This window comes from Eumetopias jubatus, unplaced genomic scaffold, assembly GCF_037043125.1.
Source record: "Eumetopias jubatus isolate StellerSeaLion01/CBP00866 unplaced genomic scaffold, mEumJub1_p1.0 scaffold_3, whole genome shotgun sequence".
Taxonomy (NCBI): domain Eukaryota; kingdom Metazoa; phylum Chordata; class Mammalia; order Carnivora; family Otariidae; genus Eumetopias; species Eumetopias jubatus.
Genome location: NW_028274809.1, coordinates 148,801,502 through 148,945,680, shown reverse-complemented (window position 1 = coordinate 148,945,680; position 144,179 = coordinate 148,801,502). Strand labels below are relative to the sequence as shown.

Genomic DNA, 144,179 nt, shown 5'->3' with positions numbered 1-144,179 from the left:
CAGGGTCATGGGCTCGAGCCCCATGTCAGGCTCCATGCTCAGCACAGAGTCTGCTTGAGTTTCTCTCCCTCTGCCCCTCCCCCAACTCACTCTCCCTCTCTCAAATAAATCTTTAAAAAAAAAAAAATCTGTACTATACTCACCCTTCTTTTTGTGACGTGAGATGATAAAATGCCTCCGTGATGATTTGAAGTGAGGGGAATGACACAGACCTAGTGTTATGCCACTATTCACCTCTGACATTACGTCAGAAGGAGGATCATCTGCTTCCAGACTGTGGTTGAACCACAGATAACTGAAACCATGGAAAGTTAAACCAGAATGGAGGCAGAGAGGGTACTACCCTATATGCATGTATGTCCTTTAACATTTAAATATTTAAATAAAATGTATCAAAGTTTATATGAAGAAGTTGACATTTCAATAATTTATACCAAAAAATTTGAGTTTCCTAGTTAACAACTAAATCATTTAAGCTATAATTTATATCTATTCTATATTTCATCTTATTAAACTCTCCTTTATGGGTAAGCACAGGTGGGCTGGGAGCATATTTCATGGTTACTTGTGTGCCAACCTTTTGTACTATGTAACTTTTTGAAAGTAACAGGTCCTAAAAAATAAACCGCTAACTTGATTGAAACTCAAAAAGTGGCATTCAGATTATTTTACTTCATATTATTAAAATTTTTAAAATCCAGAAATTGTAAACTGGCAGTGTAACAATACTCAGTTTTGTCTAGTCACTTGTTAAAATTAGTTATGACGTGTCCTTGCCAGGCAAGAGTGTTCTTAAAATATGTCCTGGGGCCAAACTGTGAAACCATTTTACTCTAAGAGCTACGCTTTAGCAAAAACACAGGAAGTTGCCAAAGAGCCACAAGACTGGATGGCATTTCAAAACAATCCAGATCTCCCCATAAAATGAAAATAATGTGACCTAAACCATAAAAGTTCATTATTCCTAAACACACTTTTGCCTTTTACAACGGGTATAAGGAAAGTAGATCTTGGGATTTGGAAAAGACGGCAGAGTAGGAGGATCCTGAACTCACCTCCTCCCACAAATACATCAAGGCTGCGAATACATAGAGTGCAATTCACTCAGAACAACCTGAGCCTAGCAGAACAGCTATTCCACAGCTAAAGACAAAAAGCCATGTTGAGAAGGGTAGGTGAGGCAGATACACCGTTGTGAACAAAATCCCCAGCACAGAGACCCACAAACAGGGCGGGTAGCACAGGCAGGAGGTCCTCCCTGAGGAGCAGAGGGATCAAGCCCCACATCCAGACACACACACCCTACCTCCCTATGGGGATCTGCACTAGGAAGATGAGCCCTCATAATTTCTGTCTTTGAAAATCAGCAGGACTTATTTCTGGACAGCCTGAGGGCGATACAAAATGGAAAGTCTGTCCTTAAAGGCTCAGGGAACTCTAGCACTCACTCCAAAACCGAACCAGAGACAGCAATTTGAAAAACGCCTGGGTTATACCTGAAAGAAATTTGAGGTCATGTGCACCCCTCCAGAGCAGCTCCTGCCCCAGGGAAGTGGAAAGCCAGCCACACCAACCAGCATACTCAGTAGTGCATCCAGGCCTCTCAGCCAGCCACACTGAGGGCTACCCTGTCCAACAATGTGTCCACAGCAGTCACAACTGGCCATTGCCACCAGCTGGGCTGAGCGTCAGCCACACCCACCAGTGGATCTGTGGCAGTCATGGCCCAGTCATGACAGGACAGAAAATGTCTGTGAATGACACATTGGACCAGATAGACTTCACAGATATATACAGAACATTTCATTCAAAAACCACAGAATACACATTCTTTTCAGGGCAACATGAAACACTGTCCATGATAGATCACATGTTAGGCCACAAAACCAGTCTGAAAAAAATTAAGAAGATTGAAGTCATATCAAATATCTTTTCTGACCACAACATATGAAACTACAGATTCATTACAAGAAAAACGGAAAAAACAAACACGTGAAGGCTAAACAACATGCTACTAAACAACCAGTAGGTCAACCAAGAAATCAAAGAGAAAAAAAAAAAAAACACAGAGAGAGAAATGAAAATGGAAACTGTGTTCTAAAATCTTTGAGATGCAGCAAAAGCAGTCCTATGAAGGAGGTTTATAGTGAGTGATACAGACTACTTCAAGGAGCAAGAAAAATTTCAAGCACTGCAACCTTACACCTTACACCTAAAGGAACTACAAAAAGAACAAAGCCCAAATTTAGTAAAAGAAGGGCAATAATAAAGTCCAGAGTGGAAATAAATGAAATAGAAACTAAACAATAGAAAAGATCAATAAAACTAAGAGCTGGTTCTTTGAAAAATAAACAAAATTGATAAACCTTTAGCCAAATACATCAAGAAAAAAAGAGAAGTAACTCAAAGAAAATCAGAAATGAAAGAGTACTGTCAACTGAAATAAAACTGAAGGACAACCAACACCACAGAACTACTATGAAAATAGGAACAATACCAACAAATTGAACAACCTAGAAGAAATGGATAAATTCCTGAAAACAATTTCTAAGATTGAATCAAGAAGAAATAGAAAGTCTGAACAAATAATTACTAGTAATGAGATTGAATCAGTAATCACAGAACTCCCAACAAACAAAAGTCCAGGACCAGATGGCTTCACAGGTAAATGCTACCAAATGTTTAAAGATGAGTTGATGTCTATCCTTCTCAAACTAAAAGAAGAGGAAGGAGCAATTGCAAATTCTTTCTATGAGGCCAGCAGGACCCTGATACCCAAATCAGACAAAGACACTCCAAAAAAAGACAACTATAGACCAAAATCCCTGATGAACATAGATGCATAATCCTCAACAAAATTTTAGCAAACCAAATTCAACAATATATTAACATTCACCACAATCAAGTGGGATTTATTCCAGGGAGGCTGGAATGGTTCAATGTTTGCAAACCAATGTGATATATCACATTAACAAGAGGAAAAATAAAAATCAGATAATCATCTCAATAGATGCAAAAAAAAAGCAGTTAAACTATAACATCCATTCATAATAAAAACTCTCAACAAAGTGATTTTAGAATGCAATAAAGGCTATATGTGACAAACCTTAGCTAATTTCATATTCAATGGGGAATAACTGAAAATTTTTCCTCCAAGATCAGGAATAAGACAAGGAGGTCCACTCTCACGACTTTTATTCAACATAGATATTACTGGAAGTCCTAGCCACAGCAATCAGAGAAATAAAAGCATCCAAATCAGTAAGGAAGAAAAACTGTTACTTTTTGTAAAAGACAAAGAAAACCCTAAAGACTACCAAAAGAAAAAAAAAAAAACCCTATTAGAACTAATAAATGAATTCAGTAGTTGTAGAATACAAAATCAATATACAGAAATATTTTGTATTTCTATACACCAGGAACAAAGCAGAGAGAATTTTTTTTCTAAATCTCATTTACAAATGCACAAAAAAATAATAAAATACTTAGGAGTAAATTTGACCAAGGAGAAGAAAGACTTATATCCTGAAAACTATAAGATAGTGATGAAAGAAATTGAAGACAACAGAAATGGAAAGATATACCACGCTTATAAATTGGAAGAATAGTTAAAATGTCCATAGTACCCACAGCAACCTACCGATTCTCAAAATACAAAGTGTTTTTCACAGAACTAGAATAAATAATCCTAAAATTTGTATAGAACCACAAAAGACACCAAATAGCAAAGCAATCTTGAGAAAAAACAGAGCCAGAGGTATTACAATAGTAGATTTCAAAATAGACTACAAAGCTACAGTAATTAAAACAGTAAGGTACCAGTACAGAAATAGAGATCAATGGAACAGAATAAAGAACCCATAAATAAATCCACACTTACATGCCCAATTAATCTATGACAAAGAGGCAAAAATATACAATGGGGAAAGACAATCTCTTCAATAAACAGTGCTGGGAAAAACGGAACAGCTATATGCAAAAGAACAAAGCTGGGGCGCCTGGGTGGCTCAGTTGGTTAAGCGACTGCCTTCGGCTCAGGTCATGATCCCGGAGTCCCAGGATCGAGTCCCGCATCAGACTCCCTGCCCAGCAGGGAGTGTGCTTCTCCCTCTGACCTTCCCCCCTCTCATGTACTCTCTCTCATTCTCTCTCAAATAAATAAATAAAATCTTTAAAAAAAAAAAAAAAAAACTGGACCACTTTCTTACACCTTATAGAAAAATAAACTCAAAATGGATTAGAGACCTAAATGTGAGACACAAAACCATAAAACTCTTTATTTTTTCCGTAAACCCTTAAATGAAAACATAGGCACTAATCTCTTGAATATCAGCCTTAGCAACATATTTATGGATCTGTCTCCTCAGGCAAGGGAAATAAAAGCAAAAATATGCAATATGGACTACATCAAACTAAAAATCTTTTGCATGGTAAAGGAAACAAAACAAACAAACAAAAAAAACCAAAATGGTAACCTGAACAGGAGAAATGATATTTGCAAATGGTATTTCTGATAAGAAGTTAATATCCAAAATCTATAAAGAATTCATATAACTCAACACCAAAAGAACAATCCAATTTAAAAAATTGGCAGAAGATCTGAATAGATATTTTTTTAAAGACATACAGATGGCCAACAGACAGGATGAAAAGATGTTCAACATCACTGATCATCAGGGAAATGCAAATCAAACCCACAATGAGTTATCACCTCATTATGTCAGAATAGTTAATATCAAAATAACAAGTGTTGGCAAGGATGTGGAGAAAAGGGAACCCTTGTGCACTGTTGGTGGGAATGTAAATCTGGTGCAGCCACAGATTTTTCCAAATACTTGCAAAACAATATGGAGATTCCTTAAGAAATTAAAAGCATCCAAATTGGTAAGAAAAGCCACCTGAGTGGCTCAGTCGTTAGGCGTCTGCCTTCGGCTCAGGTCATGATGCCGGGGTCCTGGGATCGAGCCCCGCATCGGGCTCCCTGCTCTGCGGGAAGCCTTCTCCCTCTCCCACTCCCCCTGCTTGTGTTCCCTCTCTTGCTGTGTCTCTCTCTGTCAAATAAATAAAATCTTAAAAAAAAAAAGAAATTAAAAATAGAAATATTATACAATCCAGTAATTCCACTTCTGGGTGTTTACCTGAACAAAACAAAAACACTAATTCAAAAAGATCTATTCATCCTCACACTTACTGCAGTATTATTCACAATAGCCAAGACATGGAAGCAGCTCAAGTGTCCATCTATAGATAAATGGACAAAGATGTGGTATATATATATATATATATATATATATATATATATATATATATATGCACTGGAATATTACTCAGCAATCAAAAGGAATGAGATCTTACCAATTACGACAACTTGGATGGCCCTAGGGAGGGCATTATGCTAAGTGAAATAAGTCAGAGAAAGACCAACACCGTATGATTTCACTTATATGTGGACTCTTAAAAACAACTGAATAAACAAAATGCTGAATCGGGCCTACACATACAAAGAACAAACAGATGGTTGCCAGAGGGAAGGTGGGGGTGGGGGGATCAGGAACATGGGTGAAGGGAAGTGGGAGGTACAAACTTCCAGTTATGAAATAAAGAAGTCACAAGAATGAAAAGTACAGCATAGGGAATATAGTCAATAATATTATAATTCTGTACAGTGACGGTAACTATACTCATGATAAGCATTTCATAATTATGTAAATATGTAATCACTGTTGTCACCTGGAACTAATATAATATTGTATGCCAACTATACTTCTATTAAAAATTTAAAAATAGGACGCCTGCCTGGCTCAGTCAGTTAAGCGTCTGCCTTCAGCTCAGGTCATGATCTCAGGGTCCTGGGATCGAGCCCCGAGTCATTGGGCTCCCTGCTCAGCAGAGAGCCTGCTTTTCCCTCTCCCTCTGCCCCTTCCCCTGCTTGTGCTCCCTCTCTCGAATAAATGAATAAAATCTTTAAAATATAAAATGGGTGTAAGGTTATTACAACTAGTATGGGAGACATAGTTTGAGGTAAAAGGAAATTTAACTGTGTCCTCTAGGGTTAGCCTGTAGATGCCTCTTTGTCTTCTATTCACCTCATTAGATTTGAGTGTCATGTTTGACACTTCAACAGTACCCTCCCTTTATTTTTTTTTTCATTTCTTTAAAGGTTTTATTTTTCTAAGCAATTTTAGTTTTACAACAAAATTGAGAGGAAAGTACAGATTTCCCAAATACCTCTTGTCCCCACACAGGCATAATCTCCCCCATCACCATCACTATTCAGCAGAATGAGTACCCTCCCCATAGACATCTTCAAAAGACAAGATCTTAGAAGGAATCTTGGTTTCTTCAAGCAAATCTTAAAATAATTTTCCCCTCTACTAGCCACTTCGAAACTCCAACCATTGCACAAAAAGATGTTTTAAAAGTTCCAGGTATTTCCTCCTTACAATTAATACCACCAACATTCTCCATGTTCTGACAAATCTACATTATATATTTCATGTTTGAAATCTTAATATTTTAAAGTCAATCTGATGATAGAACTGGAAGCCAATTTTATCTCCTCAGGGCAGCTTATTCATTTTGTTTTACATCATTCTAAAGCATTTTAGTAAACTCCCTATTACATAAATTCTTTTTATTAAATTGTATCTAAAGTTTGGAGCTATCAGTTTTTCTCCTGGCATTTTTATCCCATGTTATATTTGGATTATAAACCTATTTTTAAAAAATTTCTTTTCTCCTCACTTTCTAACCATGGGTTACTAAATTTTTATTTTAATGACGTATCTCTAATTGGTGTCAGTCTAACCTTAATATTTTATGTATAATCTGACCAGATGTGATTGATGGTCAAACATGAAGCTACAATAAAATAATTAAACAGATTGAGGGCACCTGGTTGGCTCAGTCCATAGAGCATGTGACTCTTGATCTCAGGGTTGGGAGTTCAAGGTCCCATAATGGGCATAGAGCTTACTAAAAAAAATAAATAAATATAAATAAAAATAAAATACAATTGTTCTGGTGAATTATTTCTTGAGAGCAGGACCAAGTCCTCCAGTAGGTATATTCTAGCTAATCTCTCCCCACAATGTCTGTTTTCAGACATAGCTGGGTTCTGGTGGAACAGGCATATCTTTGCCTCAAAAAAAAAAAAAAAAAAGGTAGATTAAATATAAATAATAACATGTATTTTTAACTTAAAACACTTAACATGTATCAAGACAAATATAGTTATGTATGAATATATATTAATAATATGGAAATGTCTATTTATCTTTTGTAATAATTTCAAGGCTCAATATATATAAAGCATTCCTACTAAAATACATCAAAATTAGGCAACAAAAGTTTAGACTTCGTAACTACAAGTACTCAACCTCTGAGGGAAGTTTGACTTTAAAATGAGTTATTTCTTTTTTTCCCTTGTATCAACCACAGATACTTGGCCCTTATATTGCAAAACCAATTAGCCAATAAAAGCAAACAGGTGCCTTTTCATAGGGGGGCAGTTGGGGGTGGTGGGGGAGGCATTTTCTTTGGAGGGTCTCATCTTGTTTCCTTTCCTTAATGACATAACAAGAGCCATTCTGATGATAAGCCATGACTGACATCCCACACCTGTGGCCTACCCAGAGCCTAAGAGTCCAATTTGACTGGGATAATAAATAAAATCTTGTCCTACTATTATAGGATGTTTGGCAAGGACAAGAATTAAGGCACCTTTATAACTCCCGAAGGAATCTGGTGGTATTTCTAACGTATTTCACACACCATTCTGTCCCGCCTGAACTTCCTTGTATCACTCTCCTGAATTATAGCTTGCGTCCGTTACCCTCTCCTCCTTCCATAATCTCTCCCCAAAATAAAGGATTGCTGACCTGAGAAAACAAATCTGATTTTTTTTTAATCTTTATAAGAAAGTCAGTTAAAATGTCCTGCAAGTCACTCCATATGTTTTCTGCAGAACATTTACTGCATCCATTAGGTTAAATGTCTCACTTTATGAAATGAATACTGAAGGTCTCTTAGAGATTAAAAGACCTCTTTAAGAAGGGTCCAGCTTCATTCCTTAATAATTTCCGGGGTCCCGGGATGTTATAGGACACATTATGTATTCACCAAGTTCACAAATTCACCACCCTTTTTCTCGATGATTAGTTCCTTTATCCTGGCGGACACTGGGGAGAGTTGCCTCTCAGGCACTTCCTCATGAATCCACCTAGAAAGGGAGTTTGTGATATGTTGTAATAGCTTTTCTCATACTCTCCAGAGAAGCTTAACAGTTTCTGTCTGAGGAGCCAAAGGAGAGTACACCTATATAAGAACAGACACACCTCAAGGACACTGTTAAGCATGAAGACGCTAGTGTCACAGGGCCATGGCAGGCCGGCTTGTGGAGGCCAGAGGCTCTGTTCAAGTCGGATAACCTCAGTTAGGACGACTGTTTGTGGGTGTGTCCCCGGTACTGCATGAGGAAGGCAAAGCTCGATTTTGATCAGCCCCAAATGTTCTCAAGAAGCTAGGCTTTTGTTATCCTTAGGGCTTCTCCCTTTATATCTGAGCCTCCTTTGAGTTCTTCAGATGGATGGCAACAGCAAAGTGTTACCCTTTCATGAGAATATTTGCATTTTAACTTATATTCCATCTATAAGGATTGGAACTTTGCTAATGGAGAATTGAGAAGTCACAAACTGAGGGAATCTACATTCACTTATTAAGATGAACCCTGAGCTGAAACTTCCCCTTGTTCTTTCTGTCTGAATACGCTTGTTACGATCACCTTGACTTCAAGGGGAGCTATTTCCACTGTAATGCTGAGGTCAGAGCATGGGCAAAAATCCTTTTCTTCCATTCTCTTTTGCAGAGTTGAGACAAGATGGGACTTTTAAAAGACTTTACAAAGCTCTCAGGAGAAAAGTGAAGGGATAGATGGAAGCCACAGGAAACTTAAAGATACCATGCTAATAAGCAACACCCCTCCCATTTTGAGAAGCTGAGGAGTGCAGTCCTCCCGTAAGACAGCAATGATGAAGGAGTCTAGTGGTGCCTTCGTGAGCAACAACTCCACACTCTTACGACTTCAGGTATCCTCCAGAATGGTGACCATTGATTCAGCCTCAGAATGATATCCCACATGTCCATAAGGATCGTCCGGGCACACAAGCCTTTCCTGGACCTCAGAAAGGAGACACCAGCCTTGCCCAAATTATAGAGCATTGTCGGCCACGCTAGAGTCAGCTGAACCCTTGAGGTCTTTGTGGGATGTGGGTATGTAGTTCTCTTGCTAGAAGCTGCATGATGCTGAATAGCAACTACCTTTAGAAGCCACACTGGGCCAGCACTGCACTGACTGCAGGTGTGGGTGTGAACAGAGACCCCGCACAATATGGGGAGTTAGGAGAAGGGCAGAGTAGGGAGAATGGGATTGAAGGAAGTTTGCAGGCTGATCCTCCACGAAGGGAGTCCTCCACAGTGAGGGCTGGAAGCAATGCAGATGGAAGTGTGTCTGACCATATTCAGAGAGAGGGAGGACCAAAAGACAGGATAAGTGCCTTCAAATCCTTCAAAGATTCATATGAAAAAGATACTGAATGTATTTGTGTCTCTAGAGCCTAGAGCGGGGGTCAACAGTATGTAGGAAGCAGCGTTTTAGCTGAAAAGCTGCCCAGTGACGAGAGGCTCTGCTTCAAGATTATGAATCACTGAATCCTAGAACACAAGCAAGTCCTCAAGAGGGATGCCGGAGACCATCAAATTTGAGCTCTTAATTCTCCATCTGAAGGGTGAAGTGACCTGGGAGTCCACACTTCCTGGCTCTCTGTGCTCGCTCCCCCCTCACGTGGTCCCGTTAGTAAGTTACCCGGTACCTCGACAAGCAGAGGCCAGACTCTCCTTGATTGGGAGATAGAAAAGAATCTATTACTCAGGTACACTGTTGGCATATATGAGCCCTGAAAGACTTTATCACTCTTAGAATCTGTGTTCTGTGATTTTTATAGAATCATAAGTGGGCACCCTTGCCTTGGGGCTTATCACCTTCTACATGCCATCACATATTTCACTGGCTTATCTCTTGGAGGGACATAATAACTGTCTTCATTTATTCATGTTCCGGCGCCAGATCTTACAACTGAAATCAGCCCTACTCTAGAAAGAAGTGATCTGAAAAGGCAGAACTCCTTGTGGGAAAGAATAGCTGCTTAGGACCTGGGCTGGTGCATTGCCTCAATCCGAGTGATAAAGTGGCTCTTTTTCAGCATGTAGAAATGTAGCGAGTAATGAAAACATGAATGTGAGTTCCACACGTTTCGTGCCAAGTGCCGTTGTAGGCATGTGATGTGTCTTATCTCACTTTGTGTTTAACAACCTCGTGAAGGGGAATTGCTGTTGGAGGCCATTTTACCAGTGGAGAAACTGAGTCGGGAAGTAATTTACCCATGGCTCGAAGCTAGTGAGGAGTGAACTAGAGACTTAAAATCTACGCATCCTCAAACTCTAGACCTCATGATCTTAAGCTATCCTGTCTCCCTGCACAATTTGAAACTACCCCCTGGAAAAAACACCAGGGATAAGTTTCAAACGCCTTGTCTCCCTTGCAAAACTTGCTAGTAGTTTTATAGTTGCCCTTCACTCAGCTTCATTATTTTGGACCAAAATGCTTATGCATTCCCAGAATCTCCAAAACCTATATACCAAAGCTGAAAATGGACAAATTTTATAAAATGTTTTCTCATATACATTCCTGTCGTCACTGCTTCTCCCTGAATATATTGTCAAATAATCACTCATATAAATTTAAGGTGACTAAGCTTAAACATGAACATTTGCTGCCAAAGTTGGTTAAAATGACCAACAGTTGTCAGGGAATTACGGTCCTCTGAGATTAGCCAACTTTCCATGCATTGCTCCCACTAGGAATGCTTTTCCTACACAGATGAGCAGCTTGCCAAACCCTCTGTGTTTGGAAGACTCCTGAGATTTCTCTAAGTATGGTATGTACAAGAGATGAGTTCTTCCCCAACCATTAGCCTCACTGCAAAATAACAATGTTGATCATTTTTGTTTCTCCCTTGGTTTCCTTCTTTCTTTCCCTCCTTTCTTTCTGAATTTAGTGGGAAACAGAAGCATGATATGTTATGTAAGCAGTAACTTTGACAAGGCTTCCTTTTTGCTAAAATAATTACTTTGTATAAAATAGGCCTTTTAATATCTAGAAATTTGAGTGCATTGGAGTTTTGTTTCTTTAAAAAACAAATTCAGAATGTATCAAGTTTTTAGATTTAGTCTACTCATCAAGGTATTTCTTTGATTAGTAGTAAGCCATGAATTTTGGAATGACATATTTTAAGAGATTTCTGAATTTCGTTTGGATAAGAGGCACTTTAAATTCCAATCCTATTGAAGTTAAGACATTTATTGTGGATGAACCAAACTTAGTATTGGCCTCCCATAGGTATGCTTTTTCCATTCCATAACCAGCAATACTGACAAATAAATAATTGAATTTTTAAGACAGCCTAAATGAAATGCAAATTTGCCTGTTATTACTAAAGCTTTGCAGGATAAGGTTTCTACTAGTCCTTCCTTTTTGTTTCCACAGTTTAATCCTTCTAAAGTTAGAATTTGCTGACACTATCTTTAGTGCACAAATCTAGCGGCATATGTATCCATTGTCTGACTTGCTTACAGGAACCAGGGACAATGTATTGCTAATCACCGTATCTTCAGTGTCCTATATGATACCTGCCATAGAGCTCAATAAAATTTACTTCAACTATGTTGAAAATAGTTCATGAACAATCTGTTTAATGAAAGAAGACCAAAGGATCCATTAGGGAAAGATCTTGGGTTATTCTCATACAACCCTTATTCTTCTGCTGAAAAGTCCATGTACAAAAGCAAAATAGCAATTACATATGAGAGTCCATCATAAACTCTTCAGATGTCAATCCTTAACATCAGTCCATTACTTCAATAATGCCAAGAGCTATGCAAAATACTGGAGATATAAAGCTTGACAAACATAGTACTTGCTCTAGAGGGGTGTATAATACACCAGGGAAGATAAACACAGAATGAGTATGCTTGGCATAGGAACTCAGGCTTTGAGAGGCGAGTATGATGGGAGGCTGCATTGATGGGGTGGGGAGGGATGGATCAGGGAAGCTCTCCTGGGTAGTGACTAAAGTCAAAACAGAGAGGATGGGCAAATTAGGCAGGCAGAGAGAGTGCCAGGTAGAGGGAATAGCACATATAGAGGCTTTAAAGAGAGAAACAGCACGAAATGTTCATTTTGGGGTACAAAACAGATCTAAGTTTGAAGGGAAGTTGATCAAGCTAGCACACTGCTTCCTCTATAACACAAAGACTCATACTATTTTTCCTAAACCATTGGGAAAAAAATTTTTTTAATAGGACAGGGTTGTATAAATTTCTCTAATGCACCTCCAAAAGGAAAATAACAAACAATTACTTGTGGTATCAAATGTCCTTAAGTTTTGTTTCATAAAAGCAAAATATAATTAGATTAGGAGGCTTCAAATTTTCATTAATTTTATATGCATCAAGATTTCTATATTTAAGGTATTCCAAGGTGAACATCTGTTATATTAATTATTGCAAAAATTATTCTGCACTAGATAACTTGATATTTAAGGTGAGCATATCACCTTCCTACTTGATACATTTTCAGTATATACTTTCATGTGTTTATTTTAGAAAATAACTATGGAGTTTGAGATTAAGTATGTCACTCTAATTTTTAACACTACTGGTACAAAATGCCATTAGATCACCCACATCACTGTGGGATGTACATTCTTTAGAAATGATTTTTCTGAGAACTCACTCTCTTTTTTTTTCTCCATAGATGCATACTTTTCTGACAAATACTAACAGTGGTGTTTTGTCTAGGATCCATGCAGGCAAGGTTGTATCCACTAGGGATTTTCCCAGAGACAGTAATTTTCAAACAATAGAGCAAAAATGCATAGATCAGCCAACTAATTTATGCTACATCAATTTTACACACCAAGAAAGCATGAAAATTTAGTATGATCCCACCAAAGTCAAATAAGCCAAACAGAAGCTACCAAAAAAGGCCTGGCCCTTTCATCTAAACAAGCTTATGTCATGCCGCCTTTGAGAACACAATGTATTCGGTGAAGGGCAGGGTGGCCATGCTTCTAATGCATGTTCTATTAGACAGCAAAGAACTACAAAAGACATGCAAAGCAAAGTGTCTGGGAACCCACGTTGATTAATGTGCAGCTTTATTTCACTTCAGGGGTAAAGGACTGGAGGGATAAAAGACCATAAGCTCACTTGACAACTGTAAAGGTTGCAAAGGAAATGATGGTGGATAACATGAAGTTGTCAGGGAGACCAGAGACCCAGTACTCAGACATGTATGGCAGAGGCTCCAGCAGTGAGGTGCCAGGTGGGCTGCCAGTCATCAGAGGGTTCAGTCCAAATGAAAAGGGCAATGGAAATACAAGCCCCCAGAGCCCCACGTTGTAGTTCAGGGCCCTCTTCCCCAGTAAGTGAAATGAAGCAGACCAGGGAGGAGAATTCTTGGTTGCTAGCTCGGAGGACTTTGGGTCTTCACTGTGGTCAGATATCTCAGATTCTGCTCTCACTGGCTTCATAGCAGTCACCCCGACACAGGCTTCCACGTCCATTGAGACATAGAAATAGCAAGGCTAGGTAATCACCAGCATTCCCTGTTGTAGAGTAAGGATGTGGACAGAAGCACGGTCATCCTAGTGCTGAGGCAGGTGCTCCCACTGGTTTGCTTTAGGGAAAGCTCTGGGCAACCAGCCTGAAGGATTGTCCATCCTCAAAGATCATATGAAGAAGGACAAGTATTCCTTACAGAACTGCTCTTTTATGAACTCCATAGAATTAGAGTCCTGCGTGATATGGACATACACTGAACAGTTCTCAACTGTTTCTATCAATGGATTGGAGCAGGTAGCCCCCTCTATTCCCCCCCAAAACCTGATAACTAAGAATTATAATAAATATTGGAAGAGATCAAAGCCTCACCCTTCCCTAAAACCTTCCCAATTCACTTAGTTAAAGGCTATGGGGCTGTTGAAGAAATAAGAGCTTCTTTTTAAAAAGTTGAAAAAGCATTAAAAAAAATCATATGATCAAAAAAATCTCATAAAGTGTATATATCATTATGATAGGGACAAAGAAAAATTATGTAAGAATTCACATCTTCTTTCCAGGCCTGCATGCATCCCTTTCCTTGCATCTGCCCATGGAGGTGAGGACCCTGAGTGAGGAGTGGGAAATATGGGGGCACTGTAGAATAGAGTAGCAGGGTTTACACTGAAAAGAACAGAGAGGGACTAGCAAAAGGAGGGGAGGGAGAGAGAGAAAAGCATAAAGTGATTACCAGGGGGAGAACTGTTTTTGCAGCCGCTGTAGGGATTTGGTGGAGCCGGTTGAGTGAAGAGGAATCTGAAGACATTTTTCTGTGTGGACCATGTGTGAAGCCCTGCAGGACTCCTTCCTCAAAATCCTTAAAAATTATCTCTATTAGTTCTCAAGGCTTTTGGAGTCAGATTTATGGGCTCTGTATAAACGGCTCTACTATACTTGGATAACATCTGAGACAGGCTCAAGAAAAGTCATCAAAACAGCAGGCTTATTCTAGAAGGAGAATCTCTTCTGAAATTTCTGCAGACTATCCCGGAACAGCACATGTTAGTTTTGTTATAACTGTCGTTTTAAACCTTTTGTTTCCTCTAAATAGAAGACTTGTTGCTATTTTTGCACTTTGAAAACTGCAGTTTCAGCTTCCAGATCACATTCTCCATCCATAATTGCAACAAGCGAAATGGCTCTAGTGGAAAATGCTGCTCTGCTTAACTTTTGGCATCTGAGATGTACCCCACAGAGTGTGCCTCTGTATCACACTGAGCGAAAAGACGAACAGTTTCACACCCAGGAGATCAAATTAACTAATGAGGTAAATCCGACATTCATGGGTGAAACAACACACAGTGTTTAAGGATTCATCTGAAAAGAACTTTACAAAAAGTCATTAAAGAAAGTTCATTCTCAGGCCATTACGAGCAGCTCTTGAGAATTTGTCACTTTTCAGTTAAGGGGTAGACAAGACAGTGGAAACAAATACACTCAAAGACTCGTGACTCAACATGATAGCGGTTAACTTCCCACTCACCCAACCATCTAGAGAGGTTTGAGGTTGGTGTGAGGGTAGAATGATCCACATAGCCATGCAGAGCCCAGGTCAATGGTAGCTTTGTCATTTCAGCCTTTGCAGTTACTCAGGGTGGGGAGAGGGGGAGAGACAGAGGACCTGAAGGAAATAAAGGAATGAGGGGACATGGGAGATTTTCCTGGCCATGCTTGGAAGTAGCAGACACCACTGTGCTCATGTTCTGTTGATGAGAACTTCGCCCCCTTGCTATAAGAAAAGCCAAGAACTGTACTCCAGCTATGTGCCTGAGGAGGAGAGAACAACAGAAACGCTGATAATCTCTAGCACAGCCATTTCTCTGATCCTATTTTCTGCCTTGAGAATATTATTTACATCTACTGTCTGTCTACGGCCATACCACCCTGAATGAACCTGATCTTGTCTGATCTCGGAAGCTAAGCAGGGGCAGGCCTCGTTAGTACTTGGATGGAAGAATATTTTTCACATGTACTAGTGGTTACAGAAGCCCCACAATGTATGGGTCCTTTGTCATAAGGTGACATTATATTATGTAACAACATGACTTACAGATGTGTTTTATTAAAATGATCTCTTGAGGGAAGAATGATTGCTAAATACTATCAAAACAGTATGGTACTAGCAGAAAAATAGACACATAGATCAATAGAACAGAATAGAAAGCCCAAAAAGAAACCCATACTTATGTGGTCAATTAATCTATGACAAAGCAGGAAAGAATATCCAATGGGAAAAAGAGTTTCTTCAATAAATGATGCTGGAAAAACTGGACAGCTACATGCAAAACAATGAAACTGGACCCCTTTCTTACACCATACATAAAAATAAACTGAAAATGGATTAAAGACCTAAATGTGAGACCTGAAACCATAAAAATCCTAAAAGAAAACATAGGCAGTAATCTCTTGGATATCAGCCTTAGCAACATTTATCTAAATATGTCTCCTCAGACGAGGAAAACAAAAGCAAAAGAAAACAAAAAAAACAAAACTATTGGGACTACACCAAAATAAAAAGCTTTTGCACAGCAATGAAAACCATTAAAAAATGGTAAGGCAACCTACTGAATGAGAGAAGATATTCGCAAATGATATATCCAATAAAGAGTTAATATTCAAAATATATAAAGAACTTACACAACTCAACACGAAACACATAAATAATATGATTAAAGATGGGCAGAGAACCTGAATAGATATTTTTTTCAAAAAAGACATACAGATGACTAACGGACACATGAAAAGAGGCTCAATGTCACTCATCATCAGGGAAATGCAATCAAAATCACAATGAGATATTACCTCATGGATGTCAGAATGGCTAGTATCCAAAAGACAAGAAATAACAAGTGTTGTTGAGGATGTGGAGAAAAGGGAACCTCCCTGCACTGTTTTTGGGAATGGAAACTGGTGCAACCACTCTGGAAAACAGTATGCAGATTCCTCAAAAAATTAAAAACTGCTCCTGGGTGGTGCAGTTGGTTAAGCATCAGACTCTTGGTTTCGGCTCAGGTCTGATCTCAGGGTCATCAGATTGAGCCCTGTGTCAGGCTCTGTGGGGAGTCTGCTTGAGTTTCTCTCTCCCTTTCCCTCTGCTCCCCCTGCTGCTATCTCTCTGAAATAAATAAATGAATCAAAGAAAATTAAAAATAGAAATAGCACACAACCCAGCAATACAACTGCTGGGTACTTACACAAAGAAAATAAAAACACTAATTCGAAAAGATATATGCACTCCTATATTTATTGTGGCAATATTTACAATAGCCAAGAAATGGAAGCAACCTAAGTGCCCATTGATAGATGAATGGATAAAAAACGTGATGCACACACACATACACACACGTGCATAGTGTAATATTACTCAGCCATAAAAAAGAATGAGATCTTACCATTTGCAACATCATGGATGGACCTTGAGGCTATTATGCTAATTAAATAGGTCAGGGAAAGAAAAATACCATATGATTTCACTTATATGTGGAATCTAAGAAACAAAACTACCGAACAAACAACAAAAGCAGAAATAAACCTATAAATACAGAGAAGAAACTGATGACTGCCAGAGGGGAGGGGAGCAGAGGCAGGGGCAAAATGGGTGAAGGGGTGAGAGGTACAGGCTTCCTGTTACAGAAGGGTCAAGGTGTCCTTCTCAGTCCCTCCTGCTGGGGACTCCACCAGCCTCAGACTAGCGGGGACCGTGCAGAGCAGCCACACTCTGTGTCCAGCCTCCACAGGCTTGCTGAATCTTGTGTTCATTGTCCCCTCACTTTTCTTTGTGGTTTTTCCATATATGTATACATGTGTATATGAATATATCTGCATATATGAATATATGTATCTATGAATACATATATTCCTAAACAATGCATTGTAGCTCCACTCCACCCACCCCGATTTTTTCTCACTTCATTTCTTTCCTCTTTAAATTGGGAAGTTACACTCTATTCTTTCAGTAGTCTCCTTAGCTATCTTGATAGTTAAACTTTGAAAGTCTGAAGTTAGTTAACTACCTGTATTACTCTTTGTAAGTGACAAACTCCGTTTTTTCCCTTCTGATGTAGGGAAAAACCCAATTGTGTTTTTATCCCGCATGTCTGTCTCCTTTGCTTCTCAGAGAGAGCACTTCACCTCTGACACTTCTGGTCACCAAACGTGTGGAATTTCCCCCCCACAACAACTAGCACATCTCAGACACCGGGTAGGTTTAACTCAATTCTGTCACTGTTTACCCAGAGATAGTAATCAGATCCTACAGTTTAAGAGCTCAGTCCCACAAAACTGCCCTCCTCCCCGCCCCCAAAAACACACACATTTCAGACACCAGTCATCAACCCAAGTTTGTGCTTCTGACCAACAGGCTATAGATCAGGGGTTCCAACACCCACTCCCTGCTTTGGGTTTAATTTGCGAGAGTGGCTAACACAACTCAAAGAAAAATGTTTACCAGTTTATTAAAGGATGTGATAAAGGAGACACATGAACAGCCAGATGAAGAGATACAGAGGGCAAGGTGTAGGAGTTTCTGAGCACAGGACTCTCTGCACCCCGTGGAGTTGGGCTGCATCACCCTCCTGGTGTGGATGTGTTTGCCAATCTAGAAGCTCTTCCGACCCCTTATTATTGAGATGCTATGAAGGCTTCCTCATGAGGGAATGATCAATTATTAGCTCCATTTCTAGCCCCTCTCCCATCTCTGGAGGATGGGAGGTGGGGTTAAAAATCCCCAGCTTCTAATTATGGTTTGATCTTTTGGGTGACCAGCCCCCATCCTAAAGCTGTCCAGGAGTGCCTCATTAGAACAAAATATGTTCCCAGGGCTCTTATCACTTAGGAATTTACAAGGTTTTTAGAAGCCCTGTCAGGGATGAGGTCAAAGACCAAATATTAGAACAAGAGATGTTTCTAGGGTTCTTATCACTTAGGAAATTACAAGGGTCTTAGAAGCTCTGTGCCAGGAGCTGGGAGCAGAGGTGTGTATATATATATATATATATATATATATATATATATATATATATATTTTCTATTATTTCACACTTTTTCCAAATAACGTAACTCTTTAACATCAACCCTTCAAAACTACATGTGTAAGTTCTCCAATATTTTTACTGAGATTTTCCTTTAACTCCATAAGTTAGACATTATCACTGTTTTACACATTTTTTCTTTTCATTTATCATATATTTACTAGTATCTTTACTTATTGTTTCCTTTTTATATCATATCCTTCTGGAATTATTTTGCATCTACCTTTAGAATTTCCTGTAGTAAGGGATTATGAGTGGTAAACTCTTATGATTTTTGTTTAATTAAGAAGTTCTCATTTCACTCTCATTCTTGATAGATTTTACATGTGGGTATTTTCTTTTAGCACAGTGATATTATTCCACAAGTTACATTGTTGCTTTTGAGATATCAGTTGTTGGTCTAACTGCTGATCTTTAGAGGTAATCTTGCTTTTCTCTCTGAGTGTTTTAAATTTATCTTTGGGGTTCTACAGTTTTGCTGTGACTTACCTAGGTACGGCTTTGTCTTTATTTCTTCTCCCTAAGATTCACTGAGTTTCCTGAATTTGAGCTTTGGTATCTCCACAATTCTGGAAAATTCGGGACACTGTCTCATTGAGTATTGCTTCTTTTCTGTTCCATAATCTTTTGGAACTCTTATTAGATCTGTACGAGACTTTGCCTATCTCCTAGGTCTCTTAACGGCACTTTTAAATGTCCTATTTGACACTCTATGCGGTACTCTAGATAATTTCTTCCACTCTATCTTCCGGGACACTAATTTCTCCCCAGCTGTGTCTAATCTTCCATTTAACCCACCCACTGAGTTTTTAATATTAACTATTATATGGCTCATTTTAGAAATTCGTTTGCTTCTTTTTCAAGTGTGTTTGGTTGCTTGTAATAACTTCTTCCTTTCTCTCATTTCCAAACTTCTCTGGTATTTACCTACATGTATTAAATGTGTTATTTTATAGTTTGTGTCAGATCATTTTGATACCTAAACATTTTGCCAGTGTGTACCTGCGGGGCTCTTGCTTCTAGTGCCTTATTTCCTTTATTTTTGCCTGTAAGCTCATTTTCTTTGGAACATTATCTCTGAGAATTCTTTGAGGCTTGCGTTGAATGCTCATGCCCTCAGAGAGGATCTGCACTTGCTTCTGTCACTTGCCTGGTGCCTCTGCCGGCTTGAAGTTTCTTGGACCAACTATAATGGACAAGGAGAGCTCCCCATTACAGAGCCCCAAAGGTTTGGCAAATTCCCAGGGGAAGGGTTCTACTCGGCGGCAATGGACTTCCCATCCCACACCAAGATGGTCACAGGCAACTCTCCTTTCTCTCACTTTCCATGCAACAGGACTTGGTTCTTATGCATCCTTGCAGTAAAGGTGTAGCCTTAGCTGGCCAAGTGCAGCCCTTGCTTTATCTTGTCCCCTTTTCCCTGTATGAACACCAAAAAGAGAAGATCCAGGGTATAGGGTTGGCAGACACTCCCAGAGTAAAAACTGCTCCAGTCCTTACTTAGCTCACAGGTCCTACTTGAATTTCTCTTTAACCTCCCCCAAACGCCTTATTTTTATCCCAGCTTGACAATACATTGCAAGAGCTTTAAATTTTTTTAATCCAGCATTTTCAGTTGTTTTCAATGGAAAAAAATTTCAGGCCATTCCATAATAAGTGCCGGTAACCAAAGTTTTGTCAGTAATTTTTCCTCATATATGTCCTCTTTTTAAGTATACAGAATTCTGTATTTTACTTAACAATAATGCACCTTTTATTATCCTATATTTTCTTGACATACTTAGAGACACCCATACACACTTGTTCCAAGACTATAAAAAATGTTTTAATATGTATTCTTCTAGTATTTTTATTGTCTTTTTTTCCCATTAAAATCTTTGATCCCCTTGCAATTTGTTGGGATGTCAGTATGAAGTTGCGAATCCAGTTTTTTTTTTTTTAAACAAATGGCTAGCCAGTTACCCTAACACCTTTTATTAAAAAATCATTTTCCCTAATGATTAGAAATATTACCATTTCCATAAACTATATTCCTGAGTAGTGTTGCCGTATCTTCTTGTGTGGGCTCTCTGTTCTCTTTAACTGATCTGTCTTCTTTCACAAGTGTTCATTTGTTTCAATTAGTGAAGTTTTATAACCGGTTGTAATGTCCGCTAAGTTGAGGGCTCTGTCATCACTTTTGCCTTTAAAATTCTTTTCCTTTGGAATTTTCCTGAGTATATTCTTGAGTATTTTTTCTTCCAGATGAAATTTAGAATTATTCTATCAAATTTCTCAGTGCACCTGTTAAAATTTTGGCTAGAATATGCATAAGTTACTTCCAGACTCCCCTTTACATTATTTTACAAATGATATCATTAAAACATGGCTGTTGTTTCCTTCCAGGCTCAGTCAGAAAACAGATGGCCCCCGTAAAGGGTTTCACTGAAGAGAGGTTAATGAAGGAACTGCTTCCAGAGGTATGGGCAGGTCTGAAGAAAGGAGCGGGGCCGGGGGTGGGGGGGTGGGTGGTGGGGAGCACCCTGGGGCAAGCTACGGGGCATCACTAGCAGCGGCAAAGGGAGAAAGCCTGTGACTTGGACCCCACGAGAAGGGCCAGCTAGCAGAACACAGCCAATACCCAAATGCAGGCAGGGAAAGGCGGGAGTAGAAAGGGACCAGAGGACTCGGTCCTCAGATCTGCTTTGGACAGACCCAATAGGAAGCCAGAGAACAAGGAGCTTCCGTGAAAAGGTTTGGAAAGGTCAGCCTCCTACAGCACAGACAAGGCTGGAAAATGGATCTGGAGGGGTAAGTGGCAAATGACTAGCACAGCTCAATCTATGGCCTGCTAGCTTTTACGCTTGCAACACTGCAGTATTGTTAAAATTTGAAATGTATTCACAGAGAAACTCTATTGAAAGTCATTCCAGAGAAATAAGTGACTTGTTATCCTGTAGCCAGATGACTTTGTGAAAATCAGATGCATTGTTACCTGAATTGGTAACAGTTGTTTTTCGCTTGAGGTACGCCATGTTCCAGGCTGCACACCTTCCTTGTCAGATGGCGAAGCTGAAATTTTTCTGGTGAGAGAACTGCAGCAGGCAGATTGCCTGTTTCCTCCATCCCTTCACTCTGCAGACCACAGAGCCTTACAGCCCATCTATTACCGGATGATCTCTCATTAGCTTCAACTCTGAAGCACAATTTTCTACTTCCTGACTGTAAAATCCCCAAAGAGGCCTCAGAAGTTTGTATTTTTCCTTCCAAGAAATGCAGAACGGTAAATCTTTCCACAAAGAAAATCCACAGAAACTAATAAACAGTCGTTTAAATTCAAGAGCACTTGGAAAGAGTGCAGAAATCAGCAGGTGAGAACAAATTGGGCCCTTTCCAGGAAAGGTTATTTGGGATCATCGCTCTCCTACTTCCGCTAATTTCTCTGCTGGCCTAACCACACAAATCTGTGGTCAAATGCCTTTGACTCAGAGAGTGGGAAGTAAAAAATCCAGTGAAATCAGCCTTTTCAGGGCTCTCCCAGATGGGCTTTTCCCTCCTGATTTTACCTTGGGCCAGGGAGGATTTGGAGCCTTTGTTCCAAAGAACAGACAAAGCACACTCTTCCTGAGCAAAGACAGTGTGAGAACTCGGAGCTGTTCTACTTGGGGCGTCACCGCCAATTGTCTCCCCTACTAAATGCCTTTGTTTTCCATGGAAAACAATGGCCTTCAGTCCTGACAATGTGCTTTGGCCTCAGGGCATCAAAGCCAATGCAGAGAATGCTCTCGTGCTGGCCGTAGATGCTCTGATAAGTCACCCATCAATAGTCTCAAAAAGAGATTCTAGCGAATGAACAGATTATTGAATTTTTTCAGGTCTTTTGAAGTATGGGAACCTGCCTAGGGTAAAGAAAGCAAACAGGTCTGTCTCTTTTCCCTGTCGTGTTCTTTGTGATGCAGTTTCTTAAATAGAGAAGGGCGGTGCCAACCCTAAGACTGGGCTCCCTCCAGCTAATTTTAGTACATCATTTCTAGTTAATGCACCATGTTGTGGATAGACGTTTTAATAATGCCAGAAACAGAATTGTTTCTTGTTTGCCTTCTGGAGATGGGTTTGTTTGGGTCTGATTTCACTTTTCTTTCTTGAAACTCCCCCTGTTTGCCCCCCTGTGGCCCTCTGCTATCCTGGATCACTTACTAATGCTTTCCGTCTTCCACTCAGTGTCTAAATGAAGATCATTCCAAGGCCTGCCCTCCCTCTGTCCACTGTCTCAGTCTTTCACCTAAGTCTGCGCTCACAGCAGAAATCCCTCACCTGAGCCCTAAATTTTCTCTCATCCACTGCATGTCCTCCTCACACCTTGAACTTCACACATTGGGAACTTGGTTGGCCATTTCCCCCCAACACCAGAGCTACTCCTCCTCCTCACATCCCTGTTTCTCCCCTACCAGTCCCGTGCCATTTTCTAATATCCAGGATGAAAACAGAATTAATTTGTACTCTTCCTCACCTCTTCACTTTCAGTCCCTTCAGGTGAAAAACTCTTACCGCTTACCGAGATTATTACAGTGGACTCCTAAGTGCTCCTCTCCGTGTCTCTAACCTCTTCTGATTCACTTCATCAGAAGATGCTACCAGATTAATGATATCAAAGAATCACTTAATCACACTCTGTCTTTTTCCAAAGACTTGGTATGGCTCCCTATTACCCGTCTTGGAAGTTATTAAATCCACAGTTTAGCATTAAGGTGCTGACCAGCCTTATATTAAAAACCAAACTCTGTTTTTGCCACTTTCCAAACAGTAAGCTCTGAACCTCCTGTTCATACATTCTTCACTTTCCTGGAATATTTTTTCCTGCCCTATCTCTACAGCTGCTTCAAAATTCTCCTCAAGGAGAACTCTCCAGTTACTCCCATTCATTCACCTCTGAATCACTTTGTCTTAATTGCCCATCCTTCGTCCAGGTCCCGCAGTAGCCCATGAGGACACTGGAAGAAACAGCGGCCCTAATGACGCTTGCCATCCAATGGTAAACAGATAATCACACACCGAGTCGTGTGATCGCAAACAATAGTGAATAGTATGATGAAAAGTCAAGGTGCAACGAGAGAATAGGATAGGGAATTTGATTTAAATCAAAGAATCAATAATCTTCTTTGAGGTCAAGATGGAAATAGGTGAGCAAAGAATTCGGGGTGAGAAAATTCCACACTCGTGGAGCAACTGGAGAGACAGTCGTGGCGCAGAACAGAGTTCGGCATGAATGAGGAACTGAACGTGAGCTCATGTGGCTGGTCCAGAAAGCAAGGAGGAATGGGAGGTGTGTACAGGTGTAGAAGGCTGAGAGGCACACAGGGGCCTGATCAGGAAGAGTGTGGGAGACCATACCAGGAGTTTGATTTTGTTGTTGTTGTTGTTGTTTTGAGCCTGGGATGATCTGCTCAATTTTGTTTGGTTTTAAACTCATTTTGGCTCCTGTGTAGAAAATCGATTGGAGGAGATGGCAAAGCGTGCCCTCTATCGTCTAACTCCCACTGTACTTCGTTAATGCTCTCATGAGCTCCATCACCTTCTACCCGTGTCACAGTTATTTGCCTAATGTTGTACACTGCACTCACACCTGAACGTGTCCCATTGCCCTGCTAGATGGTAACTACCTAGAGATCCTAGACTCTTATCCATTTTAGAATCTTCTATACCATCTGCCACGGCACACTGCACAAAGTAAACATAATAATTGATGAAGTAAGTTGAATTAGTTGTCCAGATTGCCCTGAATTCACCAACTTCCACATTTCTCTGACCCATAATATTTAGGCTCAGCTTTATTCACTAGTCTCATTGGAGAGGAACTGACTGTCCCTTGGGTATATTTAGAGGCAGAAGCAGGACTGATGGGGGAAAGTTACAGAGTTGATTTGGCCACAGTATTGGGTACAATATGAAGTGTATCTCTGATGAAATTAGAGTTCAGCAAAGATGGAATCACCTGGTCCTGTGAGGGAAGGTGTTGCAGATCATTACAAGTTTGAGCTGTGATGGCCAGAGATGCCATAACAGATATCATGGTTTGAAGGATGGCTCCCCAGGAGATATGCTTATGTCCTAACCCCAAAAATGTGTGAATAAGACTTAATCTGGAAAAAGGATCTCTGCAGATATAATGAACAATCTCAAGATCAGATCATTTCGGATTATTGGGGTGGACCCTAAGTCCAATGAGAAATGCTCTTATAAAGGACAAAGGCTGAAAAGACACAAACACAGTGGAAAAAGCCACATGAAGACAGAGGCAGATGTGCTGCCATGGACCAGGGAACACCCGGAGCCACCAGAAACAGGGAGAAGCAATGACAGACGTTCCTACAAACCCTTTGGAGTAAGCAGGACCCTGCTGACACCTTGATTTTGGACTTTCAACCCCCAGAATTCTGAGAGAATACCTTCCTGTTGTTTGTAAGTTTGTGGCAATTTATTGTAGCAGCAATCAGGAACTAACAGAGATGGGATTCCTGCCTGGGTAAATAAGTTGGCCTACATCCATGGTTTTCAAGCAATTCTTCTAAGGTTTAGATCCCATAGTGCAAGTGGAAGATTACTGATGAAACAGAGAAATTTCTCCTGCTCTAGTTGAAGGAAGTGGCCAAAGTCCTGCCTTCTTGCCCTGACCCCCACCCTGAGGTCTGTACAGAGCTAGATGATGTAGAAGGTCCAGTCCAAGTATGATTCAATGGGTCAGTGTTTTATATGATAAGAGAAGACTGAGTCCAGGGAACATGGGTGTGTTAGGTTGCATTTCCCCCCCACCCCAAAGCAGACCCTGCCTTTATTTGGGAGGTTATCACAGGAAGCACTGGTAGGGAGAGAGAGAACGAGACAGGGAATTGAAGGAAGCCAGTGTAGGGCACATTAGTAAGCTGGTTACTTCTGTGGGTGACAAAGTTAAATCCCATAAGGGCCAATGGGAGATGGTGTAGAAAATGCCTCAGAAGGGTTCTACCTGAGAGGCAATGAAGATGGGATACTGATCCACTCATTACAATTCATCACTGGGTAGGGCTGCTCCAAGGGTGGTAATGACCCAGTGTTTCTGACCTACCCTCGGCTCAGGCTCAGCATGCATGTGGCCAGTGGATATTCTTAGAGCCCTGGGTGCTGGCAGCATGAAGCCATTCACACATCCTGGAATGGTGTGAAGTGAGGGGACATGACTGGGGCTCTGCTGGCATGTCTGGGAAACACTCCAGTTGGCTGCAGATATCCTAAGAATCAACACTGTGTAAGACCATCTATGCTGTCCAAGAGGAAAACAGGCTGAAGAAGCCCCTTGTCTCTCACTGTTAATCTTAATCCTGGAATGGAAACTTTGCTCTAAAATGTGCTTCTGTCCATGCAGTCAATTAACTATCTGCATAAATAAATCATAGAACAACTGAGCATTTGCAGCACACTAGTGACACATACAACATATGGGTAAAGGAAGGAAAGGAATAGAAAATGTTAATTATCCAAAAAAAAGGACCATTTTTATTTTAAATAAGTTCCCAGGAAAAAGACCTAGAAACCATGGTCCTAATATTTTATGGAGGGTGTTGAGGATAAGAAGCCCTTAAATTGAAAGAGAAATGGCATGTTTATCAGGCTCAATGGTGGGGTACCAAAGACCCAAAGAGTACACAAAGCTGAGCATATCGTATGTGCCAGGAGAACAGTGTCTGGTTGGCAGAGTCCATGAGTCACAGAATACTTGGAAAACTCACAGAGCCCAGAATATCAGAGGGAACACAGGGTGGTAGTTAAAAGTAGGTAGTTAAGTCCAGTCGGACCTGGGACTGAAACCCAGCCCCACCCCTTAGTGGCCTTGAACAAATGACATTTTCTCTTGTGTAACAACGGAGGGGGGGGGGGCTAAATTCCCATGAGGCCTCAGGAGGGACACACAGAAACTAATGCTTACTCGTAGTGGGTGCTCCAAACATCATTTTATTCACCTCTGTTGCATGCAAGGTACTCAAGCCTTCGGTTTCTGGGTCACTAAGGGACACACAATCCAGAGAACAAGCAGAGAGAACAAGATTTTAAAACTCCCCCTCCTGCAAGGGCATAGGGCAGGGATAAAGACTTTAAGTTACTGTGGGTTTCTATCAAGATAGTCCAACCCAGGGTGCACCAGTTGGTCGAAAGCGTGTTAAGCAGAAGCTGAAGAGCCAGGGCAAAATCTAAGTCGGCAGAAAAGGGAAGTAACTTCTGTGCCCAGGAATGGGACTTCCCGAAAGCCCTGGAATTCCCTGGGCAGAGGGGAGTTGTGTGGTTTCTGGCGGGCAGGCTCCTATGGGGAGCCTCTGGCTTACCCGCCAGCCTTGTCCCCCCTGTCTAAACCGAGCCCCTATTGGCTTTCCCTAGAGCATCCACATTTCCTATCAACTTTGAAAAATGCCCCCACTCTGAACCCTTCTCTCCAACCCGCCAACTGTTCAGAAGTATGTTAAGCAGATGTAGTGGAATTAACCAAATCTATTTATAGGATTCTTTTTTCTTGAGGAACTTGAAGATAAAATTTGAGTGATGCAAAAGTCCTCCTGGAGCTATTGCTGTACCTGCAGAAAGGTAGATTAGAAAGAGGACTGTCATCTGATGGATGGTAGGAATCGTCCTCGGGCTAAGAGCCTGGCGTTTCTGTGGAGGCTGCACTGCCAAGCCACTGGCAGCCAAGGCAAACTGCTGACACTCGCTGTGCCTCAGTTTTCCCAGATGCAAAGTGGAGATACAAATATACCTCCCCACCGGGGATGCTCTGAGGATTAATGCAACAATATCAGTGAAGCACTTTGTGGTGTTACATACCCCAAAAGGTATTACCCATTATAAAAATGCACAATGCAAACCTCTATTTTTTACTTTGTGACTTTGATGGTATGAACAAACTTTACCCTCCAGCTTTTTAATATGATTATAAGCCCTTTACAAGAATACAGCTTTCACTCTGCACAGCAGGATACATAATATTTCTTATAAATTTAATTTAGAAAACGGCAGGAAAATAATGTTAAGGATTTGCCTTAAACCTACTAAAGCAAGGCAATTCCATTAATACTGCCACTCCATCTTTAACTCGACACATCGTGCTTTAGGATGACAGTCTTCTAAGATCCCTGCTTTTCTTTGGAACAATAAAAGTAAACTTGAGATACAGGACACATTTTGCCTCTGAATTTTTTTTTTCCCTAATGCTGTTGACTCAGATTCCTAACAGACCCCTTAATGTTTCTTTCTTCTTTTGAAGTGGGGGTCTGAAAAGTTCTGAGGTAAGTTTCCTGTTGACTTCCAATAAGGGATGCGCTTCCCTTAGCATTCTACTGCTCACCTAGAACTTTTGAATGCCTGCAGTCACAGGCGATGCGTATGCCCTAAGGGAACGTGGAACTGGGACGCTTTTAGCTTTTGGTTAAAGATGCAAAGGTCCTCCCTTCGAGGACTGAAACAAAGATTCACTACTTTGGACAAATTGTCCCTGGTGGGAGGGCCCCCGCATCTCCAAATGCAGGTCCCTTTTGAGGCGTGCTCTAGGAGTACTGTAATAAATTATCACAAATTCAGTGGCTTAAAACTGCACACATTTATTCTCTTACATTTCTGTAGATTACAAGTCCAAAATGGGTCTCACTGGGCTAAAATCAAGGTATTGGCAGGGCTATGCTCCTGCTGTGGGTTCGAGGGGAGAATCTGTCCTTGACTTTTCCTGCTGTCTGCATTTCCTTCCTCATAGCCCCTTTCCTCCATCCTCAACGCCAGCGGGGGTACAAGAAGGACTTGGCCTATCACTGACAGACTCTGCTTCCCTTTTCTACCTGTAAGGCTCTTTGTGAGGACATCTGGCCCACCCACATCATCGAGGAGAAACTCACCCACCTCCTGGTGATTCGATTTGTGACCTTCATTCTCCTTTACCATGTCATTGAATACACTCACAGTTTCCAGGGATTAGACACGGACATCTTTGAAGGCAGAGGTTATTCTGCCTGCCATGGGATGCACACATAGTCCCCAACTCTTCTGGGGAATAGATGGACTCATACGGACAACATGGGGCCCACCAACTCCAGGGATGGTGATGGGATGTTCTTCCTGGTGTTGGAAGGCGTGCTGGACCACTGACCTTCCCGACCCCTCAAGTTTCTCATTCCATGAGCAATTACTTTCCTTATCAGGCCTTGTATTCCCAAAATTTCAGTCTCCACTCTATTCATGGGTAAGAAACTCAGCTCATCACACCCAGGTCAGTGCCAACCTGAGCATCTGATGTAGATAACAGTTATCTTCCTACAGTGATCTGGATGCGTTTCAAACGCTCTAAATACTGAACAATGGAAGCTGAATCCTCATTCTAGACCTCCACCCTACATCTGTTGAAGTAACAGCTGATTTCAGTTTTTGTGACCTTGACTGAAGCCAAGTCTGGGCACAGTTAAATTCAACACTGAGTGGTATTTGTCTCTATTCTCACACAGCTACACAGCCCCCAGGCACTATGGGAAGCCCTTTGCTTAGGGGATATCATGTAATTTTTCAGATGTATAGACCTTCAGAGAGGTAACATCTCTCATCCAACTCACATAGTTTCATCACCTCGACCAAACCTGGATTAGTCTGACTCTAGGAACATGTTGTCCCCTCACCTGGGCACCCACTACTTACAGGTACCCCCTGCCCTCCTAGGTCTCAGGACACACCATCCCTTCTTCAGTGCATGTTCTCACCCTCTTCCCCTTTCCCCTTGCATGGGATCTGTCTTCGGGCAGCCTCTTCGGCTGGATACAATGAGTTAGTTATTCTAGGAACTCCTTGTCTTTGCACAGAAACCTCTAGGAGCAATGGAAAGGGGTAGGAGTTCCTATGCCCTGACACTCTGACGAGAAGAGACCTCTGGTCACCAGGGGTCCTTGAATCAATCCACAGGGCATCTGTCTCGGCTTCAGCCCCAGTTCAGCCCACGTGGAGGCAAATGAAGCCAAAGCATCCCCTCTGTGAGATTCGGTAGTATTCAAGGAGGGAAGTGAGTTAGATTGACTGGCAACCAAGGATTAATTGGGTCTGTGTGGGTAAGTGGTTGGTGGGACAAGGTCACCCCTGCTCTGTGTCAGCTTGAAAGAGGATGTTGGGAGTGGAGTCAGGAGGCTGTGAAGGGCAGCCTCAGGGTCAGAGTGACAGCAGCTTGGGGAAGGCTCTGGGCTGTGAAGTACAACCACCACAAGTGTAAATGACCCAGGGCTCTGATGATGTGCAGCAGAGATATTCTTGCTTTTAGACTGACATTCAGATGACTGAAATATCACCCGCCTCAGCAGCCTGATCGACACCAAGGGAAAGTGAACTCAGATCATCAACCGAGGGTTGCCGTTTCCTAAACAGAGTGTTAAAAGGTTTCTCAGTCCCTAAGGTCTCAGGCCTTTGTGATAATGTCACAGTAAGGTATAGTTAGTGCACCGCATGGGTGGCCCGTTTAAAATATTTACCTCCAAATGAGCCTATTAAATTTCTAAAAATATTAAGTCTCTAACAGATACAGCTCTTTCCCCCAAAGACAGATTAAAAGGAAAACACATCAAATGCATCGGCGGGCATCACTCCTGATGCATTTGAAGCTCACTGCTGTAAAACGGCGCCAGCCATTTCTTCTATGTGGATATTCCTCTTCAAGGGAAGACTTGGGGGAAGGAGGTAAAACAGGAAATTTTAAGTATTGGAAGCATTCTCCTGCAGAATGGTTACATTCCAAGCACACGATTCCCCATGGCACAACTGGGAACGGCTGTCCAGAATAGCCTGGTGGCCCATCTCCTGGGAGTGAGCCTCCTTGCTGGGCCCACCTTTCAGCCTTGGAGACCCTACATCTATTCCCCCCCCCCCCAGAGATCAGTAAGTTCAGGGGACTGATTCGAGTGAACCGAACTCAAAAGATACTAAATATAAACCCAGTGTTATCTTATTAATTTTCATTGGAAAATAGGCTTTTATTGGCAGCCAGGATACTGCTCTGTCAGGTATATAGGAAGTCAAGGAAATAATCCGAGTTTCCTGGTTCGCAGAGAATCACATCAAAAGAGGTGAAGGCTACTGGGGCACAGTTCATCCAGGTCATGGGGTGACTTGGTAGAATTAAGCAAGCCCATAACAAAGTACAACCAATAATATAATAGGATGAACATTTATTTAGCACCCATAACAGGCAGAGCATAGGTAGTTTACATGCTCACAATTATTCCTACTTTACAGAGAAAGTTGTGGCTTAGGATAACTGTATTGTGCTAGGTCACATAAACTACGGAGTGATAGATTTGAGGTTAAACCCAGGTCTGTCTGACTTCAAGCCCAGATGCTTAACCACCATTATATACTTCCTCTGCACTCACTGGAATGCTCTGATTCTCAGATTTACTGCCTCTTGCCTGACAGTGTTGGAAAAACACTGCCAAATCCTTGCTTTCTGACTCCTCTTTGTTTAAGCTGCCACACTGACCATTCCTTTCTGTTAACATAATGTTTCTTCTGTCTTCCCTCCTCGAATTCAGGCTTTACACCGCAGCCATAGCGATCCTTCTAAAACACAGACCTGATCCTATCCCTCTCCTGCTTAAAACTCTTAATTGGGTTCCACAGGCTAGAGCGCAAATACTTTTGCTTAGATCTCAGACTTCTTGACTCTGTGGCTCACCTCCCCATCTTTACCTTTCCACCCTCCTCCCCGCCCCACTTTATACTCCTGCCATATTTAACTTTCTGTCCTGGGAATCTCAGTCTTAAACTCAGCTCATTTCTCTCACAGTCTCTCTGGCTCTCGTACTGCTCCCTGCGTGGTCAACGCCTCTCCCTATCCAGCTCTCCTTTTTTTTCTCAACTTTTCTCCCTCCAGCTCAGTCCCCCATTCATTCCACAAATATTTGCTGAGCACCCGATACATCATCGTGTCCTGTTTTAGGCACCAGAGTTAGCCAACAGACTAGACAGACATGGAGCCTCCATTTTCGTGGTGGTAGACAAACCATCCAATAAGCAAATAAAGAGGGAAACCCCAAGGTGGTGATAAGTGGTACGTGGAGAATTAAAGTGTTGGTGATAGGATGGTGAAGGGAGAGCGCAAGAGTTTTGAGGATGTGACTCTAGGTGGTGGTCTGAGTGATGAGGGAATCAGCTACGTAAAGATCACAAGGACCAGCCTGTACAAAGGCTCAAGTTTGGGATGGAAGTTGGTGAATTTAAGGCACCAAAAGGCTAGTATGGCTTGGGGTGGGCCATATCGGTAGGAGTTGGGCTAGGAGGGAAAGTCTGAGGCTACTTCCTATGTGCCTCAATAGCCCTCAAAGGAGTTTGGACTTTATTCCGTATAGGGGGAAGCCACTTTACACTGGGAAGAGGCACAATCTAGTTTCCTTTCTTTGTTTTAATTGAGATATAATTGACATATAACTGGTTTCCATTTTTACAAGTTCACTCTGGCTGCTGAGTTGAGAATGCATGATGTGTGCATTGGGGTTGGAAGGGAGAGAAGAGGTAGGGAGTTAGTGAGGACTCCAATGTATGGGTCAGGGGAGAGATGGTGGGGCTGGACAAGGACAGAGACTATGGAGGTCAGAGGAGAGGGGAGACTCGGGGTATGTTTTGGAGTGGGCAAAGTTTGTTTCTGGACCGTGTCAGGGATGAGAAGCTGGGGAGGTTTGAGGTTGAAGAAGACTGGAGAAGGACTCCCACAATTTGGTGTCGGGAACTGAAAGATGTAGTGATATTTTTACAGCTGGGAAAAACTGAGGGAGAAACTGGCCCATAAGTGCTCTAAGTTTTGTCAGGGCAGGGAAAGGGACACAAGCAATAAATACCCGGCGTGAGTAAATTCATTCAGTTAATTATGTCAACTACTCCTGTTCACTGTATCTAGGTTAGAGAAGAGCCCCGATGTGATACCAGCATGTGTGTTTATCGGCTGTGTGTGTGTTTGAACATCTTGGCCGTGTGCAGACGGTTTTGCGAGACCAGGCATTTCTTTATTTCATCTCCTAGTCTTTGATTTTAATTTTACTTTTAGCAGCTGCTGAGGGTCCTGTGGAGGGCAGGGGCTATGCTTTGTTTTATCACCAGCACCTTGTGCAGAATCTAGCATGTGGCAGATGTTCAGTAATAATTTATTAAATGAATAAATTGACCAATATCTAAAAAAATACTTGGAGGCTGACTTCGTCTTTATCAAATATTTTATAATAATTGGGGCATTAGCGATGGCAATCTGTCATCCTCCAAATCAGAGTTTTTCCCCAATAGAGATGGCTAGGTGAAGTGACATATGTTCTGATGAGGGGATATTATGTAAAGGAATGTATTATTTACAATGAAGCAAAATGAAGTTTCAAACATTCCTAGGACTCTATTTATCATCTCTTTCCTTATGGGAAAATCACTTGGAAGCTCCTTGGGCTGAGGAGGGCCCTGGGAACAAAACGATGCTCTGAATGATCCGGGCTGAGATTTCCAAACAGATTTCAAATAGCTCAGTTCTTCTGGGGTCAAGCAAAGGATCAGACCACTTCCTACCTTCCACCTACCTATTTGACGGAAACCTCAATGTGAGGACTGAGAAATGAGTGTAAGACAAACAACTCTGCCTTAGCAAGTGCTAGTTTTTACGGGATGGCCACCAGTCGGAGCAGCATCCATATTTATCCAATGAAGTCTGCCTTCTGATAAGCACTCAGTTATCCGTAACGCCACAGCTCAAGTCGTTTCGGTTGCAAGTTCTAAGATGGAATAAATACACAAAGCAGCCGATACTGTGTGCAGGGCCTGGACTCCAGAACAACTTCTGTCTTCGTTTCAATAATCAGGCTCAAGAAAGACTTGATTATGAAACTGTCATAAGCTGAGGTTTGTCACAGTTATAAAATAAGTGACAAAACCCCATACACAATTGAGGACACAGAACACGCACTTTTCTGGGAGTGACAGAAGTTGAAGTTCCTTCCAAGACTAATTAGAGGTTTTTAACATCAAGAAAGGAGATTGTAGTCTTAACAAGATTTTCCCTGGGAGCAGTGACATTGGAATGATGAAAAGATCATATAAGTCAAGCAACCAGGATTATAACTAGTACTGGATATGTCTATCATTTCTGAAGTGGTTTTTTTTTTTTTTTTAAGATTTTATTTGAGAGAGGGAGAAAGAGCACACACAGCAAGAGTAGGAGAGGGAGAACCAGACTCCCCGCTGAGCAGGGAGCCCAACGCGGGGCTCCATCCCAGGACCCTAGGATCATGACCTGAATCGAAGGCAGACATTTAACCAACTGAGCCACCCAGACTCCCATTTCTGAAGTTTTTATTTGTTTCCTGGAAAGAAGACAAGACTCTCCTCTGAGCTTGAGAATAGATACCAAGACAGACAGACTAACTGGGTAATTGGGAATTTTTTTTTTTTTTTTTTTTTTTTGCAGCAAAGGAAAAACAGCAACAACAAAAAAGCAGGAGTTATCTTGTTTTTCCATGCAGGAAAACAAAACACACTTCAGTGTAGCTAAGTCTTGATGATTTTGTCTTCCAACAAACCCCCAAACATAGATAAAGTGCTTCAAGTGCCAATTTGAAGTTGGCAGGCAAGTTGGGCTGCAAATGATCTAATTTATCTCAATTCAAATCAGCTTAGCAAATTTGGAAGATGCTACATGAAAATAGGTAACATGGGAGTCACAAACACATGAATTTTAAGGTCTTCAAGCAAAAGTGACTTCCCAGGCCCAACTACTTCCTGTTATTCTCCCAGTAAACAGTGCACACGGAAATCAGAGAGACAGGACAGGTGACCGGGTTAAAAGCTTGCCTATTTAAATGCTTGGCTCAAAACTAAAAATTACAAACCACCTGCCTCCTTTTCAGAAGCAAAGAAACTTTCAAAAGGCAACAATCTAGCTGAAACCCTAGGAAGAAGTGGGAGTACAAAGAGAGGGCACAGTGGGAGAACGCAGTAATTATTCAATAATTATTGGCAGCGAATAAAATGCATGAAATGCAGGTGTAAATTATAATGCAAGAATGCCATCATATTCTAATGGCAGTGCTGCGTCAGTCCCGGAAAGAGCACCCCTATGGATTTCTTTTCCAAACCCTTTACTTTGTTTAGGGGTGCTTTAGAAAGGGCAGCAGACTGGGGGTTTATAAAAGTCACAGCAAATTTAGGAAGAGGGCTGGGGCTCAGGTCACCTAAGAATGTGCTCATTCCACCTTCCCTTTTCTGAGTTTGGTAATTTTCATATAAAACTTAAAAGATAATGGGCAATTTGGTTCCTTAACCCAAAAACAATAACACGAAACAGACCAAAAGAAAATTGCACCAAAAATACACGAGTCTTTCAGGTACAGGCAAACGTATTGTTATTTTTACGGCAATTAAGGTACAGCAAACAAACGATCAGTGTTCTCCAGTGCTGGTGTATTGCTTTATGGCTTACACAGTGCTTTTGGGGCTCTCACATCAATCCTATTCCAGGCAGGAATTATTAAACGATACAAGAAGAATATACGGTGTCTGGCACGGGCTTGGCACATAGTTGGCGCTTCCTAAGTAAAAACACGGGTGCAGAGAAGTGAGGAACCCAAGATCACAGGTCCTGTTTGTGCTCAAACCACCTCAAATCCAAGTCTTCAGATTCCCAGTGCAAACCACCCTTCCACTACCTCCTCCCGACCTTCTGGGTTCTCAGGGCAAAGTGACAACCTGAAAACATGCACTTAGGCGAAGGTTTCTGTTACTTCCCTCTACAGAAGCTGTTAATTGGTAGTAATGTCAAATGATTTACATATCACGTCCTTATTTCTTTGTCCTCCTTCAAGAGGTGATGATGGGCTGGAAAATGAGCCATCCAAGGGCGGGGGTGGGGGGGGTGGGGGGGTGGGGGGTGTGTGTCGGATTTCAACCTGCCCCCTCCCCCGATTCATTAAGGAGTCCTGCTCTACTCAAAAACTACAGAAAATTCAAGACTTTTTTCCACACATTCATTTCTCAGTATACAACCTCACTCACCTCACTCAAGTAGTGCACCTCTCCGATCTGTGCACGGTGGAAACTTTGTCTTCCACTCTGCAGCATCTCGGTGCCCATCTAGCATAAAATGAGGGTGGGGTTTGGAAAACCTGAGATTGATTTTATCAATATATAAAACTAGAAACCTCAGGACTCAGAGGGGATTTTTGTAACCGAGTATCTCTGCCTGCCCTTCCATGTTCCCAGGGAGATGTAGTTGGAGGCCATCTCTCCAACTAGAGCCTGGGTGAGACTTCAGTGTATACCCTCCCCAAGGATTATGCCTTCCTCCACACGTCCCAAACATCCCGACCGGACATTGCTGAACTCCAGATCCCAGGCCAACCAGCTCCTGGTCATCTGTACTTTCATGTCTCAAAGACGATTCAAACTCAGCCTCAAAAACGGTTCCCACTCATCACTTGTGTCTTGGAGGAAGACACGTCATTCTAGCTAAAACCCAGGAGGCCACAGCAGGGTCTGAGTGGACCCACAGAGATCCAAATGCCACACAGAAGACCTGGCAGGATCGAGGGCCCTAAGATCACATGAATTCCCAGTGAGAATACTATTCCTATCACCCTTCTCCTTGTACCACTTCTGCCGGCTCTATCCCTGCAACTGCCTAAATCACAGCCCCAGATTTTATCAGCAAACTCCACCTAAAGCAGGGGTCAGCTCACTATCAGTTTATCCCAGTGAAGTGTTATTGGGACTCAGCCCGCCCCCCCATTCATTTATGCATCGTCAATGGCTGCTTTTTCCCTGTGTGTAGAGAACTTATGTTCCACACAGCCTGAAGTGTTTTCTTTACAGAAAATGTTTGCTGATCCCTGCCCTAAGAGAACCTCAGATTAATCCCATGATTCCCTACATCCCTTGTGACCAGAGTCCCCACAAAAAGCCCCAGCCTTCCAGGGCATTAACCCCCTTACAGCTCTGTGTAGCTCTCCTGACTTAAGCTCCTGCTCCTCCAAGCCCCTAAATTTTGCAGCTGTATTCTCTAGAACTCACAGAGTGTCATCAGCAAAATCCCCTAAATCCTCAAATTTCCTCTAACCTTCTTACTCTTATGGAAATCTGGTTGTCCCTTGAAGCCAGGGCTTTCCCTGGAGCTCTCTTTAAATGATGGCTGTTTTCTTTCCCACCACCCCATGTAGCACCATACCTAGAGCCGTAGTGCTTTGTATGACCGTGTGTTACCATTATTCTCCCTGCTGTCCCCCAGATGGCTTTGATCATCCTATTTGATAACCCGCCTTTTCATAATCACTTACCAACCTTCCAATCTTTTGTTTTCATTTGTTGAAGAATTTTGGCCCCAGATTACTGAAAGTTTCTGCACCACTCTTCTGTTAGCATCCTTTATGTTTTTAAATATCTGTACGGATAATTCATTCAACACCTTGGCCTTACCTCCAATTTGATCTTCCATTGCACCTTAGTTATCCACACCCATGGTAGGCTTAGTTACTGGTTACATAGATCACCTCCAAAATCTCATTTTGAGGCATTCCGCTCTGATCACTAACTCCTATTTTTCCAGCTCACTTACTTTAATACCCCCATACCAATAATTTTTTTTTTTTTTTACCCCCCAGGACTTTCTATCCCTTGACCTAACTCTTTCTACTGCCCTTCACTGCCCCGTGCCCTCACTTCCCTTCTTTATCCAACTTAGACGCCACAGTCCATACTTACATGCTCCCTTGTATCACCCTCAAATCCGTTCCCTTCCCTCTCCATTGTGTTCACATCATTTGAAACCCTAACCCTGATTAAATCCAACTTACCACACATTCTCCATTACTTTTCCGAAGCAGCTGATCATGGCTGAGAAAAAACGTACACCCTGCTGGCTCTAAACAAATGACTACCATCCTCGAAGGGCTTTCTTTATTGCCCAGGACATTTTCAGAGTCAATGCATTCTCTCACTTCTTGGATAAATATTTCATCATTACTTTTCTTTCTTGTAATCACTGCCCCCCCCACACACACTCACACTTAGCAATGCCTGTGCATTTTATTCCACCAGGAAAGTAGGTACAACGTACTGGTCTCTCTGCATCTGCCCCTTCCCCCTTGTTCTTCCCTCCCCTCCTTGTTGACAAGGAAAGAAGGGTCTATGTTCCTATGAGACTAACTCCTAGACTTGTATACTGGATCCTACTGTCCTCTTGCCCAGTCAGGGACTTTGCCTCTGCTTTAACCCTTTTTCTTCCTGTATCACCCATTTCCCCTCTTTACTACACTATTCCCTTCAACACACAGACTTGCTAAAGTATCTCCAATTAAAAAAAAAAAAATCAAAACAGCAACAAAAACACCCTCCTTGACCACACATTGCCCATTAGTCCCTTTTCTCTGTTCCTCTTTGGAATAAAATTCCTTGATGGTCTCCACACAGCATCAAATGAATCTTCAAAACTCTAAGACCCATCATCCCACACCTGGCCAATCCTTCAGTTTTCCCATCACAATGGAAATAAAATTCCTAGTCTTTACATAATCAGACCCCCTATTTTACCCAATTTTTCATTCTTTTCTGCCCAGTCACACTTTCTATCTGCTTCTTGCTTTTTTTGTCTTCATAGTAATCAGTACTTGAGTGTGGTTGGCTGAATAATAGTCCCCAGATATGTCCACATCCTAATCCCCAGAACCTGTCAATAGATTTGTTACCTCACATGGTGAAAGGGACTTTGCAGATGTGATTAAGGTAAGAATATGGAGATGAAGAAATCATCTTGGATAATCTGGGTGGGATAAGAATCCGTATAAAAAGGAGGCGGGAGGATCAGGCCAGAGAAGGAGATAGGACAAGGGAAGAAGACGACAGAGTGACGACACCATGGAAAGGGTGTCGGCTGTAAGCCGAGGAATGAAGAGGATCCTGAGAAGCTGGAAAGGCAAGGAAACAGATTCTCATAAGGAATATAATCTTGCCAGCACTTTGATTTTGACCCTTGAGATCAATTTTCAGACCTCTGAACTCCAGAACTGTAATAGATGTTTTGTGTTCTAAGCCACTAAGCTTATGGTATTTTGTTATGACAGCAAAAGGAAGCTAATACACTGATACTATGTTGTTTCTTTACCAGTTTAATTATCGGTCGCCCTAAATGCAATATAAGCCCCGTGAACTAAGGGGTTCTCTCTTTTTTCCCTGCAATATGCACAGCAGATGGATATTTACTGAATTAACAAATATGTGCAAGATCGTAGAAAAATGAATGAAAATCACTTCCTTCCTGGCTAAAGTATACCCTTCATGCTCCCTTCCCTTTGCTATGTGTCACTGGTACCTGGGACCAAAGACCACAGTAAACAGCCCAGGGTACTCCTTTGACCCCCATGTGTCTGGATTTCCATGTGGAATCTAACAGTATCAAAAAATAGGTCTTGAACTGCCCCAAGCATCCTGATAATCTGCCTCATGGATCACCATTAGAATATTAAATTAAGGAGTGCATTTTACTTTCTGGAAAATTGTCCATTTCTCCTATATACATCACGATAAATGAGAACACAAATTAATAAGAAAAGCATTAACTGGAAATGAAGTTTGAAACTCACTTACACCCATTTGTTTTTCTTCCTCACTAGATAGAAGCTCATGAGGGCCCCAAATGTCTTATTCACTGCTTTATCGTCAGGGCACAGAAGCACGCGTGGTACTTAGCAGGCTCTCAATTAGAATTTAATAAATGAATGAGTTTTAATTTCTCCTCCCCTCAATCTCAAATCCAGACAATCTCCAAATCCTATAGATTATCTTTCTGAGCATGTTTAAATCTGCCCTCTCCCCTCCATCTCCTTTTGTCTCGCCTTACTTCAGGGCCACCATCTTCTCTTTCTGGGATGAATGTAGTAGTCTCTATCTTCCCAACCCTTCTGCACACTGCTGCTAGAAAGTCTTCCCCATATCTGATATTAACCTCTCGCCCCTCAACCAAGAGGTTAATGGCTTCTCCATTGCCCATATGTTAGAGTCCTTCCCGCTTGATGGGCATCAACAAGTGTCCAGATCCTGCAGCTTTATTCCATGTTCTCCTCGTTTCCTCTTTCATCAGTCTCTGTGAACCAGTGATGCTCAAAGTCAGGCTGTTGTTTAGTGTCCCCTGTGCCATTACTTAGGTTTCCTCCATTGTCTGTGTTCTAGTTTTCTATTGCTACATAGGAAACCACTGCAAAACGTTAGTGCTTAAAGCAACAACAATCATTTACTATTATTACCTTTCATGGTGGTAGAGGTTGATTGGGCTCAGCTTGGTGATTCTAATTGGTGTTCTCGCATGAGTTTGTGGTCAGATGGTGGCTGGTGCTAGAGTCATCTCAAAGGTTCCCTCCTTTATAAGTTTAGCAATTAATAATGCCTGTGGTCTGGGAACTTGGCCAGGACTGAACACTGGCCATCCTGGGCTCCTCTCCACCCAGGTCCCTCTTTGTGGTCTGGGCTTCCTCACAACATGGTGCCTAGGTTTCAAGAAGAAGCATCCCAAACAGACTAGGTCCAAGTGGTATGGTCCTTTCCTACCTTCTATAGAAGTCACACAATATTCTTCTGCCACATTTTACTGATTAGAAGGAGTCACTAATGGGGCGCCTGGGTGGCTCAGTCATTAAGCATCTGCCTTTGGCTCAGGTCATGATCCCAGGGTCCTGGGATGGAGCCCCGCATTTGGCTCCCTGCTCCACGGGAAGCCTGCTTCTCCCTCTCCCACTCCCCCTGCTTGTGTTCCCTCTCTCACTGTGTCTTTCTCTGTCAAATAAATAAAATCTTAAAAAAAAAAAAAAAAAGGAGTCACTATGGTCAGCCCATATTCAAAAGGTAGGAGAATTAGCTCTAGTTCTTGATGTGAGGAACATCGTGCATGTACATGAGGCATATACAAGGAGAGAAGGAGTTGAAGGAACTGAGTGTGACCATCTTTGGAGACTAGCTACCAGTCAGGAATGCTTTCTTTTCTTCCACTCTACAAATACATCTTTTACCTTTCAAGGTCCACTTCATCCCTGACTCCCATACCACGAGGCAGAACTATGCCCACCCTCTTTGTAGGCCTACTCTTCCCTTTTGGGGCTTCTCTCTTGGAATCTGACATAGTATTCAAGTTACCAATTTACACTTCTGCCTCTCCTGAACATTTGAGGACTTGACTCTGTTTTCTCATCTGTACCTAGGAAAGTGTCAGATAGAAGAAGGTAGGTGCTTAAAAACATTTGCTGAAGGAAAAAGAAAAAAAATCTGGGTCTGAGGCTTAAGTTAACCAGAGATAGGCTTCACATACTTGCTATCTGAGAGAAGGAATTTCAGATGGACATGCTGACAGGTGAGTCCTAGGAAGCACATACCTGAGGCACACACACCTGGATCTCCATGAATATTGGTAGGATTTCATAGGATTGTGGGCATATTCAAGACAAAAGAGAAAAAAATTACGTCTGTTGGGAGGTATTTTCAACTCATTTGAAGAGGTGGAGGGTCACAGCTCTAAACAGAACCTTCAGCTGAAGGAAAGGGGAATTGTGAATGCCGCTGAGCATTTCAAGTGTTCATGGGCTGGAAATGCCTTTGGAGGTAGAAAAAGCTTTAGTGTTTCTCCCCAACCCCAGTGGACCCCCGCTGTTTGTGGGGAGTACCCACAGGGCGCCAGGGCACCTACAGAGATAATGGGCAGGCTCTGGAGCTCCAGCTGACAACACCACTATAAACTATCCCCAAAGTTTACCGACTGATCAAGGGCATAATAAATTAAGAAAACCTTTATCCAGGAGTGATAAGAAAATCTAAAATACTGCTCTGTTCAGATTTAATTTTCTAAGCAATAAAGTTTCTAATATTAACAAAGGTTGTGGAGCTCCTAAGTTATTTTTTCAAATCTTTAAAAAATTCTTTGAATATCTCATTCCAATGACTAATCAGGAGATGACACCGAAATAACAGGTGACTTAAATTTTTCCATCAGCATTACAAAGCCAACATTTTATGGATTCAGTCCTTTTGGATTTAATTTCCTAATTAGCTTTCAAAAGAGAACTGCAAAGGTTAAAAGCTGCTGCCTTTCTAGAATTCAAGTATTTAAAATTCCACTGCCAACCTGGAAACTTAATTTCAAAATTAAAGCAATCTGTACAGAGCATCTAAATAAATATCTAATAAAATCTGTTTATAGATTAACCAGACTGAGACTTATGGCAAATCTTGCTGCGATCTGCTCCTTTTTAAATTCAATACTTTGTGGGCATAAATAGGGTCTTCATAAACCCTATACTAAAGCTTATTCTATGCTGTTGGCAAGGTGTGAAACAGCATTTTCATGCATCTGTCTGATATTCTTTCAGCTGGTGCTGTAGATCAGACTAACAAAAGGTGCTGAATTTTTCTAGCAGTTGTTAGAGGAGCAGGGAAGAGATGAATGGGGAAGGGCAGGTTTGGAGACCTAATGACTTGTATTCCTTGAGAAACCTATCTATATAGTACAATTTTATTATTAAGTTTGACTCACTAACATTTTAATTTTCATCCAAGTGTATTTATCTTTTCCTCTTGTTTGTTTCACCATTTTATATCTAGAAAACTCTTCCAAATTCAGATTTTAGAGAATGTACACCCACATTTTTTTCTGTTAATTCTACTCATTTACATTTTTATTGAGGTGAAATTCACATAATTAAATGACCAATTTTTAAGTGACATTTAGTATAGTCGCAATGTTGTATAACCATCACATCTAGTTTCAAACATTTCATCACACCCAAAGCAGACTCCAAAACCATTAAGCAATCACTCCCCACTTCCTACTCCCCCAGCCCCTGGCAACCACGGATCTGCTTTCAGTGGCTGTGGATTTACTTATTCTGGATATTTTGCATAAATGGAACCACACAATATGTGACCTTTTTTCTGGCTGGCTTCTCTGACTTAATATAATGTTTTTTGAAATTCATCCACCTTGGAGAATGTATAACCACTTCAATCCTTTATATGATTATATGATACACCAAATTTTGTTTATCCATTCATCCACTGATAAGACATTTGGGTTATTGATAAGACACTTATATGATGAGACACTTTTGGCTATTGTGAATTGCACTGTTATGAACATTCGTGTACCAGTATTTGTTTGAATATCTGTTTTTAATATTTTTGGATGTATACCTAAGAGTGTAGTTTCTGGGTCTTAGGGTAATTCTATTTCAACTTTTTGAGGAACTTATTTTTATGTTTAACTTTTAAAATTCACCTGTAGTTTCTAAATGAATTCTAAATTGTCAATTTTCCCCAAATCATTTGACTGTCTTCCTTATCCGATAAATTTGTGTTTGTATTGCTCTGCCTGAGTCTTTTTTCAGAATCAGACACTTTAAAAATTACCGCTATGGCCCTGAAGAATTTACATATCTGCTAAAGAAAGACTTCCTTTAACATTCATGTGTTTCAAGATTTTCTTGGCTAGTCTTGCCTTTTATTTTTTTCAGATTAAATTTAGAATCACTTCTGTCAAGGTAAAAAAAATTCATTGCAATTTTAATTGAAATTGTATTTAAGCTATATGTTATTTTGGAAGAAATTGAGATTGTATTCTGTTTAGTTAGTATGACTCTCCATTTATTGATATTTTCTTTGGGGTCTTTCTGTAAACTGTATTTTCCTTTTTCTTTTTTTAAAGATTTTATTTATTTATTTGAGATAGAGAAAAAGACAGAGAGAGAAAGAGAGAACGAGCAAGGGAGCAAAGGGAGAGGGAGAAGCAGGCTTCCCAAAGAGCAGGGATCCCAGTGCAGGGCTTGATCCCAGGACTCCAGGACCATGACCTGAGTGGAAGACAGACAGTGAACCCACTGAGCCGCCTGGGCACCCCTATACTTTCCTTTTAGAGGAGGTAAAAAAAAAAAAAAAAAAGAACTCTTCCTCTACCCTCCTAGGTTCAGTGGCTGGGGCCTGAGAATCACACTAATAAAGACATTAACAAGAGAAAAAACAATCTTAGTTACTTACAATAACTGATGATTGGGATTTTATGAAGAAATGAGACTCAAAGAGGTGGTCTGATGATTGGAGCTTTGGTGCCAGCCCATGCTAAACAAAGGTCAAGGAGGCAAGTTACAGGAAGGGGAAGGGAGGAAATGGGTGGTAAATAAGGCTTGTCTTACGCACACAAGAGGCTCTCTCAGGTGGTAAGAATCATCTCAGGACTAGCTGTCTTCCAGGCAGGGGTACTTCCACAAATGAAAATTTTCCTTATAAAAGGGGACCTTTATGTTCTATTTTTAGGCAGTTAGGGGAGAGGCAAATAGCTTTTCCTACCTTTGCAAGCTCTCACTGGTCTTTATCTCAAAATAATGTGTATGCCAAAGAGGCATATTTTGGGCTGGCTTATTCTGGTATCCTTCACCTTCATTCTGGTGTTGCATATTCCTTGGTAAGATGCCTAGCTATTTTATCTTTTTATTACTTTATGAATAATATTTTCTCCCAATGTTAATTTGGAGACATTTATGTTTTTTATCTCACTTATTAATTCTAGGTCATTCAGCTTATTATCTGATGTTGTTTACGTAAATTACTATTGATATTAATGTTCATGGTCTGTCAGTAATGTCAACCTGAATAAAGGGGTAAACTGAGACGAGCTTGAAATTGTCAAAAAAATGAGTTTATTCGGGAATAGCAAAGGAACTGCAATTTGGAACATGCAAAGCGCCACAAGCTACCAGCAACTGTGTGGAGGGTTTGGGGTGGGCAGTATTTAACGGTTGGGAATGTAAAGAGGAGAGAGTTGAGTTAGAGTCTGTTAAGATCAAAAACGAGTGGAGCTTTGAAAACTCCCCGAGCAGACAAAACCAATCCACTCACACAAAGCTCAGTTCGGCTTATTTGGCGAGACCAGTCAGACCTGCATTGTTTCTTGTTCATGCCTCTGGAAACCATGAGTAAACCTTCCCAAGGTTTATATAAGGCAACCCCTGACCAACTCTCTTAGTATTTTTAAGAAAATTCCAATATTATCAGTTTTCTGTAAATCAGGTATTTAAAGGAAATCTGTGTTTCAGTCCTTAAGTTTTGTTTTCCTGAGGGCAACAAGTACATGAGGTTTTTAAATTTTATAACCTCTGGTTCCATTTGAGATTGAAATTCCATCACAGAAACAATTTTCTTTCTTGTTTCCAATAGCTGTGTCTTTATATCTTTTAATTTGGTGAGAACTTTCAATACAATAGGATATTTTGTTCATCTTTATATCCCCAAGTGCCTGGAAATATGTATAGGTTTAATACATATATTTGAATGAAGTAATGCATTCTGTGTAATAATTTTGTAGTAGACATTCTTGTTTTATTCAGATTTTACTAGAAATGCTTACAGTATTTTACCATTGACTATATTACCTTTTGGTTTGCGACCAGAATTCATCATTACAGGAAGGAAAATAGTCTTCTGTTCCGAATTTTTAGAGACCTTAAAACTAAGAATGGGAGTAAATTTTTATCAAATATCTTTTCAGAATGTACTATTATCCTACAGTATTTCCTACTTATTTTGACTTTTTAAATGGTACACTAACAAATTTCCTGTAAAAATATGCTTGGGGATGGTGGATTATTATTTTAATGTACTGTTGGATTTAATACATTAGTACTTTATTTAGAATTTTCACATGGAGTTTCAAAATTCATTTGGAGGGTGGAAAGTTCAAATGCTTGCCTCTGAGCTCACTTCTTGCCTTTCTTCTCTAGGGGATGTGGTCCATGTGTTCCTGGAAAGAATGGAACTGATATCAGAAAGCATAGGATTAGCACAGCCCCTTAAGGAAATAGGGCCCTGGTCTTGCACACTGGAAATCAATCCTCATTTTCTTCAAATTCTTGGAAGCCACAGACTGGCATCAACTACAGTGAAGTCTGATATCTATTGTTAGGTCAAAGCCTTTCCACCAAGCTCCCATTGCCTACAGATTTTTCTTCCTTTTTCTATGGTCATTTCCTTGAAAGAGACTTGAGCTATCATAAAACTTGCTTTTTCCCATTTCATAGGGTAGTTTTATTGTTGCTTCTTTGAGATAGGTTCAGCACCATTATTTACATACATTTTGTTGGGCCTTAGGAATCAAAACTCATTCAGCAGAAACCAGAAAAAGGATTAGACCATTCATATGCAGAGCACAACCACACAGGGTAACCTTAGAAGAGTATTACCAGACTCACTTAATGATCTGGTGTCCTAAAACCACAAGCATGGTGCCAAGAATGCATAGCACCAAGAACACATAATGCAATTTACCCTGCAAATTTTTGCAGCCTCAGAATACGGAATAGTGCTCAGGGCATGGGGAAAATCATCTAGTAACCATAGGAAAAAAAAAATTTCTGCTATAAGCAGAACATTTTTGTCATCTGCCCCCTCTTCTTTCTCACTGCCAAATCCATATGTTGAAATTCTAATGCCCATTCCAGTGTATCGGTATTAGGATGTGGGGCCTTTCCAAGTTGCTTAAATCATGATGGTGGAGCCCTCATGAATGGAATTAATGTTCTTACAAAAGAGACCTCACAGAGCTCCCTCTCTCCTACCATTTAGGACTAAGATAGTTTCAGATTTTTTTTTTTTTTTTTTGATGAATCAGTCCTATCCATGGCAGCATTGAATGGAATATGCATGTTTCAGAACACACCCCAAAGACAAATGATTATTTTTAATAGTATACCAACTTGAATTATAGAAGATACTATTCGTTCCTTGTAGATAATGTAGACTATAATCTAGGCCCGTTTCTATATGCACAGTGGATTTGGAAGAGGCTAAACTAATTTTGGGTTGATAAACACTATCTTTCAGCCATACTGTAGGTAGGGGTTGTTGAAAACATTTCTCATATTCTCAGGCTGTTTAGGACCTGCCTAAACAAGCTGTCCTGACCCCAAGTTAATCCACTTGATGTAGTATTTGCAGTGACTGGCATGTTCTAAGTGTTCAAAAAATATTTGTGGACTAAATGAAGGGGTATTTGTTATCAAAAGATGCAGCCAAATATGTTTGAAAATATGAAGAAAGTGACCAATATTTTCTATCCATTTGTGGAATCCTATAATCTTTGAAATAAAAGACTGAAGAAAAAAAATCAATTTCTATGAAGCTTCTTAAATATCATGGCCAGAGACCGTGGTAGGAACAGCCCGAAAAGTTATGAATTCAAGGTTTATGTTAGCACATTCCCTTCCCCTCATATCTTCTTATTAACCGAGATTGGGACAGGAGTGGGTGGGGGTAGGGTGGAAATTCAAAATGGGCTTCAGGGAAGAGTAATAAAAATGATGAGCTGCTTGGATATACAATTATAAGGAAAAGCTGAGGGAATCAGGACTCAGGTGAAAGGGAGAATGAGGAAAACCTAATATTTTTCTTCAAGGATATGAAAGGTTATAATGAGGAAGGTGCTGACCAGCTGTTCTTTACTGTTGTAGAGGACAGAATAAAAAGAGGGATAGTTTATAAAGAAGTAATAGAACTGCATAGTGAGGCTCTATTACCAGAGCAGGTGGGGGAGGGTAAGGATAGAACAGCAGTTTTCAAGTGTTGCCAATGGACCAACATCATTAGCATCACCTAAAAACTTGTTAGAAATGCAAATTCTCCAATCCTGCCCCAGACACACTGAATCAGAAACTCTGGGGTTGGGGCTCAGCCAAAGGTCTTTTAACAAACCTTTCAGGTGATTCTGATGGACATTAGGTTTGAGAATCATTGATAAACAAATTTCCATGGACACTGGGTTTCCAGATATTTCTGAGAAGCAAGTGTCTTGAAGAAATGAGGACTTTAAGCCTCTTCCAGATGAATATTGTCTGTCTTTTGTCAAGAAGACAGCCCCATCCATATACTTTATATCCATTATATAAACCCCAAGGGATAAGCTCTGTCTACCTCGGAAGATAAAGTTAGTGGTTGTATTCGGGTATGTAGCTTGTAATCAGTAATAGCGAAAATTACCCCCAACATAAAAGGAAATTCCTTTTGCTCAAAAGTTATTGAAGATACTCCACAGAGTGCCACCCTAAAAAAAAAGTACACCACCAACACAATGTGAAGATTTTTAGGATCCAGCAAGAGAGATGGACACAGAGTGATGGATGTGATTAAAGGTGCTCTTATGATGTAGAGTTAATGAAGAAATAAGTATAAGAATAGTCTGTGGTAGGGAGGGTATTCTCAAAGAAAGCCTCTCACACTCTTCTAGAAAGACTGAAAAGGCTACAACCGCAATCTTTCTGGAGAAAAAGTTGGCCGTGTGCATTAAGAATCTTAAAAATGTTCTACTTCATTAATTTATCTATTTAACTTTTAGGACTTTAACCTAACAATCAAAGATATAATCTGGAATGTTTATTGCAGTCTTATTTGTACTACTGAAAAATTTTAGAACAATCCCCAATTGCCTATAGATTTTTTTCCTTCATAGTCAAAAAATAAAAGGGCCAAAAAATAAATAAAAGTGCCAGTACATAAAGGACATTCGTAAAAGGATAAGCATACATTATTTGTAGGGCCCAAAACAAAAACAAACACCATCAAGCAAACCTAGAAACAATGTAAAAATGTCCATCATTAAGGGATGGTTAAATTCTGGTGATTGATACCGTGGAATATTAGGCTACCCTTAAAGAGAATGAATTTTTTTTTAAGATTTTATTTATTTCAGAGAGTGAGAGCAAGAGAGATCACAGGGAGAGGGAGAAGCAGACTCCCCACTGACATGCCTACATGTCCAGGGCTACATCCCAGGACCCTGAGATTGTGACCTGAGTTGAAGGCAGACGCTTAACCGACTGAGCCACCCAGGCATCCCAAGAATGAAATTTAAAACCACTGGCTTGAAGGAATTTCCACAATGCATTGTTAAGTGATAAAAGATGAAGGGAAGAATTTATAGTGTTTTTATTGAGAACAATGACAACTCTTCCACATATGTGTACATTATTTATGTATGATTATATTAGAATGTGTAAGTGTGGAAGCCAAATATGTTAACAAAAAAGCAATACAGCTATGATAAAACTAACATGTTTAATAAGGTCTTGTTTATGTAAAATAAAAATTTGAGTATTTATATGTAGCAAGATAATTAAAAGTTAGTTTGCTAACAATAGTTCTCTTTGAGTTGTAGGATTTAAGGTGATTATTGCTTTATTCCTTATTCTTTTACATATTGCTTGATTTCTTCGTATAATGAACATGCAAAATATTCTTTATTGTAACAACAAAGAAAACACACCAGTAGAAATATACAAATGAACAGAATCCACTAGTTGTCCTCCTTTAGGAAGTCGGAAGTGGAGGAAATTGGTGTTGGAGGGTAGGAACAGCCAGGTATTGCTTCTCCAGAGAAGCGTTCCATCAAACTGGAGCAGGAGGGAGCGGTGAGGAGAACTGGGGGCAGAGGCAGTGACAAGGCAGGTGGGAGCTGGTTAGTGGGAGGAAGCAGGGTTCTTGGTGTGTGGAACCGCCTGCGCTCTGAGGAGTCCCTGTGTCTCAGGACCGCTGAGACTGCTCCATACGCTCTGCTGGTCTGGGGAAGGTAGGAGTCAGAGCTTCCTGATTTCCTGACGTTTTCAGGAAGCTTCCCTGCTGATCCCTGGCACCAACATTATCTGTCCCCTCTGACTTTTCATGATTCCTATTCCCCTCCCCCCCACCGAATATTCTCTGTGCTGCCCCACTACTTGTACTTCTGAACAACTGAAGCAGTAAGGCTAGGAGAAGGAAACGAGAGCTGATCCCTGACTCTCAAATCCCCCTCCCCTCATCCAGCCATGGGGCCCTGGTGAGGCGAACTGGTTTGCCTTCCAATTCTGTCAAAATACCCTGTAAGGGGCTTCTTTTATGGTATTTACCATGGTTTCTATTTTCCTATTTGTTGTTGTTATGGTGTCTGTAATTATCTTTAAAGTTCTTTAAGATTACCATATGATATGATAAAATGCAAACCTCGGGTTAAACCAGTACCCAGGGATTGAGGTAGAAAGCAAGGTCAAAAGGTGGTCAGCTAGTGTGCGAATTAGGTACTGCAGAGGGTCAGATAACATTCCATCGGAAAGGATTAGACTCCAGAGGGAGCTATCACAGGCCCTCCTGTTATCCACATCTCTAGCAACAACAGATTGTTTTAATCAGCATATTTGATGTCAGAAACAGGTTTCGATTTACGTAAAATGTAGCCTGTTCTTAATGTGGGGAATAGAAATGAGCTGTTAGTTATGAAATTAAGGCATTTAATATACATTGAATGTAAAAAGCATGAATAGGGTATAAGAATCCAGCAAGCTTTTGACTGTACCCTTAGGGTTTGCACTTAAAAAGGTCTGATTTTGTAGAATGAAATCTAGATTCCTTCAGGATGTTGGGGTGACAGTATCCTGCCTCTGGAAACCTGCCATTAAACTAGAATGAGCTTTTCATGCAAAGTTAATGGTTAAACCATCCTAAAGGAAAGAGAGTAGAGGCCTTCTCCAGTCTACAGAAGTCATATGAATTGTTTTTTGATACTTGCTTTGCTAATAAAATTTTAGTTAGTAAACATCTATTGGTGGGGCACCTGGGTGGTTAAGTCGGTTAAGCGTCTGACTCTTGGTTTCAGCTCAGGTCATGTTCTTAGGGTGGTGAGATCAAGCCCCACGTCAGGTTCTATGCTTAGCATGGAGTCTGCTTGAGATTCTCTTTCCCTCTCCCTCTGCCCCTCCCCTGCTCGTTCTGTCTCTCTCTCTCAAGAAATAAAAAAATAAAAATAAAAAGACATCTCTTGGTTTGAGACTTGCTCTTAGCATAAACTGTTGTAAGGAAATAGCCTACAGTACCCACTTCAAACTTCTTTGGTGGCTACCATAATCTATAAAAGACCCCAAGGATTCTGCATATGATCAATAGGTCAGTTTGCAATAGTTGGGTTTCTTATTTATTGTCTTCCTCCTTCCTTAGACAGTGGACTCATCTGGTTTATACGCTGGTACCTAGCACAGAGACTTCTAGAGTAAATGTGTCGAAATTGGTGCATGCTGTAGATCAATTGGCTGACCTCTCTAGTTTCTTTCCTACTCTTTTTCACCTTCCTGCTGAAAGTAATCAAACGGAACTTCCCCAAGTACAACCCAACACTTTAGTGGGTTCTGACAGGAAGAAGGACTGTTTGCAGGCTGGGAACGTTGTTTTTGGGTACTTGGGAAACATGTATTGTGCCACATATTTACCCAAACTTCTTTTCAGGAGTGATGGTGGCAGACTGGATAGACGGAACACGTGGAAATGGAATAATGCAGTGACGAAGGGTGGTTTAGAATCAAACAGCCTACTGGTCCTCCGCTCATTGGTATGACTGTGGGTAAGTGGGTGCCTCAGTTTCCTCATAAAAACCTGCAATGACTTCTAGGTCTGGTGGGAGGATTAAAGGACATACTATATGTAAACTACTTAGAAAAGAGCCTGCCAGACCTGAGGTCAGCCCTAAGGGATAATTAACATTTTTTTTTAAAAGATTTTATTTATTTATTTGACAGAGAGAGAGACACAGTGAGAGAGGGAACACAAGCAGGGGGAGAGGGAGAGGAAGAAGCAGGCTTCTGGCGGAGCAGGGAGCCTGACGCGGGGCTCGATCCCACGACCCTGGGATCATGACCCGAGCCTAAGGCAGACACCTAAGGACTGAGCCACCCAGGCGCCCTGATAATTAGCATTTCTTATGACTCTCATTATTTACACCAGGTAACACAGATTTGGGAATAAAGTGTTCAGTACCAGGTGCTCCTTTCTCTAAGTAAGTGTTTTCAGACTGGGAAGAACATTGAATTATCTGCAATGTCTGTTAAGTATTTGGATTTCAGCCCCTGCCCCTGGAAACTGATTCACAAAATCTGTGATCTGTAGCCAGAGATTCCCCTCAGGTGATCCTTCTGAGAAGCCACGATGGGGAAACACTGCTTTAAATGAGTAAAAAGATGAATTTCTAAGCACCTGCAATCATCTAGTTTATAGTTGGCTTCTGATTAAGAAATCTGCCTAAGGCAGTCTTTGGTGCCTCAGGGCACCTTTTGGTAGCAAGAGCTGATTTTCTTTCTTAAAGCAGTAAGAGTATGGACTTTGGTCTCCAAAACACTTGAGTTTGATTCTGTTACTGGAGTATGACCTCTGCCTTTCTCATCTTCCATTTCCTTATCTGTAAAATGTAAACAGTGACACTTCTTTCCCTTCTGGGATTCTTATAGGATTAAATGAGATCTATAAAGCACAGTTCCTGCACAAAGTAAAGGCTCAGTAATTATAAATCATAATTAGAATTAGTCAGGGGTGCCTGTCTGGTTCAGTCAGAAGAGCAGGTGACTCTTGATCTCAGGGTCATGAGTTTGAGCCCCACATTGGATGTGGAGATGACTAAAATAAAATAATAATAGAATTGGTCGTAATCAGACTTCTTCCAGAATGGCTGAGTAGCTCCTACTGAGCCTCACCCTCCTGCTGGTAACTAAGTTCTGGACAAAACAGAAAAACCAATAACTTAAAGGCACCAGAGAGTGAACAAAAGCAGGCAGATTCTCGAGGGGAGTTGACACTTTAAGAAAGGGCACTGCATGGATGAATTACCCATTTTTCAATAGTATTTAGTTTGTGGGCAGGCCAAAGTTGGCACCAACAATCACTAAAATTCTGAAAGAAAATTCTCAATTTTTTTGTCCTAAAGAACCAGAGGACAGTGTTGGGGACAACCAAAGTTACTGGCAAGTGAAAGGGAAATCCCAAGTTCTATTAGAAACTCTGCCTAAACCTCTGGCTGTCAAACCAGGCACGCATGGGGCAGACTCCAGCTAAGAGTTAAAGAAACTAACTAACCTATAAGGTGTTGCCCAGGAGCCCGTGTTTTTGGTTTGAGTGCAACCAAATAATTGCTTGCTTAAATAGAAAATCTACACTCTTCACAGGACTATAAAAGAATTGTGTCTAAAACAGTTCAGGATATAGTCCCAAGTAACTTGAAATTCAAAGAATCAGGAAAATATGACCCATTCTCAAGAGAAAAGACAAACTCTGAGGTGAGCAAGATGTTAGAATTAGCAAAGATTTTAAAGCAACTATTAACCATGCTTAAGAACATAAAGAATAATATGTTTGCAATGAATGAAAATACAGGAAATCTCAGCTGACATCTTGAAGAATCATTTGTGTATTCTAGAATTGAAAAATACAATATCTGAAATTTAGAAAAATACTGAATGAACTTAATAGCAGGATACAGATAATAGAGGAAACTCAGTAAGTTTGAAGGTAGATTAATAAAAATTATTCAATCAGTAATAGAAATGATGAAAAAACTGAATGGAGCCTCGGGGACATATGGAATGATACAAAAAGCTTTAACTTATATAAAATGGTAGTCTTGGAAGCAGGGGAGAGAATAGAGTAACTCTTAATTCTAATCCTCATGTGAGTGAACAGAGATGGGTAAAGATATAGGAGGAAGCATGGAGAAATTTAGCAGAACTTCTCCCTGTGGGAAGAAACTCTTCAGATATCTTACTGTATCGTCTGTTAAAACCCTTTAAATTTTCAAAGTACAAAAGCATTTCCTCTTTGAAGTGTTGATTTTTTTTTAAAGTTCTCTTTCTCTTTTCCTCCCTCCCTCCCTCCCTCCATCCCTTCTGCGCCTCTGTCCTCTCTCTCTTACTGTCGGCAAATGTTTATTGAGTCCCTACTATATTTTCTGAAGAACGAAAGCTTTATTGAGTTCCTATTGCTAGCCCTCCACTAGAGAGTACCTATAAAGCTCTTTGTTTGGTTGTAGAGGCGCAATACTGCTTGGGTTGAATTGGGGGTGTGAGCTTCAGCAGTATTTTTCTCCCAATAGATCTAGATGAGATGTGAGACGTTGAAGGCAAAGGACCACCACTGGAGATTCACTCCAGCATCAGATTCTCTCTACAACTTCCATCTATTCAGAACTGCACTGGAGCTTGGTTTTCATGGCATCATGGATGTGGATGCTGTAGACGCTTGTTTGGTTTTGTATAGGACTGCTCAGAGGCCTGCAGTTGTCTTAGCACCCATCTATCACCTTTGGTCTCTTGCTGCCAGAAGCTTTCTTTCCTGTTTTCCTTACTCTCTAGCAATATACCACTTAAACTTCTCTACTGGGCAACTGGAGTCTTTTCTTTTTTTAACCATGCAACAACATTGTCTTTTATTATGTCTGGGTTTTTAAAATTATTTCCTCAATCTCCCCACACACAGGCAATAATAAGTATACTGGTTAACATATTGGAACTTGCAAATATTGATCATTGTCTAGAGAAGGGAAAATTACCCCTAAAACATGCTTAACCAGGAAGCCAACTCACTCATCTGCTGATGGAGATGAACATGATGGACAGACAGTCCCCCATCTGAACCTTCATTCACTGCCATTCGATAACCCTTCTTCAGTCCCAATCAGCAGCGCATTTTGTGCTAACAATGATTAAATGCCACGAAGACTTTCATCATCACCTTCTGCTACAGAAATCTGGGATATATGTTCCTTGGGTATCACCAGAAAATGTGTTGGTGCTTGAGGGCAAATGTCATGGAAAGCAAGGCACTCGTTACCCTCAAAAATGATTTTGGCTGGGATTTCCTTACAAACGGTCTTCCTGAAGATTGTGTGGCTATCAGGCCGGGTGGCCTGAACCTTGATGATCTCATCTGCTACTTTGGCGTCCCTCCTGTGCAGCCGCCTAGGGACTGGAGTGTTTTGTTTTTTAAATCAGTGTAACTCTGCTTTAAAATGTTAGTTATTCATAGAGTTTGCACAACAAAGTCTAAGCTTATTTTTTTTAATTCAAATATAATTAACATAGAGTGTTCTATTAGTTTCAAGTGTACAATATAAAAATTCAACAGTTCTTTACATTTTATCAGTACTCATCAAGATAAGTGTACTTTCAGTCCCTTTTATCTAGTTCACCCACCCCCCCCCAACCCACCTTCCCTCTGGCAACCACCAGTTTGCTACTTCAGTGGTTTTTTTCTTTTTTCTTTGTTCATTTGTTTTCTTTCTTAACTTCATATATGAGTGAAATCATGGTATTTACCTTATAAATAAGTCTGACTTATTTCAGTTAGCATTATGCCTTCTAGGTCCATCCATGTTGTTGCAAATGACATGATTTCATTCTTTTTTTATGGCTGAGTTATATCTATATATCATCTATAACTATATCTCTATCTATATATTTCCACACATACCATCTCTTCTTTATCCATTCATCTATTGATGGACACTTGGAATGCTTCTATATCTTGGCTATTATAAATAATTCTGCCATAAACATATGACTACATGTATCTTTCAAGATAGTATTTTTTCTTTGGGTAAATACCCAGTAGTTGAATTACTGGATAATATGGTAATTCTGTTTTTAATTTTTTAAGGAACCTCCATACTGTTTTCCACAGTGGCTGCACCAGTTTGCATTCCCACCAACAGTGCACAAGAGTTCCCTTTTCTCCACATCTTTGCCAACATTTGTTACTTCTTGTCTTTTTTAATAGTAGTCATTCTTGTTTGAGGTGATATTTCATTGTGGTTTTGATTTGCATTTCCCCGATGATGAGTGATGTTGAACATGTTTTTTATCCATCTGTTAGCCATCATATGTATTCTTTGGAAAAATGTCTATTTAGGTCTTCTCATTTTTTAACAACACACATTTTTTTTGTGTGTTGAGTTATATAAATTCTTCATATATTTTGGATGTTAACCCCTTACTAGATATATCATTTGCAAATATCTTTTCCCATTCAGTAGGTTGCCTTTTTGTTTTGTTGATGTTTTCCTTTGCTGTGTGAAAGCTTTTGATATGGGGTGTTGTCCTAATAGTTTAATTTTGTTTTTGTTTCCCTTGCCAGAGGAGACATATCTAGAAGACTGTTTTTATGGCCCATGTCAAAGAAATTGCTGCCTGTGTCGTCTTCTAGGAATTTTATGGTTTCGGGTCTCACATTTGGGCCTTTAAATCCAGTCTGACTTTACTTTTGTGTATGGTGTGAGAAAGTGGTCCAGTTTCATTGTTCTGCATGCAGCTGTCCAGTTTCCCAACATCATTTGTTGAAGAGACTCTCTTTTCTCCATTGGGTATTCTTGCCTTCTTTGTCATAGATTAATTGAACCGAAAAGTGTGGGTTTATTTCTGCACTCTATTCAGTTCCATTGATCTATGTGTCCATTTGTGTAGCAGAACCATATTGTTTTGATTATAGTAACTTTGTAGTATATCTTGAAATCTGGGATTGTAATGCCTCCTTGCTCTGTTCTTTTTTCTCAAGATTTCTTTAGCTATTTGGGGTCTTTTGTGGTTCCATACAAATTTTAGGATTCATTTTTCTATTTCTATGAAAAATGTTGGTATTTTATTAGGGATTGTATTAAATCTGTAAATTACTTTAGGTAGTATGGACATTTTAACAATATTAGCTATTCCAATCCATGAGCATGGAATATCATTCCATTTGTATCATCTTTAATTTCTCTCATCGGTATTTTATAGTTTTCAGAGTACAGATCTTTCACACCCTTGGTTAAATTTGTCTCTAGGTATTTTATTGTTTTGCGTGCAACTGTAAATGAGATTGTTTTCTTAATTTCCCTCTTGCTACTTTGTTATTAGTATATAGAAATGCAACATATTTCTGTATATTAATTTTGTATCCTGCAACTTTACTGAATTCATTTGTCAGTTCTATTAGTTTTTTGGTGCAGTTTTAGAGTTTTCTGTATATAGCATCATGCCATATGCAAATAGTAACAATTTTACTCTTATCAGTTTGGATGACTTTTCTTTCTTTTTCTTATCTGATTGCTGTGGCTAGGACCTTCAGTACTATGTTAAATAAAAGTGGCAAGAGTGGCAAGAGTGGCAAGAGTGGGCATCCTTGTCTTGTCCTTTTTAAAAAGATTTTATTTATTTATTTATTTATTTGGTGCAAGCAGGAGGAGGAGCAGAGGGAAAGAGAGAACCTCAAGCAGACTCTGAGTGGAGTGTGGAGCCTGACCCCGGGGCTCAATCTCATGACCCTGATCTCATGACCTGAGCTGAAATAAAGAGTTATATGCCGCCACCCAGGTGCCTCTGGTACTGGACTTTTGTTTTTTAGGATTTTTTTTTTTTATGACTGAGTAGTATTGCAGTGTGTGTGCATGTGTGTGTGTGTGTATATATGTGTGTATATATATATGTGTGTGTGTATATATATATATATATTCATCTGTTGATGGACATCTGGGCTCTTTCCATAGTTTGGCTATTGTGGACATTGCTGCCATAAACATTGGGGTGTAGGTGCCCCTTTGGATCCCTACATTTGTATCTTTGGGCTAAATACCCAATAGTGCAATTGAGAAGTCATAGGGTAGCTCTATTTTCAACTTTCTGAGGAACCTCCATACTGTTTTTCAGAGAGGCTGAATCAGCTTGCATTCCTACCAACAGTGTAGGAGGGTTCCCCTTTCTCCACATCCTTGATAACATCTGTTGCTTCCTGACTTGTTAATTTTAGCCCTTTTCATTACCTTGTCTTCCAGGTCATTGATCTGTTCTTCTGCCTCCTCTAATATGCTGTTGATACCCTCTAGTATATTTTTTATTTCAGTTATTGAGTTCTTCATCTCTGAGTGGTTCTTTTTTATATTTTCAATCTCTTTGTTAAAGGTCTCACTGATGTCCTTCACTCTTTTTTCAAGTCCAGTGAGTATCTTTATGACCATTACTTTGAATTCTCTATCAAGCATATTTCTTTTTTTTTTTTAAAGATTTTATTTATTTATTTGAGAGAGAGAGGCAATGAGATATAGAAAGCACGAGAGGGAAGAGGGTCAGAGGGAGAAGCAGACTCCCCGCTGAGCAGGAAGCCCGATGTGGGACTCGATCCCGGGACTCCAGGATCATGACCTGAGCCGAAGGCAGTCGCTTAACCAACTGAGCCACCCAGGCGCCCTCAAGCATATTTCTTATCTCCATTTCATTTAGTTCTTTTGCTGTTATTTTGTCCTGTTCTTTCATTTGGGACATACTTCTCTGTCTCCTCATATTTGTCTATCTTTCTATTTTTTTTTTTTCCTTTTTATTAGGAAATTCAGCTCCACCTCCTTATCTTGAAGTAGTGGCCTTGTATAGAAGAGTCCTGTGGTGTTCTGTAGCACCAATGTTGTCCCTGTTCACCAGAACTGGGTGCTTTAGGGGTATCTCTATGTGGGTTGCATGAACCCTCCAGTTGTGCCTGAGCTATGGTTGCCTGTATTCCAGTCAGCTGCAATGGCCTACTTTTCCAGTTGTTGGCAGGGTTTGGTTCCTATGCTGTTAATGGGTCAGTCTGGAGCTGCCACGGGCTTATAGCTGGGCCATGTCAGCAGTCAGACAAATGCCTGCCCTCAGCCCATTTGCTGAGGCTGCAGTAGCACCAACCAGCAGGGTGCTCTCCCTGCCTTGTCTCCTGAGAGGATTTTGTTGGTGGGCGCGGCCAGCAGTCAGACCAGATGCCAGTCCCTAATCCATGTGTTGGGGCTTCAGTCACCCCAAACTATAGGGTTCTCTCCCTGTGCTACCCACTGAGAGGTTTTTGTTTGTGGGTGGGCCCTCAGTCAGATCCCATGTCTGTCTCATCTGTGTGCTGGGGCTACAGCCAAACTGGTGTGTGTGGTTATTTTCCCTTCTCTCCAGGGCAGGAGTCACTCCAGAGTGGCACTGGTCCCTGCTGGGGCTGATTGTGAGGTGTGTCAGGTCAGGAGCAGCTTTGGAGAGATGCCTGTTGCATGGGGTGGGTTAATGGGGCAGATCTGCAGAAGAATATGGGGACTGGGTAGGCTGTATTATCAAGATAGTTGGAAAGTGTTCTCACAAGTGTCTGCTTATCTAGGATGGTAGTGGTGGTGGGAATGTGGCACCTGCCACATTTTCTTGAAGAAATCTAAAGATCTCTGCCCCTCCAGCACATGTTCTGAAATTAGGAAATGAATCTCCATATATACCCCAGGCACTTTTTAAACTGCTGCTTCTATGCTGTATCTCAGCAGGGTTATTTCTGTGTGTGTTGTCTGTTTAAGGGCAAAGACTCAGTTTCTCATCCTTCTAGCTCTCCCAGAGCTAAGTGCACTAATTTTTAAAGTACCCAGAGTTAAGCCCTTGCTGAATGTAAAAACTTGCATAGTTAAGCCCCTCTGGTTTTCAAAGCCAAATGTTATGGGGACTCATCTTCTCAATGCAGGTCCTGTGTCTAGGGTGGCTGGCATGGAGTCTGCTCCTCTCCCTTCTCTGTGCTCGTGGTATCCCTCCCATTGTGGTTAGTCTCACCAGGGGTTTGGCTCCTATTCCTGTCTCAGCCCTTCCTACCCTTTTCAGTGTGGCTTCCTCTCTATGATTAACTGTGGAGAGTCTGTCCTGCCAGTCTTTGGGTGATTTTCTAGGTTAGTTACTCTGATGTGGCTGTTGTCTAGGTGTGTCCATGGGATGAGGTGAGTTTAGGATCCTCCTACTCTGCCATCTTTTCCAAGAACTTAAGCTTCTTCTTTTGAGATCTAGGGTCTTTGTGATTTCCAGGCTCATTTTAAGCTCATCAACTAATTTATACCCCAGTGTGCCCTGTTGCTTCATGTCTCCATGTTTTCTCCTCCCCTTCCCTTTACTTGCTTGATGGAGACCTACCTAGCAAGAAAACAAAAAACAAAAACATGTTCAGGTTATCCTAGACCATCTTAGAGAAAATTAGTCCTTCTTCATTCATACTCTCCTATTAAATCAAATCTAAAACATACTATTTGCCCCCTACGCCTTTCTCATTGCTGGTGTCTCTTGCGATCACTGGTAGTCAGGCAGCAGTCATCACATGCTTGTTGATTTGTGCACGTACTCAGAGTTAGTTATTGTTTCTGGAATCATGACCGAACAACTGCAAACCCCCGTTGTCGATGGACTATTTTAGGAAGGCTTTCAAAGAAGGATCATGAGTCTTAATTGTTTGAAATCTTTTGTTGACAACTTCTCTTTAAGGTCTAGAAAGGGTCATCATCAAAACCTGCAGATACTTGCAAAGAGAGTATCCGCAGCTTGAAAGAAAATCCAATACTGTGTTGAAGGACACAGACATTAAAAAATCTGACTCAAAAAGTGATACTAAAAGATAAACTTTGAATTGGAAGAAGATTCAGGAACGCCTTAATTTATTTCACTTATATTTTCCTTTTAATGTATATGCAATATGATAAAGCTCTACAACTAAACAAGTTTTAAAAGTTCTTTCAGTAAGTATAAAATAAAGATTCTAAGTGATAAAGCATTGTGTCACAATTTGAGTGGTAGTAGTTTTCCTTAATAGTACATAAAATAATAGTAAATTTTATAATCCATGGTATCTTAGATTTGATAAAATATAGTGTTTCTGTATATTCTATTACTGCAGCTTTCCTTCAGTATTTCATTTATTTGTTTGAAATCTATTGAAATCTATTAGTTGTAAGCTTCTTGAAAGCCAAGCAGTGTGTGTGTGTGTGTGTGTGTGAGTGTGTGTGTAAAATCTTCCTTCATGAAGTACCATGTCTGGTGTATAGAAGATTTTTTATAACTTTTTTTAAAGATTTTATTTATTTATTTGACAGAGAGAAACAGTGAGAGGGGAACACAAGCAGGGGGAGTGGGAGAGGGAGAAGCAGGCTTCCTGCTGAGCAAGGAGCCCGATGCAGGGCTCAATCCCAGGACCCTGAGACCATGACCTGAGCCAAAGGCAGACACTTAACTGACTGAGCCACCCAGGTGCCCCTTTTTATAACTATTTCTTAAAATTTGTAAAGGAGATCAAGAGCTGAAAAAAATCACCATTAAAAAGATCAAATGGGTCAGAACTAGTCCTAGGTCAAATGTGCTCCAGGCATAAGACCTCCTTGACTAACCCCTCCCATTTATTTATTCGTTTGTTTGTTTGTTTGAGAGAGCGAGCGAGCGAGCAAGAGTGCACAAGCAAGCGTGAGTGGGTAGAGGGATAGAAGGAGAGGAAAAGGGAGAGAGGCAGACTCCCAGTGAGCTGGTGCCTGGTGCTGGTGGGTTGCGGGGGCCTCCATCTCATAATCCAGAAATCACCACCTGAACTGAAATCAAGAGGTAGACACTCAACTGACTGAGCCACCCAGGCGCCCCGCATTTACTCTTTGTTTAGATGACAATGAAAGTCTTTTGTCTCCATACCGAGAACCCCTGACTCCGAGAGTGGCAATAGGAAGAGTCCAGTAGCGACTATGACAGAAGTGAAAATAGGAGAGATGTTGAATCCTAGAAGTCCAATGTGTGTGGCTACATAGTCATGTGGTGGTGATAGATGGTCAGCACCCAGAGTAGTCTGGGAAAGAAGGACGATTCTGATAGATACTAGGCTTATGTATATGGTCTTCAAGCATTTTCTTTGTTTAATTGACCTCCCACACATTTTCCCAAATTGATCTCAAAGATTTTTCATCATAAGTTTAAATAACTGCAAAGGATGTTATATCTGGTACTTTATAAATACTTAAATTTAAATATGAAACTGCTACATCACTAAACTTTAAAAAAAATTTATTTATTTTTGAGAGAGGGAGCACAAGTGGAGGGAGGGGCAGAGGGAGCAGCAGACTCCCTGCTGAGCAGGGAGACAGCTACGGGACTGGATCCCAGGACCCTGGGATCATGACCTGAGCCAAAGGCAGATGCTTAACCGACTGAGCCATTTAGGCACCCTACATCACTATTTTACTAGACAGGCACTTTAACCAGCTAAGCCATGGAGCTAGGTACTCTATTTTAAATGTATCCAATGGGATTCAAATATCATAATGATTTAATACACACTATCATCCAGTTTAAATATATAGGATTAAGCTCTTTAAATTTGGAATTTTTTACAATTTTCCCTTGTCTTCCTCACCTTGAGTTTCCAATTTCGGAAGAGCACAGTGTACCAAAAAGACTCTATCAGACTTACCAAATGGCAATTGTACTATTATTTAAAAATTTATAGGCACTCTGTTTACCCAAATCCAATACAGACTCAGAAAGGATGGGGAAAATATATTGTTAATTTTTTTTTTGGAGTCATCAGATAATTCTACCACCTGTGTTTTCTTGTTGTTGGGGTATATTGATTATTTTAACTCAGTTAAGATTTTTTTTTTTTTTTTTTGGTTCTTCGTGTGATTAGTGATTTTTTATTATATACTGAACATTTCGAGTGTTGTGTAATGAGACCCTGGATTTTATTTAAATGTTTTGTTTTAGCGGATCTCCTCTGACACCATACTGGTAGGGAAAGGTGGACATCACTCAGTTGTTCTCAGGTGGGGTAGGTGTCCAGGTTCCATTAAGATTCTGGGAAAGGGTGCCTCCCTGTTGGGCAGGAGTCAACATTTAGTCTCCCCATGTGGACTTCATTGACACCATGGAAGAGGGAGCTCTCCTTACCACTGGTGGTAGTGAAATCCTGGCTCTATACTTGGCCTTCTCTGACACCACCCTTGTCATAGGAAAGCACACCTTGTTATGGCCTGATGAGATGGAACTCTAAGCTCTCTATATGGCCTTTGCTGGTGGGAGTGAGAGCAGGAGCATGGCCTCATTTTTTTCCCATGGTAGTTGAAGTAGGGCAGTTGTTGCCTACATTTTTTCTCTCGATAGGCAGCCCTTTTTTGATCTTTGTCTAGAATGAGATTTTTTTTTTTCCTGTGCCTGTTGGTGTTTTGGCTTCTTTAGTGCCCAATCCAGAGTATTCAGGGCAAACAGAAAAACCAGGGAACTCATTGTTCCAGTGGTCCCAAGGTCCTTCACTAGAATATCATCTTCTCTCCAACTTTCAGAGTCTTCTTGTGTTTTATATGATGTCCAGAGTTTTTAGCTGTATTTAGTAGGAAGAATCTAGAGAAGTGTGCCCTACTCCATCATTTTCTAGAATTGCAAATCTCTCTGACTTCATTTTTAAACTAAATAAATGTGCCCATAAGTAGATTTTGAATTATATACTAGAAACTATGAAGAAAGAAATTATGGAATGCATAATATAAAAGTGATGAATAAAACAGTTGAATCCATATTTAAATATTGTTAATTTAATAGATATAATTTATCCTGTTTGTAATAACATATACAAACAAAATAATTCAATATATAGTTTCTCATTACTTAATTTGTAATAAAGTAGTGTAATGTATAAGTAAAATGAGTTACCAAAAGTAGAGATTATCATCAAACTCATGGCACTTCTTGAGTAAGTATGTGTGCATGTGCATATGTGGTGGATGTGTTGAATTTTGGTGTCTGGCTTTTAGGTATATTTCAATAATGTTCAGGTATAAACATAAATAACACCATAATTTTTGTTTGACCCTAAAAAAGTTTGATAAGATCAAAGTTCTTACACATGAAACAAAAGAGAAAACTATATCAACTTCTGCAAATCAATCAGTCTGGCAGCTGGCATAATTTTATATTTTATTAATGGGTGGAAATACTAAACTTTTCATAAGATAAAGATTAGAATATTTTAAGGTACGACTAAATAAAATAGATTTAACTGCCTTATTTAATACTAACACAAACCAAATCCTAAAAGAAACCATACAGAAGTTTATCTGTGGGTTTTAGCTAATGTACCTTAAAAAGGTAGAAATCACAGAAAACATCCCAGTAACATTTAAAAGATCTACAGCACTAACTCATACTATTTTGGCTGATGGAAGGTACTTTTTTTTCTTTTTTTTCTTTTTGGCTGATGGAAGTTGCTTTTTTTCCCCCAGCTAATAACATATCTTAGGGATGAGCATTGAGAATAGCTGAAAAGAAGTGCTTACATTTAAATACATAAAAAAGGGAACATTTTTGGTATATTTCCCACAGATGCTCTCTTTGCCTTGCTCTCAACAGATTCTACCTCATGAATAATGAATTCTTTGATAATAGGGGATAGACAAAGTGAAGTCATTAAATAAAAATTATCATTGCTCCCACTTTATTTCATTTTTATTTTTACTATCAGCCCTTTTATTGTATATCTGCATTTAGAACATTTAAACAGGGACTCATTTATTTTTATTTTTAATGCCCGCCTTCATTCTTAACAGAAGTACGTCAAAGAGAAGGAATGACTGGAGTCCTAACTTATAGTGTCTTGAGTAGTTATGAAAGGAGGTACTTTCACCTTTTTTTTTATACCCTGACAGTTTTGACGCTGGAGGTGGGGAATCAGGTCATGGCTCATTTTTGGTAAAGTAAGAAAGGGGCTATTGGTGAAACAGGTGCCTGATTAGGCAAATCTGTTTTAGGAAAGGGTATAAGTTGAGCTTAAGAAACTGGAAATTGATTTCTCAGAATTATAGGGGAATTCTGGTTCAAGGTGGCCAACATGAGATCCTGAACTCACCTCCTCCCACAGACACACCAAATCCACAGCTACATATGGAGTAACTTCCTCCGGGAAAAACCTAAAAACCAGCTGACTGACTCCTATACATCAGGTAAACAAGAAGGCCCACAGTGAAGCAGGTTGGACAGGCTGGAACACAATTTAGCCATAAATTTCACCACAGCATGGTGACTAAGTTAATAATACTGTATTGCATATTTGCAAGTATCTAGGAGGATGGATCCTGAAAGTTCTCAATGCAAGAAAAAGAAATTTGCAACTATATATAGTAATGGATGCAAACTGGACTTAGTATGGTCATTTTGCAATATATACAAGTATCAAAATGTTACATTGTATACCTGAACCACTATGGTATATCAATTCCACCTCAATTGAAAAAAAAAAAAAAGAATGCTTAAAAACTATAGGAATTCCTATGCCCTTTGGAAGGGCTTTGTATATTCCCAGGTCTGTGAATCCCCCAGTTTGACCATCTCTGCGCAGATCACTGCTCTGGTGTACAGGCCTTGGGATATGAGAAGGAACAAAAGAATCGAGCTGATATTAAGAACCTATGAAGAGTAACTCTTTCAATAACTATAGGCATAACTTGTTTTATTGCACTTCACTTTATCATACTTTGCAGATGCTGTCCTTTTTACAAATTGAAGGTTTGTGGCAGCCTTGCTTTGAGCATATCTATTGGCACCATTTTTCCAACGCCATTTGCTCACTTCATGTTTTCATGTCACATTTTAGTAATTATCACAGTATTTCAAACTTTTTCATTATTATATTATGGTGATCTGTGATCAGTGATTGCAAATCTCTGAAAACTCAGACAATGGTTAGCATTTTTTCACAATAAAGTAATCTTTAATTAAGGTATGTACATTTTTAAAGAGTTACTGCACACTTCATAGACTACAGTATAGTGCAAATGTAACTTTTATATGCACTGGGAAGCCAAAAAATTCATTTGACTTGCTTTGTTGTGATACTTTATTATGGCCGTCTAGAACCAAACCTGCAATAACTCCACCTTATTAGATTATCAGTGTGTTTGGTGACAACACTAACACAGAAGCTGTGGGAGATACCAGAACATCTGCTGAGTTTAAAAACTTAGAATTGGCTTTTTTCACATTGGTTAGAAAAACTACATATTCCCTTTTTGAGCACTCTTGCTTATTTCTGAAATTTTGACTCTCTTCATTCAAGTTATATGGGGTAATCACCCACTGATAGGGGTTTAAAATTAGCCGGAAAGGTACAAGGGTCACTAATTGGATTAATTAAATCACAGGATGAAGCTCTCTCAGGGCTAAAAATACTGTACTATGCTTCCTTTCTCATAAAGGTGGGGAGTTCGACCTTTATTGATAACATTGGCATTTGTGAAGAAAAAAAGACAAAAGAACTTGCTGGTTGCTTGTCCAACAGTTAGAGAAATCTTTGGAATTTTTGCAGCTGGAATTAAAATCTATTGGTTACAGATGATTAACATTGTAAAAATCAGAGCCTGGAAGCTGATGGTGCATAACATCCTTGAGTAGGAAAGAATGAATTGATGTCATCACTGTTTCTGAAAAGCCAGATTCAAAAACTTGCATGCCAAAACCCACAGGCATTTATTTGATCAGTCTTCCCATCCTCCAAACCCCCACTCATTAGCTTGGTCCAGGCCCAATGAGGTTAGTTTGCAACTTGTCGTTTCCCTTCTTTGCAAAGTCTTATGAGAAGTTTATCAAAACATTTGAAGAGAATATAAGAAGGAATTATATGGAGTAAAAACCAGGTAGCCAAGTGCTATGGTGGTCATCACTAAATATGGACACTTTTGACAGAATCAGAACTCCAGCTCTCTCAAGAGAAATAATGCACTGGGGCATAGGAACTTTGTGTCTGATGTCATTTATTCACCCACTTTTTTCTGTATCCAAAAAAGGATTAGTTTGGGGAGCAGTATTTCTACCCACCCTGGAAGAACCCTTTTTTTAACTTAAATTCAATTAGCCAACATATAGTACATCATTAGTTTCCAGTGTAGTGTTTAGTTAATCATCAGTTGCATATAACACCCAGTGCTCATCACATCAGGTGCCCTCCTTAATGTCTGTAACCCAGTTACCCCATCCCCCTCACCCACCTCCCTTCCAGCAACCCTCAGTTTTTTTACTATAATTAAGGGTCTCTCATGGTTTGTCTCCCTCTCTGATTTCTTCCCATTCAGTTTTTCCTCCCTTCCCTGATGATCTTCTCTTTTGTTTCCTAAATTCCACATGAGCGAAACCATATGATAATTGTCTTTCCCTGATTGACTTATTTTGCTTACCATAATAGCCTCCATTTCCATCCATGTCAATGTAAATGGTAAGATTTCATCCTTTCTGATGGCTGAGTAGTATTCCACTGTATATGTATACCACATCTTCTTTATCCATTCATCTGTTGATGGACATCTGTGCTCTTTCCACAATTTGGCTATTGTGGACATTGCTGCTATAAACATTGGGGTGCAAGTGTCCTTTCAGATTACTACATTTGTATCTTTGGGGTAAATACCTAATAGTGTAATTGCTGGGTCATAGGGTAGCTCTATTTTTAGCCATCTGTACTGTTTTCCAGAGTGGCTAGCTTGCACTCCCACCAACAGTGTAAAGAGGGTTCCCCTTTTTCTGCATCCTCTACCAACATTTGTTGTTTCCTGACTTGTTAATTTTAGCCATTCTGACTGGTGTGAGGTGGTATCTCATTGTGGTTTTTATTTGTATTTTCCTGATGCCGAGTGATGTGGAACAATTTTTCAGTGTCTATTGGCCATTTGTGTGTCTTCTGCCCATTTCTTGACTGGCCTATTTGTTTAAGATTTTATTTATTTATTCATTTATTCATTTATTTCTTTGAGAGAGAAAGAGAGAGAGCACACAAGCAGTTGGAGCAGTAGGCAGAGGGAGAGGCAGGCTCTCCGATGAACAGGGAGCCCGACTTGGGGCTCGATCCCAGGACCCCGGGATCATGACCTGAGCCAAAGGCAGACACCTAACCGACTGAGCCACCCAGGCACCCTGGATTATTTGTTTTTTTGGGTGTTGAGTTTGGTAAGTTCTTTATAGATCTTGGATACTAGTCTTTTATCTGATATGTCATTTGCAAACATATTCTCCCATTCTGTAGGTTGCCTTTTAGTTTTGTTGACTGTTTCCTTTGCTGTGCAGAAGCTTTTTATCTTGATGAAGTTCCAATACTTCATTTTTACTTTTGTTTCCCTTGCCTTTGGTGATGTGTCTTGAAAGAAGTTGCTGTGGCCAATGTCAAAGAGGTTACTGCCTATGTTCTCTATGATTTTGATGGATTCCTGTCACATTTAGGTCCTTCATCCGTTTGGAGTCTATTTTTGTGTATGGTGTAAGGAGATGGCCCAGTTTCATTCTTCTGCATGTGACTGTCCAATTTTACGAACACCACTTGTTGAAGAGACTGTCTTTTTTCCATTGGATATTCTTTCCTGTTTTGTCGAAGATTAGTTGACCATAGAGTTGAAGGTCTATTTCTGGGTTCTCTATTCTGTTCCATTGATCTATGTGTTTTTGTGCCAGTACCATACTGTCTTGATGATTACAGCTTTGCAATAGAGCTTGAATTCTGGAATTGTGATGCCACTAGCTTTGGTTTTCTTTTTTCAATATTCCTCTGGCTATTTGGGGTCTTTACTGGTTCCATACAAATTTTAGGATTATTTGTTCCAGCTCTGTGAAAAAATGTTGATAGTATTTTGATAGGGATTGCATTGAATGTGTAGATTGCTCTCAGTAGCAGAGACATTTTCACAATATTTGTTCTTCTAATCCATGAGCATGGAACGTTTTTCCATTTCTTTGTGTCTTCCTCAATTTCTTTCATAAGTGTTCTGTAGTGGAAGAACCCTTCTAAAGCAGGAAGTAGAATGGAGTACTTGATGCTTTTATTTAAAACATGACCAGGACTACAATTTTGTTAGGTCCCTCATTAAAAATTCCTTTGAATAAACTATAATTAATTTATGCCAGAAGAACAAGACAATAGAAATTGTGCTTCTTTTCACATGTTATGGCTGAGTGAATTGATTCTAATCAGAGAATCTGTATATTTGAATTGTACTTTTGTGCTTTTCTCAGTAAGCCTATAGTAGTGATGAGCTTGGGATGGAGGGTTTATAGAGATATCTTTTAATGGATTTGATGTAAAGCACCAAGAAAGTTTATAATAATTTAAATTGATAATAAGGAAGCAGAAGAGCAGAACAGAAGATAGTGTCTTCGTGTTTAGAGACCTTGAATTTATTGTTTCCTTTTGCAAAATCAATTAGTCACCTCTGACAAGAAGCCTGCAATTTCAGGTGCTTGCATTGGCTTGACCCTTCAAAGCTACCCTCTGTGGGCTCTTTATCTGGCCTGACTGCTGGAGGTGCTGGCTGTTTTATATCTATTATTTGATTAAAGATTTAACAACTTTATTAAGAAGATATTTTCCTCATTTTGCATCTAGGAAGTGTGAGGTTCAGAGAGGGTTTGCCGATGGGTCACAGCTATGGTCACGGTGAGAGTAAGGATTCAACCCAGGTCTGCTCAAACTCAGTTGGACATTTTTGTCCTACTGTGTTATTCTACTCACCATCCATTGAACCAAGGGGCAGAGTGAACCCAGTCAAAAGTTTTCAGGAGCTACCTGACACTTTATGTCAGACAGGGCTGAGAGCAGGCAAATCCCTTGAGAACATTCCCCACTGAGCAGCGAATCCCAACTAGTTCCCATAGTCCTGGCTTGTAGAAGAGGGTTGAACTCTAAATTAGGATTTGCTGCCCTAGCTCTATGTCTCCTGCTCATCCTTTAGAGTTCAGCCTAAACTGGATTCCTTCAAGAAAGCCTTCTCTGACACCCCTCTAACATGGGTTTCCAGATCACAATGCTTATCGTGTCATCTTTAGTCTTCTGTGCCACCCATTAGATTTGTGAGCGCTTTATTGTTATTTTCTTGGGAGCTAGCAAATTGGAGCTCAAGTGTTTTCAGGATAAATGAAGAATGTCACTAACTTCGGGCGCCTGGGTGGCTCAGTTGGTTAAGCGACTGCCTTCGGCTCAGGTCATGATCGTGGAGTCCCTGGATCAAGTCCTGCATTGGGCTCCCTGCTCAGCAGGGAGTCTGCTTTTCCCTCTGACCCTCTTCCCTCTTGTGCTCTCTGTCTCTCATTCTCTCTTTCTCAAATAAATAAAATCTTAAAAAAAAAAGAATGTCACTAGCTTCTCAAGAGACTTCAGAAAGTTATAGGTGTCTAGGTTTCAATTTCCCCAGTGAAAAATGAAGAGCTTGTCCTATGTGACCTCTAAGATCACTTCAGATGTAGAGTTTTGCAATGCTACCTGTAAGCTATGCATTCTGTTAGAAGATATTTGAACTCCTTGATCTAAATTCCTGGAGCCTTTTCTAGCTTATTCCTACACGGAGGGGGAAGGTACCCTGTCTTATTCCCATTGTTTCCCAGGACCTACGTTCTATGTGCGGTATATATCCATTGAATGGGTGGATCATTAGTCTTTAGTTTCCAGTGTCCAATGTGTAAAGACAACAAACTCTATTTTATTGGCATGACCACGACAGGCAGGATTCTACATCTGGCTCTGGCACAAAGTCAAAATGCTCCACAGCTGCCTTCATTTAAAGATATCTGGTTAGAGGCGGTGGGCAAAGGTTCAGTGCCACATTAAGCTGTAGAAACCTAGGCCTCTAGTGACTTTGAATATTGGATTAACATTCACACCTGAGGAAATCTGGATCCTTGGAACTGGAGTGATTTTTCTAGCGTCCCATAGGCAAGAGTGGCAGAGCTACAACTAAGTGCCAGGCCTGTTGACACTAAACCTAACACATTTTTAATTTTCCATGTTGCTTACAATAAGTTGATTATTTGGCTCACCGAGACTAGCATTCTGAAGATGCATGTCACTGATCGCATACAAGAATGACTTGCAGCAAGTCTGTTTCCATTCCTTGAAACAATGGCAGACGTATACCCTGACCCTTAAAAGGACATCTTCACAATGAAGACATTGAGAGGAAAACCTGTTCACTGGGACTCCCGTCCATACGACGCCTTTCTCTACTACTACTGAAATTCCCACTGAGAACCAGGAATTGCCTGCTTCTCTTTACCTCCTTCCAGAGGAACAGTAAACTAGTATGTCCTATCTCTACACCCCAAACTAATATTACACTGTATGTTAACTGGGATTTAAATAAAAACCTGAAACTCCCAAATAAAATAAACTAGTGTGTTGTATCAATCAATAATGTGTATGTTCTCTGGACTGTCAGATAACTGAAGGCAGTGACCATGAGTATTCTCCTTGAAAATCCATGTCCATCACAATAACTGTCACACCGTGAGGTGTGAGGAAATTAAATAAATATTGCATTATTGAAACAAAGCAAAAACTGAAATAATTGCTTATTTAAGAAATGCTGGTTTCCTTCAGCATTAGGGGCCCCCTCCAGGCTTGCTGATTTGACTCCTGAGACTGCCGTTTCCTCGGCTGCAATTCTGTGGATCCATCTCTCCTGCTCCATCAGTTGTCATGCTGCTTCTCTTTTAATGCGGCATAACAAACTATTTTAATAATGCATTTGTTATACAATGAGATCCTCTTAAATCTAGTTCCGATGGCCATTTGGAGACACAATATGCTTATATTCTCAAATTTTACTGTTGGAGAAAACTGAAATCTGAATATTTCCCTATCATTCTGATAAATTCTCATCATGGACCCTCATGTGAATAGTACAATTTAGCCAATGGCCTCTTATAGATAATAGACCAATATATCAGAATTAAACAGAGCGGAGTCCATGGATCTTTTACAATCATCAAATACAGAGTCCTCCTGGTCACATAAATATAAATGAAAGCTTGATTATATCATAGTCTGCAGGCGTACAGCGTGTGATGATAGCAGCCATATGCCAGCATAAGCTATTGATTATTAAAGTCAGATATGAATTTTCCCAGCAGTGTCTCCAAGCCTGGACTCTTTAGTTTCCTCTTGTTGGCCACATTTTGTAAAATCTGTATTTTTTTTTTTTTTTTTTCCCTCTGTGTGCAGGAGGGAGGATCCTTCTTAAGAGCCCAGGACAGCGTTTTGGAAGTCAGCACAAGCTCCGGTGTGAGGGAAATGCGTTCTCCCCTCCGACTGTCCACATGCTTGTCCTGTGTCCTCAGCGCACCAAGACCACTGCAGTCAGTGCAGAGCCCCTGGGAGGCTGGAGGAGGACCGCGCCCCACTGTTTTGGTTCTGACACAGGCTAGACCACACATGGCTTTCCTCTGGTCTTTTCCAAGAAAATCCCGAAGTCCTTCAGAACTCCTTTTCATTTCTCCTACAACCCAGCACAAACCTTCTAGGATCCTCAAGCGTAGCAGGAGGCTCTGGGGATTCAGAGATGAGCAACAGGTGACACCGGCAGAAAGAGTGGCTTAGAATGCCTTTCTTCCCTCTGATCTCAAGAGACACATTCTGGATGTGTGTCCAGAATTTTGACATTAACTTGAACCATGTGAAATAATTTTCATTCAACCCTTCTTGACATATAAAAAGGGTTATTTAATATGGTTCAACCTAACAGAAAGGGCTTAGGAACAGCAAGTTGGAGGTGGGGACTTGGGAGACTTCTAATTAGGTGTGCAAAAAAAAAAAAGAGCAAGGGAAGCACAGATGGAGATTATTGGGTGGGGGCCACTGAAACCCTCTCTTTAGGCACCCCCTTGACACCACCACCTGTTTTGGGCTTGATGAAGAAAAGGCAAGTGAGTGAAGGGCGGTGATATAACCATCAGTAGCTAACACTAATTCAGGGGACTTACACACATGCACATTACTGACCTTTCCTGTTCCTTTTTGGTTCTTCCTATCTTTCGTGTGCCAGTGACCCAAAGAAGAGAGAAAGGGGGGATTCACCAGGAATTAAAAAATATCCCCCAAATATATCCGCTATAAATAGAGTCAAAATTCAGTGAAGCAGAATCAGGCATCTGAGTCATAGCTGTGATTTTACTAGTGTAAGCATTTATGGGATTAATTTTCCAGTGTGGAAGAATGTATTTTGAAAATTAAAGAAAACATACTTGAGGTGCTCAGTGACAGAGTTCCATGTTGTCTTAGAATGCTGGCTGAACAGACCATGTGTGCATGACACGGATAGGGCCTTCTCTCCACTTCTGGGGCTCTGCTTGGGGATGTGTACGCACACACTGGAGTATGTATATGTTTGTGTGTACTTAGGAGACTACAAGCACAGTTGTAGTATATAAACCTCTTGGTGAGTCCGCTTTCTTTACCCCGCCTCCCAAATATTTCTGCTTCAGCCTTGGAAAGTATTTTGTGGAAAGAAAAGTCCTGATATGTCCTCAGCCCAAGACCAGCTGAAGCCCTCAGTGGGATGGTCCTGGCATGTTAAAGCTGTTCATTCCACAGTTTAAATCCTCCATAAAACATAAGCACTCGATGAGTGGCACTCATTGACATTTTCCTTTCCATCACCTCCGATCTCCACACCATTATCAAGTCCAGCTCTTTTTAGTTTCCTACATAGGTTTCCTTTTTTTTTTTTTTCTTTTTTTTTCTTGCTGGGTCCTAGTATCACTGCTTTAGTTCAGTCTTCCATCATCTTTGTTCCGGACTCCTGAAACTACCTCCCGGTTGGTGTCTCTGCCTCCCGGACTATGGTCTTATCTTCCTCAAATGCATTCTCCACACTTTGGCCAGGGTGATCTCTCTAACATTCAGAGCTGACCAGTCCCTCAACTGTTCAAAACCCTGTCTTCAGAGGGTAAAATCTAAGTGCCAGGCACTACATACAACGGCTTCCTCCCCGGCCCCTTGAAATGATCCCATCTCTTCGACTGCTCCTTCCCGCCGGTAATTTGCCATATCCAGCATGGTGCTTCCCATCTCCTCCCTTTGCCCAGGCCCAGGATGACCTTCTCCAAACCCCACAGTATCTGTACCTAGTTGCACCAGTGAGGATCTGTGTTTGTATTAATTCACTCATTTCCTCATTCTTTCGTTCTCTGCTCCATTGTAATAGATAGAAGGTTAAACCGTGGGTGGTGCTGACCTTCTATCTCTACCTCCGGATGAATACTAAATTTCAGCAAGTGGGGCTTTGGGGCAGAAGGGAAACAAGAGGGTACTTGGGCTAGGACTGTCTGATGTTACTCCTTAGACACAGGTTTTTAACTTCAAGTCCACGGCCCTCGGATGTCAATGCCTTTCTTTCTGGGGAGAAAGCCCATCACTTTATTTAGATTCTTAAAAAGATTCAATACCTAACAAGACTAAGAATCATGACCCCAGAGAAAAGCATGTGTGTGTTTTATGTGTGTGAGCATGTTCCAACCAGTCCTTTTTTTATTCTCAGAAAATTTCTTTCCATTTCACACCATTTCTACTCACATGCTATTTGCAATAAATTGCTTTTTTTTTTTTTGGTGCTTTCCCATTTATGACTCAATTGAAAAATCCTTACTGAAATTTTGAGCCATTCTTTATCTTTTCCATAAAACCATATTATTAGGGAAAACAGATGTTTGACAGTCAATAGAGAACATTTACGCCTGGGCTTCAAAGTTTGTGAAAGATGTCAGATTATAGAAATAATGATTACTTTCATCACAGGTCTATTACTAAAATCAAAGTCACAAAATAAAATTTGTCAACACAAGTTAGAAAAGGGTAAAACAACAATAAGAGCAACAACGCAGATAGAAGAAAGTGCCCAAGGTGGTTAAAAGTACTGTTCTTGAAAATCTATACTTAAAACTAACACAATAAAACCAACAAAGAACTGTGCAGATTAAAAGCCTATCAAATGCTCAGTTAAAACAATTATGGATGTGACTATGGATGTGAAAGAGGATTTTTATTTTGAAAAAAAAAATCATCTTAGAGGTTGAAACTGAGAAAATTCGTAAAGATTGTATGAAAGAATTTGTTAACACTTCCCTTGATATCTAAATGCATACATTTTACAGTGAAAGAATGAAAGTTTGGAATTTTAATGATAAATGAGAGGAATTGATGTTTTTATGCTAGGGAGAATAATTTAATAGTCTCAAAGTTATTTTGTTGCTGTTGTTTTTCTATACAGGCTGAGTTTCCTCTGACCTAGTATGCTGGTGGTGGGGTCTGGAGGGGTGTCTAGTGGGATAAAGGTTGCCCTGGGAAAATTAGGTAGGGAGTGGGCTTCTCCCAGATGGATAGGCAGCAGTTGGTTGAAACTACAAAAATGATGAAGAATGTGCAAGGTGAAGAAGGAGAAGAAAGAATTAGAAGGGGAAGGAAAAGAGAGAGAGTAAAGGAGGAAGAAAGGGTCTAGAAGTAAAGGGAAGGGGGGAGGAAGAGGTAGGGAGGTGGAGGGGGGAGAGGGGAGATTAGAAACTGCTGTGAACTTGGCCTCTCAGAGCCCAGTTGGTGAGCTGGAATGCCTTACTGTGATTGCTCTGTGATTCTGGGCAATCTTGAGAATCCTGTTCTCTGGCTTCCTGAACTGTCTGGAAAATTTAAGGAGAGAACTACGTAAAGGCAGAATCCCAAAAGGCTGCCCATTTGAGAAATGTAAGATAATTGCTCTTAGGTAAGGTCTGAGCTGGGGCCAGAATTGACAGAATAAAAAATTTATTTCAGAGCAAAAGACATGAGCCAATGTGCTTGGGCCATGGGATTACTGGTCCTACTGTATACCTAACCATCCAGAAGCTGCCAGCCTGTTAACAGAACAGTCCATTGAAAATTCAGTTACCACTCTGGTTGGGTAGCTAACAGTTCCTTGTGTAGGTTGTGTGCTATTCTACAGATGTGTTTGACCCAAACCAGGGACCAATATCCCGTGCTGCTTCCTCCATAGCTGAAACACAGGGGCCCTGAAACTGAGGAGTGGAAGTGGGCATGGCACATCGCACTATTATAACTAAATCACTCTGATGGTCTTTATTTCCGCTCCTTGTATCTTTGAAATCTGGCTTAAGGGTGTTAGTAACCCTGAGAGAAAGGTTTCCTTCCTTAAGTGATGCAACAATGTTGGAAGCTGAGATTGCCACTTGGCCATCTAGTATTCCTCTTGCTTCTGGAAAACAGGCAAAAATAAGGGTTCTGTGTTAACTGAAGTGGTTGATCCCTATTATCAGTGGAAAGTAGGGTTATGCAATGGAAACAAGGAGGATTTTACGGGAAACTCAACGGATGTGATGTCTCCTAGTTTTTCCTTATCTGGTGCTAAAGATAAGAAAACTGCAGCAACCCTTTACAAGGAAGATTACTAAGGGCTTATCTACCTTGGGAATAAAATTTGGGTTATCTACTGGGCAAAGACTCCTGACCAGCTGAGGTACTGGTTGATGACAATGGGAACATGAAACACGGAACATGAAGAGAAAGGAAATTAAAAAATAGTATTATAACTTTGTGACCTGTTTAGAAATAAGGACTGTTGTAGCTACTCATATTTTCTTCCTCACTCTTTCATGCATATACCTGTATATTTTAACTGTTCCTTTCTATATTTTATTTAGTGTGAGTGAAGTTTACAAAGTAGTACATAGCTTAAGGACTCCAGACAAAATCGTGAAAGATGTAGAAGAGGAACAGACTTGACTCAAAGAACTTGGATTTGGACCTAGAGGCAGTATCAGTCGAGACTTTGTCTCTTTTGGGATGCCTCATCCGAGGGACTTATTTGGTGGCAGTGTTTTGTGCTCCAGAGTTGCTAAATCTGGTGCTGTTTAATTTTAAATACGGAAAAAGCATGTGTATGTTAATGCTTCAGAGCCAAGTCCTTCAGTAGATGTTTGCCATGTTTTGGGGCTGCCCAGCATCTCTTGAGGGATTGTTTGGAGGTTCTAACAGGGGAGAGCAGCTATTCATACACCCTTGCCTGAAGAATGCTCCTTCTCTATTGGGGAAGGTCGTCCTCTTTGACCGAGGAGCACTCAGCTTGGGTAGGGATGCACATGGAGTGATGAGGAAGGGAATACTTCTCTCACCAGCCAGATCAGCTGCATCAAGATGTCACAGTCAGATTGCCCACATATCCTGCCCAGCATCTCTTGAAACCCTTCTCATGTCTGGAGAAATATTCAGCCTCGTAAGTCCTGCCTCCCATATGTAGAAGTCACAACACTTCTTTTCCCAGATTCCCTTGCAATTAGGACACAGGCAGGTAGCTAGGCCCTATGCATCAGACATGGAAGACGTTGATTCAGAACAGAACTGCACAAGGAAGCAGGCTATAAGTGGAATCCATTTGGTAGGAGATGACTGCCCAGGTATTAGGCTGTTGCTATAAGCAATCCTACAAGGTCATTTTGAGGCATAAAAGTTGTGAGAGTGCTAATGGCAGCCTGAGGTGCTGTCAAGTTGCATTTCTGGCTGATGTGTGAATCACAGCATCTCAAGATGGCAGGAGACTTTACTGGTGATGGGGATGATGACCATATCCATGACAGACCAGTGGTTTTTGTGTGAGGTTTGAGCATTGCTCCAGAAGCTTACTCTTGAGCTCATTTTTCTGTCCTCAACCCCACCCCCAATTTTATTGAGATATAATTAATGTATAAGTTTAAAGTGTACAACAGGGTTTGATATATGTAATATACTGTAAAATAATTACCACACTAAGTTGAATTAACCTCTTTCACCCCACATATTTACCTTTTTCATGAGCACTTTTAAGATCTATTGTCTTAGCACCTTTCAAATATAAAATACAACATTGTAAATTATAATCATCATGCGGCACATTACATCCCCAGAACTTATCTATAACTAGAAATTTTTACCTTTTGACCACCTTTACCCATTTCCCTACCCCTTGCTCCAGTTACCATCAATCTGCTCTGTTTCTATGAGTTTGACATCCTAAAATTCCATGTATAAGTATGATAATAAAATATTATTTTTCTCTGACTGATTTCACTTACCATAATGCCCTCAAGTTCTGTTCCTCCATGTTGTCACAGATGGCAGTATTTCCTTCTTTTTTATGGCTAAATAATATTCCAGTGTGTGTGTGTGTGTGTGTGTATCTCCCATATTTTCTTTATTCATCTGTTGATGGACACTTAGGTTGTTTCCATGTCTTCACTATTGTAAATAATGCTGCAGTAAACATGGTAGTGTAAGTATCTCTTTGAGAGAGTGATTTCATTTCCTTCAGATATATATCCAGAAGTGGGATTGCTGGATAATATGGTAGCTCTGTTTTTTAATTTTTTGAGGACACTTCATACTGTCCTCTGGAGTGGCTGTACCAATTTACAGTCTTACCAACACTGCACAAAGAACCCTCTTCCTTCACATTGTCACTGACACTTGTTATCTCTTGTCTTTTTGATAACAGTCATTCTAATAGGTGTGAGGTGATAGGTCACTGTGGTTTTAATTTGAACTTCTTTGATAATTAGTGATTTTGAGCACCTCTTCATGTACCTGTTAGTCACTTGAATATCTTTTTTGGAAAAATGTCTGCTTGGGTTCTTTGCCTATTTTTTAAAAGATTTTGTTTTGTTTTGTTTTGTTAGTGAGTTGTATGAGTTCCTTATATATCTTGGCTATGAACCTTTTATCAGATATGTGGTTTGCAAATATTTTCTTCCATTCTGTAGGTTGACTTTTCATTTTATTGGCCATTTTCTTTGCCATGCAGAAGCTTTTTAGTTTGATATCATACTTGTTTATTTTTCTTTTTGTTGCTTGTGATTTATGCGTTGTATCCAAAACAATCATTGCCAAGACTTACGCCAAGGAGTTTATCACCTATGTTTTCTCTAGGAGTTTTATGGTTTTAGGTCTTACATTTAAGCCTGTGATCCATTTCAAACTAATTTTTGGGAGTGGTGTAAGAGAGAAGTCTAGTTTCATTCTTTTGCATGTGAATATCCAATTTTCCCATACCATCTCTGTCTCTTTTAAATATCCTTTTAAAAAAATCCTTAACTTTTTTTTATTAAAAATAATTTTTTGTCACCGTTTGGTGATAAAATGGCTTTTGTTGCATGTGCTCAAGAACTCTGCCTGATATGCCATCCATTGCCCACCTCCTACCTTAGAAAATTAAATTATTTACAAAATTAGTAGTTTATGAAACTATTTAGGGGATTAGGGAGATTCCTTGCTCTTGGGAATTGTAGGCAAATGGTAGTTTCTAAATATTATTATGACTCCTGTTTTTATAGATGGGAAAACTGAGGCTCACAAAGGTCAGGTAACTTAATCAAGATATACACTGTGGCAGAGCTGAGGTTTGCCCACAGTGTTGGGCTGCTCTATGGTGTAATAATTGTAACTACCAAGAAGAGATGGGAGGAGAAATTGTCAGATCTCACAATACGTCCAAACTACATTGTAAGTTCACTGTTGTCGGAATGTATCAAGACCCACTTGAAAGATTTGTCTGTTCTCAGTACACCCACTGCTGTGATGAATAAGCTACTTGCCATCACAGGAAAATTAATTCTTGGCCCCAGGAATATGAGTCAGAGATCTCTTCTAAGCATTTCATATAATATATGAGCAGAGTCTAAGATTGGAGGGTGGGGTTCTGGAAATCCTGAGTCTTCTTTTCCATAATGCATTCCCTTGGCTGTGTAAGCCCGGGCACACAGCTCCTCAAGGCCTCAAGGCCCTCAGGGATTTGTTGGTTCCCCTGAGCTCCAGGTCTTTGCTTTCCCTGCTCTTTGCTCCCCGGTGGGCTAATGCTTTTCCTTAAACTACCTTGTGATCCTTTCCATTACTTCTCCTCTTCCCCACAGGATGGACTATTCTAGAAGAATGGTCTTTGTACCCATTGCTTAGATCTTATAGTTTTTTTGTAGCTGGGAAAAAAAGTTTATAGATATTTCTGAAATGTCATCCTTAACTTCATTATTTCTAGTTACAGACCCTTTCCCCAGACTAAATAATTGCTCTTCTTTGTAAAGGTGTTTGTACCTGTCAAATAATTGCAGACTTTTAGTCTTGAAATTATAAATATTTGTTCCCATTAACCTTTTAATTTGCATCACACTTGGTGATTCTCAGTTCAACTTTGTTCTCTTTCCTATGACTTTTTCAGGTTGAATAAAGGGCCCAAATTAGACCTGCTGTTCCAAGTTCAGTTCCATTGCAGTTGGGATGAAGGGACATGGAATTTCCTCTAAGACACTGTCTTCATATTTACCCTAATACAGGTCTCCTTTGTGGGGGCAGGGTAGCTTTCATATACCATCACAAAATGTGCCTATTCTGTATCTTTTCCCCTTTTTCTTCCCTGTATTTTTAACCATCACGAGTTTATTTATTACTGTGTTGTCTTTATTGGTATTAGCAACAGCTCTTAATTTAACATCATCTGCAAACTTCATTTAAGTACCATTTGCTGTCTCTGCAAGATCATTAATAAAGATGTCAACCATAGCAGCTTGGAAAGTTGCTACCACACTTCTTCATCTTCAGGAAAAAAGTGAAGATGTAGAGAAAGTTTTCCTTGACATAAAATATTGAGATCCTCCTTGTTTGCTTGACTTTCGAGGTCCTACCAAGTGTCTGCTGAGAGGCAGCCTGTGCCTTTAGCAGAGCCTTGGCTGCACGTTGCTTCTTGTCATGTTTTCACTGTGTTAAAATGCGTTTTCTTAAAAAAAAAAATCACTGGTTTGTGTTAAATCAACAGGAAAAATGTCAAATATTTCTCAAAATTTGAAATGTTGATGTTTGGGAAGTCCGATAGGCAGAGAACTGAGAAATAAGAGATTTGATTCTTGAAAAACTGATTTTGAGAGAGAGTTTTATTCTCTCAAGAGGGGGGTGTGTGTAGGGGTAGAAAGCTGCCCCAGGAACGCAAGGAGCCCGTTTACCTGCCCTGATTGTGAATTGGGTGAAACTTTTATTTTTTTCCACTCTCTTCTTATGCTCAGGTCTCCCTATACTATTCCATATCCATTTGGTGACCTACGTTTTGGTAATAAAGAAACAGCTTCCAGATTCTTTATTTCGAATCACAGGCAAACTTTAAATAAGTAACCTTTTCCTCTCTCACGTTTTCCTTTTGTTGCTCTCCCATTTTTATCCTCAAGGAACTCAGACACAGATACATCACTTAGGTACAGGTTATCTGACCTTTTCAACTCTAAAATCTGACCAATCATTAGGAACCAAGCACAATGGAAAAATCTCTGTGAATTTAAAATAGTTCATACATAGAACTACGCATACCCACAAATGAATGCATGTAAAACCTGGTGAAACTGAATAAGGTCTGTAGTGTAGTTAGCGGTTTTCTGCCATTGTCAATACGTTGGTTTTGAAGTTGTACTATAGTTTGTAAGATTTGTTTGCCACTGGTGGAAACTGGGTAAAGGGTACATGGGACTCACTGTACTATTTTTGCAACTTTCTGTATAATTATTGCAAAATAAAAAGTTAGAAGTATTAAGTAAAAAAAAAAGTTCATATACTGAAGTACTGGTGTGATTTTACATGCGATTTCAGAAGATGGTGGCAGAATCATTTTTATAGGTGATTATTTGTGGTTTGTTTGCTCTATTTTACTCTCCTTTCTCATTTTAAGCCAGTAGAAACCTTGCAGGATGGAAAGCAGTCCTGCTTAAGGGCTAAAGCATTTTCTATCCTTTGTAATGTTAGCTTGGATTTCAGGCTTGCACAATATTTCCCTGGTCATTACTGAGGGAGACAAGAAAGTTTTTACATAAAACTGAGAAGGTCCAAACAGATCCATAGGGTGGGAGGGTGGTAAGGAAGATGGTGGAGCAGAAGGACCTGAGCTCGCCTCGTGCTAGGGAAACACTGAGAAAGTGCTGCATCTTTACAACTGACTCTGAAAACGACCATCAGTTGGGAAGACCAGAGCTTCCACAGTTAATGCAGAGAGTAGGCCACCTTGAAAAGGGTAGGTTGGGCAGACATATGGTTGCGAACCAAACTGCTGGCAAGACTAACCACAAACAGGAGAGATCCCACAGGCATGGAGAAGCAAGAGGATCAGACTCCACACCAGGTACCCCAGGCACTGGGGACCCACACTGAGTCCCTACAAGATTACGTTTTGAAAACCAGCGGGCTTCATTTCACAAGCTTTACATATCAGCAGGCTTAGTTCCAGGAGAACAAGAGGGCAATGAGAAGCTGAGTCTCCACCCTTAAAGAGCCAGTATAAGAAATAAGGGGAAGGGCGGGAACCTTCAGGAGACCATAACAAAAGTCCTGGCAGGTGCCATTTCTCTTCCTCTCACCCTGGCTAGATACCAGACATTTGTGGGGACCAGTGCAAACACGCTCTGTTTATCTTGTTAGTACTGTGTGCCCCACCCTCGCATTCCCCCATGGACCTACCCCACCCAACCTGCCCGCCTCTCTCCAAAGCAGCCGCTGCCCTACCACATCGTGCAAGAAACCCCAGTATGGACAGGCGCCACTCCAAAGTGACTCCTGCCCTGGGTGCCTGCAGTTCCAGCAGCAAGTCTTTCAGCTGGCCACGCGGAGAGAAAGCCTGGCTGTGTGGTGAACCTATAGCCCTAGCTGGCAGACAAAGTACAGACATCTAGTCTGCCTGCTAGCCCTGCCCATCTACAAGCCCACGGTGGCCTCAGACAGGCCCCTCAACAGTGCAGGGACCGAACCTTGCCCAGTGCACTGACAACAGGCAAAGCAGATCATTGCAGTGAACGGGACTGAAAGCAAATGCAGCTCAGCCACAGCAGTAGGACATACACAGCCCACAGAGGAGACACCCCTGGAGTGCCTGGTTATGGTGCCCAGGAGACACTGTGCTACAGGACAACACAGGGCCTCTTTTACACAAGGCCACTATTTGCAAGACCAGGAGATGTAGCTGACCTTCCTAATACATGGAAACACACAGAGAGTTAGACAAAATGAGACTGAGGAATATGTCCCAAAGGAAGAAACAGGAAAAATAGCAAAAGAGCTAAATGAAATGAAGATAAACAATATGCCTGACAAAAAATTTAAAGTAATTGTCATAAAGATACTGGATTTGAGAAAAGAATGAGGGATCTCAGTGAGAACTTTAACAAAGAGTTAGAAAATATAAAAAAGAACCAGAGATGAAGAATTCAATAACTGAAGGAAAAAAAAAATACACTGGAGGGAATCAACAGCATATTAGAGTAAGCAGAACAGATCAGTGACCTGAAGATAGAGTAAAGGAAAGCAACCAAGATGAACAGCAAAAAGAAAAAAAGAAAACTTGTATCCTACAACTTTAATGAGTTCATTTATCATTTCTAGTAGTTTTGAAGTGGTCTCTAGGGTTTTCCATATACAGTATCATGTTATCTGCAAATAATGACAATTTTACTTCTACTTTCCAATTTGGATGCCTTTTATTTCTTTTTCTTAGCTGACTGCTACATGCAAAAGAACGAAACTGAATCACTTTCTTACACTACACACAAAAGCTAACGCAAAGTGGATTAAATACCTAAATGTGAGACATGAAGGTATAATATTCCCAGAAGAAAACATAGGCAGTAATCACTTTGATTTTGGCCATAGCAACATTTTTCTAGATATGTCTCCCAGGCAAGGGAAATAAAAGCAAAAATAAAGGGACTACACCAAAATAAAAAGGCTTTTGCACAGTAAAGGAAACCACCAACAAACCAAAAAGGCAACCTACTGAATGAGAGAAGATATTTGTAAGTGATATATCCAGTAAGGGGCTAATATCCAAAATATATAAAGAACTCCTACAACTCAACATAAAAAAAAACCCCAAATAATCAGATTTAAAAATGGGCTGAGGACCTGAACAGACAGTTTTCCAAAGAAGACATACACATGGCCAACAGATGCACGGAAAAGATACTCAACATCACTCATCATCAGGGAAATGCAAATCAAAACCACAATGAGATATCACCTTACATCTGTCAGAATGTCTAAAATCAAAAAGACAAGATGTAACAAATGTTGGCAAGGATGTGGTGAAAAAGGAAACCTTGAGCAGCCACTGTGGAAAACAGTATGGAGGCTCCTCAAAATATTAAAAACAGAAATACCATATGATCCAGTAATTCAACTACTGGATATTTACCCAAATTAAATGAAAACACTAACTGAAAAAGATATATGTACTTTTTTATGTTTATTGCAGAATTATTTATAATAGCCAATAGATGAAAGCAACCTAAGTGTCCATCAATAGATGAATGAATAAGAAAGATGTAATACACACACACACACACACACACACTTCAATATTACCCAGCCTTAAAAAGAATGCGGTCTTGCCATTTGTAACAACGTGGGTGGACCTAGAGTGTACATGCTAAATGAAATAAGTCAGACAGAGAAAGACCAATACCATTTGATTCCACTTATATGTGGAACCAAAAAACAACCAACCAACCAAAAACCAGACTCTTAAACACAGAGAGCAAACTGGTGGTTGCCAGAAGGGAGGTGGTTGGGGGGATAATAGATAAAGGGGATTACAAGGTACAAACTTCCAGTTACAAAATGAATAACTCATGGAAATGAAAAATACTGCATGGGGAATATAGTCAATAATACTGTAAAAATGTTGTTGGGTGACAGATGGTGACTACACTATGGTGGTGAGCATTGAGGAATGTATAGAATTGTTGAATCATTATGTTGTACAGCTGAAACTAATATAACACTGTATGTTAATTATCCTGCCAAAAAAAAAAAAAAAAAAAAGAAAGAAAAAGAAAAAGAAAAAAGAAAGCAGATCCAGAGGCCCTGCCTTCAGGGTTCTGGGACCTGTTTCCTGACAGTGCTAGGACTGGGGTGGGAACTGATGGCAGAAAGATCCCAGAGGTAAGACCTCTGTCATGCACCTGTGGTCTCAGAAATATTCCTGTTCCCTGTGCAGAGTCCAGCACTTGGAGGAACAACACCTAATGCTCACTGATGGCTGGTGACCACTGGGGCTTGGGGGTAGTCCTTGACACAACTCCAAGAGAAGAGTCCAGTAATACCTATGAGTGAATTTTTTGCCTGCCTGACTGCATGGGGTTGGAGCTAGATTTAAGTAGATTTAAAGAAAATAAAGGAATATGGTTACTTTTCCCACCTAAGTTTTTGATCTGAGACTTATCCTTGCTCTATTTAATTATCTAATTGCTCAATTAAAGTGGATAAACCAAAGTGGCTAATTTACTGACAATCACAGTTTCCACTATTGACATAAAGGCAAAACAATAACAACAACAACAACACCCTTAGATTTTTGAGAAACAGTTAATAAAGGTTTCTTGAATAGCCATTATATTCCAGCAGATGTGGAAGATTATTATTCTCCTTAATTACCCTCTCTCTTCTGCCTTTAAGTAACAGAGCACATTCTCTCACTGTATCTCTTAGCCTCCCTTATAGCTCCGTGTGACTATGATCAAATTTTGGCTAAGGTGATATGAACAGAAGTGAGGCAAGCAAATTTTGCTACACGTCCTTAAAAATAAAGTTGCTTGAACTTGTTCTTTTTTCCTCCTTCCTTTAGGCTGGAACAGAGACATGGCACCAATTCAGCTTTCAGGAGGAAAGAAAATAACCCAGAGGAAGGCAAAGAACAAGATAAAAGAAATCTGGTTCCCTGCAAATAGCTTGCAAAGTGGGGCTACCCAACAAGCCTACACCAGCCAGACTCTCTCTCATGAGAGAGAAATAAACCTCTTATTGAAGCCACAATTTTTGGTGTTTTTTTGTTATAGCAACTTAGCATTTACCTTAACATGTATAGCAGATACCAATGTTTGCTTGCTGTATCTTTGTCAAGAATGTAAACAATAAAAAAAGAATTAAACAATAGTGTTAATTTCCTCTGAGAAGTAGAGACTGAATTATCAAAACTTAGAAAGATTTAAGTTTTTGGCAATACCATATACATAAACATTAGCTTTGTCCTTGAATTTTGCATTTAATAGATGGCGAGTAGCCTCACCTCCCTTCCCTCCATATCATCAAATATTCTTTGAAAACATTCTTTTTAATGATAATAACATCTGGATATAATTTATTAATGAATCTCCATGTTGTTGGGTATTTAAATCATTTCCAGATTTTTGTGTTATTTGCAGCATTGCCATAAATATTTTGGTACATAAATCTTGGGCTTTATCTTTTATAATTTCCTGAGGATGGAGTCTTAGAAGTAGAATATGCTACATTACCTTCCTTCTTTTTTTGAACCCCGGACCACCCAAGACCCATTTTCAAACAGCCCCAATACCTAAACTTCTCCCCATGTACCCAAAATAGAAAGTATTTTACAACCAACTCCTATCCAAATTTGCCTCTAGAATCAAATCTATTCTCTATAATATGGACTGTAGGATCCTCCCCAATTAGCCCACAATTTATCTTTTACAACCTTACCTTTTATTACACCTGTATATGAGCATTCTATTCCAGTTTAAATACTCTACTCTTTCTACCTTAACATTTCCTACCTTTATGCCTTTTTGCCCGAATGGAATACCCTTTATCTTCTTTCCAGATAATCATACACTACCCATTCTTCAAGATATCATTTAATATCCACTTCTATTCAAGCTTCCCGGAGGGTCAGTGAACATGGATATCTGCTACCATGAATTACTGAAGCACTTCTGTTTTTATGACATATTTGGCATATACCTCACGTGACACCTCTAAAATAACCCTAAATGACTGCCCTTGTACGGTTTTTGAACGTTTATACATGTATGTGTATGTATAAAGGATATGTTTGGAGGTACTTACTTTCCTGCAGCCCTATGAAGGTCAGCTGTTGATTCCAGGTATCCATAAACCTCCAGCCAAACCGATTAACAGCAGATGAACTTCTGAGCCAACGGCAAACAATGAAGATGGACTATAATGGTAAGGAGGATGCTGCCCAACAGAAAAGAGAGACAATGCTGGTCATCACAAAGTGATGAACTCTAGAGTTAAGAGTAAGGCTGCATTGGCCCTGTTCAGATATGCAGGCAGAGAAAACCAGGCAAGGCAGAATAGAATTCAAAGCAAAGAATCCAGAAAGGTAGAGATTAGAGAACTTATCATCAGGAGAGGAAGAGATGAAGTGTCTGCCTCAGTTCCTAATGCCATTCTACTTTCCAATTCTAGTTGCCCTGAGATGCATCCATATGATCTTTTCTTCTTTGAGATAGCCTTATAATAAATTACCATTTTACTTGAGTTATCTTGAATGGGTTTTTATTTCATGTGACTTAAAGAAACTTGAATAGGACAAGTACAACTAGGGCTCCAAATTCTTTAAAAGTAGGAATGTCTTAAACTTTGTTGCCTCTCCTGCAGCACTGTCCTATAAATTAGTTTGAGCAATTTCTTAAAATGTTTGTCTCTTTATAAGCTCTTATTTCTATCACAAATGATATCCTCTCCAAGAATGTACTGTATCATCTATATATTCTTACAACTTCAACATTTATATGGGTCTGATTGGATTGGAGTCCCAGTTCTATCATTTACTAGCTGTGAAATCTCACTATAAAGTGAGAGGATTTTGCCAGAAGACTGCCAGAAAACCGTTTATACCACTGGGATTAGAAACCGTGATTAACCACCAGGGAAGAATTTGAGTTAGTGGCCTAACAATTGCATCCATAATTTTCCCATTGAGCAAGAGCCATGCATAGAATAAAAACATAGAGCATATGAAAATATTACTCTGTTTAGGGTGGGAAGATGTAGCACTCTACTCAGATACAGTGTGCATTTCTATAAAATATCATTTAAAGGAAAACAAAATAGAAGGTAATTGAGATTAATGTTACCAGATGAAATAAAATAAAATCTAAGACAGATAATGAGATCTTTAAGGTAATGCATTACCCAGATTGTTATAAATGTTCATATTTAATAGATATCTTCATTTGAGCAATATGATAACAAGAGCTCATACAGGGTTCTTCCTACATGCTCATCATTTTACTTACCTATTACATGTATTATACAAATCAACCCTCAAGCAATCCTATGATATGAATTCTGTAATATTTCCCATTTAACAGAAGAGAAAAATTGAGGTTTAGGCAACAAAATTATTTGTACACAAATAATCTCTGACTTATATAAGTCAGATATATATCTGTCAAAATATATCTCTTCATGCATAACTTCCCTTTGACAGGAAAGAATGAAGAACAACAACAAAATCTTGTATATATAATGATGTTTCTTGCTCACATCTGCTAGTGTGGGACCTCCAGAGCCTTGTAAAGTTCAGCCTAGTTATTTCTAGCCGTGTCCAGAGGGTGTTTCCTATGTGTTAATGACCAAATCTGATTGGCCACCATGGAGTGCAACAATTACTCGGGGTCAGATAATTGAAAGGACTCACAGGACTCTAACAAGGTGTACTCATGAAAGATTTATTACAAGCAAAGGATACACAGCACCAGGAGCAAGAAAGCACAAAGCAACATTACAGAGGTCTGGAACACCTGGGCACAGCCTCCAGAGTCCTCTCTGCATTGCTCAGAATATGCTCCATCTGAGAATCATGATCCACCAATATGAGAACAAGATTTTTATTTCAGGGAGAATGAGGCACAAGTTTGTGTGGGGTTTCTTATACCGCACCAATCCCACAGTCAGAATCAGGCTGAGCGACCAGGTAAACCAGGTAGGGACCATCCATCTATACATTTTCACAAACAAGACAGACTCGCTGACCCTGCGTGCCTCCAGGGGAATTTTGGGCTTTATACAGCATATTATAAATCATTAGCTAGTACATTTCATTCCCACCTTGGCCAGGGGTTTATACCATGACTCTAGGCGTCCCTAGAGATACTTGGAGATGAGCTATAATATAATCCTATTTCTACATATATGGATTTGCCATTTAAGAAGTTCTTCTCTTGCTCTAGCCCTGCACGGTCCAATAAACTTTTTGTAAAGATGGAAATGTTCTTTATCTATCATATACAATATGGTAGCAACTAGTGGGTAATGCACACTTGTAATGTAGGTGGTGTGACTGAAGAACTGAATTTTACATTTTATTTTGTTTTAAAGATCCACATGAGGATATTGGTGATCATATTAAACAATGCAGCTACAGTCTCCCTTGTGCTGGACTTGGCTGTGTCTGTTGGGCACACTGTATCCACTGGCCCCGCTGAGACTTCCATTTGGTACTGCCTTTCCTTCTGCGGAGTGCTGCTGCTGGTAGGCATTGCCACCACTTCTACTGGATATGGCCCTGGTCTGTTGGGCACTGGTATGCCCTCTGCAGGGCATGGTGGTGGATGTTCTAAGGCACCGAAGGTCAGTGGTAGGCACTGTGGATTACCTGTCCAACAGCTGTGCCCTACCCCGACTTGCTTGTTGGCAGAAACTGCCTCCCACTGTAGGGACTGAAAATCCTAGATTTTCATTTTTCCAGCCCTCTTTGCACAGGACCGAACCCTGGTGAATGCAACCTGAAAGAATGCCTGCTTTTGTTGCCAAGAAAAGTTTCCTCTGTAATGAAACGGAGAGGCAACTCTCTTCAAGTAGACTTTGGGACCGTGCCAATCCCCATCGTACTGCAAGGGGCAAATCTGGGGACTGAGTCAATGTTCTGTGGATGGCAGGGTAGGAGGAGCTTGGCTCCTGGTGACAGTGTTGCATGACGGAACCAATCCTGGTAGGAGCTACTTCCTGTTTTCTCATAATGCTTACTGATACAACTGTGTTTCAAATCTCACAGTGGTTTTAGTGAAAGCTCCTATTCTCCAAAGACATGACTGCATAGTGGGCTGGGGTAGAAAACAGTTTTAATTGGTGATACTATATTTTACTCAGAATCACTCCTACTGAGGCCTTGTTACTTAAAAACACCACCACAAGCAACGTTAAAAGCAGATGGGAGGTAGGAAAATGGAGACCCTCTCAAGCAGTGTGGCAGCACAGGACCGTCCCTGGAGGGCGACAGAGTCATTGCAAGAGCATGTTGGAATGCTGATGGAAAACCCAAACACGACACCCAAAACAACAAATGCAAAACAAAACAGAAGGAAAGAGAAGTGACAGGAAAATGGAGGGACTCTATGGGAGGCCCAAGTGTTGTCAGAAAGAGGAACCTAACTCTGATTTTAATGTTATTGTTGCTATTCATGTTTACCCTTCTCTTTCTTGCATCTTTGCTTCCTGCTTTGTCTAAAAGTATTACTTTCCCTCATTTGCTTACGAGAAATAAAATATTCTAGAGTGGAAGCACTTCCAGGACCGTTCTCTGCTCTCATTGTCCTCCTTCCAAGAGGAAACCACATTCTGAATTATTTTTCCCGTGCAAGTCATTATTCATTAGCACATATTTATGTATAAATAAAATGTAGTATTGCTTTCTATGATACTCTACATGTCTTTCTGCAATTTGCCATTTTGTTTTTTTGCTCAGCATTGCTATTAACCTTTATCTACCTTAAAACATAAAAGCTTCACCTGAGTACTTTAAGAGTTATACAAAAATCCATTGATTAAATATACCACTTGCCTATTTTCCTATTGATAAAAAACTACTTATTATTCTTAAAAATTAACTTTAAAAATCGAAGTGTTATACATATAGAGTTTAAAAGAGTTGAATTGTTCTACAAGTCTCATTCAATGACTCACCACCCCTAATCCAGAATACCCAGAGATAACCACAATCAATTTTTGTAGCTGATTTGTTTGGTATTTGTCTCCAAAACTCTGAACGTTTGTGTACTATTTATTTTTTGTAATTTAGGCTTTATGTATTATCTTTTGATTTTCCACTAATGGGAGACAAAGTTTTAACTCCCCGTTCTACAACATCTACCCCTCTACCACACGCTGCCATTCCTTCCCTCCATCTGTTCAATATAGTTCTGTCATAATTTCGATTAGATCAATATGTAATGTTTGTTAATGACTCTGAGACCTCTGAGTTGGAATTATAGTTATCAATGATTAATTTCTTTTCCTGTGAAACTTTTTGTTTCCTATGGAGTTAATATTAGTTGTTTTGTTTATTTAGTTTTCCATGTGCTTATAATTAATGCATACCCAGAACCTCTCATGTTGTATAAATACCCTCTGAATCCATATAAACACAGCTCGTATTCTCTCAATTTCATCTTAAAGCAGTTTCTATCAAAACCCTGTGATCTGCTTCAGTGGAGAGTGGTTGCCCTCTGTGCTGAATGACTTGCAGGCTTGGTATTTTATTTTATCATAATCTGAGTTCCAAGAAATGGAACCTAATTCCTGGTTTCAGGATCCCATGTCTTTTTCTTTGATTTTCAGAGGCTAGCAAATCTAGCACATAGCCTATTTTTGTTAATAAAGTTTTATTAAAACAGCCATGCTCACTCATTTACATATTATTTATATTTACTTTCACACTGTAACAGCAGGGCTGGGTAGTTTGGACACTAACTTTATGGTCCTCAAGTTCTAAAACATTTATGACCTGGCTCTTTACAGAAAAATTTGCCAATCCTGGCTCTAAGTCCTGGGTTTGTTTCCTCTTTAAAAGTTTGTAAGATTTTTGTCCCCAGTGTTTTAAATATCTTAGCTTATGTTCATTAATTGCGTTGAGCACAGTGTCCTTCATTTCTGATATATCATCTTGAATTATTCCCACTAAAATTTCTTCTCCTTTTATAATTCTTTTTTTTGTTTTGTTTTTTTAAATTTTTGGAGATTCCATCATTTGAACCATTCTCTATCCTTTCCCTCCCTTTTTGCTTATAAACTGAGGTTTTTACTCTAATTCTTTGGATACTATTTTCTAAGGTTTCTATTAAGGTTTTTAGTTCTGCTATCATGTTTTAATTAAAAAAAACCTTTCTGTTCTCACTTCAATATATTTCTCCTTATTTTCCAAAGATAGTTATTGTTAGTTTTCTTTTTGACATTTTCCTCTTTCCTTTATAGCCTCTGTCTTCCATGGCTTTTTGTTTGTTTATTTTGGACTGTGATTTCCATGTTTACTGCCTTCTTCACATGTTGATGATCCTTGGCTCATATTTAATGTAGGAAATTAAATAGTTTAAAGCTTATGCCCATGTAGGGGCTTGCCATGTGGATTCTCTATAAAGTGATCTGACAGGGACATTTCCTGGAGAAACCCTTGAGATCAGTATCTCTGAGGCCTTTTCACTTGGGTTGGTCAGGTTTTCTATGAAAGACTCATCCAGTGTCTGGCCTAGGGAGTTTAAACCCAGAGTTAAATGGGAGGAGAGGTCTAATATATTCATTTTTCTCTCATCCCCCCACCCCCGTTTGAAGAACTGTCCCCCAGCCATCAGCTATATCTGGTGTTCCAGTCTAAAGACCATCTGCTCTACACCTCATCTTCTGCCTATAGAGGGAAGTAAATTGCCCAGTTGTACAAAGGGGAATGGGATCTGGGAGGGTGGGCTCCATGCTGGACTCATGGATAGCAACTCAGTTCCAACATTCCTCCTGCTTTCCCTGACATCGTGACTCTTCTCGGTCTTGCTTATATTGCAGGTGCTAGAAGCCAAGGAACTGCACTTCCAGAATAATCTGCTGGCCAAGTTCTGTATTCAAGTCTGCCAATGAGAGCCTACAAGATTGGAAGGCATAAGAAAGGTAGAAACCATATTATTGCTTTCTGACAACTGAAGGCAATTTATGGACTTCAGCAAATATGAGATTTTTCAGCCACCGAGGAGCATTTCTTTGCAAATCATTTGCTATGATGCTTCAGATAATCGTGATATCTTTGGCAGTTTCCCGAAGTTCCTTCAATGCTTGATTCTCTGAAAACTGCCAGTAAATCTAAGAAGTAGCCATGGCTTTCTCTGACCTGTGCCTCTCTAGTTCTTCCAACTGTTTTATAAGCGATTCATTCTCTGTATTGAATCCCCTCCTGACCGGTACAGAGTCTAAGTGTTCCTTGAATGGGCTTTCAAATACTCCTTCTGTGTTTAGCCTCACCTTTACCCCAATTCTAGAGGTAACTTGGTAAATTGGGTCACTTCTCAGCTTTCCCCCACTGCAGACTTTCTCAGATTTGATAAATCAATCACCACTTGTTCACATGCTTTGCAGAAGCAAAAAATTTTGATGCCAAGGACTCCACTGCATCTCTGTTTTGGGGGGCTTATGCCTTTTATAACAATTTTCTTTTCTGTCTGTCATTCTGTAGTGAGATTTCGGGAGGAAGCAGAATTCAATCCTGCATTCAGCCCACCACTGTTCCATATCAACTCTTCCATTCCCTCTTCAATTGCTCCAAGTTGGACACTGGCTTCCTCTTCAGCCTTATTTCATACTATTTTTTTTCTTTATTCCAGCTACACTGAACTTGGTGTCCTTGAACCAACCAAGGTCTTCCCTGATTCAAGATCTTTTGCCTATATGGTTGCTTCAGCCTCATCCCCCGTCCTGTCCTCGACAAGCCTAAATATGCACCTGCTCTTTACATCTCTCAGGGAGGCCTTCCTTGACTACCTTCACATATAAATTAGGTTATCTCCCTTTTTTCTGTCATAGAACACAATTCTTTTCCTTTATTGCACTTCTATTTAAAGTCATATTTGTTTATTTATTTAATGTCTATCTCTCCAAGAGTATAATTTTTATTTATACTTTATATATATCTACTATACATAATAGGCTCTCCATCAATAACCAAATAAAGAAAAATGATTTGTAAGAAAACTTACAGAAAAAGAACATTATGTATTGCCTCATCTGGCTACTGGGATAGCAGCAATATTGTTGAAATAGAAGGGACACTACAAAAGTTCAATTTCTTAAAAGGCTCAACCCTCAAAATATAATTTTTCCTATCTGTTTTAATTCCACAAACTATCATCAAGGAAAAAAGAGAACAGGACCAATTTATAGGCTATGAAGCTTAGTATCCCCATAAGCCTTTTTCTTCTTTTTAAAAAAAAAAACAAAGAAACCCATTCATTTTCTCTTTCATCCCCTTAGGCTTAAGCCTGTAGAAAAAACTTAATAATGTTGAAATAAAAAAAAAGAAAAAGGAAAAGTGATGAGAAAATTAATATAATGAAATAATCAATGCAAATGACATTCTATTGTCCAGGAAAAACCCTCAATCAACTCTCTTAGAATTACTGAATCTGATGGGTAATTGTGGCTTAATTTCTAATTGTAAGATCAAGGCACGCTATCAGAAGCACTGCCAACATTAAGTAGACATTTTATGGTGCTCATTTTAAGGTAGAACTTTAAAGAAATCGAAAACCATTAATCAAACACATAAATGATCCACACCGAGTCTTAACTGAAAATCCCTAAATCAGGTAAAACTAAAATTTATATTCAGCATCAAAGAACATGCATCAATGCTTTATTTTTTCCCAAGTCTTCAAAAGCAGGAAAAGTTTAGGAAAAAATTTTCATAATTTCAAAGTATCCTTATAAGATGATTAGCTTGAAGGATGTCCACACAGCTAAAGAATCAGTTTTTGTAGGGAGGAGGAGGAGAAATTTATTTATAGTATTTGTTCTATGAAAATATAGAACAATGCATCCATTGTTTAAACTCCCCTATGTTGTTTGGAGAAAACAATCTAATAATATTTATGTACACACATAGTAGCTTACAATTTATAAAATGTTTTCCCATGTATCACCCATTTGACAATAAATTTTATTTTTATGATGATTTCTTAACCTCATTAGACCTTATAAAACGATATGAATGGGTTACACAATCATTAAGGTTCTTTCCAGCTTTGATTCTATTATGTTTTCACAGTGCCTCTGCCTAATGGCAAACACAGCTCAGTAAATTCCTCTCCTCTGTGTGTTTCTGTTTGTCTCCGTCACTTTGGTGTTCTCCCAGAAGACACATGGAGGGGCATGCTGATTAAATTAGTCAAATTAACTCTTTGCCTGACTCCATCCTCATTAGGCTAATGAGCAGACTCAGGAGTACATCTGTATGTCTCAGTTGTCTTAGGTCAGAAGTACTGTCACTAGGAGCACCAATGAAAAGTTGCAATTGTGACACTCTTTAGGAGTTTTTTGTTTTTTGTTTTTTGTTTTGCTGGCAGCTCATTTTCCATCTTATCTCAAGAGGGGAGCATGTGGCTCTGCTGAATAGAAACTGTAATGTGTTGGGCAATCTCATTTTCTCTGCTGGATCAGTGTAAAAGGTGTAATTTTGTTTTCTCCCCCAGGAAAGAGTTTCATGGGTAGGCAAGTGTGAGAGATGTTGAACAAGAATTAATCAAAGGGGGGAAATCCTATTATAACCATAAGGTGCTGTGAAGTGATAGATCTTAATGATGGAGTAGCCATGCGGATAGCTGCTCCACAGATTTGTTTTGATTAAGTGTGTGTGTGTGTGTGTAGGGGATGCGAGAAGGTGACTTGGAGATAGATTTGGGGGAAAGACAGATGAGGAAGGGAGAGGTAACAACCAGTTTCAAAGGTTGAGAGCCCTCTGATTCTAAAAGACATACCTCTGTCCAAATTACACAATAGAGTATGGATTTCCCCCGCTATCTGAAAACAGAGGCTTCTTTGTGAAAACCTATGAAAACCTTCGTGAGCCAGAACGGTGTAAAATGAAGAAGTGATTACCATTAATTTATACAGAAAAACATTTTGAGCATTCCCAGACCCCCAAAAATAACCTCTCTTAGCGTCTTCGGATACCTTGGGACACTTCTTGCTAACAGATGCACAGAATAAATCAAGATGAAGCAGAGACGCTCACAGAGCTCAAAGCTATGGCAGCTTGATGCTGTGTCAGCTCCCAGGGAAGGAGCGGGGCTGCGCCCCCTTGCTGCTCCGGGGGGTGCACTACCTGTGTAACTGCCGGCTGCAAAACCAATGCTAAACACTGTTTTTGCTTTTTGCCTTCTTTCATACTAGTGAAAAATCTCTTCGGATTCCTTTTGGTGAGTGAAAACAGGTACAAATGTAGGTCTTCTGTAAAAGCGAAGTGGCGTGAGGTAAACTTTTGAGAAGGGGAAACCTGTATTCGTTCGACTGACATTTCATAGATGCATTAAGCATGAATCCTACATTTTTACACTGACCAAATGCTTTTTCTTTACTTGGATACATTTATAAAACTTAAAACACTGAGGGCTGATAGCAAAGTGGCCCGCACCTGGTAGGTGCCAAGCATATGTGTTTGAATGGACAGAGGGCCACCCTGAGCAATAGTTAAGAGTGCAGCTGGCTGAGGCCCAGTGGGAGCTTGCAGTAACCTAAACAACAGCTTCCTCTGGATGAGCAAATACTGTGGCTGAAAATACAGCTGTATAACTAGGATTGTGGTCCATTTATGACAAAAGCCCTTTATTGGTTTTCTAGAAGGAAAAGTTTGTCATCTCTAACCCTGTGAATACTGGGTGAGGTAGAAGATTCTTTCCTCAGAGTTCTCAGGGTACAGTTTTATCACCACATAGGCTTGGGAGTAGAAAATGTGCATAGATACAACCAGATGTCTAATATTCCGGAAATTATGAGAAAACACTTTGAAAAATATTAGACCGTTTTTTTAAATTTTGGCTTTGTAGGGCACAACCCCCCCCCTTTTTAGTTCAAATCTTAATACTTGCTTGTTGCATGGCATTCTCCTGGACAGCTCAGAGCACCTATCAGGAGATCCCAGAGCTGTGTTTATAGCTCTGTAACAGCTGAGAAAATTGTCTGTTGGGAACTGTAACTGATCCAGGGAGGACCTGGCACTATTCCTACATCAACAGAGTCTAACTTTCTACACCTCCTGACTTTGTATTTACCCACATCTTGCCAAGATACTTAGCCATCGTGGAACACCCAGATCTATCTTTACAATAGGGATCAGGCATACTACAGGGACAACTGCCATGGGAAAAACAAATGTTTTTGGTAATGGAACACTTTTTTTGGTCATCACACAGTTTCAGATTTCACTAGATTTATGTCCTGGCTCTACTTCCTACCACTTGTCTATTCTGTCAGTCTCCCCATCTATAAACTGGGATAATTAAACCACTTACATCATAAGGTTATCATGAAGATTAAATGAAATAATCCATACAAGATGCTTTACATTCTGCCTAGCATGTAGTAAGCACGTAGTAAGCATGTAGTAAGATGTTAGCTGTAATGAAAAATGTAATCCGCAGGGACTCTTCCTTGAATCTCAAAGTATTACAGTGATTAACAACAAAACTTTTTTATTTGATGAAATAAAATCCCCTTGGCCATGAGGAGGCCCCATAGCTACTGTGGGCCTATGGAACTAGAATGGTTCCTTGACGATTGATTACTACATTTTCGCCCTTGCAAAATGAGAAGGATGCTTTTCTCTATTTTTCTCCCTTGGAGGAAGGGGGCTGTGCCAGCAAAATGACTTAAGCCCTACAGTACAATTGAGTTTCGTAATGTAGCTCTTCTAGTGAACACTAGCCCATGCCTACCCTGTGGGCACAGAGGAATGGGCTTTTAAAGTAGTACTGAAAGTTTTGTAGGAGTTTAATGGGTATGGTGAGCATTCCTGGCCAAATCATATTCAAAGGTCCAGAAGTTTAAGAGCATAGAACAAGCTAAGGGAAATGTGAGGAAGAATGGTTGGTGGTATATTACAATGAGCAACAGTGGGGTACAGCTGAGAACTTGAGAAGACTACCCTTCAAGTGTTTCTATGAAACAAACATTTAAAATGTATCAGAGCAAAGATACAGGATTACCTTAAAGAGGCAGACTACCTCCCAGGCTAAACCACAAGAGAAAATATTCATATGACAAAAGGAAAAAAATCTTAATCTGAAAGCCAATTGGCTAATAATAGGGCAGGTCAAAGGGGGCAAAGATAGACTTTCCACCTCTAGCTCTAAAACACTGGGTTTCTTGAACCGTGAGCCCAAGGACCTGGCCTGTGATGCACAGATATCCCATAGAACTCTGGTGACTTGACTACCATTCAGTTTAGGCAGTAAGCTTCTGATTCCAGTTCCATCAAGCAACCTTCTGATGAGCATTGTGCTGTCCAGATCTACCCATGAGGAGTTAAAGTTTTGATTATAAGTGCATAAATTGACATTTTGGATTTTTAATGTCAGACTTACGAGTTGAGTTGGTATGAGTCATGTGCCTGAGCCCAATCACCTCTGAATATACTGACCCTGAATTTTCAACCTCCATATCCATGACCCAGACCCTTGATAACCATACCAATGTTCTCCCTCTCCATGGGAACCTGTCTGAGGCCAGTTGGTTTTTCCCAGGAAGTATTGCTTAGTCTTTTTTGAACTGCAATAGACATAGGACATGACCATAAAGGGAAGTCAAGGCTTTTATCAATGCAGGTAGTGTAAATATTGTTACCATCACCACTGAAATACTTGTGGAGACTTAAAGCTTGCCTCTGAATTTGAACTTCTCTCCAAAGTCTTCTAAATACTAAAAATGAAAGTCTCTACAATAGAACTTTTCCACTTATAGCAACACAAGGACAAAAGACAAGTCCCCTTTGCAAAAACCATCTCATCTACTATTTTTGAAATCAGAATGTGTTAAGATGAAGTTTGAAAAACAATATAACTAATATCAATGTTGTCAACTGCTATGAAAGCAGAACTTTGTGTAGATGCAAGAACAGTCTGGCACCTGGGATCAATAAACGCTATCAATCTCTTATATTTGTAAGTGCTTTTAATCTTTTCTAAGTTTCTTTTACTTCATATCATTTGATATCCCTAACCCAGCGAGGTGGTAGATAAGGGACTATTATTATTCCTATATGAGAGTTGAGGAAACTAAAAGGGAGTTTATAGGCCTTCCATATATAGGACATCAAATGGCTGGTTAGTGGAAGAGTAGAGAAGGGGGTAAGGCCTCACCTCTATCCCCTGTTTCTCCCCAGCGCATCATACTGTTTGCTCATGTTCATTTCGGCTTTTGACAATAATCATGGCTGTGGAAATGATGGCAGAACAATCTCCGCAGATAGCAACAATGAGATTTTGCCATAATTTGTTTACTTCATGTCTGTAGAGTGTCGTATAGCCTAGGAAACCTTCAGCTCTAATAATCATTCAGATTAGTTTGTGGGAACAGTTCTCAATTAACATGATCACTATGACCCTTAATTATGCGTTGTTTTCCCACAAATTGTCATGGATCAGCTCTGTATAATCAGTTCCATATTTCCACATCTTTTCAAGATGTTTAGCCAGGGATGAGAGTCTAGTCTGTTGTCATGGAAAAGTTGGACTCTCACAGAGGCATCAAATTTGTAATTCTGGTCTTTTCATTCCAGTCTCAGATAAAAAAAATATCACCTTATCCTTTCCAACACAACTCTCAAAATGGCTATGTATTCTTTTATAAACCCTTTTTACTTTGTTGCAGTTTCCTTTGGAGACTTCTGTTTTTCACTGATTCCACTCTGGTCAGTTGAAAACGCTAAAACATTTTTCTTTTTCATCAGATCTATTCTCTTCAAATCCCTCTTCTGCCTTTCCAAACCACATTTAAACTTTGCGGGATTTTTTTTTCTTTAAGATTACTATCAAACTGAATTTTTAAACTAAAAGAAATAATGACTATAATACAACTCCTCAATTTTCAGCAATAAATAATTCTGATAAGAGAAGGAAAAGAAAATTAAACTACTGAATGCATTTCCATACTATGTTGGGAAGAATAACTACAGGAAATTATTGGATTCTCTTCTGTAAATGTCTTAGTATGGAACTTGGCATTTTGCTAAGTTTTATTTTTCCCCAAAGTGTGCGAATTATCTAGCCAAAAATTTCTATAAAGGTAAATGTGAGCTAAATGGGGAAGGGGGAGGTGGGGGGAGAAGGAGGAAGTGGTGCTCAGCACACGAAGGTGTTATGCAATCATCTGACATGATACCGCCTAGTAGAGGATCAGGCAGGAGTTTTTTACATCCACAGAAGCAGGAGGCTCAGAAACTTTCCGGTTCTTTAGAATAGCATGTGATGGATCTGGCTCCTGCAGTTTCTGCATTTGTCCCAAGGAATAGGAACTGGTATATAGGGATCAACCACAGAACAGTTCACTGGAGATTTGTAATCAAATAAAAAAAAATTGAATTTTCATTCTTCTTCCATTTTGTAAATGCATTGCTTACTGAACAAAATGATCAAGGCACTCCACACGCATTAGAAATATTTCCACAAGCAGTCATAAAGGATATTGCCTCTGGAGACAAATGCTTGTGGTACTTTCTATAAATATGCCTTAGGTCAAGACCTGTCAATCACTGGTACTTTGAGCTATGTTACTGGAAGTCTGGGGCAGGTGGGATATATTCTAGTAAACATCAGCCCATTCTGAACTAATAGCAATATGTAACCTGATATCTGAATACCCAAGAAAAATGATATTTAAATCGTATCAATCTTCCTTTAGTAGGTACTGAATGCAATAAGCTTTGAGTTTTCAGAATTACTTTATGGAAAATGACATAAATCAGAAGAAATTAAGATAAAGTACAATTTTGACCAGAGTACGCTACAATTAGCATTAACCGTATTGACTGGTCTATAACCAAGCACAATTTACCAATGCAATCCAGATGCATCTGCTTTTCTGAAACTGCTTATTTCGGTGGAAGTTTATGAGTTTTCTGTAAGTGCCTTGCCTTAAATCTTTTTCATTCATGCTAGTAAATAGAAATAAGAAGGCTTTCCCTTACAAATTCAGACCAGAAGATCAATGGAATGCCAGTAATGTTTTTCATGATTAATAGAGGTTAATGAAATGAAGGTAATAAAATTGCTAATTAAATTCAGAAGGTAGAATTGTGACAAGAAGTATTTTTCAGAGGGTTTACAAAATCACTCTTTTTGCGGCACCTGGGTGGCTCAGTCAGTTAAGTATCTGCCTTCAGCTGAGGTTATGATCCCAGGGCCCCGCCATCGCCATCGGGCTCCTTTCTCAGCAGGGAGTCTGCTTCTCCTTCTCCCTCTCTCTCTGTTAGATAAATAAATAAAATCTTTAAAAAAAATTACTTTTTATTCAAAAGAGGAAGGTTGGAGGACAGCCCTAACGTTGGGATCTAGAATGGCAGAATTTTCTTTGAAAAGTCTCCACTTGTTGGTTTATTGAACCCTCTCTTTGTAACTTCTTGGAGGAGGGTGCTCAGTTTTCTTAGATTTTCTTCTCTGCTGCAAAATGACATGGCTCAAAATGACTTGATTTCAATTGATACTGTTTTCTCTGGAAAGCTGCAGAAGGCAACAGGCAGCAATTTATTTATGCATTTACTCTTTCACTACCCGTGCCCTATACCTTCTGACTGGAACTGCAAAAAACCAACACTTCACATGTGCCAACCTTCACCATGATGGTAATCAGTAATTTTGACTACAGCCACCTTTGCAGATGTGTGCATATGCATACATGTAGGTCTCTCTCTGCATATAGTTGGAAAAAAATTTAATTAAAGAAACAGAACTTTGATTTTAAGATAGAATGCAAAGAAATATATTTTTAGCTTTAGGCCTACTGTTGAGATAATTTGAGGCCTAGGCATTACAAGTCTTTCACTAATATACTTATTTGCAGAAAAATTCTCTGAGTATTTAGTAGACTGGGAATTCGGGCACAGTGAATGAGTCCTATATCTCTTCATTTGCCACAGTATCTAGTAAGTGTTCTGACTCCCTTACCTGGTAATCTGTAGGCTTCTTGCTTCCAAAAAGTATTTAAGGTAGATTACCACTGAAGACACATATAGAGCAGAATTGCTAAAATTAAAAGCAAAAAAATTAAAATTTGATAGGCGGGAGGAGAATTATGTCCCAAATCTGGCTAATATTGAATCCTGCCATTTTAGCTCTAAGGTTCCTGAGACAATAAGTAAAACATGATGGATAAATATTTCTCATTATTGAATGCAAGTAAATCACTTTGACAAGAGCAATAAAGTTTTACTGATTAAAAAAAATCTGAACTTGATTCATCACATGGATTTGTATAGGGAGAATATGGAGCTGCATAAAGTCTATCTCGAAGAGGAATTGTTTTTTAAAGCAGAGAGGTTCTTGGTATGATTATTTCATGTATTCATACTTGAAAAAAAATACATGTGCTTGTTTATTATTAAAATGTAACTCAGCAGTCATCATGAACAAAACACGCTGCCTGGAAAGACAGTCACAACCTAGATGTGAGATGTCTGCCCAGAGAGTTACATAAACAAAGAAGAGTTGGAAAGACCTCAGCATAATAGCAACAACAGCAAAAATAAACTCGAGCAAAAGGGCACCAAACAAAAGCCTCACCTGGGCAAGCAGCCAAGGAAGTTACTCAGACCGGGCAGAGCCTTTCCTGAGAGACCTCTGCTTCCGATGGGGAAAGCTTTCCCCTCAATTTTCATGCTTTTCTGGCCATTTTATCTAAGAATTCTGTCCAGAGCAACAGTTGTTAGGCTCTACATTGCTCCCCTCACCCTATCCAGACCCCAGGTAAAACAACTCTCTTTTACCTCAATTCCTTGGCACACACAGCAGCCTCTGTTAAAAACCTCCACCTTCCTCCACCCTGCCCTCACCCCCATGCTGGGCCAAAACCTACTTACCAGTCCATGGGTAGCCTCTGCTTAAATGCCTCGTACCTCACGAAGCTTTCCCTGGCTGCCCTAATCCAAGTCAGGCGGCCCCAGCTCAGGGATTCTCATCCCTGGCTGTATATTAGAATCACCTGGTATGCATTGGGAACTCGCCAAGGCCGCATCTCCACTTTCAGAGATTAAAACTAGAAGATTCCTTTTGAATGGGCTGGGTGAGACATAGGCATGTAGTTTTTAAAGTTCCTCAGGTGGTGACAATGAGCAGGAAATGGTATGAACCTCTGTTCCTTATGATCTATTAGCTTTCTGGACGTCCCTATCATGACACTTACCAATTCAATTTACTGCAATATTAATTTATTGAGACTTTACTGTGTGTAAAGGATGATTTAGTAAATAACTAGTGTGTAAAACAGGATCTTTATTTTTTTTAAGATTTTTATTTATTTATTTGAGAGAGAGAGAGAGTGTGCACACAAGCGGGGCGGGGGTGCGGTGGGAAGGGGCAGAGGGAGAAGGAGAGAGAAAATCTCCAGCAGGCTCCATGCTGAGCAGAGCCTGAGGTGGGGCTTGATCCCATGACCCTGAGATCATGACCTGAGCCAAAATCAAGAGCCAGGAGCTCAAAGGACTGAGCTACCAGGTACCCCCAGAATCTCTACCTTTACCAAGCTTATAGAAGAGTAGGGAGACAAATATTGAACAAGTTTTTATGATGAATAATTTAAAGGGGAGCACTACAGGATAAGATGATCAGCTGTAACAAAAACAGCGATCCAGTGTAGTAGATTGAATTACATTCTGCAATTTCCTATTGGAAATATAAATCTCATCCTTTACCATGTAACTTTGCAGTGTCCTTGCACATGCAGCTCTCTCCTGCTCCATTGATGTTGAGCTTGGTCATGAGACTTGCTTTGGCCAATGGAAGTAAATGAACCTCACGGAACAGAGAGATGTTTTGTCTGCTCCATGAATTGGACATTTTGTGTTTCAGTGACCCACCATGAGGAGGGCATGCTCTGAGAAGCCTGTGCCCCAGGATAAATGCAAGTGTTTTAGACTTAAACCCAAGTCACAGTGAGGAACCAGTGCCAGCCATCCTTCGGCCTGATACAGAACCTCCCACAGGAGTCCAGCCCAGATTGCACGAACTATGGAGAACCTGCAGACTCATGGCATGAGAATGCATGCTTGTTATTGTAAGCCACTGAGTTTTGAAGTGGTTTGTTAGACACCATTACTGTGGCAATGGCTAAATAATATACCAGCCTGGGGTTCAGACCACACTGTATTTGCCTAAATAAGCCACATTTACCTTGTTCGTCATTGTATTTCCTGTGCCTATCTCACTGGGTGATATGTAGAAGGTGCTCAAAAATATGTTGAAGGAATAAAAATACTGTTCCTGACCTTGGTGATCTCATAGGCTAGCATGTAAGGCAGTTTTATGAACAAATAGTTACAGTGTGAAGTGATAAATGCAGTAATAGAAGAGCTATTATAGCATGGAGGTAGAAAGCCTTCAAGAGTGTGTTACCTACACCAAAGAAAAGTGTCAAAAACCAAGCACTCAGATTCAAACATAATAAGAACCATTTATTCTATCATCAGAAGCTTTTATTAAACTTGCTGGTGCAAGCTGGGCTAATTTCAAAGTCACATAAATAGACTTATAGCTCCTACCATAATGCAATAAGTTGTGTGGTTAAAGATTTTCAACATATGTACTGAATAAAATGAGATAATCTACATTGCGTGCAAATTAAAAGAGCAGTGGACTTGGAGGTAGGGTCTAGTGTGATGTCATTTTTTAAAGGGTAAAAAGAAAGTAATTAATCGATCAATTATTAATTAAATTGAAATATGTTTGACGTGTAACACTGTGTAAATTCAAGGTATATTGTCATTCTTGCATGGGTATTGCAGGGAGAGATGCTTAAGGAAGGGAAGAAATAGCAAGATATTTCCATGGCCAGTTACTCTCCTCTGTCGTCTTCCTTCCTCCCTCCCTCCCTCCCTCCCTCCCTCCCTCCCTCCCTTCCTTCCTTCCTTCCTTCCTTCATTCCTTCCTTTCAGATTTTATTTATTGATTTGCCAGAGAGAGAGCACAAACGGGGGAGCTGCAGGCAGAGGGGGAAGCTGAGCTTCACTGAGCAAGGAGACTGATAACAGGACTCGATCCCAGGACCCTGGGATTGTGACCTGAGCCAAAGGCAGATGCCCAACCGACTGAGTCACCCAGGCGTCCCTCCTCTGTCCTCTTTCAATCTTCCAGGGAATATATTAAGACCTCTAATTTACTGAAGACTCCTCTCACACTCTGTTTTTCCTTGTGGATTAATGCCCTTTCCTTAAATTTTAGCCTTCTGCTTCAGAAGGCTAAAGTAAGAGTAGTCAATCTGCCATTTTTTACACCAGAAATCCAAAACATTGTTCACTATGACTAACAATTGCAAACAACCTATATTTCCCGAAACCAGGAAGTTGTTGAATATATGTGTATGCTGAAATAATATACAGGTGCTAAAAATCATGACTTCAAAGATTATTTAAGGACAAGGAGAAATGCTCAGAATAGAAAGTGATTACAAAAGTCAGAATGTAGAATTATCTTTATCATCTGACTCCCATGTCAAACTGATAATAATTGTTAGTATATTTGGATGGTGGGATTGCAGTAAATTTACTTTATTTCATTCTTTTTGCAATTCAAGATTTCAGATTTTTTTCACGTGTTACTTTTATCATCAGAAAAAAAATAATTTGAAAGAAGCTTATGCCAATCTTTTCTTCATATCTACTTTTTTAGAGAGACAATCTCTCCATTCTTGACTATAGATACTTTTATCTGTTGGTGAGTAAAGTGGTCACAATTTGATTATTTTACTGTCCAATTTCCAAATGAATTGATTACATTTTTCTCAAGGCTTCAACTTCCCACAACTTATATGCTTAGGAGTCTCCAGAATACCTTTCCTCTAGGACATTTTACTGCTTCCTACCACTTTCTAGATAAATAAGAGAAGGTGGTAGGGTCATGGAAAGGTCTTCAAAACTGAGCACTGCTAACACAAATACACTTTTTTAGTCATCTGCTCTTATGCATTCAGCTTTGTGTAACTGGGTATGAAAAACATTCACATTTCATCTATATTAAATGTTGTAAATTACATTCTCAAAAGTCTCTGAGGTGTACCTAACAGTTGCACTAATACTTTAAAACAGCATGACCAAAGCAGGAAGTTGCATCCCTAAATAAGACAAGAGGTTGTGCTTAAAGCCTCACCATGGGACATTTCATTTATTTTGAAACGGTGTGCAATGATTTGTTCATTTCTAGGTTTTCAGATTTCAAGCAAATCTTCTAAATTATAGAGGTAAGAGTACTAACTTTTTTGTCTAGGTTGTTACTTTTCATAGCTCAAGTGAGAGGTATATCTATAGTCAATTACCTTAAATGTCATGATGGTTCTTCTTCTTCTTCTTTTTTTTTTCAGAGTCTATTGCCCTTGCATACAAATCTAAGCTTCCTGCCATGTTCTTCAAGGTTCTGTGTTTCAGACTGTAAAGGTAATGTTAGAGGAATGAACAGGGTGAGAAGGGTCTTGGTGGGATGGCCAGAGATGGCCTTTCCATGTGAATGATAAGAATAGTGTGGGGGGTGCCTGGCTGGTTCAGTCTGTAGAGCATGAGACTCTCAATCTCAAGAGTCATGAGTTCAAGTCCCAATTTGGGTATAGAGCCTACTGAAAAAAAAAAAAAAGAATAGTGTGGAGAAGAACTAGAGAGCCTGTGATGTGGTAGAGTTTGGATTTTTCAAGGAATGGGAGAAAAACCACTGTGGCTGAAGCATAGGGAGCAAATGAAGGAATGGAGAATCATTCAACATGTGACTAGAGAAGTTGTGGCTTTTCCACATAACCAAGAACTCTGACGTGGACATTACTGACTCCCATGTAAAGTGTTGACCCAATGCCCTGTGTTCCTAGGAGCCAATGCCATATGCCTCCTCCTGCCAGCTTTGTGCCCAACAAGTCTGCCCTACAGCAGGTGAACAGGAGACACTGAGGGGCATTCTGGTTCCAGGATGGAGTTCCATGTAAAAACATTCCCTGCTGGCTCAAGACAACTTTAGACTCAGAGCTACTTCTTAGAAGCCTGTAGGATCACCCTGCTCCAGACTCTGACAAGGAGAAATTTGGAGATAACCAGAAAAAAAACCTTAAGACTTCATTCGGTAAGCATGCAATCCAATTTGTGAGAAATTCATGTAGTCACCACACAAGGATAAGATGAATGAGTGGGAGACATGGAGAAAGAAAATTTTAGTGTCCATATCATCCACTTAACTGTAAATTCCATTAAGAAAAGGACGATGGCTAGATTTGCTTATCACCATATAGGTGAAGCCTAGAAGAGTGCCTGGTACATGGCAGGTACTAAAATAATGTTTGCAAGATGAATGAATAAATAGCTGATTGCAGGGCTGAGAAGGTGCAAGATGAGTCTGGATCATCCTGCTATGCTGGAAAGCAAGGAAGTGATCTGAAAATACATGGGCATAATAAAATCATACAGAAGCCCACTTGAAGAGGCTTTCACTAGCCAAGTCAGAGACAATTTTAAGTATCAAAATAAATAAGGACAGTAAACCAGTGAATAAAATAGAAACCTATGAATCTATATTGGTAATAATTAGGTAGTTTAAAAAAACTGGGAAAAGGGAGGGCTCTTCCTTAAAGATTAATACAGACAGATAGATGTGGGTGGGGTAGTAGAATTGGAAATTCACCATTTTTCAGTTGTCATAATAATTCGGGCAAGAATCATCAATGGATGCTAAATCTAGGGGAAGGGTGTGATGAATAGCAGTATATTTATATATTCTTAACATGACTACCTTCAGAATGCTTATTAGTTGCAATGATACGTGCCAACTAATGACATGACTTAGATTGAATGCAATTGAAATGCAATGCTTGATCTTAGACTGGATTCCGCACTGAAAGTAAAAAAAGTTTTTAAAGGATTTTATTGGCACAATTGACAAAATTGGAATATGGACGGCTTAGATAAAAAGTATAGTATCGGTGTTAAATTTCCTCAGGTTGATTACTGTACCATGGTTCTATAAAATAATAGCTTTATTCTTAGGAAATACATACTGAAATGTTAAGGGATAAATGGACACGATAGATGCAACCTGTCCTAGAGAAGTTCAGAAGGGAAATATTATACGAACACAGGCATACAGAGAAAGAAAGAGATAATAAATATGGTGAACGTTCAAATTTGTGTACCCAAGCAAGGGTGTTATATTCTGTGTTATTTTTGCAACTTTTCTGTGTGTTTGAAATTATTTCCAAATAAAAGCTTAAATAATATAGCAAATGCATAATACAAAACAAAATAAGGTCAGAAAGGGTACAAGTCAAGTATTACTGCTGCTCAAATAATGGGAGAAATTTTGACCAGAGGAAATGAGAGAACAAGGAGTCTTAAGTCAGAAAGAACAAACAGAAACCCAAAAAACTTCAGGAGCAAAGGTAAGGAGGAGGGAAAGTAAAGGCATAAGGGAGAAAGAGTCCTGTTTAGCTAAAAGGATATGAAATTATAGAGATTAATCAACAATAGTAATTTGGAGGTATTTTGTGAGAGGATATCTTGAATATCCAACTGCATATTATCAACTCAAATTCATGCAACTATATTATTAATAATGCATTCTGTCTTAATGTATGATGAATTTCAATAAGGGCCATAAAGGAATCTTTGTTAGTATGATTTCAGAGAAGAAAAGATTATTTCTAGCTCTTTCTAACTCCAAATAAAAAACAATCAAATAAAAAAGTCCAAATCTGCTGCTCATATATTTAGTTATGAAACTAAAACCCAAATATGCCACCCGGAAAATTAAAAACAACAACACAGAGGCAAATTATTACAGTGAGCTTTGGAATTCAAATTGTCTCAAAAATTTCATTTTCTACAACTATTTGTTAAATTGCTGAGAAATTATTTGAGAGAAGGTCTGCTTGTGCTGATCATCGGCAGCCCTTTTCTTTCTTCAAGTTACTTCAGCCTGCATGATCAATCCTTTATTCAGCTTTTAAATGGAAAACTAATTCTCATCTCAAGCCTCCCCTCTTTTAGCTGAGAGCTCCTTTGCAGCATGCAAAATACTCTGGGTAGCCAGCTGCATGCTGACTTCTCTACACTCAAGGCAAGGAACACATTCTGCCTGGCCCTTGTGGGAGTTATCAATTGACCCAACGACAGACTGCTTCGCAAGATCAAAGGCAGCGGTGAGGTCAAGGGGGCTGAGGCTGGCACAGAGGCCAGGAGGCTTAGCCCCTGAGGAGGGCATAATTGGTAGCTTTGTGTTTCAATGGAGTGAAGTGGGTAAAAGCCGGATTAGAGAAGGTCAAAGAGAGAATTGAAGGAAAGAAACTTGGGGGAACAGGTGTGAACTTTTGCCTAAGAAGAATGACTTAACCAAAAGAACAAGGTTAAGGGGAGAAATAATCAAAGCCCACGGAGTCGACAGGGGATATTGTACTCTCCCGGGACGTAGCTCAGGGTCTGGGCAAGATGAATGTAAGGGAAATGCGGTCCAACCAGATGAGGGGGTTGAAAATAAGGGCTACAGGAAAAGCTACCGATTACGAAACCGAGTTGGGGAAATCGGACCTGGAGAACTTGAATCCAACAGAGTGTAATAAGAAGGGCATTTAAATCCATATGTCAGAGTGGTTAATGAATTAGAAGCTGTGAAAAGTACAGTGGGACAAGGATAAAAGAGCAAAGAGTGTTACTAAAGAAAAACGAACAGAGGCTTCCAAAAGGAAATATTTTATGTTAAAACCAGGGGCTAAGGGCGCCTGGGTGGCTCAGTTGGTTAAGCGACTGCCTTCGGCTCAGGTCATGATCCTGGAGTCCCGGGATCGAGTCCCGCATCGAGTTCCCTGCTTGGCAGGGAGTCTGCCTCTCCCTCTGACCCTCCCCTCTCTCATGTGCTCTCTCTCTCTCTCATTCTCTCCCTCAAATAAATAAATAAAATCTTTAAACAAACAAACAAACAAACAAAAACAGTGGCTAAGCCAACAAAGGGAGCTCAGCACAATGTTCTTTTATATAGGTGCCTATAAGGTTTGTTATTTTAAAGTTTTAATCATAAGATATTTGCTTCATAAAAAGATGATGTTTAATATGCATATAAAAACATAAGGTATATTAATAAAATGAGTACTCATGAACCCACCAGCCTACCTAAGAGCTAGAACATTATCAACACCACATAAAAGGAAAGCCTAAGCTCCTTCCCCTGACTCCTTGCACAGAGGTAATGTGAATTCATATGTGTGGGGCCTAACCATTTCTTTTTTATTAAAGATTGTATTTATTTGAGAGAGAGAGAGCATGAGCAGGGGGAGGGGCAGAGGGAGAGGCAGACTCCCCGCTGAGCAGAATCCAGACCCCAGGATTATGACCTGAGCGAAAGGCAGACACTTAACCACCTGAGCCACCCAGGTGTCCCTAACCATTCCTTTTAAAAATATTTTTTCACACACATATCCATCTCTTAACATGATATTTAATTTTCCCTCTTTTTAAGCTTTATAGGTATGATACTGAAGTACCACTGTATGTAGTTTTATATACTTTATCACTGATGTTTATGTTTTGTGTTAGTCAAGGTTCTCCACAGAGGCAGACCCAGTAGGAGATATTATACATAGATACATAAAATTTAAGTTAAAAACATATTTAATACTTATTTATATGGTGTTATATTTATATTAATTTATATTATGAAATAGATACATTTTAAGAAATTAAGTCCTATGACTGTGGGGGTCGGCAAGTCTACAATTTGTTTTTTTTTTAACATTTTTATTTATTTATTTGAGAGAGAGAAAGCGCACAGGAGAGGGGGGAGGGTCAGAGGGAGAAGCAGACTCCCCACTGAGCAGGGAGCCCGACACGGGACTCAATCCCGGGACTCCAGGATCATGACCTGAGCCGAAGGCAGTCGCTTAACCAACTGAGCCACCCAGGTGCCCAGCAAGTCTACAATTTGTAGGCCAGGCTGGCAGGCTGGCAGTTGAAACACAGGCAGGGTTCCTATGTTGCAGTCTTGAAGCAGAATTCTTTCTTTGAGAAACCTCAATCTTTGCTTTCAAGGCCTTTTACTGATCAGATGAGGCTCACCCACATTATGGAGGATAATCTGCTTACCGTAAAGTCTACTGATGGTACATTTTTATCACATCTAAAAGGTATGTAACATCTAGATTAGTGTTTGGACCAAACAACTGGGCACCACAGCTTAGCCAAGCTGACATGGAAAATTAACCATCACACGTTTCTAAGATTCACCCTTACCGTGTGTAGCTTTAGTTCATGTGCGCTCAGTCACCATTTTATCATTTCCACATTCTCTTGTCAACTGACCCTTAGGGGTTTCCATTTCTCTGGTGTTATAAAGAAAGCTGCAATAGACATTTGTGTGCACATCCCTTTGTGTGCATATGCAAGAGTCTTCAAGACTATAGGAATGGGATTGATGAATGGTAGACATAGTATGTAAATTCAACTTTGAAAGTTTGCTACGGTGATTGTATCAACCTACATTTCTCTCAATACAACTAAGTAGGCAGAGTTGTGTTTTCAATATTCAAGTTCCTAAAACAGGTTTAGATACATGAAAGCAGTCAAATCCATTTGACAATTTGATCTGTATCCACTCTCTCTCCCCCCTTATACAACCATACTTACCCCTAGACTATTTAGAGGCTGGAATGAGAAGTGAGGCAAGCTTGATGAGAAGATTTAATAGAGACCTTGTAAGCCATTCCTTCCTGCAGTAAGTATTTAGTGAGCATATGCTATGTACCCAGCACTGTGCTGGGCACTGGGCAGGGCATATAATAGATGTCCCATCTATGGCTTCAAAACCAAGAGTCTGGAAGGTAAATAAATGTATTAATAGGCAATTATAATGGTGCTAAGATGGAGTAAGTATACATGATAATATACAGTAGGGGTACTTACTTAAAGTCTCGAGGATTGAAGGATATGTCATAGGATAATTTAACCACTTACGGTAACCTTAATGTACAGGCACGAGTAGACGTGGGTAGATAGGCATCATTATATCTAATAAATATTTTAATTGCTATATGTGTCCATTCGAGTTTGTAGTAAGCCGACTTCCCTTGGATCATACATTATAAAATTTCTCACACATACAGAGATCAGCAAAGCAGCATTTCAGTTATTCACAGCACGACAGAACAACTACCCTCAGAGTGGGAGTGGCTAGAAATAAGGACCCCAAATCCCCCAGGTCATACAAAAGCCATCTCTGAACATGCCTTTTGGATGCTTCTCCTTAACTCTTTGAGCAAAGTACCAACGAAGCTGTGGAAGTGAGTTTCACCTTGATCCTGACAGAAGCCTAACTTGAACCAAGAGTCCAGAAAGAGGGCAGAAAGAACTTCTTTTGTTTTCTCCCTGTTGTGGCACATGGTAAAGACCTCGTGGCCCAAACACCTTTCATCTGTTCCAGTTGCAGGATGTCATCCACGTGGGTTTGCCAAATGAGATAGTTTATTTCTAAATGACCCGCTTCTTAGAATAACAAGCATTGATTTCTAGGGTAGTGGTTCTCAGCCTGTTGTTTCTTTGCTGCCTATTTGTTAACAAGTATATTTATTAAGAATGCAAGATCTTTCCTTTGCATAATTCATTTTCTGCAGCTACTCTTCATAATCAGGTATTTGCAGTCTGTAATAAGCGTCTTTATAGGAATGCATGACTATAAAAATAGGCTAAAATTCAATACACAGAAACAGTGAGCTTTAGACCAGCTACCAGGAAGATTTATTTTAGCAATATAGCTCTATGCGAGGCTGCTGCCTGGTACTTTTTATCCAGCTTACAACATTTTATCTCCTTATGTTGGCCAGAGTTGGTCCTAAGAGTAGGATTCATCTTTAGAAAACCATAAGTGTCAATAAACTACACTGGTCTTACAGGAAGACTCCAGCCCCACGCATTTTGAGGAGTATGGCACACCATCCCTGGAACATAACAGCGCCTTCCGGCTCCACACTTTATTGTCAATTTGTCCTTCTCCTTCTTGTAGTAACATCAGGTGTCATAGGCCTTGCAGTGGCATCACAGAAGGTGAGGGGGTAGGGCACAGGGCTGAAAGCAGGGCCACTGAAATGCACTAATCTTTGAATCTTCGGCTGTCTTCCCCTGCCCTACTTTTCCAGAATGCCGATCGCTGGTCGTATGATGCCTTTTCACCAAATTCCCTTGCACCCACCAGGGAATTAGACAATTTTTGGAGACACATAATCCTTCCAGAGAAGATATCTCATACAGCTGATATTTATTTCTCACCAAATTCTTGTTTACTTCACAGCTAAAAATCTTCCAGGTTAGCTCATAAGTGGACAAGTCATGCCCATGTACTTTACACTTCCAATGGTGGGCAAGTCACACTCACCAATGCTGAGCTTCTAATCAGCAACTTTGGAATTGCCAGTCTTAAATGTGAATGTTCAGCTAAAGATCACTATATATTTGAGGAACTCATCCAACATTAAAGAGAAAAACAAACAAACAAATAAAAAAAGGACCCATAAAAAACAGAGACAACGTAGAAGAAAACAAACAAAAATCTATATTTAATATCTTCAGAGCAATAAAAGATACTACCTCTATAAAACAAACACAAGAGGCTATAAAAAAAAAACCAAGGGATTAGAAAGAGCCCTTAAAATTAGAAATATGGTAGTAGAATAAACAATTCAATAAAAGGATTGGAGAATGAAATTGAGGAATGCTCAGAAAACAGAACAAAAAGAGACAGAAAATGGAGGAGACTGGAGGAAATTAGAAAATCAATGCAGAACATCTAACATCAAACTAATAAGAGAAAAATAAAAAAGGTGGGGGAGATTACCTTATTATTATTATAAGAAGTAATAAAGATATTTCAGATATAAATTCTTTAAAAAAAAAAAAAGATCTTCCTTTTTTCCCTTCTTGGGAGGCTGCTGGGAGATACACTCAAGCAAAGTAAAGAGTAAACAAAGAAAGAGGAAGATCAAGAAAAATGAGTTTGTATCGAACATGAGAGAAGCAGGAAAGGGAAGCCCTAGGAAGTTCTGTGAGGAGGAGTTGACTGAGGAGGAGTTCAACATCTGGAAACACAAGAGTCATAGAAAAAAGAAGAAGCAATGATTAACTTTTTAGGAAAAGTACTCTACATGAAAGGAAATGTCATAAAAGCTCTTTTTGACTCAATCCAATACTTGCATAGTTATAATAATAGAGAATAAAGATTGTGATATAACAGGACTGGAGGAAGAGGGGACAGGAAGTAAGGATGAGTGGGGATGATGATGCAGGAGAGTTGAAGTCTTAGCCACTATAGTAAGATCAACATACGTCTAAAACTGATGAACTAAGATGTAGCAGGATAAGCATAGTATGGAAAAATATGGGGACGCCTGGGTGGCTCCGTTGGTTAAGTGTCTGCCTTCAGCTCAGGTCATGATCCCGGGGTCCTGGGATAAAGCTCCGTATGGGGCTCTTCTCTCCGCCCCTCTCCCTCCCCCTACTCATTCTCTCTCTCTCTCTCTCTGTGTCACTTTCAAGTAAATAAATAAATAAGATCTTTTAAAAAGAAGGAAAAAAAAGAAAAACATGGAGTGACACATCAGAATAAACCTATCAAAGAGCAGAGAGAGGTGGAATCTGAGGAATGGTCTTAGGGAGATGGGAAATGTTGGAGCAGGGACTGCTGTGTTCACCATAAGCCTTATAAACTTCAGGTTTAAACTATGTGCATGTATTCCATTGGTAGAAATAAAAATTAGCTTTAAAAATAATGTGATAGGAGTTCTTTTATATAAATTGCTGTACACAGCTCTAATTTTTTTTTCCTTAGAATTGATCACTAGAAATGGAATTACTGGGTCAAAGGATCTGGTAATTTTTGAGGCTTTTTATATATATATATTAATCAGTTTTCTCCACAGCTCACTGGCAATGCAGAGTGTACCCATTTCCTTACATCCCCCTCAATGTAGGGTACCCCCAGTCAAAAAGCTTTTCCCTGCCTGATAAGTAAAACCATTTTAAAATTAGTTTAAAAAATTATTTTAGGATATATATATATGTGTATATATATATGTGTGTGTGTGTGTGTGTGTGTGTGTGTGTGTGTGTGTGTGTGTGTGTATATATATATTAAGGGGGTGGATGGGCAGAAGGAGAGGGAGAGAGAGAGAATCTCAAGCAGACTCCACGCTCAGCATGGAGCCCGAAGTGGGGCTTGATCTCATGACCCTAAGATCATGACCTGAGCCGAAACAAGGGTGGTGAGCATCCCAGGTACCCTTAGACTTACTATTTTATTTTATTTTATTTTATTTTAATTGTTGGTAGTGCCTTAGACAAATAGATATATCTATGATAAATGATTCAAGCCTAACATAAGTATGCAGAGTGAAACATGATGTTGACCTTTTAATCTCCTTTTATTCTCTATTCCCTTGCCCTGGAGTGACCAGAATTAAGATTTTAGTTAATTTTCTTTAGGTTTTTTATATATGTGTGTGTGTGTGTGTATGTATATGTATATATATACACACATTATATATATATTTATATATATACATACATACAATATTACATTTACATATATAAACATATACTATATGTAATACTTATTTTTATATAAATGGAATTATACAATCCATACTGTTTTGCAAATTGCTTTCTAAGCTTGACTATATCTTGGAAATCTCCCCAAGTCAAGTTTTTTATTTTTTTTTAAGATTTTATTTATTTATTTGTCAGAGAGAGAGCACAAGCAGAGGGAACGGCATGCAGAGCAGGCAGAGGGAGAAGCAGGCTCCCCACTGAGCAGGGAGCCCCTTGTGGGACTCGATCCCAGGACCCTGGGATCATGACCTGAGCTGAAGGCAGATGCTTAACGACTGAGCCACCCAGGCACCACCACCCCCTTTTTTTTCCTAAGTCAAGTTTTTTAAAGAGTATTTGTTCTTACGCATTTTAAACACTGTGCTGTGGTCAATCCATGGAGGCAGGGTGGACCCCTACCTCACATTAGGTTGTGACAATTTCACACATGCACCAAGAGGGTGTGAAAAAGTTTACTGTACACACATTGAGGGTCTCTGGGGAGGACAAGGCAGGCTCCCAAGCCGGTCTGACGGTGGCTTGAGAAGGCAAAGAAGGGAGGTTTTATTGTGGTCATGGGGTGTGTGTGGGCTACTGTTTCCCACGCCGAGACTGTGGCTTGTTTGGTTTGAATTTGCTGCTGGTGCCAAAAGAGGGAGCACTGCGCTTTCTTATTAGCTTGCTCAGCCATGGGGCAGGGAGGAGGGGAATGGTGGGCCTTGAAAACTGTCAGCAAACATAAAAATGGAGTCAGACTCTTTATTACCCAATGTTTGCTATTCCTTGAGAGCTTAGTTACACAGATCCTCTTTACTCTTGGAAAATGATCTTTCTTATTTCAAAAAAGTAGATGGAGCTAAGTGACAGACTAAGGTAGTGAATTTGTGTTTTTTGTTGGTTTAGTGACATCCCATGCATGACGGCTGTGTTCTCCTGATGGCAAATGAATGGCAGTGACAAGCCACTGCCAGGTCGGCACGCGCAGCAGCATATAGCCCCATTGAGAGTCTCCATCTGGAGAGGCCGATGCCCTTGTGCTCCTCTGGCTCTGGTTTCATTTTATTGCTTTGTGCAAACCAACCCACCTCATTCCTGAGAGTCCATTTTACTGGCCTGGTTGTGCCCAGCTTCCCAATGTGACCAGTGTTGCTTCAAGCCTGTTTTCCATGTGCTTCTGCAGGGCTTTCTCCGTCTTTTCTATGGAAGTGAGTTAGAGTCTGCTTTGGTCCCAGGAGGGGGATGCATCTCTGGTCTTCCCCCCCTCCGAGTTCTGTAGGCACAGAGATTAAAGGTGGAAGGAGGCCTTCTATTTTTCCAATCTCAGAACCACAGGACTGACTATTGTCTACTCAGCAAATGTGAAGGGCTAAGTGAGAGTATCCAGAAGGCATGCCGACTGAGGCCTAATCACTGAATTTTGGGTAAAAGCTTGAAAATGGCCTGTTGATAGTACATAATAGCCAGAACAATTATTCTCTCCCTTGCAAAGAGTTGTAATTAACGTGGAAATGTAGAAGAAAAGGCTGAGTTGTGAACAGAGGGGCTAAGGCATCAAGAGCTTGGCTTCCCCAGCAGCACTAAGAGCACTAGGAAGTGTTTAGGCCCAATTTGACATTTCAGATCAAGCAGTTTAAAGCCCATGGTTTTTTCCACCTGGCATAATCCTAGCCCGTGGAAGCCACAGTTAATAATTATTTCCGTGAGCCTAGAGAGAGTTCCACAATAGAATCCCTTTTATCCTGGCAAACCGAGGATGTATTGTGGCCAGTGTTTTCAAAGCCGGCAGACAAAGGTTTGGCCTGCTTGGGGTGAAAATGTCTTTGGCATGACAAGTGCTTTTGTTCTCTTGTCTTCTGCCACTGCCTGACCACCTTTGCATCACTAATCTCTCAATGCCACTGTGCTCTTTGCACTTCCCGGTCACTTTGCACTTGGAGGAAATTATAGGCCTGTGGAGAAATAAGGAGAGTTTTTATGGCTGAACGTGTTGAGGACATATCAGCCAGAGGTCTACTGTGGATCTTATCTGGCCTTGTTTAGTCAAGCATCTTGGGAACTTGAAGTGCTGATAGACTGTGGTAAGGATTTGGTCACTCATCAACGACAATAATATAGGGTCACTCCCCACATAAGAAGCTATAATCCAAGGCAGACCGACAGATGAATATTGGGCACCTGCTCTGTCTAGGTTGCTGAGCCAGGTCTGAGGGGACATTAGAAGCAAAGTTGACAAGATGGCAGACAACATTCCTAGAGTAAGAAGCTTTATGACAGAGTTTCTGCCATTGACTCACTGTTATCAAACCACAGGCACTGGCTTGGTTTTGTCATCCTTTAATGATAAAACTTTGCTCAGTTACTTTTCCTAGAGGAATTCTTTGAAGACAGGAACTAATCTACTGATTATTGCAGTTTCTTTCTGGAGTTCTAAAAAAGGTCACAAATACCATCAAAGAAGATAATGTGTATAAAGCACAGCACTGTGCTCAGAACACAGTGCTTAGTTACTCGTTGTTATCATGTACTTAAAGATATCTGTCTTATCCCTTCTATTTCATGCATTTACATCTTTCTTTTCTACTCATGTCTCTCATCCATTTCCGTCCTCTCCCCTTTCCTCTCATTGACAGATCTTGATATCATTGTTGGCCATCTCTCTATGCAGATGCTCTCTCTCCTTTACTGGGTCATAAGCTCTTGAGGATAAGACCCATGTTTCTTCTCTCTACTCAAATCGCCTAGCACACTAGCCTCACTGATGATTTGATTTAGACACACCCGAAAGTGACCTTTAAATATAATATCTTATCCCAAGAAGGGGTTACCTCTCAATGTGAAATTGCCTACCCCGTTATATTTTCACTCAGTTTAAAGTGGGGCTGGATACTAAGCCCAGAGTCCCTAAGTGTCACCACCTTGCCCTGCTCAGCATGTGTAAGAAGATATGGAGAAGGGAGGAGGCAGGCTGAGGTGTCCCTAGGCAATTGATACCACTCTTCTCCCAGACTTTATGGACTTCAAACCTGACCACAGCCTGCTCGAGGAAGCGTGTAGCAAACGGATGGGAGGAGAATGGTTGGTTTGGGAGCTTTCTCTCTGCTGCCTGAACTCAGAAAAAGATTCTCTAAAATCATGGACTTTCTAACTAAAGGACTGACCACCTGCAGATAATACATGCCCAGAGAAAAATCTTGGGCAGGAGTGCTTAAGAAAGATGCAGAAGTGTTCTTCCCTTTTCTGAATAAGAAAGTGATGAAAAGGGAAAATGCTTCATGGAGATAGAATTTTCCTCTGGAGAAGAAAATACCGGTCATTGGTCATTATTTCTGGGTTCTGGAATGTGGGTATCAGTCACTCACTTGAACGCTCTTTTATCAGAGTCTCTTCCCTTCCATTTCCCAACCTATTTGAAGCATCACTGCTGCCTCTCTGGAACTTGTTTCCTATTTGGACCTTCAGATTCCAGGGACCCACTATGGTTCCCCACCGTGTCCAATGTCTCCTCCCTCAACCTACCGCATCAGTCATGTCCATTAAATATTATCTGTCTCGTGTCGTTTGTTCAGGCCCTGATTACTAACTTGAAATTCATGCAAAGAATTCCTTGGGCCATTTCAAGGGATAGCCTCTGTTGTATAATACATTATTTCAATTTTAACAAGTTTCTCCTAGGAACCCAATGGTTTGAATCCAAAAAACAATTCTCAATGGTGAAATTTCCAGGCATAAAGCCAGACTAGTGGGAATGGTCTATCTGGGTAGGGAAGGAGATGGAACTTGAGGCTTTGGTGTTCCATTTCTCAAATCGGAGCAAAGCTTTACTTTGTAACCCTCAGCTACCATTACCAAGATGTGCCCTAGTGTGCACTGAAAACGATTCCCTGGCTTGGGCATCAGGAAACCTGAGTTCTAGTTCTAGTCTGTCGCTGTACAGCTGTGATATTAGGAGAGTCTGGGTCTGAGCGTCTCATCTCCAAAATGAATGTGGGAGATTAGGTAATCTGCTAAGTTCCTTTCAGCTATGAGTCTATGACTTTCTGATATGGAGCGTCATAGGATTTGATTTAAATGTGGCAGTAGGAGCTAATCAAATGGTACTTAGAAAGGAAGGATGAGTGAATATGAAATGCCACTGTAAATCTGGTAATTTTGTCGGCTCTGTGAAAGGCAACTACGGAAGCAGTCCTTTCCTCAGCGGCTCTAGTTTGTATGGAACTTCTGTTGCTGAAGTAGAAAAACTCAGTGCGAACACTTTCGATTAAGTTAAATGATTTCATGTTCTGTTAAGTTCAGGCTGGTTAGGAATTTCATGACTTTTCCCTGACTTTATTACAATAATGCTCAGCACTAGGTTCACATGGGTGATGTCTACTCGACAGTATTTTCGTAATTGTACAGCTATCATCAAATTATGTTGATTCATGGCTGAATGAAAAATGACAGTGAATAGCATCATTGTGAAATTTCACAAGGCACTGACATTTGTGTTTAAAGCACAGAAAATTTAGCAAGTATGACTACTATAATGGAAGTGCAATTGTGAAGACTTCATGGAAAAGTTCACGGAATCAAATGTAATTAAGCATGAATTAAACATGATGAGCTACAGGGCTAATTCCTGCATGGCGAAGCTACGTTATGGAAATCTGCTTCAGAAATATGACCAGCTCTTTTTTTTTAACATATGTCAGATGCCTAACATATGGTCTCCTAAGGCCTCCAGCATACCTTGGGTGATCCAGGGCAGTCATCGTATGCTTGGCACTGTTGAAGGTCTAGCTTATTGAGCCAAGAAACTAGGGAACATAATGGGAAATCAACCCATGCTTGTCAGAATCTCTCTTCTCCTTTAGAACAAGTATTATAAATTCAAAGAGAAATTTGAGACTTTGTAGGATATAGTGCTTTCTTCTGCTTTTCATGCTGGTGCAATAAACAACAAATCATGAGTGTAGACTAATGCCTACTTGAAATTAATTATGACGATGATGACGAAGTAAAGAGGTAAATTTCATAAGCCACACCTATAAACCAAATAAACTGCTTGACAGCAATATACTTTGCATAGGCTAAGGAACTCAAATAACCTGGAAAACAACTTCCTATACTATCTCCCATTCCCCCAACTTCTCTTGCATCACTGTTCCCCAGCCTCCTTTGCACCATTCCCTCAACCTCAAAGAGAAGAGTAAGAAGGTAGGAGTCTGAAAGGTAGAATTACAGGCTCAAATCTTTCATTGATTGCTGTGATCTGCTTCTTTTGGTGTCAGTTTCCTTATATGTAACATTAGGATAATTATATTACCTTTCCTGACTGACAGGGCTCCTAAGTGAATGTGATATTGTTATAAACGCAGAAGTCTTTCATCTATATCCATATATTCTTCTATCTCTATCTCTATCCACATCTATTACCTAATGAGAAGACATACTTGTGGTTGGCTCTGTTTTCTGGTCATATCCCCAGTGGACTATGGGAGATGATGATCAGAATAATGAAAATAACAACATCAATGATGACCATTTGTTACACTTACTCTGTGACAGGCACTATATTAAACACCTTATACTTGCTTTGTATGTTTATGTAGAGAATTTAATTATATGATATGATTCTTTCTGAATCCTAGAACAGTGAAGAGTCAGAAGACTAAAAATGTCTAAAATTGAATAGCTCGTTTTTCTTTTTAAAACAATGTACTTTTCTGGCCATAATTACTAAAGTGAAATATGTTTCTCCATTATCAGCAGTAGTTTGCGGTCCACGTGTTAAAAGTTCTGGCTATATCCTGCCCCAGTGAAAGATCTGGGGGAATATTAAGTCTTTTGTTGTCAAATCTCACAGTACTACAAAGGAAGTTGCCCCATTCAGCCCTTTTTGTTTCCCCTAAACCCAAGTACACCAGAGTGACTCCTTTGAATTTGAAAGAGAGAAGTTTGGAACTTGAGAAGATCACTTCCCACAAATGGTAAAGAAGACTAATAACATAAACAGCTTGTAGGCCTAGTTTAGATAAATAACAATGACAGATCATTAATGGAAGTTCAGGCCTGTCTTGGAGGTTAATGTGAATGAGCACAGAGATGTCCTTTTGCAGCATAAATTTCAGTGCCTCTGACAGAGACAGGATCTGCCACGTGACCCTGCAAGATGGTTGTATTTTTAAGTAAAATCTCCCTTAAGGTTATGAGGGTTAGAAGCCTCTTTTGGCAGCCTTATGTGACATGGGTGCGTGGGAGAGGGGGATTCTGTTGATCAGCATCTTCACCGTCATCATTTGAGTGTGTTCTCATCATCATGTACCCGAAGAACATCAGTTAGAACTTGAGTTTCCAGGGGCGCCTGGGTGGCTCGGTTGGTTAAGCGACTTGCCTTCGGCTCAGGTCATGATCCTGGAGTCCCGGGATCGAGTCCCGCAACCGGCTCCCTGCTCAGCAGGGAGTCTGCTTCTCCTTCTGACCCTCCCCCCTCTCATGTGCTCTCTTTCCGTCTCTCATTCTCGCTCTCTCAAATAAATAAAATCTTTAAAAAAAAAAATGAACTTGAGTTTCCACTGTGTGCAGTATAGTCCTTATCATGTGTGTGTCTAGGCTCAAAGATTTCAAGTAGGTGAAAATGCAAAGAAGAAAATGGAAACGAATCATTCCCAATCGAAATAAAAATGAGAAACAAAGAAAGAGATCTTGTAATGTGCTTTTTAATCCCAAATTGCCCATCTACCCTGATGTGGGTTGCAAAAACCAGAAATATAGTTTTGAACCAGCGAGGCCCTTAACCTGGCATCATATTAGCAGTTTTTCCCTATTAGCCTGGAATTTGAAGCCGACTGTGCCCATACTTAGCTTTCTGTGTGCCTGTACAGCACTGGGATACAAATCATGAAATCGTCTGCTGATCATCTCAGTTATTATTCATTTATTGAACATTATTAAGTTCTTACTAGGATATTATCTAATTTTTCTGAGCATTCTCTTTGTATGAGACACTCTTCCAAGCATTTTATATGTATTAACTCATATATGCCTCACAAAAATCTTATGAAGTGGGTATTTTTAATATCCAAATAATATTAGAAGAAGAAAGTTCTTGAGATTGTGAATCATTTGTATGACATGCTAGGAAGTTTTGTTTTCTTTATAGTATGTCTTTTAAGGAATAAAAGCAGAGAAGAACTCTGGAGGATATATTTAAGAAGGAGAGACAATGAGATAGTTAGGAGTCCAGTGCTACATTTCAGAAAGTAATGATGAGAATCTGACCATAGCGATAAAAGTGGAGACAGGCAAGAGTAGAGTTGTTAAGTATTTAAGAGGCAGAATCAATAGTGTTTGGGGACCAACTGGGTGTGAAGGGCAAAGGATAGTCAGTTAACTAGGTGGACTCTCAGGCTCCTGCTTTGGGTGACTGGGGATGACCCAAGAGGTGATCAGGGACAGGTTTATCAAAGTAAGCATTTTTGTGAGGAGGCACATTCATTCAGTTTGGGATGGGATGAGTTAGAGATAGTTCTGGGAACTCCAAATAGAAATTTTTATGAGATTCTTGGGCAGAGTAGTCTGGAACTAAGGAGATTAGGGTTGCTATTTGAAAGTTCTATGTGTATAAATGGTCTGTGATGGCTGGTGTGGATGAGATTTTGTAAGTACTGTGATAAGAGAAAGGGGGCAGAAGGACAGACATCAGCAAAGGAGACTACAAGGGAATGGAGAGGGGAGAGAATAAAACTAGGAGAGATTAGCTTCACAGAAGCCAAGAGAAGAGAAAGTGGCCAATTTTCAAATGCAGTGAGCCAAATGAAGAGAGAAAAATGTCCATTGGGTTTGATCGCAAGCAGGTTGTTGTTGATCTGGTGAGAGCTGGTTCACTTGTGCCAAGTGAATAGGAGGTGACAAAGTAGAAAGCTTTGAATACAGGCATACCCCAATTTATTGCACTTTGCAGAAACTGCATTTTTTACAAATTGAAACAAATTTGTGGCAACTCTGTACTGAGCAAGTCTATTGGCATCATTTCTCCAACAGCATTTGCTCGCTTTGTGTCTCCGTTGTCACACTCTGGTAGTGTTCACAAAATTTCAAGGTTTTTCTTTATTATTATATTTGTTATGGTGATCTGCGATCAGTGATCTTTGATGTTACTACCGTAATTGTTTTGGGGCACCATAAACTGCACCCATATGAGACAGCAAACTGAATCGATAAATGCTGTGTGTGTTCTGGCTGCTCTACCCACCAGCCATTCTCCCATCTTTCTCCCTCTCCTCAGACTTTCCTATTCCCTGAGACACAGCAATATTGAAACCAGGCCAAATAATAACCCTACAGTGGCCTCTAAGTGTTCAAGTGAAAGGAAAATTCACATGTCTCTCACTTTAAATCAAAAGCTAGAAATTATTAAGTTTGTGAAGAAGGCATGTTAAAATCCAGGATAGGCCAAAATCTAGGCTTCTTGCACCAAATAGTTAGCCAAGTTGTGAGTGGGGAAAAAAAAAAGTTCTTGAAGGAAATTAAAAGGGCTACTCCAGTGAATACATGAATGATAAGGAAAGTGAAACAGCCTTATTGCTGATATAGAGAAAGTTTGAGTGGTCTGGTTAGAGGATCAAACCAACCACAATATCCCCTTAAGCAAAGCCTAATCCAGAGCTGCACCTCAAGTCTCTTCAATTGTAGGAAGGCTGAAAGAGGTGAGGAAGCTACAGAAGAAAAGTTTGAAGCTAGCAGATGTTGGTTCATGAGGTTTAAGGAAAGAAGCCATCTTCATAACAGAAGAGGGCAAAGTGAAGTAGCAAGTGCTGATGGAGAAGCTACAGTACGTTCTCCAGAAGATCCGGCTAAGATCCTTAATGAAGATGGCTACACTAAACAACAGATTTTCAATGGAGACAAAACATCCTTCTACTGGAAGAAGATGCCATCTAGAACTTTCATAGCTAGAGAAGAGGAGTCAATGCCTGGCTTCAAAGGTTCAAGGGACAGGTTGACTCTCTTCTTAGGGGCTAATGCAGATAGTGATTTAAGTTGAAGCCATTGTTCATTGACCATTCCAAAAATCCTAGGGCCTTTAAGAATTATGCTAAATCTACTCTGCTTGTGCTCTATAAGTGGAACAACAAAGCCTCAGTGATACCACATCTGTTTATATGTTTTACTGAACATTTTAAGCCCACTGTTGAGAACTACTTTCAGAAAAAATAAAAAGATGGCTTTCAAAATATTACTGCTTATTGACAATGCATCTGGTTACCCAAGAGCTCTGATGGAGATGTACAATGATTTTTATGTTGTTTTCATACCAGTTAATACAACATCCATTCTGCAGCCCATGGATCAAGAAGTAAGTTAGACTTTAGGGCGCCTGGGTGGCTCAGTTGGTTAAGCGACTGCCTTCAGCTCAGGTCATGATCCTGGAGTCCCGAGATCGAGTCCCACATCGGGCTCCCAGCTCAGCGGGGAGTCTGCTTCTCCCTCTGACCCTCTTCCCTCTCGTGCTCTCTATCTCTCATTCTCTCTCTCAAATAAATAAAATCTTTAAAAAAAAAAAGTAAGTTAGACTTTAGAGTCTTTATTTAAGAAATATATTACATAAGTTTATAGCTGCTGCAGATTCCTCTGATGGATCTGGGCAAAGTAAATTGAAAACCTTCTGGAAAGGACTCATCACTCTAGGTGCCATTAAGAGCATTTATGATTCATGGGAAGAGGTGAAAATATCAACATTCACAGGAGTTTGGAAGAAGTTGAATCCAACCCTCATGGATGACTGTGAGGGGGTTAAGATTTTAGTAGGGGAAATAACAGCAGATGTGGTACAAATAGCAAGAAAACTAGAATTAGAAAGAGAGCCTGAAGATGTGACTAAATTGTTATGATCTCATGATAAAACTTTGATAAGAAGTTTCTTCTTATGGAAGAGCAAAGATGGAATCTATTCCTGGTGAAGATGCTGTGAAGATTGTTGAAATGACAGCAGAGGGTTTTGAATATTACATAAAATTAGTTGATAAATCAGTGGCAGTGTTTGAGAGGATATACTCCAATTTTAAAGGGATTTCTACTGTGGGTAAAATGCTATCAAACAGCATTGTATGCTACAGAGAAATCATTTGTGAAAGGAAAAGTCAACTGATGAGGTAAACTTAGTTGTCTCATTTTGAAAAATTGCCACAGTCACCCTACCCTTCAGCAACCACCCTTTGACCATTCAGCAGCCATCAACATCAAGGCAAGACCTTTAGCCAGCAAAAACATTACAACTGCTGAAAGCTCAGATGATGGTTAGCATTTTTTAGCAATAAAGTATTTTTAAATTAAAGTATGTACATTGTTTTTTTAGACATACTGCTACTGCACACTTAATAGCATAAACATAACTTTAATATGCCTAGGAAACCAAAAAAGTAATTTGATTCACTTTATTGTGATATTTGCTTTATTGCGGCTGTCTAGAACTGAATCTGCAATATCTTCAAGGTGTGCCTGCATTAAGGAGCCTTTTAAGTCACCTGGGAAAGTAGGGAATAAACAGTTAAAGGCATAACTTAATTCTTTTAAAGAGGGAGAGACTTATTTGCTAAAGTACGTAGCAAGAAAAAAGTTGAAGATAGAGAAAAGGAAGGGAAAACCTTTGATGGAGCAAATTCTGAGGATTTGGAGAGAATGTGATCCTGCATGCATGTGGGGGGCTTAGCTTTAAGCAGCAGCAGAACTGCCTCTTCTGAAATAGAAAAAAGAAAGCAAGGATCTAGGCACCTCTTCAGGTCAAATTGTAGGGGCAAGAGTTTGAGGTATTTCTTGCTCTATGGCTTTTATTTTCTCCATAAAATAGATGGTGCAGTTAGCTGAGAGTCAGGGTTGGAATGGGGCCTGATGGGAGCAGAGACAGTTTAAAAGAGTCTACCTGGATGTGAACATTTTTGAGTGGGATCTTGAGAAAGATGACTGCATACACTGGGAGCTTGGATGAGGGGGAGGTCATTAACTAGTAATTGTGCCATCTTGCATAGTGAGGAGAATTCTCTCTTGAGGTACATAATCACCAGGCCAGCTATATGAATGGAAAGGTAGGTGGTTGAAATGCTCTAATTTTGAGAGTTTTCCCAGCAGGTTCATCAGAGTGTCAAAGAACAGAAAATGACCCATTAAGATGCCTGTAATCTTATAGAATCTCATAAGATTCAAGGACAAGTGACTGTGTTAGGGAGGGGGAGTGTCTGCCCAGTTAACATTCTATCCTCTGTCTCTCATTCTTCCCTTCCCACCATTCACAAACCATTTGCTTGGCCATAGACTTTGCTTCCATTTGCTTAGTTCCTACAATCCTTTGTTTTAATATTGAATTCTGCTTCTAGCACCTTTCATAGTCCATGCCTCAGGACCCACCTGATACACAGAACTTCTGCCACCTGGAAATCCCTTGTGATGCTCAGCCAGCTCCATGGGAACAAATTCCTGCATATTGACTCCATTCCAGAGCAGGCAAGCATTCACTACACAACTTGTGCCCAGTGTTTGACCTATTGGATCCTTCCCGGAGGTGGTGTGTCTCCTCTACAGGTGGATCATTCTCCTGCCCTCCATAGTCCACATGGTCAGGACATAATATTTTCATGGGAACTAGAAAAGAGAGGACCAGAAAGCATTATTCTCATTTTTATCTCACTAAATATGTCACCTGGGAATGGCAGAAAGAAGAAAAAACACTGTTGAAACATGTAGTCTCCTGCTCTTTGAGATTGAAAAAGATGATAGCAAATTATCAGGTAATAGTGAGTGGCTGACAAATGGTCATATATTCAAATGTTGGTCATGTATTCCAATTTTCTGGAATAATTCCAGGAAATGAGCCCATCCCTTCTCTACATCTTTACCATGTTTTACTGGACCTGAGAGGGTCAAAGCCAGAGCTAGCCTTGTACTTTATGGATGTCAACAGGCTGGTGGCTCTCTGCCTGGAGTAGTCTGCTCTCTGCTTTGTATGCAGGTCAAATCTGAGAGCCATTCTGTGAGGATGCTGCAGGGTTTCCATCTGTCTTGAGCTCAGCAGAACTTCAGGGATTGCAATAGGAGATTCACGTGCACTGACAGGATTTTTATTCCACCTGCTGTTGATGGTTGATAGAGAAGACAAAAGTGAAAATTCCATATAAAGTATTCTTCTTTTATTCAGTATTTGTCCAATAAATATTTATTGATCACCTACTAAGTGCCAGGTACTTACTCACTTTGGTGCTGAGAATACTTTAGAGAACCCAAATAGACATAATTCTTTATAGTCCAGGAGAAGTAGAAAGACAGAAATTAAACATTTTTTCCAAATAAATGCAGAATTTCAACTATAATGAATGCTATGAAGTCCATTTTGTTTTGAGAACATGTGAGAGGTAACCTGACTTATTATGTGGGGGTTAGTGAGGATTTCTTAGAGAAGGTGACAGTAGGGCTGAGATATGAATGATCAGTAGGAGCTAACCAGGTGCAGCAGAGTGGGAGGGATGGGCAAAGGACCTGAGCAGAAGGAAGCATTCCAGGAACTGAAGGATTGTTGTGGGCTTGAGTTCAGAGAGTGAGGTGGAGTGTGGGGTAAGAGGAGTTCCTCTGGTGACTCATGTGGTCTCTCACCCACAAGGAATAGGAAGGCATTGAACATTCTTTAAAAAGAAAAGGAATAATGTGATCAGCTTATATTTGTGAAATATCAGTCACTTTGGCCTTAGTACAAAGGATGGATTCAAAGTGGGAAAAATGAATATTGGGGAAAACAGTCAAGGGGCAACTGCAGTGGTCCAGCTAATTAATGATAGTAGGCTGGATTAGGGTTGTGTAAGTAAAGATGAACTCATGATACATTTTGGAGATAGAACTAATAGAACTTATTGATTGATTAAGGTGAACTAGGGCAGAGAGAAAGTAAAGAGTAATGGATGATTTCTAAGCTCTTGCTTGGGTGACTACGTGGATGGTAGTGGCAGTTAGTGTTCAATCAGAAGACAGGGGAGAAGCAACTTTGGTTAGTTAGATCCTGAAATTAATATAATACAATAATATGAACCCCCCCATTTCATGTAAAATTTGGAACTCATAAATTATTACTATTAATTTTTAGAGATTGGAAACAAGCTATTTGTGAAAAGTGTACTTGTGGGTCATTTGACATCATCTTTGGAAATGCTTATAGTCAGAGACAAAATAACTCCATTTGATGCAAGAGACATAACATTTATAGAGAAATGTGTAGAACAAAAACAAAAAAAGGAAGTGGGAATTTAAGGCCTCCCACTAAGGAAGGGTGTGTGTGTGCATTTTTTTTTTTTTTCTGTGTGTAGGGGTGTATGTGGGCAGATCATAGTAAATAGATGAGCTTATTTCTTTAGCTACTACATCCACAAATTTGCTATAGTCTTCCCCCACATTAGTGTGTCATAAATATAGTAGACCTTATCCTCCTGTGTAATGATAAATTGAGACCGATTTTCTCCTTATTGGTTTTATGGATATTTCTTCTCCCTAAAATCTGGAATAATGTTTTTTCTTTAAGATACTGTAAATAACCATTCAACTTCAATGCTGAGTATTTCAGCTCTTCTTTTCCCCCCCTAGTTCATTGCTATTGCTATTTCATGTTAGATGGGGCACTGGGTCCAATTATAGCTTTTCATTTAATTACAAACTTTGCCTATGTGTGCATTAATTAGAAGATTTTATTGCTTTATATTTTATGGCTGGGGGTTGTGAACTATAGCAATCCAATATACCACTTAAGGGGATCATACAAATTTAGAATAATAAAAAGAAATTTATAGTGATCATCTCAGGCATCCAAACTATTGTACAGAAAAATACTAAAGCATAAATACAATATACACAGGAGTCAAGCCCATTCTCCTTCTTTAATTAAGAGGTTTTATCTTGTAAAGAAGACGTTTATAAAAATCTGGCACAATATATATTTGACACTTATTTAGGCTAAGGATCTTAGTCTAAAAGTGGGACCTTAAAAGTATGTTTAAATGTGCCTGCCTTTTAGGAAGAAAGGGATCATGATGTTAAAACCCAAAGCTCTACATGCATTTGCATATGGATAAAATGGTCACAGGACTATGAGGAGGACTACGGGTTGCTTGAAAAAGACTTCAGAGTCAAGAATCCCACTGCTAGCAAAGAATAAACCTAAGTAACTTTGGAAAACAGTATTTTGATTGACTACTGTAAGACTAAATACAAAAATAGCTGTATACAAATGCTATACAAATGCTGTAATCTAGTTAATAAATGTGTTTCTCACAGGGGCATGGGGTAGAAATTCTGAAGTACTTTATGTCTACTAGAGTTGAACAAATGAGATCATAAATTTACTGATATAATAAATAATAAGGTAGATAATAACCCAAGTTTCTCACTATCGGAGAAAGACATTTCAGATAAGGAAAGGGGGAAGGCTAAAATAAAACCTGTGGTGTTGGGCTGGAATTAGAGCTATTAGTATAAATCATGGACTTTGATACATATATCAAACTATCATGTCAATTGCATTGCTTTAGGGTTTGGGACTTTTATTTACCTAAAACAATGCCTGGCACAAAATAAGTTTCTCCTGCTTCTCCCTCTCCCACTCCCCCTGCTTGTGTTCCCTCTCTTGCTGTGTCCCTCTCTGTCAAATAAATAAATAAAATCTTAAAACAACAACAACAAAAGAAATGATTAATTCCTGGGGTGGGGCAGGAAAATACAAGATTAAGCTGGATTATCTTATGATAGAGAAAAGTGCTCAAAAAAGGAAGGGCACTTATCGTAAGGACACGGGAGTCAACCTGAAGGAAATCTTTCTTATTGACCAAAGCTGGAACAATTTGAGCAAAAAAAAAAAAAGTACTGAAAACACTGGATTATAACTAGGTATCCTCAGAGAGTACCTAATAAGGGTCAGGCTTCATTGAGAGGAACTGATTCTAGAGACCATAAGGAATTCCAAAAAAGAGCTTGGGATTCAGGGAAGGGGCTTGGGCAGAAGTCGTCTCTGGTTGCCTGGGGAAAAGGGGACACAGGCAGCCCCTGAAGAAGCAGAATCTGAAAGGGGCAATGATGACAATGGCTAAGTGGGGTAAGAGACTCTTGAGCTCTGAGGAAAAGCCCAGCATTATGTAGGCAGAATGGGTTCAAATGGGAAGACTCTGGGTTATGTTGGGTCATAGTGGTTGTAGCAAGACTGTCCCGGTCTCAGGATTTGGGTTGGATAGGTCAAACGGTCCCCCTGCGTCTTCCCAAGGATAAAGAAAGGTTCTTTGGAAAGAGGTGGGAAGGGGTTTTGGCACTGGCATAAACTGAGTGCCTGATCTATACCTCTCCACAGTGAATATATTGGCTCTTCTCGGAGGGCAGGGCCTCCGGAAGGAGGCCTGAGAGACCTGATGTTCCCCTACCTTGGGGGTCTCAAGAACTCTGAGGGCAGAACATGAACAGGAATATTATGAATTATGCTGCAGAAGTCTGATGTTAATCAGAGGAATATGGTCACCTGCTGTCTTTCTTCAAGCTCTACGCAGGCTTCCCCTGGTGGGATAGTTTGAATAGCCAAACATCAGCCTAATGGCTTTCCTTAGTTCCTTTTATTGCTTCAACTAATTGCTTTAGATCATCCTGATTATTTCCAGGAAAAAAACCCTTCTTATTACTATGTCAACTTTAGGTAAATTGCTTCTTCAGAATTATAAGGGTAAATTATATAAAAATACAAATATCGGAAGAACAAGTATTAAATAAGCCATTGGGCTTATAGCATTGGTAACCTCCCTTAGATGCCAAATGATGATAGGATGGTTGGATGAGTGGATCTGTGATGACAAACTTCTAGAAGCCTGGTCCTTGGATCAAGATTCTTAGCAAGAAGTCCTGAAACCAGTAATCACCTCTAAGATTCAGTATAACCAAGTCTCTGTCTTTTCAAAATTACCCCAGGTCGATATTAGTGACAGTGGTGGTGGGGAAGTGGGGTTGAGTGATGATGTTGGTTGCCTATTTAGCATTCACTTCCAAGCCCCCCATCTACTCTTAACATAAACTCAGTTTTTGCCCACCTTCCCCGCTGTAGCCATATGGGGAAGTGGATCTTACCTCTAGCTCCAAGGGCCTCATTGGTTCAAGGAGTATCACTTATTCAATTACTTAAAAATACTGAGAGAAACTTATTATGTGCCAGGCATTGTTTTAGGTAAATAAAAAAGTTCCAAATCCCTAATATAATGCAGATTACATTTTAGTCTGTATGTAAAGAAAATGTACAAATAAAGCAAAACATATGGCAATTAAAGCTAAGGAGGAAAACAAGGCCTTGGTGAATTCAGAAGGGAATGCTGGAAGACAAGTGTCGGGAGCAGTTGTGATTTTAAAAGAGTGATCAAGGAAGGGCTTGATGAAGTGACATGTTCTCCTTCCTTGTCTTGCTTTAAAATTGGGTCAAGTCTGCTGATGAAACCAGAAGGGGAAGTCTACCAGGGAAATTGTAGGAAAACATTTCCTCAAACAAAGATAGAGGTACAGGAAGAGACAATCTCTCTTCTTCCTCCAGATGTAGTTATAATTGGATGTGATGCCAGGAAGAGCTGCAGACACCTTGCTACCAGCTTGATGATACCATAAAAGGCGGGGTGGAGGCGGGGGGGAGAGAGAGAGAGAGAATGAAATTGGGACATTGATTATTTTTCTGAGCCACAGAATTAATTAATCCTGAAGTTTGATCTCTGTCTATGCTCCTTGTGATGTGAAATAGTAATTTTTCATACTGTGTGTGCCTGTTTAAATCAGAATTTCTTTTACTTGCAGCTGAAGGCATTCTAACTGATATAGAATGGGTCCCGGTAGCTTCAATCAACTACAATATACCAGTTTGCAAAATTCTAAGTGGATAGGTGTACACACTTGTGACATTGGCTATAACATAATCTTTTTCCTCTACTAAGTCCAGCCATCTCAGGCTTGAAGCAGTTGGGCTAGAAAAATGATGACTTGTTAGAACTCATTTGCCCAAGATAATGACATAAGGGATTCCCAACATCATTCTTGAAAACCTCATAGGCCCACAAACCCTAATTTACAACTGAGTAGGGAGAAGAGCTGTGAGATAGAAGGGTCCATAAATGTAGGTGGAGCCCACTCTGCCATAAGTAAGCATGGCAATTCCGGAGGATGCAGAAGCCCCAGACTGGCTATCATGGTGGTTGTGATGGGGAGCAGCCACCCTGAGAGCTGGCATTTGGCTTTTTAAAAAAAATTCTGTGTAACTGAGAGACACTAAGAACTCTGATTTTACTGCTGCAAGTTGCCACCTGTGGTAGGCAGAATAACCGGCCCCCTCCCCACAAGATGTCCACACCCTAAGCCCTGGAGCCTATAAATAGGCAATGCTATATGGCAAAATGGACTTTGCAGACATAGTAAAGGTTATGGACCTTGAGATGGGGAGATTATCCTAGATTATCAGAGCAGTCCCAATCTAATCACATGAACCCTTGAAGGCAGGAAACTTTTCCTAACTGGAGTCAGAGAAATGTGATAAATGAAGATGCAGGAGAGATTCTAAGTGTGGAAGGGACTTGGCCCACCTTTGCTGGCCTTGAAGACGGAAGAAGGGAACCACGAGCTGAGACATGTGGGTGGCTCTAGAAGTCGGCAATGGCCCTTAGCTGTCAGCCAGCAAGGAAACAGGGATATCAGTCCTCTAGCAACAACAAGGAACTGAATTCCACTAATCACATGAATGATCAAGGAAACAGATTATCCCCTAGAGGCACTAATAAAGGAACACCGCCCTGCTAGCATCCTGATTTTCCCTGGAGACGTGTGTCAAACTTCTGACCTACACACTTTGATATAATTAGTGTGTGTTGTTGTAAGCCACTAAGTTTGCGGTGATTTGTTATCCCAGTGACAGAAAATGAATACACCCGCCTAGTAGAGAATGGTGACCATAGTGGATGAAGGGCCTGATTGAGTTACTGGATGGTGTGGAGGGAGGAGAGCCTTGAAAAATGGAGTGCAGCGTTGAAGCAGGAGACAGGAGACAAAAGAGGTGGGTCTGAGCGTTGAGGTGGAGAAGACATGGCAGGTGGTTAGGAGGCACGTCTGTTGTATATAACAAACCACCCCCAAACTCAGTGGCTTAAAACAACAGTTTTCTTGACTCAACAACTTAGACTGTTTCAGCTCATTGGTTCTGCTGAGCTCAATCGGGCTCTTGTGCAATTGTGGTCAGCTGCCAGTCAATGAGGCAGTCAGTTCTGGGGTTCACCTCACCCGTTGCTGTGATGAACTGACTGGTCATGTTTCTTACCATCCAGCAGATGAGTCCAGATTTGTCCACCAGGGGGCTCAAGAGCAGCAAGCGATACTTTTCAAGTTGCTGCTCGTGTCATAATTGCTATTGCCCCATTGGCCAAAGCAAATCACATGTTTGGCCCAGAGACACTGTAACTGTTTGGTAGGGCCACCCTAACAAGATACCACAGTCTGGGTGGCTTAAAGAATAGAAACTTATTTTCTCACAGTTCTGGAGGCTGGAAGTTCAAGATTAAGGAGATGGCAGGCCTGGTTTCTTCCGAGGCCTCTCCCCAGGGCTTGTAGAGGGCCTCCCTCTTGCCTCTTCAAATGGCTTTTTCTGTATGTGCATCCTTGGTGTCTCTTCCTCTTCTTACAAAGACAGCAGTCATATAAGATCAGGGCTCCACCCTAAAGGCCTTTTTTTTTTTTTTTTTGTAGTCACCTCTTTAAAGGCCTTATCTCCAAATATGGAGATACATTCTGAGGTTAATTGGGACATTAACATATGAATTTTAGAGGGACACAATTCAGCCCATAACAATCATTATGACAGGAGACTACCCAAAGCTATGGACTGTGAAACACATGAACAAATGCGAGGGGGGGAGCATTACTAAGGATCTACCACAGAATGTTACCAAATGTGGGAAAGGAACTGAAAATTCACAGTATTTCCCAGGGTTAATTTTGCTTAAGACACAATGCCTTACAGAAGGAGTCTGCAACTATGGCTGTGGGCTAAATCTGGCCCCCAACCTATTTTTGTAAATAAAGTTTTATTAGAACCCAGACTCCCCATTTATTTGTGCACTGTTTGTAGCTGGCTTCCTACTCTAAGCACAGAGTTAAATAGTTGTGGCAGAGACTATACGGTCTGCAAACTTTTAGCCTCTTCACTATTCACAGAAAAAAATGTGCTGACCCAGGGTTAGAGAATTGTAAGAAGGGCGTGCATCAGGTAGAGAAAGGGAAAACAATCAGATAACCAACGACAGAAAACATATGATTCAGGGGAGGGAGGGAAGGTGGCAGGTGCAATTTTCCTTGCTTACTTGAGGTAAACAAATTACCAGATAAACAACAGCTCTGGAATTGTTACAAGGATGGGTTCTAAAGTGCTGCTTATGAAGTGCGCTGAAACTCTTAGAGCCTTGTTTTACACGCGCCTCGGCCACCCACCCGTCTGCTGCCCACACATCCTCACCCTTTCAAGTATTATCTAGAGATAGCCAGTTGTCTACGCGGAGGACAAAGCAAGAGTCTCAGCTTTGATAGGGATTCCCCCTCCTCTGATATTTCCTACTAAGCCTCATTCACACCCAATACGAAGGCAGTGCTGCTTTTAAAAAACCCATTTCACATTTTAAAACCAATTCTGTTAAGCATGACTTCAGCTGTCACTTCTTGTTATTTTTGGAGAAGCTTGATGCTCATAGGTTTGAAACATCCCATCCATTTGTTCAATGGGCTTCTGATAACTATCCCTGCCCATTGGGTATGAAGTCGACACCAATTATGCAGCTGACTGCCTTAACGATAGAGTATTTTAGAACAGGCCACAATGTCTTGTAGTTCTTACCATGTCTGGAAAAGCCTCCGGAACCAGTGCAATTTTACTCCTGCTGCAAGTGCGGGGTGCAGGGGACCTGGAGGAGTGGATGAAAGTTGATAGCAGGCTCACACCTGTCTGCATGGCAGATGTGTGTTCCAACCCCACTGGAAGCAAGAGAAGCAGGCATTTCAAACCCTTGTGTTATAAGCCTCGTTATCACCGAAACAGACCGCTAGAGTTGGAAGTACTGAAGGAGGGCTGCTGATGACAGCTAACCAGGACCCAGCTCTCCAGTCAGGTACACTGATATGCATATTCACCCTCCTGGGGAAAAAAAAAATCATCTCCTCTTCTACCCTGGGACACTACTTCTGCAGGCTCTGAATCTGCTATTTTATACCCACCCGCTGGTATACACTATAAGCAGCCGCAACAGGCATCAAGCGCTGGAAAGCTCTGAGGAGCACCATTAGAGTGTGAATTGCTTCCTTGCTCTGTACTGTTTGGTGATTGTAAGATGGATTGCCAGATTCGCACAGGCACACAGTGTTTGTGTAAGGAACAGGGAGGGTGATTTTTTTTCCCTGCTTCTCCTACCAGCTATTTCTTACCAGTCCCACGGCTTCCTATAAAAAGCAAGGTATTTGTTAATGTCGTCTCTTAGCGGAAATCCAAAGGACCAGGATCACTGACTCAATCCCACAGTGAAACCACTCTGTTTCTTTTTGCCATCATACTGCCCAATAAGAGCTTCAGATGCTCCTGGCCCAACAGGCCACTGGCCTGTACAACTGCTGGCTCATGAAAGCTTCCAGAATAGCAGTTTGCAGTCCTCCGATGTTTTATATCAGGAACTAAATAAACACAGCCACCTTTCCCGAATGCAGAAAGTTGTTTCCAAACACAAAAACAAGCTGATGAAGAAGGTAGAACTCCAGGCAGCCTGGAGGCTGCCTCCTCCTTTGGAAGACTTCTACAGTCCGTGTGGGTAATCTATGTTAACATCTCATCTTTAAGACATTGACGTCACTTTGATTCAGATAGTCTAGAAAAGGATTCATTTCTTCTCCATTTCAGAGTTGTTTATCTGGCTCAGAAAATAGCTGCTTTAAACAGAAGCCTTTACACTTGTCTGGGTAAATTCTGTTCCAATTTTTGTTTTGGCCACAAGTCAAAGATAACAGCTGTGCGCTTGTGGGTTCACTGAACTCTACGTGCTTGTTGGCTGCATCACCAACCAGAGGGAATAACCAATAATTAGAACATTTCGGGTCATCTTGGGAAGAACAGAGTTTTCTCATGTTTGGAAAGGTGATGCGACCTCCCTCTGATTTTCCCAAATGCGGATCTGTCAGCGAGTATGTGTGGCGCCGAATAGACGAGCTTGGACTCATGGCCACCGTGTCCTCCCTCTCCCAAAATATCACCTGATACATGGAGGCTTAAAACTATATTTAATGTTTTCCCCTTCTCTCTGGCTCTGCAACAGGCCTGAACCATGATAACAAGCCAAAGTACTTGTGTATTCCTAGCACTTCAGCATTTCTGATCATAATGATTTGTGACTCAGACCTTGAAAGCTGTGGGGTTTCTTCCTAGTTGAATCAATACAAGTTTACATAAATATATGTTTCTGTTTTCCTTTTGTTCTTGCTTCAGCATTTATGTTTACTTGCTGGCAACAACAGACTATGGGAGGGTGGGGGAAGAGAGAAATGGAGCAGATAGAGAGATGATTCAGAAGAAATTAGTTGGGTGGATTCTAATTTTTTTTTCCTGATTATGACTTTTTTGTTTGTTGCCTTTATGAAAGGTAATGAGTTGGATTTTCATTTGGAAAGTATAAAATTTATTCTATGTATTTAAAGAATATAACCCTTCATATATTAAATTTGGTTATAAACTAAAGCCATTCCTATAAAGTATAACGAATATTACCACCCGTACGTTACATTCGATTATAAACTATAGTCCTTCCTACACGAACTGCTCATGTATCAGGGTATTTGGTGTGCTAGAGCTTTTCATATCGGTGACCGGTATTCTAAAACATTATTAATCCGACAGTGAGGTGGAGGCTAGTTTGCTGCTGATGGAACGAGCCAAGTGAGCATTCCTTCTGCATTTAAAATCTCTCCCAGTCAAGGAGACAAGATTGGCAGGAGATATGGTGATTACTTTTTGCTTGATTTTATGCCATGGATGGGAAAACCTTTCACTTCTGCTTGAATAACCACAAGGATGAGGCAGAGGCCACATTTTTAAAGATTCACCTATAGGATAGTCCCTATTACGAAGCAATAGCCCACTACTGATTTCCTCACTCATTCTGCTGTGGGATGTGCCCTGAGCACATGAAGGGCTTTCCACAGCTGTGCTGTTCCCGGCTGAGGTCACAGGTAGGGTCTGAAAGTCAGAGCCCGCTTCTTCTCAACCAACTGGGTCCACAGGGCTGTCTCTGCACATAGTCAGGGTGGGGATGTGTCCACATTTTCCTTTGACTCGTGGCATCTCTGAGCACGTTCATCATACATTCTGGTATTGGTTTGAACCCAAGACCCAGTCCTGATTTCCCTAGCTTTATTTTTATTTTATTTTATTTTTTTATTTCGCTAGCTTTAAATCCTATTCCAATAAGAAAGCAAATGAATGACTGTTATTATTATCTAATAGAGATAAATTTTCTATGTCTGGGTTCATTTAAGTCAAGTCCAGCTACATATAGATATTTGTGTAGACTATCCACATATTTCCCATCTATTTAAAAATACTTTCAATGGCATTTTATACTCCAGGGAAAAATTAGGACTAATTTGAAGGCTATATGCAAATATTATACTCACTCTATGAACCAGCATGTGATTGTTGAGATAGATTCTTCAAGTGTAACCTAATCTAGGACTGATAGTCCTGGTTGGTAACAAGAAATCGTGCCTACAATACCATGATAGGAAAACATCAATAGCATATCCTGATCCTTGAAGATATATATTCAGGGCACAGAGCATCCCACCGAGCAGTTTATTGTCTTTGTGTCTCTAAGGGCTGTTTCCTAAAGTGGTCTTGAGAACAAAGGGCCAGGACTATTCAAAACTTTCCTCAGAGATGGAATGTGTGAGTTCAACTGCACGAGGCTGAGAAACACTTATCTTCCTGAAACAAGACACAAATGTGCTGCCACACTTCTGGGTCACATTTCCTGTCTGCTTGGAGCATCCCTCTAGGATTGAAGGAACAAAGGGAGGTGGTAGGGAAAATTTATTGAATCCCGGAGATGCCTGTGCTGGCAAATTATTTCTGTACGAAGATTTAGAATCTGGGGAAAGACAGGAAAGTGTGCAGCAGGGACTTTTTCCCCTCCTCAGCATTTCTAGCCATGGACTGATTGGTGTGAGAAATTATCTGTCCTGCGGAGGGTTAGGTGTAGCATCACAAACAGTACTTCAAGTCAGCCTTTGTTTCTGGTATGTTGGTCTTAAAATGGTGGGTCCTCTCTAGTGGTTTTCCTCAGTACCTTTGTCAAGTTGTCGCACAGGGGATGTAGTAAACAGACTGTGGGTCTCTCTCTACTAATATGCTTCAACTGATTAATTTTTATGCTAGTGCCTTTTCTCTTTCATTCCTCAAAGTGCCTTTATTTCTTTCACTTCTGGCAACGCCACATAGGTGCTCATTTAATGATGACAAAGGCCCTCCAGAGCGACTCCTTCTGTTGTGTGAGCTTAAATGAATTTAATGACTACAGCAGAGCACATCTCTTCCTAACACGTAGGAATAAATGATGATTTAGTTTTCTAGGGACCAAAGGAGAAAAATATAGACATTTCCACTAAAGAAACAGAGGCCAATTTTCTTACATATCTGAAGTTAGATTTTATTAATGATCATTACTATTATTATCCTCATTTGAAGGCATTCTTTCTGACCTATCTACATTATGAAAAACAAGCATTTGGGGAAGGAATAAGTCCGTAGATATGGTATAGGCAGCAGTGTCTTAATGATAGAACCAATTCCCTGCTTCTCATGAGGCCTTTCACCTTAAATCATTAGTCCCTTAACAGGGTTTAATAAGTGCTGTCTTTAGCTTAAGGAAAGAAAAAAGGAAATAAATATTTTTTTTAATGACCTACTATGTCAGGCACTTTGCTGGATGATTATTTGTTACCTCATTTAATACTCAATGATTCTGTGAAATGGGTGGTGTTTTTATTTTATGCATGTGGGAACTGAGCAAAATTGAAGTGTGGATAGAAGAAAGGGGAACTGGAGTCTTAGTTGTTAATCATTTCGGCTCTGACTTTAACAAGCTTTCTGATCTTGGATAGGCAGTGGTCCTCATGTGGCATTTGGAAGTGGCAGAGAAGGGTTTTGTAGCAAAGTCAAGATCTGCTCCCACTGGGAAATCACAAGTACATCATTGGATCCTTCCAGAATGAATTATTTCTGAGCCCTAACAGGAGGATCTGCTGGTGTAGGCACAGATGTGGGTGCAGGCCATGGCCCAGACTTCCACTTTGGGCATATGATGACACAGCTCCACCCAACTCAAGGGCTCTCAAATACTGTATAAATAATAACTGAGCACATCCTCTGGGCCGGATGCTATCCTCATGGCTTAACAGGTATCAGTTCATTTAACCCTCAGAGCCCTATAATGTAGATGCTAACATTATTCCCATTTTACAGAAGAGAAATCTGAGGTAGCAGTTGAGTAGCATAGAGGTTAAGCCACTTGTCAAAGGCCACAAAAACCAGTGAGTAGTAGAATTGGGTTTGGTCGGTCCAAGGCAGGCTGGCTTCAGAGTCACGGCTGTTTACCACTTTGGTTGATTATCTTTCACCCAGGCCCTTTAGAGTTGTCCTTTGGGAAGCTGACTTGTAGGGGTGCAGTTCCTGTCCCCATGACGCTTTTCTTTTTCACCTCCTCTTCCAAGTCACTTCCTTCTACTGACTTTCATTCTGAGGGAATCCTTCCTCCTCCCTTAGAGGGACTTAACTGTCATGAAACCCTGTTTTCCTTTTTTTTCTTACAGAGTATATGGCCTATTATTAGGCTCAGCACCCTTAGAACCCAAATTGTTAGCCACTGATAAGCTAGTTTCCCTTTCTTAGAGGGCGGGGAGGTCTCAACCTTGAAATTATCTAGGAGGTGAGTTAAAATGTTTGCATTCCATCCTTTGAATGTACAGAGAAAGGGATAACAAAACAGTTGAATTTAGACAAGTCACTTCAGATCCTGCTATAGAGATAATCAAAGAGTAGCCCACACAACTATAGGAAAAGCTTAGGTTCTGGTATCTGCCTGGATTCATATCTCTACTCCTCTGCATAACTAGCTGGTTGAATATATAACCACTCTTAATCCTGGACTCACCAACTATAAAACAGGTTTAATTTCTAGCTCATTGCGTGGTTGTGAGAATCAATGAATACGTGTGTAAAGTGCCCGTCACAGCACCTGGCAGTGGTAAGCTTTTAACAAAAGACATTTTCATTAATTATGATTGTTAAGGTCCTGGATGACTAAAAAGTTGGTTAAGGCTTTTGAGTTTTAACTCTACAGATGCCTTGAACACACACACTGTGATCTGGAATATTTGAAATTGATACTTCCTATGCTCTGACAGCCGCTCTCATATTCAACACTTGGCTGCATGGGAAGCACCAGGCGGAGTGCTTATCACACACTTTCTAATCTTTGTGAGCTTCCCATGGGACATGCATCTCTCTAGCTTCATTTCACTCAGTGGTTAAATACTTTTTCCAAAGTGCCAAAGCTGGGATGGAGCAGAGGTGGAATTTGAATCCAGCCTTCAGATCTTGACCATTATATTTCACTTATGGCCAGAAAGAGAACCAAGATGGCTCCGTCACTGGGATCCAGGTTTTGGATGCAGAGAGTTTAGATTCCAATTCCTGATAGCTCAGTGAGCTTAACTCCTCTGAACCCTTCCGAGTCTCAGTTTCTTCAAGTATAAGATGGTGATAAGATGACCAATCCTATAGGGCTTTTTTCAAGAAACAAATGAAGTAACAAACAGAGTCTGGCATGGGTGTTCAATGGGTCTAGGGTAGAACAAGACTCATTTCCCAGAGTATAAAGCACTTGAAGTCAGAATCGGTTGGGGTATTTGCTGTCATCCTGCATCAGGGGAAATGAGCAATGGGTTTACTTGGTATAATGAAGCTACTTTAGGAAAAAGTGATCTGCTTGAAAAATAGTAGGGCAGGCAGTATATTTCCACAAAACCCACCTTTTAAATTATGGAAGATGACTAAGAGAATATTCTAAATATGGCAGACAATGATCAATGACCAATTACCTTCTTCAAGGGGGTAAACCTGCTTCTTCTACGATGTGAAACCATTAGTTACTTCTAGCTCAGCAGTTAGAATAATGTGGTCATGAAACTAAGCACGGGCTAGATCCTGAAGGCATGAGACGAGGCTTAAAAGAAGTCAGTTTATGGTGCGCCTGGGTGGCTCAGTCGTTAAGTGTCTGCCTTCAGCTCAGGTCATGATCCCAGATCCTGGGATCAAGCCCCGCATTGGGCTCCCTCGCGGGAAGCCTGTTTCTCCCTCTCCCTCTCCCACTCCCCCGGCTTGTGTTCCCTCTCTGGCTGTGTCTCTTTCTGTCAAGTAAATAAATAAAAAAAATAAATAAAATCTTAAAAAAAAAAGTCAGTTTAGGGCAAGTGAAAACTTGGATAAATTTGTAAAATGTTGCCCAAAGACCCTGCATTTTCTACTTGTTCAGCCTTTTGATGCCATTAAATGTATCATTTTGACAACAGACATAAAAGGATGCGTTGAGTAGGTGAAAATTTTGCTTCCTTGCAAGGAATTTTACTGGTTTGATTTCAAATATGTAGGGAAGGCTTATTCATGTAATATTTAAAATTTTAAATGTGACTAAGGTAGTAAACGAAAAGAAAAAAAATCACAATTCTTTAAATGTCACTTCATTCAGCAGCACACACTGTCTGTGTTTCTCCTCAGCAAGTGGGGAAATGAAAAATGTCATGTACAAGCAAGGTTGACAAATTGATTTTTCTTTGTGAGTACACATCTTTGCGTTAAGAATCAGAAAAAAAAAATTTGTACTTTGTAGGTTTAAATGCTGAGTTTATACCATTTGGCCCACATAAAAATTGCTAAGAAGAGCATAGAAGTAAAACATCAATATTTCTGTGATGTTTTGATATTTACTGGTGATGCTTTCTTAAGTATCACCTGCTCCACTGAAGCTGAATTCAGAAGGTACATCATAATTTTCAGGTATTATTTATTTTCAGCATTTCTAGGTAGAAAACATAAAATGTTAAAAAATACCTCAAAAATGACTTGATATGTAATTTTTTGCTCTTTCAAAAATGGCTTGGTATGTAATTTTTGTTCTTCTTCACTCAGACTTCCTAGGTCCACATATGATTTCTGCTCTAAACTCTGCTCCTGTGAAAGCCCAACAGCCCTCAGACTAAATATAAAATATGTAATTTTTCCCTGAGGCCATCCGTACGATGATTTCCCGAAAGAACAAAAAAATTGCTTTTAAACAAAGGATAAACATGGGGTTTGGGAAAGTCTGATTAAACTTCTTTGAAAGTTTTAAGCCAAGGCAAAAGGGGACAAAATTCTGTAATAGAATTCATCTTGCCAGAAGCATCATATAGCATTTGCTCTCCCGAACACTAACTTCAGCTGTGATTTATTAGGGGACCAAGTTCATGTCATTGCGCCTGATCTTCAGAGACCTGGCTTCAAATCCTGATTTTACTCACAACTGAAAATGAGGCTGGTGGTCAGGTCCTAGCCCTGCTTGACATGATTGTCAGCCTGCACTCCAGAGAACGGCTGTCTGGAAAAACAGAGAGTGTTAACTTGCAGGTCAGGGACTCAAGTGCCTATCAGTGGAGTTTTTATCTACAATGAGACTGGGGGGGGCTGTGGCTGCTGACCTTCTCAGTGGGACACTTATTAAGCTGCCTGACAAAGGAGCCTAATATGATCCTAACGTCCTCCTAGGAAGCTTTTGCTTTTTTTTTTTTCCCTTGGTCACAGCTGAAGAAAGTGACTAATTATTAAAATTTTGAACAAGAAATAGCTCTGGGACTTGGAATGTCTGTGTAAAATCTTAAAGGCAGCCAGTTTTGCTTCCTGGCATTTACTTGGCCTGTGCAGCTTATAAATAGTTTCCATGCCGCTGCTGCCTTCATACAGACCCCTGATAAGAGGATGGGGAAATTAGTTTTGTAGAAGTCTGTCAGTCCAGGGGTAATGTGTATGCCTAAATGTAACTTTCATTTTTATTTTTTAATAAATAGCCTAGAGAGGGAGGTTGTTTGCTAACTTTTGTGGAGAACAATAGGAAAAACAAGAGATTTATAAAATACTGGTTTTATAATTGGAGATAAGACAAAGCCAATCAATGTAATTAAATTCAATGCTGAATTTAAGAGAAAGACATATAAAAGAATATGACTAGACAATCAGAGAAAGACAATTATCATATGGTTTCACTCATATGTGGAATTTAAGAAACAAAACAGGATCATAGGGGAAGGGAGGGAAAAATAAAATAAGATGAAATCAGAGAGGGAGACAAACCATAAGAGACTCTTAACTCTAGGAAACAAACTGAGGGTTGCTGGAGGAGGGGTAGGGTGGGGAAATGGGGTAACTGTGTGATGGGCATTAAGGAGGGCACATGATGTAATGAGCGCTGGGTGTTATACGCAATGGATGAATCACTGAATTCTACATCTGAAACTAATGGTACACTATATGTTAAATAATTAAATTTAAATAAGTTTTTTAAAAAAGGATATGACTAGAGTTTAATGCTAATTTGTTATCAGATCTTGGGATCTCTATTCCCTTAATATGGGACTGCCTCTAACTTCTGGTTGAATTTTAAAGAAGAGGGGAGATGATGAACCCCACCATAGCAAGAGTCTCTTGGGAAAATGTATCCCATTCATTATGCCAGAACTAGGGGAGAGGGGGCCATGGAGCTATTTTATTTGAATATAATCTGAGTGGAACTTTTTTGATAGAGTGGGAGGCTGCTTGGGACAGATGGTCCATTTCCCTCATGGAAAGGTCATCTCATCCATTGAAAAAGCAGATGTTATCTGGAAAAAATTATGGTTCAGCTACCTACACTTGATCTTAGCCAAAAGGCCGAGAAGAGATATGGTTCAGCTACCTTATCCTGATAGACATTAAATGAGGGTCATGATACTGACTTTTATTTAACATAACCCTTTCAAAGCACTTTCTAAGGGCCAAGCGCTATCCTTAAGACTATACACAATTCAACTCATTGACTTCTCATAAAAATCCTATGAAGTAGGTAGTGTTTTTTATTATCCCCATTTCCCAGATGAGGAAACTCAAACAGAGAGATTGAGCCTAAGGTCAAATATCTAGTAAACAGGAGAGCCAGGATTTAAACCCAGGCAGTCCAGCTCTAGAGTCTTGCTCATTCTAAGCTGCTTGGTGGTGATGCACCCCCTAACTAGCTTTTCCCAGTAAACCAACCACAGACTGCCTACCACATACTGGCTACATGAGAACTTTCTCCAGTGCTGCAGGGGTCACCCTTGCTGAATTTGGCATGTGGTACTGGGATAACTCATCTTGTACACGACCATGACTTTAAACTTGTTAGTCGAGCTCTCAGAGCTGGTTAACCCTGCCTGAGCATCTACACTACCCAAAACCTCCATCAGAATGGACTTCTAAGAACAACTAACTTTTGGAGGGATTTCCCCTC

The 144,179-nt window shown here is 40.2% G+C and overlaps 1 pseudogene; it reads right to left on the bottom strand.

The window, feature by feature from the left end:
• Positions 1-38,585: 38,585 nt before the first annotated feature.
• Positions 38,586-88,541, bottom strand: LOC148164765 (adenosine 5'-monophosphoramidase HINT1 pseudogene; annotated as a pseudogene).
• Positions 88,542-144,179: the final 55,638 nt, after the last annotated feature.